General features: G+C 36.3%; 3 protein-coding genes and 7 pseudogenes across 3 annotated transcripts; 5 read left to right on the top strand and 5 right to left on the bottom strand.

The window, feature by feature from the left end:
- Positions 1-205: 205 nt before the first annotated feature.
- On the bottom strand, positions 206-1,153 carry LOC119518086 (olfactory receptor 8H1-like). The gene has a single exon (XM_037815160.1). The coding sequence runs from the start codon at positions 1,151-1,153 to the stop codon at positions 206-208; it is 948 nt and encodes a 315-aa protein (XP_037671088.1).
- A 3,933-nt stretch (positions 1,154-5,086) lies between these two features.
- On the bottom strand, positions 5,087-6,015 carry LOC119517328 (annotated as a pseudogene).
- Positions 6,016-25,418: 19,403 nt separating this feature from the next.
- LOC119517327 lies at positions 25,419-26,143 on the top strand (annotated as a pseudogene).
- A 9,967-nt stretch (positions 26,144-36,110) lies between these two features.
- LOC119518108 (olfactory receptor 1013-like) lies at positions 36,111-37,046 on the top strand. Its single transcript, XM_037815168.1, has one exon. It carries the CDS (start codon positions 36,111-36,113, stop codon positions 37,044-37,046), a length of 936 nt encoding a protein of 311 aa, XP_037671096.1.
- Positions 37,047-46,597: 9,551 nt separating this feature from the next.
- Positions 46,598-48,196, bottom strand: LOC119517087 (annotated as a pseudogene).
- Positions 48,197-60,022: 11,826 nt separating this feature from the next.
- LOC119517326 lies at positions 60,023-73,449 on the top strand (annotated as a pseudogene).
- A 1,559-nt stretch (positions 73,450-75,008) lies between these two features.
- On the bottom strand, positions 75,009-75,946 carry LOC119517638 (annotated as a pseudogene).
- A 1,775-nt stretch (positions 75,947-77,721) lies between these two features.
- Positions 77,722-105,449, top strand: LOC119517325 (annotated as a pseudogene).
- A 733-nt stretch (positions 105,450-106,182) lies between these two features.
- On the top strand, positions 106,183-107,120 carry LOC119518326 (olfactory receptor 9G4-like). Its single transcript, XM_037815471.1, is given in 2 exon segments — positions 106,183-106,534; positions 106,537-107,120. Coding segments are annotated over 2 exon segments (936 nt in total).
- A 1,567-nt stretch (positions 107,121-108,687) lies between these two features.
- LOC119517324 lies at positions 108,688-109,608 on the bottom strand (annotated as a pseudogene).
- Positions 109,609-144,179: the final 34,571 nt, after the last annotated feature.

The raw sequence follows: 144,179 nt of genomic DNA, 5'->3' as shown, positions 1-144,179 counted from the left end.
ATACAGAATATATTTCATGGCTTCCAAATACTATACAGATTTCTAAACATACTCTTGGAAATATTCTAGATTGTGTGCAGTGATATAAAGGATGGCTCAACAGAAATGCAAATTAATTAAAGGATACTATCATTTTCAGAGAGACAGCAAGTAAATATCCAAGAGGAAAGAAAGAAAAGTTAAACTTGAATGTTCAGCATCTCTGTCATTTCAATTGCCTGGAGTGCTCTCTCTTCAGCATGACTCTAATGAAAGCATTTTTCACTTCTTTGTTCCTAAGACTATAAATGAGTGGATTCAGCATGGGGATCACCATAGTATAAAACACAGAGGCCACCTGATCTCTTCCCAAGGAGTAAGACTTACTTGGTTTTAAATAAGTAAATATAATAGTGCCACAAAAGATGGTGACTCCCAAGAGGTGGGAGGCACAAGTGGAGAAGGCTTTGTGCTTTCCTGAAGTGGAATTAATTTTCAGGATAGTAGACAGAATGGACACATAGGACACAGAGATTGTGATAAGAGACACCATCACGGTGGAGCCAGTAAGAGTAAATATCATGATTTCAATGTCACGGGTGTCACTGCAGGACAGGACTAAAATAGGGGTTATGTCACAGAAAAAGTGATGGATTACATTGGATTTGCAGAAATGCAAACCCTTCATACAGAGAACATTGACCAAGGAGTCAGTGAAGCCAATCACATAGGACCCAGCAATGAAGGCACGGCAGAGTCTTGGGGACATAACAACTGGGTAGTGAAGGGGATTGCAGATAGCTATATAGCGGTCATAGGCCATTGAAGAGAGAAGGAAAAATTCAGTGGCACCAAAGAACGCAAAAAAATACATCTGGGTGAAGCAACCTGTGAATGAAATACACTTGTTGGAAGTCAGTAAGGTCTCTAAGGTTTTAGGTGTGATGACTGTTGAGTAACAGAGGTCAAGAAATGAGAGCTGACTGAGGAAAAAATACATGGGGGTGTGAAGCTGGAGATCCAAGTGAATTATCAGAATCATCCCTGCATTCCCCAGCACAGTTATCAGATATATAAGGATAAATACCATAAAAAGGACCAGCTGCATCTCTTCAGAGTCTGTCAATCCCCAAAGGATAAAGTCAGGCACAGTTGTGTTATTCCTATTTCCCATAGCATTCAACTTTGGTAAACTGTTGAGAAATCAAAGGTGATACATGGCATGAATGACTTCAAAAAGTCCTTATGATTATATGAATAATCTTGCATTTTTAAAAGTTAGTTTTAAACTTCTAGAACATTATAATAAAGTGTAGTTTGAAAAATGTGTTGAAAAATTTACTTATACTGCCACATATAAATTAGGTATAAAATATCATTTACATTTTATAAAATAGAAACTTATATATGTTGAATAATTAGAATGAGCCTGGACTGTTAAAAATGTGCCCCTTTTTAATATATCCATCCAGATGAAAATGTTATTTCATAGGTTTTACTATTGTACAACTTTTTTTAGATGAGAAATGGGGTACAGAATATTAAGTAACTTAACTAGAGTCATAACCTGTAAGTGATTCCATAAAAATTGGTTCTATGATTCTACAAAAATTGCTTAAATCCAGAGAACACGTTCATCACACTGTATTCCTATTTACAATTACTTTCAGAAAAAAAGTGATATACATGTAATAAATAATGATAGTTTTAAGGTATCATTTTCTGTTCTTTTGTGTCCAATATTATGTATTACCAATGATAGGTAAGAAATTAAACCCTAGGCCCCTTTACTGGGTGTGTTAATATTATAGACCATACATTAATATTAATTTTCAGAAGGTATGATGTATTTTTAACTTATTTATTTAAAATCAAATTTCTTCCAAAATTTATATTTTGACTATATTTAGATTGCTGGTAATTCTGATTCCACAAATTCTATGTTGCCATTTCCACAAATCCTGGCATAATTTAGGTAAGACTTAAATTATGTGTCTGTAGCTATGGATATTCTTCTAATAATGCCATAATTTATTTGATCAAATCTAAAACCTTCTAATTTAGAGAATAATACTTACCCTGAGCCAAAGGTAAAAATCTTCAAGTATGATGTGTCTAAAAATGCATCAACCTCAATTTTTTCCATATATATAATATGTAAACCATTTAAGGAACTGAAAAATTCTCTGATATAATATTTGTTTTCTTGGAGAAGAGTTATTTTTAAACTTTTGTATAGGCATTTTGTTTTACTCTGAGGCAAAATAAATCAACCCCCAATTTTTTTTCAGATCCTGGTCGAACAGAAAATTCCCCTGAAATTTTGTCTCAAAAGTGTATCAAGGAGCCTCTGGAAACCAAAGCCGAGTACGGTATTCCTTGCCTTTCTGCCTGCTAAAGCCAAGGCACCTCTTATATTGAGGTTTGCTGAAAATGCTCCATACAGCCCTCTCTGGGACCAATTTCTGAGGAGATTATTTGGCATGTTTCCAATGTCTAATATATCAATAGTAAGTTTGAACCAGAGAATTCCTTCTCCCTTAGAAGCCACATAATTTTGACAATGATTTTCAATATTCTTTTGAGGTCCTGTAATATTTGACTGGGTAATAGAGAAGGTGTTTTTTTTTTTTAGGGAAATACATAAGTGTCCTGTGGCTGAAAGTTAGATCATTAACCACCAAGGATGGAAGAGCACATTTTTTCAGCATGAATTATATTTATACTCATTGGAGTTGCCAGTTTGCTGCCTGCCTTATGGAATTTGGACTTGTGCATCCCCACAGTTACACTTTTATAAATCTTATGGTTGAAGATATCTCTTGTTCATTCTGTTTCCCTAGAGAACCCTAACTAATACAGACTACAGTGGCCTCCCTGGACTGGGAGTTAAGAAGCTCTTGCCATCCACAGGGCCATCATTCTGGCCATGCTCTTTATCATTCCTTTGTCTCAGGGCTAATGGGGGAAGAAAATCAGAAAGCCCCATACTGTCCCATGCAAGTTGACAGGATCCTGAGGCTCATGTACTGCACCTAACTCCTGCCCCCCGAAGCACTGGCCTAGTCTTAGCCCCATGCAGAAGAAGCTGTTGTCTTTAGGCATTATTGATGACTCCTACCCCTCCCTCAGCCAGAGCCTGCATGGCCACCCTGCACAACTTCACCAAGGCCACCTAAAGAGTATCCTCAAGATCCACAGTTTTCTCACCCCCAAGCTCTGGAAATGGACCCCATTCACCAAGGATGACTCTCAGGATTTCATCAGCCATCTAGTAGAGACCCACATCAGAGTCTGTGCAGAGGACCCACCACCCACTGTGGGTGCCACTAAAGTTTTTGTACAAGAAAAATAATGTGTTTCCCACTTTAAAAAGTCCTTGCCCCATCTGTTCCCTGGAGAGACACAAAGTGGCTTCCCTATTCTACACCTTGCTAAACACATTGCTCAACTCTCTCTTCTACACTGCAAGAAACAAAGAAGTCAAGAGGGTTTCAGGAGATCAACACAGACTATGACCACAAAAATGAAATGACATCATTTTTTTTGCTGAATATTCTCCTTGCACTTTCCAAATTATTGATTTAAATATGTTTGTATGTATTGCTATATTTCAATTAAATTCAAGTAATTATTCAAAAATATGAAATAATGAGTAAACAACTGATCAATTTTTGTGTTGTGATATGAAATATTTTCAACTTAGAGTAGTAGTTTGCTGATATTCTGCAGGGTTGTATTTTGCTATTTTGCACAATTGGGTTTTCCTCACCATTTATGGTTGCCTGCCTTTCATAGTTCTTGGAAAGTCAGAGATTGGTTGTCATGATTTCTTTGAATACGTGTTTTGACATTGGAATTTGGGAAGGAAACTCTATTAGATAAGGAGAAGATATGGAATGGTTAGACTTTTGGAAATTTGCTCCAAATTTTACAAATATTCAATGAAGCCAGCCCTTCCAAATTGCTCCCCAGAGCTTGAATGGAGTAGATAGAATACTTCTGTCTGATTTTTATGCCTTCTAAATTAACACCATATTAGTCAAAGAGTTTCAGATTTCCTTAGACTATAAAAATCTTTTTCTAAAACCACAAAATGATGTCTTGTTTAAGATTGTGTATCAACCTAAAGAGTGATTTCTCCATCATAAATGATCACTAGAGACTATGCTCCCTCATGGCACAACAATATATATAAAACACACTGGGGAAAAATAAGGACAAGTCTTATAAAATGAAAAAAAAAAAAAAAAAGGACAAACAAGGACCCACTATATACTAGATCCAATTTTTGTTGTCTTACTCCAAAAGACTGTGTGAAGAAAACTGTCAGATCAGTATCTCATTCAAGCAGATTTTTTGAGGGTGTTTTATTCAATATTCTCCACAACACTGACAATAATGTATTATCAGTTACATTTCACAAATGAAAGTTTGAAATTCAGTAGTTAGAAAATGAAATTTGAAAGATTGGAGCCCTTTCTGATACAAATTACAAAATTCATCTATATCAAAATTTTAGTCAAATTGTAAGATTTCACCATGTGTATTAACTTGGACATTTCTGATCTTTCCTTTCACCTGCATGTCTTTTCTAATTTCTCATTGAACTCTCTTTTTTCATTGCAATATTCTTAATATTCCTCTTTCTTCTACCATTACAGAAGTCCTGAGAGTCCTCGACTAGAAGGATCTGGGGTATATTCCACATCTCAACAATCCTTAAAATGTTCTTAACCTTCACTTATTACCCATTAGTGAAAAACAAAATACTGGATCAATCTTAGAAGAGATTTTCAAATAAAGTTTAATTTATTGAGATCTCATATGTATATCTCATATATATTCCATACTCTGCTATTTCACACTAAATCAAAATACTGCTTTTAAAAAACTGCAGTAAAATTGAACTGGATCTACATTCTACAGTCCATATTAGAGTTAGATATGTAAAATAAAACAAAGCATCTGAAACAAAGAAGTAATACCTTTCTCATTGAAGTTCTTTTAATAGAAAAATTGATGTTTTTTTTTTAACCAGTGTTCCAACCTTCCACTGAGCATTGCCCAGTATATCTTTACACTGATATAAAAAAAATACATCAACTTAGACTTTACATTTTGTTAAGCTGAAGAGTTTGTTCAGAGCCTCTTTCACATCCTTATTCCTCAGACTATAGATCATGGGGTTCATCATGGGGAAGACCACAGTGTAAAAGGTATAAACCAATTTGTCCATCTCAAGGGAATAACCAGAACTTGAGTGAGTGTAAATGTTGAGGATAGAGCCATAGTAAAGGTGATATAAATCAAGTGGAAGGAGCAGGTGAAGAAGGCTTTGAGATGGCCCTGTGTGGGATAGTCAAGATGGCAGCAATGATGAAGAGGTAGGAGTCTAGAAAGAACACAGTGGGGGCAATGACATTGGAGGACAAGAGGAAGAGGAGCACAGCCTAGTAGCTCTCTTTCACATCACATGCTAACTTCACCAGGGGTGGGACATCGCAGAAAAAGTCATCAATAACATTGTCACCAAAAAAAAAAAAAAAATGAATGTGAATGTGTGGCTTTTCCCTATTATTGTATTGACAAAGCCTCTAGTATATGAAGATATAACTAAACAAATGCACAATCTCCTTGACATGGCTTGAGCATAAAGCAGTGGGATGCAAATGTCAACATAATGGTCATAAACCATAGCAGCCATCAAGTAACACTCAGTATAGGCCAGCCCAGTGGAGAAGAAGAACTGAACTAGGCATCCAGCAAAGGAGATGCTCTTGTCTTTGGAGATGCAGGTCACTAGGATCTTTGGGGTGTAGACAGAAGAATACCAGAAATCCAGGAAAGACAGATTCACAATGAAAAAATACATGGGTGTGTGGAGCCAGGAGTCATTACACTTGAGTGCCATAAGAGTGGTATTTTCACTGAGTACACACATAGGAATCCCATAAATAAAATCAACTGCAACATTGGGTCATTGGTGAAGCCCAGCAGGATGAACTCATTCACGGTGTGATTGCCTCTCACCATGGCTAAAGAAGATCTCACCTACAAATGGAGTAGAGGAGAGTTAATTCTCCCAATAGAATAAAAATGAGGGCTTTCTCAGGTCCAAGACATGTGATATGGTCAAAACTACTGCTTTGAGAAGTAGGGTAAACTAAGCAGGAAAATTTCTTGACATGGGCAGTTGAAGATCGTTCTCATCGTTCTCTGAACCTCAGTGTATTCCTTTCTGTAATATGCATTTAATACAAGAATGCCATAATTCTGCTGGTGTCTATTCATTTTTCTAAAAATTTTTCTTTAGCCCCATGTGCTTTTCTGGGCCCTGGGATACAGCAGCAAGGAATACAATGTGGGACCTTACTCTTATGGAGCTTTTAGTCTAGAAATTATAGGCTCACAGTTAGCAAATAAAGAAATGTGCAAATGTTTTCACACAAAGCAAAACGTTTGCAAGAAAACCAACTGGTTTATGGGAGAAAATGACTAGGAGAGGAATTAAGTAAATTGAGACACAGGAAAAAACCCTTCCCCACTTTATTGGCTAGGAATGATCAAATTTTGTAGACTCACTGATTGTTAAAAAGGTCCCCATGTTTGGCATGATGATGACATTCTCCTGTTCTGCAACCAAAGAGGAAATTATTTTAACTTTTGTTGAGGGGATTTTGTTGCAATCACCAAAAATCCCAGATTAGAGAACCAGACTGAAAATCAGGGTGCAATTTCATAGTGGAGACTAAAAAATAAATCCATCCTACTACCTTAAGTAAACCAAATGTGGATCTTTTGAAGTTGAATTACCTGGAATTTAGCATTATTGTATACTCTACATAATTTACCATGTACCAAACTCCAAAAAAAAGTAACATATCCCAATTTGATACTCTTTGTAGAAAGAATTCTCACTCCCATTACATTTAAAAACATCCTTTAAATAAAAGACATTTTAACGCCTCTTTTGAACTTCTTGAATAAAATATCTAAATTTTGTAAGATACCTAGAAATATATATATATATATATATATATCTGTTAAGACACACATGCATACATATATCTATGGAAGTATCCTAACTATAATGAAGAGGTGATATAAAAGGAAGACTCTTGATAATACATCTATTTTAGGATAAGAATTATAAAATTGAAAATATAATAAAATAAGCTGTATTTCTATCTCTTAATGCTGGAAAATGTAGTGAAAAAGTGACATACATACTCATGTGGAATGTACATGAATATATTGGTGACAAATATCAGGAAGGGCATTTACATTGGTGACCAGATTTTACTGATAAGTTGAATATTTTTTGAAAAAGTACCAAACAGAACAAATGACAATCTTCCTTCAATTTGGAATTCCTATGCAAAGTAGTAAATTTCAAAATGTTGTACTTTGTGCATATGTGGTATTTTCTAAAATAGCATTTCTGGGTAGAATTTAAACAAAAAAATTACTATTTTTTCAATTTTCAAATACAAAAAATGAGTATATATTGAGAATCTTCAAAATATTTTGCATTTATTTTTGAAGTGGACTGTATTTCTAATTCTTAATTATAAAGGCCTTTCTCACAAGACATTGAACGTCAGATTTGGGAACTTCTTTTTGAATGGCACCATCCCAAGTATGTAGGACAAGTATTATCCTTTTGATCTGCATGTTGAATGTGTCACAGAGCCCCAATCTTTGTAATGATCAAAAATCGTAACACATATTTCAAAAATATTCCTTCAGGGCTTTTACAAAATAAATGTTTGCTGAAGGAATTACTAAATGAATAGATGCATTGCCCTGTTTCTGTGAGGAGCAAGCCCTCAGAATCTGTTTCTGGGAGGCGTCTAATGATGTCATGTTACCCTAAAATCTCCAGAATTGTTTGGTAGCCTGAGTGCCTTTCCTGGCACAAGTAGTTCCTGGCTATTTGTGTTCTTTGCACCCAGATATAGAAATTAACAAAGACATTTGTCCACAAAATCGTCTGTCTGACCAAATAACAGGTCATTTGTTTTCCCAAATGGAGTGAGTTTATGAAGGAATTGGTTTTCATATATCAGCAGCTGGTCTGGCATTACAAGTCTTGATGGATAGGAAATATGTCTTAGAAATCAGAGCTTAGTGCTCCAACTAGAGAGAGCTGGGATAACACAGAAGAAGTGTTTGCCCTCCAAGCAAATAACATGGGTTCCAGTTAGATTTCCGTTTGTTACAAAATCTGGGCATTGGAGAAAGCATTAGAGAGTTTCTTCACATGTCAAACAGGGAATATTTCTCTCTCCAATTGTTTGTTTTAAAGCTTCATGGAGAAAACCTGTGCAAGGGCTGATCGCAGCGCCTGGAAGGTGTTAATTACTGAACCTACAAGTGGTCTTTAAATTGATGGCTTATTAGAACCTCCTTCATCCCAACCCATCGATTCTAAATTAGCATGTTGTGGGTGATGTCCAGAAACCTGCTTTCTGTCAAGAAGTCCTAATGCTTCTGTTATAGTTTGTCCATTATGACTGAGAAATTTGGAAGTAATTATCATTGTTTTGTTCTTTTATATTTGTATGATTATCATGTTTTACAGCAGTCTTGCCTATATTGCAATGCTGTAAATATTAAAGGAGTTGAAATGTAAAGGTGTGTTGCACAATGTATTCTTTCATAAAGATGAGCTGAAACTGATCTCTGTTTGAATCCTCTTGCCAAAATTCTCCAATGCTATGACACTGGACATCTATTTTAATTTCCCTAAGTCTCATTTTTTTCATCTATTTATGGGCATAATAATAATTTCTTCATAATATTATAAGAAAATTTAAAGGCTATATTGTACCTAAAGTGCTTAGTTCCTAGTTTGACATTTAAGCATGTCTCTCAAAGATAATTAATGACATTATATCGTAATAAAGTAGTGGTATTGCTATTTTATTTAAAACATTGCAATGAGATAAATTGGTACCGTATATTGCTCCTCTATCCCTTGCTATGTATACTCTTCACCATTCCCTTCTCTTTAGTCTCTACCCCATCACCGTTATTCTTGGCCCAGAGACCTTTCAGTGACCTCATCCTCTATCATGGAGCCCAGGGTTCTGCTCCTTCCCTTTCATTCCTTCTGCCCTTAAATGCTCTGCTCTGAGTGCCATTACTTTAGAAAGGATAATTAACTTTGATTTGCTTCAAGACCCTTTTGTGTCTCTTAGGAAAGACATATAATTCTCCTTAGTAGGGAAAAAAAATTCACATAAGTAACTTTGGACACAAAATCAAAATAGGGTGCATATCTCCTTGGCTCTTCTCTTGAAAGCCACCTACGTACATAAGTTGAGAGAAGGGCTGTACAAGCTGATTTCTTTTTTTGTTAATCAAAAACAGAAGACTATGATAAACTTACAGTGTGTGCAAAGCAGCTTACATTACCCCTTCTGACTCTTCTAATGTCTGGAGTCTTATATCAGGAGTTTTCCTGTTTTCTCAAAATATTTCAAAATGGAAATATTATACATTCCTTGATGTCTTTTGTTTCTTAGCCTCTGGTACTTCACTTGCTACCTCTGTTGCTCTTTAGATATTCACAAGGGTGGTTTTTTTTTTTAAGTAGTTATTGGAGCTTCTTTTTTAGTTGTTTACTTTTTCTCCCATTTTCTTCCTGAATTATTAATTTTCAATTTTTGTACACACACACATGAAAAATAACACATTCCTCAGTTCCTCTGAGCTGTGTCAGATACTGCTCTGGTAGATGGTGACGATATTTGAAAAGAGGCCCTTTTTAGCACTTAAGATAACTTAGCATGTAAATGTCTAATATAAGTTTGTCAGCATGAAATAGAATTTTCCTTCTACCTCTACCATCTGAACTAGGCAACTTACCTAAAATTTTGAGGAACACCATCATCCTGAATAATGAAATCTGCTGGTTGCAGAATCTTTCACATCAATTTCTGGATCCCAAATGTTGTAGATTTCTACAGTCCCTCAGGATTTCATAGCTTGGGGAATGTTTAAGAAGACAATTTAAAAAAAAAATGGATGTTGAAAAATCAGAGCTTTTTAATAAGATGTAGAAAATAATTTTGGAGACAGTGATTCCCTGTGAAAACTGTAATCAGTCATTATTTTTGTTCCTGTCCTATTTGGGTTGTGAAGATATTAAACTAAAGATGTGTGTAAACTAAACCTATAACATGCACACTAAATGTTTCTCTCTCTCTATTAAAGTATTTGCAAATAAATTTTAATTTTCTATCTTATGCTTAATATCTCCCAAGTGCCCCTCCAATTCCTTTTCCACCCTTTTCTTGCCTCCTCTTTGCTCTAGAGGATCAGAATATATGTATTACCTCTGTTAATGGGATGATTTTTTCAAGGCCTTTCAAGGCTCATTGCATCCTTGGACAGAGACCATAGCTACTGCTGGGCAACCCTTTTCCAGAACTCTCCCCCCATTCCCTGTACCACTCACTGTTCATTCTTTGGTGCTAAGGATGATAATGCTTCTCATGAGGGACTAGTCCTGAGATGATTACACTCTTCCTTGTAATTCCCCATAATATATGCACTTCTTTGCAAAAGTTTCCTTATCAAATCTTCTTAAAATTAAACATGTTAGGTGGGACATCTGTTACTTGTTAAATTGATAACTCATACTGACCCACTGACCCTCAATGTAGCTCTTGGGGACAAATATTCAAATAGTTCAGAAATGCTCACGTTTGATGAATAGATAGGTGGACACTTTGCTGGGGGTGGGAGGAATGGGACTCTGGTAGCCTATGGCATCCAGGGCCATCATGGTTTCCTGGTATGATGTACCAGTTGTGAAGAAGGCATTGAGATATCAAATGCCTACATCAAGAGACATAAAAACAGAAGTTATAAATCTGTGTTGGCCATTTGATTGGCTGATACTGAAATCCATATATATCCACTTGAAAATACAAACAGGCAGCCAGTAGCCTAAACTGCATCTTAGAAGGAGTCCTTCATCTCCAGGGTCCTAGAGAAGGTATTGTTAAGGACGAAGGCTATGCCTGATTGTCAGGATGGTAGAATTGGTGTCTAAGTAAATAGATGACCTTGGTAATGGAAAGGTAACAGAACCAACTAGAAAGGATTGAGAATCTGAGGTCTAGGAGATGGGGGCCTTTGGGCAAAGAATGACAAGTCTGAAAATTTTGAAACTCAATTCTCCATGAGCTGTCTTGCCATAAAATGTTGTTCTTTTCCACCTTCTTAGGCAATAAGGGATTTGCCTAGTTGAAAGCCTTTCTTTGACCATAATTGGGAGGTTGAAAGTGCAGGATGATCAAGATATTATGAGTGTTGTGTTTTGTGTAATGTGCTCTGCCACTCTGTAATCTCAGCTCTCACACCTCTCACCTTGTTCCTCCATTGGCTTCAGGGAATCTAATTTCACCCAGGCATTAAAAATGCATTTTTGTTGAGGCCATGAGCATCCTTGTAAACTCTGCTGTGGCTACCACAAGTACATTAGAGATGAAGAGAAGCTGCAGTGGAATTGAATTCCCAGAGAGGTAAAATTCATGTTGCAGTGGCAGGGTGCAACTTTCAGAGACAAGAAGGAAGCAATTACTAATATAAACCATAATGTCATGGTTGTAATTATAGTAAACAATTTCATCTATGTATGTATGTTTATGTGTTTGCAGCGTTCTGTGAGAATGGGTTTGTGATCACATGGATCATAAGAGATTAAATAGATATGCTAATATAGCTCCATTCTCATGGAGGAAAATGTCACTGGAGTTCCATTCCATGCTCGCCATCTCATCGCAAGAAAGAATTCAAAGGTGAAATAAACTAGTACAAGCAAGGAGAAAAATTTATTGAGGAAAGTGAAAGTACACGCTCTAAAGTGTGAGTGTGGGCCATGCTCAAGATAGAGACTGGCTGCACACTATTTGGCACAAGGCCTTTTTATCAAATCAAAGTGAGGTGGGGTTTGAGACATTGGTACACTTTGCACATTGTGGTTGGTGAGTAATCATCCAAATTAGGTAGTGTAAGTAGGCTATTGTGAGTGGTTGTCTATGCATTCTTTTGATTGGTTAATAAACATGCCACTCGAGGTTTGTAAGTAAGCTATTGCAATAGGCTGAATAAAGGATTTTGTATGGGCAACTGTGATTGGCCCCTGCCGTGTGGTTGAACAATGTATGTTACTTGTGTCTTGCTTTGTTCAACTTCCTCAGGTTTCCTGAGCCTGACTGTTCTCTCCAGATGCCTCCCCTAGCCCTGCACTAAGTCCAGAGTTGCCTCAGAGAGTGCAGGATTTTTTTTTCCTATGTCTAGCCTGCCTCAGATGGGAAACTAAGCCATATGCCATTTTTCTTGTAATGAAGAAACATTCCATGTAACTTGCCTGAAAATTAACTCAAGTGGTCCTAGTAGGGCATCAACATACAATTCTCTGCTCTGAGCCATTTTACAGCCCCAGAACCAGGTGATTGAGAATGTGTTCCATTCCCTTTATGGAAGCACCATAAGCAAAGGTACATTCTGTCCATCTTCCAGAGAACTTTTCTTGGATAGCTTGCAGCCATTTACCGAGTAATCTACTTTTGACACACCCTGTCTCTTATTATAACACTTCAGTGGCTCCCTATAGCACTTAGGGTATACTCAAAATCTCTTACATGTGCTAACCTGTCCCTGTGTTGTCTAGTCCTGCCCCCTTCACCAACCTATTTTTTTTCCTTAGTTCACTTTTTTTTTTAAAAAAAATTGAAATATATTCACATACCATGCAATCATCCAAAGTGTAAAACATTTGTTCACAGTATCATCATATAGTCATGCATTCATCACCACAATCAATTTTTGAACATTTTCATTATTCCAAAAAATAAAAATAAGAATAAAAATAAAAGTAAAAAGAACACCCAAAACATCTCATGCCCCGCCTCCCCAATATTATTCATTTACTTTTTGTCCCCATTTTTCTACTCATTTGTCCATACACTGGGTAAAAGGAGTGTGAGCCATAAGATTTTCACAATCACATGGTCACACCATATAAGCTATATGTTTATATGATCACCTTCAAGAATGAAGGATACTGGATTGCAATTCAACAGTTTCAGATATTTCCTTCTAACTTTTCTAATGAACTGAAAATTAAAAAGGGATATCTATATAATGCATAATAGTTACCTCCAGAATGACCTCTGAACTCCATTTGAAATCTCTCAACCACTGAAACTTTATTTTGTTTCATTTCTCTTTCCCCCTTTTGGTCCAGAAGGATTTCCCAGTCACATCACACAGGGTCTAGGCTCATCCCCGGGATTCATGTTCCACATTGCCAGGAAGATTTATACCCCTGGTAGTCATGTCCCACTTAGTGGAGTGGGGAGTGAGTTTACCTGCAGTGTTGGCTTAGAGAGAGAGGCCACATCTGAACGACAAATGATGTTCTCTGGGGGTGACTCTTAGGGAAAATTATGAGTAGGGTTAGCCTCTCTTTTGCAGTAAGAAGCTTCATAAGGACCCTAAGATTTTGGTCTTGGCCTATTAAGGTGGTAGTTCCCCACCGCTTGTGAGAATATCAGGAATTCCCTCATTGGGAAGATTAATATTTCCACATTTTTCCCCAGTTCCTCAAGGGGGCTTTGCAAATACTTTTTTTTTTTTTTAATACTCATTCCATATAAGATTTTATTTGTTTGTTCATTTATTTGTTTTTTTAATATATATATATATTTTTATTGAGATTGTTCACATACCACACAACTATCCAAGGATCCAAAGTGTACAATCAGTTGCCCATGGTACCATCATACAGCTGTACATCCATCAACACAACTTTTTTTTTCAGTTTTCAGAACATTTTCGTTACTCCAGAAAAGAAATAAAGACAAGAAAAGGAAACTCAAATCCTTCCATACCCCTAAACATGCCACCTTCCATTACTGATTCATAGTTTGGTATAGTACATTTGTTACTGTTGATGAAAGAATGTTAAAATACTACTATCTGTAGTATGTAGTTTGCAATAGGAATATATTTTTTCCTATATGTCTCTCTGTTATTAACTTCTAGTTATAGTGTCATACATTTGTTCTAGTTTGTGAGATTTTTAACATTTTTATAGTTAATCGCAGACATTGTCCACCACAAGATTCACTGTTTTATACATTCCCATCTTTTAACTTCCAACTTTCCTTCTGGTGATATACATGACTTTGAGCTTACCTTTTCCACCACCTTCACACACCTTTCAGTACTGTTAGTTACTCTCACAACATGCTACCATCACCCCTGTCCATTTCCAAATGTTTAGGTTCACCCTAGTTGAACATTCTGCTCATAATAAGCAACCGCTCCCCATTCTTTAGCCTCATTCTATATCCTGGTAACTTATATTTCATGTCTATGAGTTTACATATTATAATTAGTTCATATCAGTGAGACCCTACAATATTTGCCTTTATGTATCTGTCTTATTTCACTCAATATAGTGCCCTCAATATTTTTTCAACAACCCGTTTCTTTTAAGATGGTTTTGTTCACACATCATACATTCCATCCTAAGTAAACAGTCATTGGTTCCCTGTATAGTCACATATTTATGTATTCAGCACCATTGCTACTATCTAAGGACATCTCCATTTCTTCCACAAAGAAGGAGGAAGAGTCAAAGAAGGCAGAGAGACAAAAGAAAAAGAAAAGAGAAAGAGAGAGAAAAACAAACAAACAAAAAAACAAAACTTGACAACTGGAAAGCAACAAAAGGAAAGATAGCATTAACCTAAAGTAGAATAGTCAGACAACATCACCAATGCCAGGAGTCCCATAACCTTCTCCTATTCCCCACCCTCTCTTAGGCATTTAGCTTTGGTATATTGCCTTTGTTATATTAAAGGAAGCATAATACAATATTTCCATAAATTTTATAGTCTCTAGTTTGCATTGCTTGTATTTTCCCCCCAATCCCACCCTATTTTTAACACCGTGCAATGTTCACATTAATTTGTTCTACCTCATGCAAAAACATGTTTGTACCTTTCATTACAATTGTTGAGCACCCTAGGATTCCCTGAGTTACACAGTCCCAGTCTCTATCCTTTGTCTTTTGTTCTGGTGTCCCACATGGTCCCAACCTTCCTCTTTCAACCATATTCACAGTCATTTTTGTTCAGTGTACTTACATTGTTGTGCTACTATCTCCCAAAATTGTTTTCCAAACCTCTCACTCCTGTCTTTTCCTTTCTGTCTACAGTGCTTCCTTTAGTGTTTTCTGTAGAGCAGGTATCTTGTTCACAAAGTCTGTCATTGTCAGTTTGTCAGAGAATATTTTAAGCTCTCCCTCATATTTGAAGGATAGTTTTGCCAGATATAGGATTCTTGGTTGGTGGTTTTTCTCTTTCAGTGTCTTAAATATATCATCCCAATTCCTTCTTGCCTCCATGGTTTCTGTTGAGAAATCCACACATAGTCTTATCAAGCTTCTTTTGTATGCAATGGATTGCTTTTCTCTTGCTGCCTTCAGGATTCTATCTTTATCTTTGATGTTTGATAATCTGATTATTAAGTGTCTTGGCATGGGCCTATTCAGATCTATTCTGTTTGGGTACACTGCAGTTCTTGGATCTGTAATTTTATGTTTTTCATAAGAGATGGGAAATTTTCATTGATTATTTCCTCTATTATTGCTTCTGCCCCTTTTCCCTTCTCTTCTCCTTCTGGGACACCAGTGACATGTACATTCTTGCTTTTTGTTTGTCCATAAGTGCCCAGAGATGTTGCTCTTATTTTTCCATTCTTTTCTCTATCTGTTCTTTTGTGTGTAAGCTTTCAGTTGCCTTGTTCTCCAGTTCCTGAGTGTTTTCTTCTGCCTCTTGAGATCTGCTGTTGTATGTTTCCATTGTGTCTTCAATCTCTTGTGTTGTGCTTTTTAAGTACCTATAATCTGCCAGTTGCTTTTTTGAACATCCAATTTCTACCTTATGTAAGCCAGTGTTTTCATTATACAGTTCATCTCTTTCACCATATCTTCCCTAAACTTTTTGAATTGACTTATTATTAGTTGTTTCAATTCCTGTATCTTAGTTGAAGTGTAACTTTGTTCCTTTGACTGGGCCATAACTTTGTTTTTCTTAGTGTAAGTTGTAGTTTTCTGTTGTCTAGGCATGGTTTCCTAGGTTACCCCAATCAGGTTTTCCCATACCAGAGAAGGCTCAGGTCCCAGAAGGAAGAAATATTCAGTATCTGGTTTCCATGAGGTTGTGTCTTAGAAAATTGTTACACCCTGTGATGGCTCATGTCACTGTGCTTTTCTGCCCAGCAGGTGGTGCCTGTCAGCTTGTTACTCCAGACTGGTATAAGGTGTGGCCCATGGACATTTTCCCTCAGGCTCTGGGGTCTGCTTCTGAATGGAAGGTGGATAGTAGAGTTTGGCACCACCTTCTTCCTCTTGGGGAAGATACACCCCCTAGGTAAAGGACATTAGACTCTGCCTGTGCTATCTCCACCCTTGTCTGGGTCAGAGCCAGAGCACTGGGAACTGAAAATGGCTGAGGCTTTCTCTGCTGAGCTGAAAAAGGGACAGAAAGCCCCCTTCAGGGCAATCCATGTCCACCGTCCTGTTCTCCAAGGTCAGTCATCACCCAAAGCCTCTGTCTGCTTTCTGGGGATTCATAGCTCATAGCAAGCAGTTCACACTTGTTAATTAAAACCCCAGTTGGAGCTCAGCTGAGCTATATTTGCTTGCTTGGAGACAGCTTCTCTCTAGCACCAAGAGGCTTTGCAGCTCGGGCTGTGGGGGAGGGGGCTTCCAGCTTGGATCTGTAGTTTTTACTCACAGATTTTATGCTACAATCTCAGGCATTCCTCCCAATTCAGGTTGGTGTATGATGAGCCAATGGTCATGTTTGTCCCCCTGCAGTTATTCTGGATTGTTTACTAGTTGTTGCTGGTTGTTTATTGCATGTTCCAGAGGGACTAATTAGCTTTCACTCCTCTCTATGTTGCCATCTTAGATCCTCTTCCCTGCAAATACGTTTTATTCTCTGCCCAAATTACTCTGGGTTATATCGGGGCCTCATGCTAACCTGTATAATACAATGATGTGTCACTCCTTAGTCAAGGTTCTATGTAATTATGGTACCTGAGTAAACTGACCATACAAGTTAAATTATATAGTGTGCTACAGAAAATATAAATTTTGCACACATATATACATCTCTTCCTTGGTTCCACACAGAAGCCAAAGTTTTAAAACACAGGTAATATCATCCTCTACCCTTTGATCTATGCTGATCTCAAAGATGTTGATTTTCTTTACATATCCAAAGTCTGATCTCCTTTTCAGTATCCTTAAAGTTGATTCATGGTGCTATGTCAAAACTCACAGCTGCTGAACTCTGGCTCCGAGTCCCAGGTGTCACACAGACACCCAAAGCTCCAGACGCCTACCACGTCACACACAAACAGCTCAGCATCTCAAAATTTAGAAATAACTGCTAAAATTCATAAATAGATGTGACTGCTATAAGAGCTTACAATCTAGGAAACTTTACATAAGACTTCACCTTATAACCCATGCTCCCAGATTCAATTCTCAGAGTTTGCACATTATTATTTGTCCATATTAGTGAGGCATTATAATGTTTGTCTTTTTTTTTCTGGCTTATTTCAATTAAAAATCTGTCCACATGGTCCGTTCATTTCTTTGCATACCTCACAAGTTCATTACGTCTTGCTGCTCCCTCCTGCAAAAACATTCTTATGTTTGTACATTTAATCACACTCATTGATCAACCTAGGTTTCACTAAGTTATCCAGTCCCAGGTTTTATATTCCTAACTCATTTTGGCAGGCTTTATTTATCTGTCTGGGGTCCATGCATTCTATACATGTTCCATGTTTTGAGTACAATGACTTTTCTCATTTTGGAACTTGGCACTTGATATAGACTCTGAAAGGCTGCTTTCTCTGTCTTCCCAGCTGCCTGCCACCATGCCTTCATCATCCACTCTGATTATTGAGCTCCAATTAATATCTTTCAGGTAAATATTATCTCAGATAAATCTTCCTTAAGATCTCTCACTATGTCAACCCTTCTAATACAATTTAATCTTCCTCCAAGGCACTTTTCATAATTGATAATTATAAATTTATGTAATTATTCAGTTTTGTCTTTCATGATAATGTAAGCTTCACTTGGGCAGGCACTGTATCTCTCTCTCCTTCCCTATCTCTACCTCCTTATTTTATTTATTTTTATTGCTTATTTTATGTTATTATTCTGTTTACTTTTCTTCTGATGATTTTATTTGATACCTATGGAAGCCCTTTATGTATGTTGTCACATTCAAACTTTACAATGACATTAGGGAGACAGAATTCTGCTCATTTCATAGATCAGAAACCAGGATTTTTTGATTCAAATACATTGCTTTTAGTACCACAACTAGTGATTTGTAGACTGTGGATACACACTAAGAAAACCTTTGTCCTGGGCATGTTTATTTACATTGCAAAGGTAACCTAAGTTCTTATTTTGCCTCATTGTTTTATCTCCTCTTTTATCTCATACAGCAGGGGACACAGAGGAATTGCTTGATAAGTACCCTATGATATGAATGAGTAAACATACTTATGGTCTGAAGTATAGATAAAGTTTGTACTAACCATATGGCTTTGGGATAATCAGTACATTCACTGATTCTCAAATTCATGGTTTGTAAACTGACAGTTTCATTATGTGAAAATGTTTCAATATGAAATTCCCATGCTTTTTTCCTGATTATTTTTTATCATTATTACTGTGAATTGCAAATAATTCTTGAGTATCTGTGATGTGGATTTATACATTTTGGTTTTTCTTTCATACCAGTTTCTTTTTATTAACTTGCATAACTGACACTCACAAAGTAACACTCCTTTTTAGTTTATTGGGCCTACTATTTTCAGAGTGAATAATCTCCCTACCTCATTCCAGAAAGAAAAGTGAGTCTTGTAATTTGGTGCCTGGCCCCAGGACAGCACTAGAAGATCCTCCTTACTTTTAGCTGCTTATCCCAAATGATACTCAAACTTGTATTTTCTCCCAGCGTTCTTTCTATTGGAAAGAGGATTCTTGCAGATTAAGTAGAATGAGTGAGTTTTCAATTCTCAGCTAATGTGGGAATTTCAGGACTAGCTAAATTATATATGAAGCCACTACTTATGTTCATGACAATAAGCACTGTGTTAAATTAACCTGAGAGAAAATGACAGCAAATTGCAATATGGATAAAATGCAAGAAGTTTTCTCAGTGTCATATCATAATGTAATGCAACTTCATGAAAGTGAATAAGATCCTTTTTATCCTATTAATAATATTTGGTGAAGAAAGCTAAGGTTTCCCAAATGGCCTTTTTTCAGGCTTTATTCCTCCTTCAGTGAAAGTGAGAATTGGATGTCTACTTGACAAGAACCTGATGGATGCTTTTTTCATTTCATAAACCCACTGTTGTCTTTCCTTTTATGTTGAAAGGACCATGTTAGATTTTACAGTAGGCTAATGTGTGGAAAACTTAAATAGGTTCTATATTTTCAAGGTTCTTAAATATTTCAAAATCTATATTAGGCAGTGTAAGGGACAGTAGCTCCTTAAGGAAGAAAGTGCATTTTTTATCCCTATGTGATGATATTGAACATGGATAATTAGTTTATACTTCAAGGATTAAATTGTAGAATCAGTGTTATATTCAGCAGATGCATTAAGCCTTGAATACTGAAAGAAAACTAAGAGGTCAGCTTCTTTTGCTATTAATACTCTCAGAAGAAATTACTTTTTAAGAAAACGTTATAGTGAACAATGATGTCTGATCATGTGAAGGAGAGAGATTTTGTGTGGAGCAAGTTTCCCAGCACCCCTCAAATCCAACAAGGCATGCAGCCAACTCTAAATCTAGGTACTAATGACAAAGCAATGTAGCACAAGAAAATTTTCTTTATTGTCTACATGTATAAGAATAAGAAGAATACTGTTAAATATGGTATGTATGATATTTCACTCATTCTTTTCAAAAAAAATACCCTGGAGGAAAGTTCTTCGAGGTTTGCATCAAAATGGCAACATGTTGCCCCATGCTTTGGTTGGTTAGTTTATCTTATGGACCCTACTGCTTGTATATATGGGCTGTTAGTAGTTTCAAGTGAAATTTGTGGTGGAATCGATAAGAGTTCTTATTTCATGGATTTTATCTTGGCCTCCATTTTCTGTCCATTTTCTTTCCTTTTCATATTTCCATATTTCCTTAATTTATGCTAACTATAGAAACAGTAGTCAGAGCATAGATTTAAAACTACGGATCTTTTATTATTAACTGTTAACAAGGGGCCAACCCCTTTTCTCATCAGAGAGCTGAGTAAAATGATGCATATAAAGGTTTTCATTATTCAGTGTCTCCCGACAGTTCATGTAACTGAGCAAAGTAGACATATGTAAAAACACAAGCCAATGTTTGGCACCTGTTGGGCACTCAAAAAATGTTAACATCTTTCTTCAAATTATTGAGAACTTCTGAGCCAGGCATTTTACCAATATATATAAAATACCGATATAGGGCTATGTCTCCTGCCATTATTAGTCAATATAGCAAAGAAAATGTACATTACTCATTACATGATAGTAACTATCATGAAGATGCAACACTTATAAATATATATATGCAAAAAATGGCGGAGAATCAAAATATATGAGGCAAATGCTGACATATTTGAAGGGGGAAATTGATGGTTCTACATTAATTGTAGGAGAATTTAGCACTTGCTTTCAGTAATAGAATATCTAGTCAGAAGATCAATAAGGAAGCACAGGATATATTGCCTCATCTAGTACTAACCCAATTGAACCTAATTAACAGATAGAATACAACACCTAACAAAAAGAGAATATATATTTTTCTAGGTGCACATGACTCATTCTCCAAGACAGATCTTATCTTGAGTCACAAAACAAGTTTCAATACGATTCAAAAATATTGAAATCATGTAATTTCTATTCTCCAACCACAATGTAATGAAGCTAGAAATCAATAACACAGGAAGAGATGGAAAATTCATAAATGTGTGGAAATTAAACAGCATACTATTAAGCAATCAATGGACTAAAGAGGAATCCAGAAACAAATTAGGAAATGTCTTGAGGAGAATGAAAATGAAAATACAACATACCAAAATTTAAAGGAAACAGTAAATGCTGTGCTGAGATGGAACTTTATAGCTCTAAATGCTTGCATTTAAAAAAGAGAAAGATTTCAAATTATAGGCCTAATATCAAATCTAGAAGAAATAGATAAAGGAGAACAAATTAAAGCCAAGATAAACAGAAAGTAGGAAACAAAAGTGATTAGAAAGATAAATGAAATAAAGAAAAAAATAGAGAGCATCAAGAAAACCAAAAGTTGGTTCTTTGAAAAAAAATCAATAAAATTGATAAACCTTTAACCAGTGTGACAAAGAAAAAGAGGGATTATACAAATAATAAATATCAGAAATCAAAAGAGGAGTATTATTACTATCCCCACTGAATAAAAAAGAGTATGAGGATACTATGAACAACTATATGCCAATAATTTAGATATCTATATCAAATGAACACATTCTTAAAATCACACAAACTACCTTCATTGAACAAGAAGAAATAGAAGGTACCAATAAACCAATTAAAAGTAAACTCATTGAATCAGTCATCAAAACTTCCCAACACAGAAAAGCCCAGGACAAGATGGATTCAGCGGGGAGTTGAACCAATCATTCCAATTCTGCTCAAACTCTTCCAAAAAGCTGAAGACTAGGGAATAGTCCCTAACTCATTCTACATGGTCAACTTCACCCTCATTCCAAAGAAGGAAAAAGATGCCAACAGAAAACTACACATCAATATCTCCTGTGAATAGAGATGCAAAAATCTTTAACAAAATACTAGTAAACTGAATCCAATAGCATATTAAATGAACTATCCAACATGATCAATTGGAATGTATACCTGGTGCTCAAGGTTGGTGCAACATTAAAAAATCAGTTAATGGAAGGCACCAATTAGCAGAATGAGCAAAACTCATTATCATCTTAATTGATGCAAAAAAGGCATTTGACAAAATACAGCACCCTTTCTTAACAAAAATACTTAGAACTCTAAGAAAAAAGAAAACTTCCTCAACATATTAAATGCCATAAAAGAAAAGCCCATAGCCAGCATCCTGCTTAATGGTGAAAGACTAAAAGCTTTTCCTCTGAGATCAGGAACAAGACAAGGATGCCCATTGAAACAACTGTTATTCAATGTTGTATGGAAAGTTCTTGTCAGAGTATTTAGAAAGAAAAAGAAATAAAAATTATTCCTAATGGAAAGGAAAGAGTAATATATTCCCTTTTTGCAGATATGATCCTATTTGCAGAAAATCCTGAAAAATCCACAGCAAAGCTCCTAAGCTATTAAATGAATTCAGCCAAGTAGTGGGGTACAAGTTCAATACCCCAAAATCAGTAGTGTTTCTGTATACAACTAATGAGCGACTAGACGAGAAATCAAGAAAAAATTAGATTTACCGCAGTAAGTAAAATAATCAAATATATAGGAATAAATTTAGCTAAAAATGTAAAGGAGATATACACAGAAATCTGCAAAACATTTCTAAAAAAAATGGAAGAAGACCTAAATAAATGGAAGGATTTTCTTTACTCACTGACTGGAAGACTAAATATCATTAAGATGTCAGTATTACCAAGAGAAATTTATAGATGCAATGCAATTACAATCAAAATTCAAAATACATCTTTGCTGAAATGGGAAAGAAAATCATTAAATTATCATAGATAGTTAAGGGGCCTCAGAAACCTAAAGTCATCTCAAAAAAGAATGAAGTTGGAGGACTTATACTTCCTGATTTTCATACATTTTTACCAAGGAAGATTAATCACAACAGTGTGTACTGGCGCAAGGACAGATGTATTCACCAATGGAATAGAATTGAGAGCTCAGAAATCAAACTTCACATTTATGGCCAATTTATTTCTGATAAGGTGACAAAGGCCACTCAATTGGGAAAGAATATTCTCTTCAAGAGCTAGTGCTGAGAAAGGTGGATCTCTATTTGTGGAAAAAAAAAAAAGGGAGGACCCCATACCTCACACCAGATACAAATATTAACTTTAACTGAATAAAAAATCTTAATATAAGAAATAGAACTACCAAATTCTAGGAGAAATTTCAGGACAGAATCTTCAGGACCTTGGGTTAGGTGATAGTTTCTTAGAATTTCTACACAAAACATAGCAACAAAAGAAAAAATAGTTAAATGGGACCCCATCAAAATTTAAACCTTTGTTCCTCAAAAGACTTTATCATGAAAGTAAAATGAGAAACTAAACAGTGGAGAAATACTTGGAAACCACATATCTGATAATAGATTAATACCCAATATCTATAAAGAAATGCTTAAACTTAACAACAAATATACCAAGAACCCAAATTAAATTAAAACTGGGCAAAAAATCTGAACAGACATCAGTGAAAGAATACATTGAAGTGGCCAGAAAGCACATGAAAAGATGCTCAACATCATTAGCCATCAGGGAAATGCAAATCAAAACCACAATGTGATACCATTTCACATCCATTAGAATTGTTGTTATTAAAAAAAAAGAAAAACAAATGAAGGAGAGGAAGCAAATAGTAACACTCATTCATTGCTGGTGGTAATGTAAAATCATTGAATGCAGGGACTTGAAAAGATATTTTCACACCAGTGTTCATAGTGGCATTATTAACAGTTTACCAAAAAACAGACACAACTCAAGTGTCTGTCAACCAATGAATGGATAAATAAAACGTGGTATATACATATCATGGAATATTATTCAGCTGTAGAAAGGAATGAAGTCCTGATACATGTCAAAACATGGATGAACCTTGAAGACATCATGTTGTGTGAAAAAAAGCCAGACACAAAGGACAACTGTTGTATGATCTCACTGAATTGAAACAATCAGCATTAGCAAACTCATAGAATCACAATCTACAATATTACCAGGGAATGGGAAAGGGATAGAGAATGTAAGTTAAGGCTTAAAATTTACAGGGTTCCTATTTGCAATTATGTAAATGTTTTTGGTAATGGATCATAGTGATGGAAGCACAACATAATGAACACAATTAAGAGAACTGAAATATATATCTGAATGTGTTTAAAGGGGAAATATTAGATTATATATATGTTAAAAGAATAATTTTTAAAATAAATCCATGGAATTACTCTATGAAGTTAACCCTAAGTTAAACCACTGAGTTAACTAATAGCATACATATCAAAATATGCTATCATCAATTTTAACAAATGTTCCACACCAAAGCAAGTTGTTGTTGGTAGGTTGATATGTAGGAATCTTTAATTTATGCATGATTGTTCTGAACAGCCACAACTTCTCTAATAAAAACAAAAAGAGATTAAAATTAAGAAGTTCTGGAAAGAATGACTATGGTTTGTATAAACTGTGTCTTCATTCAGGTAGACAGGACACAAGGCTGTCATTCTCAAACTCTCTTCCAAACAGGAATTTATATTTATACAATAGATTATCCCCATGTGAAAGTGAAGTCCTTTAACTGAAATATAAATAAATTGGATGAAAGCTTTTATTACTCCATTAAAAGACCCAATATTATACTCATCATTTGACTTCTGTGTGCAAAATAATTGTACCACAAAATCATCACATTATATTTTAGTACCAGAGTTCTTATGTTTAAAATAGAATAATAAATAACAGATACCCAAAATAATTATCTGTAGGGATATTGGGGAATAAATGGCTCCTTATTTTACAGGCCCTGAAATCAAAAATTGAGTCTGTTTTTCTACCCCTTTGTCTGGGATGGCCTTGTGGTTTATAAGGCCAATATGTTGTAGTATAGGCTGCGCTGTGTGAATCCGGCAAGTCTGGGCTCAAGCAACTTTGAAATCTTTCTTCTCCCTTTTGGAAGTTCTACCACCACCAAGTAAACCAAACTGGGTAAGCATTTTAAAAATCCAGCTTTAGTTCTTTCTGTTGATTGCATTAATTAAGAAGTTCTGTGATACTCAATAGTTAAGAAAACAAATCTACAATTCTCTTAGTAATTTTTGACTCATTGGTGACCTTGTTTGCTTCTTTCGGTAGATGTCACTATTCTTTTCTTTTCCTCATAAACTTATTTAGGTTTTTTCCTCTGTGGACATGGAAGTGGGAAATAGCACCATCCTGAGTGAAATTATCTTGGTGGGCTTAACCTCAGTTCCCAGTTGCAGCTGATTCCATTGGGAATATTTCTGATGCTCTACTTGGTAATCTTGCCTGGGTACAGGACCCTGGTTCTCTTAATCTGGGTTGATTCTGGCCTGCACACATTAATGGACTTTTTCTTTGGAAACTATCTTTCTTGGACTTCTGGTACACATCTGGGTATACCCACAAAATCCTGTCCAGTTGTATCTTAGAAGATGAATGCATGTCATTGGTTGGATGTAGAGCCTGTTTTTTTCTTTTCCCACATTGTAGCCTACACTGAGTGCAATCTTCTAGGAGACATGGCTTATGACTGCCATATGGCAATTTGTAACCCCTTACTTTGTTCAGGTACCATGTCTAGGTCTCTGTGTACTGGACTTGTTGCTGGGAACTACAGAGGAAGTTTCATAAATGCCATAATCCATACTGCCAAAACCTTCCACCTGAGCTTCTGTGCTAAAAATATCATTTACTATTTAGTGATGTCCCACCACTGATAAAAAAATCCTGCACTGACAACTGGATCTATAAAAATGTCCCCCTGGGTGTGGTGGGCTTCACTGTCCTCTCCAGAATACTTGCCACCCTGATTTCCTACTTCAACATCCTCCAGACTTTCTTGAGGATCTGCTCTGTCTCTGAAATGCACAAGGTCTTCTCCACCTGTGCTTCCCATCTGACCTCAGTCACCCTGTTTATGGGTCCTTGTTATTCATGTCTTCAAGGCCAATCTCTACCTATTCCCTTGAGAGACACAAAGTGGCTTCCCTGTTCCACAACGTGGTGAACCTGCTGCTTAATCCTCTCATCTATAGCATGAGGAAAAAAGATGTTAAAGAGACTTTCAGGAAAGCAACATCGAGTATAAGACTATGAAGGTGATATGCCTTCCTTGTACTTTTTGCTAAATATTCTTATCACATTTTCCTAATTATTCATTTACAGACATGTTTGGAAACATTGCAATTTATCAAATACTTCCACCAAAAGTTATATCAAAAATTATGAAAAGTGTAAACAATGCTTTAACTTTTAATTTTCTTTTGAGATAAACTATTTAACCTATAATATTTGGGTTGTAAGTTTTATCAGCATAGAATTTTACTTCTTTGCTGAAATAGGTTTTCCTCAATATTTATCTTTTGCTTGATTTTAGAGTTCTTAGAAAGATATAAAATGATATGGATTCATGTGTGTGTTTGTGTGTGTATGTAGGTGGCTTGACTTTGAAATTTGGTAAGCAAATTTTATTTTGTGAAGAGAAGATATGAAATAGTTATTTGGAAATTTGATTCTAGATTTTAGAAATGTTTGTTTTCTGTGGTGTTCAACCTAATGTGTCTGCTGTTATAATAAGCACCACCCAGTGGGCTGGCAAAAGAAACAGGATTTATTTGTCTCATGGTTTCAGAAGCTGGAATCTGCTTCTTCCAAGGTTTTGGTGACCTTCTGGGGGGCTGGAAACCTTGGGATTCCTAGGCTTTCCTATCACATGACCATGTCCTCTCCTTTTCTTCCAGATTCTGTTGACTTCCAGTTTCTAATTCTCAAAGTGGCATTCTCTTCCTAATCCTCTAGTCACAATGTCAACTGGTTGCTCCACACCTTAAACAAAATAATATCCTTTATTGCTCCCATTCACAACGGCTTCACACACAGAGGAAAGGATTAAGATTAAGAACTTTTTCTTTGCTTCATTTCCACCTGCATTCTTAAAACAGTCTGCCCCAGTGTCCTCTCCAAATTACATCAGAAAGATCAAATTGAATATATGGAACATAGGTTTCTAAATCTTTTTCTTTCCTCATTAAAATAATATTAGACAAAGTATTTAAAATTATTAAAACTATAAAAGTATAATTCTAAAACAACAAGATGTTGTCTGTTTTAGGATTCTGAATCAAGTAAACACTGATCTCTCCCTCTAATAGTGTAGTCCACAGTACTCTCCCTTCTGACACACAGCAATGTAAAGCCCATTAGGGAAAAATAAGATCAAGTGGAACAAGAGTAAACATACAAACAAACAAATATAAACCTACAGTCTTATACAACCAGATTTTTATCTTCTACCAGAAGACATTATGAAGAAAGCTACAGCTCAATATCTGACATATATCAGATATTTAATATATATTTTATGTAACATTCTCTACAATACTTTCAGTTAAGGAATATTAGTTACAATTCACTAATGAGAAGCCTTAAATTCAATAGTTAGAACTTTGTTATTGAAAGATTATAACTCTTTCTGAAATGAGCACAATTACAAAATGAATTTTAATTAAAATTGCAGAAGCAATGGTAACTATTTCACCTTATTCATTAGTGTTGAAATTTCTTATCAGATCTTACACATGTTTACTTTCTAACAACTCTGCCCTTTCTTTTTTCATCCCCAAATTCTTAACATTCCTAATTCTTTTATTGCCACAGAATCTTTGAGGGTGCTGATGAGAAGAATTTGGGGTACATTCCCCAATACTCAACAATCCATTAAAATTTTCTTGGCAGTCACCTAATGCCCATTCAATACATGGAAATCATGGAGGAGCTAGACAAATTGTAGTTAATTCTTTTTGTTCCCAGATATATTACATAATCTTTGATTTTTTTATCAAAGCAAAATACTGCTTTTTAAAACTATAATAATATTTAAGCAAACTATATTCTACTGTACATACTACAGTCTGATCCCTAAATCAAAACAATGAAACTGGTAGGAAGAAACATCTTTCTCATCAAATTTCTTTCAATAGAAAATAGTAAAAGGAAGTTTCTTAAATCCCAGTTCCCCAACACTTTCCAGAAGGATTGCCCATTATCACATAGCACTGATTTGAAAAAATAAAATTATGTCAATTTGAATTGCAAAAAATGTTAACATGAAGTGTTTATTCAGAGCCTGTTCACATTTATTTTCTACAGACTTTTGGTCGTGGGGTTCAATGTGGGTAACATGTAGAAAGTTTTGCCTGTTTCAAGGAAATAGCTGTAGTTTGGGTGAGAAAAGATGTAGAGAATAGAGCCGTAGTACAGGTGACAGAACTCATGTTGGAGGAGCAGGTGGAGATGGCTTTGAGGGGCCCTCTGCGGAGTGGATCCTCAAGATGATGGCAATGATGAAGAGGTGGGCAGCTAGTATGAATACAATGGGAATAATATCATTGGAGGCCAGGAGAGAAGAAGAGCACAGACTGGTAGCTATTTCACATCACACGCTAACTTCATTTGGAATTGGCACATCACAGAAAAAGTCATCAATGATCTTGTCACCAAAATAATCTAATATGAATGTTTTGCTGGACTGTTATTGAGTTGATGAAGCCTCCTGTATAGGAATATCTGATTATACAGATGCACGATTTTATTGACATGGCTTAAGCATAAAGCATTGTGTTGCAAATGTCAACACAACTCTCATTAATGATGGTAGCTGGCAAGCAACACCCAGTATAGACCAGCCAAGAAGAGAAGAGCTGAGCTATGAAGCCAGCAAAGGAGGATCTTCTCTGATCAGAAATGCAGGCCACTGTGGCCTTTGGGTTTAGACAGAAGAATACCAGAGATCCAGAAAAAACAGATTCCTGATGGAAAAATACATAGGCATAAGGAGTCTGGAGTCATTACAGATCCACTGTGAGAGATGTATGCCCCTTAGGTGTCTGGGAAAACACCAAGGGACAAAACAATTTAGATCAACTGCAAGGGAGGTCAGTGGTGAAGTCCAAATGGTATAGTCAGTCCTGTAATGACAGTTTTGCTGTCCACAGGTGAAACAGACCTCACCAGCAAATGGGGTCAAAGAATGAATAATTTCAATAGTTATCAATAGACAACTGGACCAGGGTGATGTTAGCTGGCCAATATTGTAGGTATTTGAGGGAGAGAAATCTAAGCAGGCATCCTGCCTGATTTAGGAGGTGAAGGGAGTTCTCTGAGCCTGATTATATTCTTTTTGGCAAGAAGCTTTTAATACCAGGAATGTCATAATGCTGCTGGGGGTCAATTCAACTTTACAGAAAATTTTTCTTGAACTCAGTTCTGTTATAATTCCTGGGTTTTAGCAGTGAAAATCACACAATAGCTCTTAGTCTCATGGACTTTTCGTGTAAAAGGAAATAAACAAAAAATACCAACACATTTCCAAATTATGTTTAATGCTATTAAAAAATCAAAAGTGAATTTTGGAAAAATATGAATTGGCAGAAACGTTTATGTAAAATTGTAGTTCCTGATGGTAGTTGATACTTGCATCTCCTTAGGATTCCATAGCTTGGGAAATGACTAGCAAGGCAATTAAAAAATATTTTGCATTGAAAAACTGGGTATTATATATTAAGATGGAGTGTAGTCCTTTGGGGTCTTTGATTCCCTGGGCAAACTGTTTTCAGTCATTATATTTACTCATATTCCATTTGGGATTGTGTAGTCATTAACCTAAAGATATTAGTAAACTAAACATATTACATATACTCTGTGTACCTCTGAATATTAAATTATATACACACATATGTTCTGAAATATTTGCCTTTCTTTTGCCCCTCCACATCCATTCTCCACCCTTTTCTATCTTCCTTTTTGCTGAAGGAGGTTAGGCTGATTTTTGCTTTATTGGGTTTATTTGCTCACCATCTTTAATGGGTGTAGCCAACAGTTGTCACTGGCAGTGAGGATTCCCCCATCCCATACACATTCTTTGAAATCACAGCAGAGGCACAGAATTGATTCATTCCAGCATCCTTATCTCCCTAGCCTTTTGGACTCTTTCCTTTACAGTGATTAGGAATGGTGTCGCATCTCTATCATGTTTGTCAAAAGTCACTGATAATGTTACTTCATGGTACGTCCTTCAAATCCACTCCCTGCATATGACAATTAACCATATTCACCTCTCCTCAGTTGTACCTGCCATGCCCTCCAGGGCAGTGCTTCTAACCCCCTTAAGATTTACATTTGGTTATAACTTTCCTTTGGACCTAGAAGCAAAGAAGTGTGTTGGCTGTAAGGATTGAAAAGTTATTGGCCTCCCTTGCAAGTCATGTGTCCTAGATGGAACCATGGAAGTTTATGTACATTTTTATTTCTGTGTAAAACATTTCCCTGAGATAGGAGAGGAGGGATTACTTTACAGACACAGAAATTTCAGGGGTCCTTTGGGGTTGAAAATTCTTGTCACCAGCTTCTAAACATGTTCATTCTCAAGTATCTCTCACATCCAAAGCTCATCAAGTCCCTTTTTGTCCACCTAGCCCAAGTGCCATCAGCTCTCATTTGTGTGTCTGTAAATCATCTGACCTGGCTTTCTCTGCCTTCAGACTTCCATTTTTCATATTGTGGGGAGATTTTTGCTTTAAATTTTGCTTGACCACACCATGCAGCTGATTAAATCTCTTTATTGGTTTCCCATGAGAGACATTCTGCAAAATCTTTAACATGGGCTAGTCAATACATATTTGTCTGATCATTCCTACTCCACTGACTAATTTGGTACTGCTTTATTTAACTCTTAGGGTTCCATCCACTCTGGACTATCTTTTATCATTCGAGTGGTTGCAGGTTTACCTAACAATCATGCATACATTACAGGTTGCCCAGTTTCCCATACACCACCCTATGATTAACACCTTGCATTGGTGTGATACATTTGTTATTATTGATGAAAGAATATTTTTGTATCTGCAGTAATTATATTCCATGGTTTAAGTTTGGATTCACTGTTTGATTAGTGCAGTATATGGATTTATTTAATCATACTTTTTATTGTTTCATATGATAGATATATGTCTGTGTATATATATGTGTGTGTATGTATGTGTGTGTGTATATATGTATATATTATATATATGTGATAAATTTCCAAATTCATTTTAACAAGTAGTTACAGGCAAATTTCAAAGAATATTATGGGTTACTGTTCCACAATTTCAGTTATTTCCTTATTGTGAAATATAACATATATACAAAAAAACTTTCAAAGCATATTTTAACAAGTAGTTGCATAGGAAATTTCCAAACTTGTTATGATTACAGTATCATAGTTTCAGTTATTTCCTTATTGTGAAATATAACATATATACAAATGGTGATAGCTTTCAAATTACAATTTAACAAGTAGCTATAGAACAAATTTCAAAGGATGCTATGGGTTACTTTCCATCATTTTAATTCTTTCCTTCCAGCTATTTTAATACCATAGCAACTAATAAAAAGAAAATTATATAGAGATTTGGACTTCATCATCCTTTGTTAAATTCCATCTTTTCTGTTTCTACCCCTTCCTCTAGTATGATCACTTTCCTGATCATCAGGGATGTCTAGGCAGTGACCACCCTAATTCATTCATGTTGAAAGGAGTGCTGATTTTATGAGAAAAGGGGACACATCTAATTGATCTTCTTGAAGAGGCTACTGCCTCTGGGTTTGGGGACATAGCTGGCATAGGAGTTTACTGAAGGATTTATGTTTCTGAAGAATAAACTTATTGAGTGAAACTTTTTAGAGTCTTGAATAGGGATCCAGTCTTTTCAGGACTACTATTGACTTGGGCTTATCATACTGAGGTCATTTGGCATATCTAGGTGAAGCTTATATAGGTGTCATCTCCAGAACAGCCTCTTAACTCTATTTGAATTCTCTTTGCCACTGAAACCTTATTTTGTTGCCATTCTTTTCCCACTTTAGGTCAAAAAGGCATTCTCAATCCTATGGATGTTTAAAAACTTTTGTTCTACTACCACATATACTTCCTGTCCTTCTTTGGTTCCAGAATGCCTTTTCTCACCTTGGAGCTTGGCACTTGATGTAGACTCTTAAGGACAGCTCTCTCCATCCTCCCTGCAACCTGCCACCACAATTGCATCACCCTCTCTGTCTAGTGAGCTCCTATTTTCACCCGTCAGTTCTCAGGCTAAATTTTATTGCATATAAATTGTCCCTAAGATCCTTCACTCTTTTAGCCCTTCTGATACAACCTCATGTCATCTTATAATTTTCTTTGCAGCACTTATCATAATGTATAATTATAGATTTATATAATGATTTGTTCATCACCCCTGTGAGCTGTAAGTTTTGTAAGGGTAAACTCTCTCTCTGTCTTCGTTTCCCATTTATTATTTTTCCCATTTATTATTTTTGTTTTGCTTGTCTTTTGACTTTTTTAGTTGATATTAAAAGCTGGGGATTTCCTGAGTTTAAATATGTTTCTCTTCATCACAAGAATGAGTTGTAGACCAGGGATTCATACTTAGTAAAACTTTTTTCAGACCTTGCATCTTAACACTTACTATACTAACCAAGTTCTTATTTTTCCTCCTTCTTTTATCTCCTTCAACATCTTGCTTGGTACTGGGAACATGAATTGCTCCATAAATACTGCACATTTTGAATGAATAAATGCACTCACAGTCTGATGTTTAGATAGAGTTTTCAGAAACTATAAGACTGTGACAATCAATAAATTCACCTTTTAATTTCATTTTTTTTGTAAATGGGTACAACTGTATCAAGTGATAGTCAACATGTGTCAGGACTGAAGTTCTATGATCTTTGCTTTTTCATTATTGTTAACATAGTCATTATGACCTACAAATAATTCTCGAGCATCTGCTATGTATGCACTATCCTGGGAGGTTATTCTTTTCTGCAGTTTATTTTTATATAAATGCATGAATGATACTGAAAAATTAAACAGGCTTTTTAAGGTTAATTTGAACAATTCCATTGCTGTTGAATGGTCTATCCCTACTTCATTCCAGAAAGAAAAACATTATAATTGGTCTCTTGAGGGTGCAGCACTTGAAGATCTTTTTTTTATATTTAACACCTTATCCCAAAGGGATGCTCCAGCTTATGTGTTTGACCAAGATTGTTACCATTGGAAAGAGGATGCTTGGAGTGAGTAGAAGGCACATTCTATTCTAAGGTATGGCGGGAAATCATGGATTTGAATCATGACATTAAGCACTGCATTTAATTAACCAGAGAAAAAAGTGCAGCAAATTACAACATGGACGAAAAACAGATTCTTAATCTAATCAGATCATAATATGATTCTTGTTTTTGAAATAAAAATAATATGTTTTTTCTAAAATGATATTCAATAAAAATGTTAAAGAGCCCAAGATGTCCTCTCTTCAGACCTTACTTCATCAATCAGTGAAAAAGTTAATTAGATATAACTTGACATAGTTGATGGATGTTTGCACTCTCATAAACTCTCTGTTGCCATCATCCACTCTGCTATTGTCTTGAAGGAGCCTTATTAGTCCTTTGAGTAGGTTTATGGGTAGAAAAATTGAAGTAGGTCAAGTGTTCATGACATTAAAATGTTTCTTTTTCTACATTAGCCACTGCCTGGGACAGGCTGTCTGAAAAAGTGGGAGTGAAATTATATACCATTTAGGATAATACTAAATATTTATTATTAATATATAGCTCAAAGAGTATCTGATTGAAGTACCAAAGGGCATGTTGCAGAGAGCAGTTGTTTTAATACTTGAAAGGATGGAGGAATCACACTGAGGTCAGCTCCTTTCCATGTGAGTACTCCTAGAGGAGCTACCTCTTAGGAAGCCTTCTGGCAGAGAAATATGTTTGATAAATGCAGAGGAGAGTTATTTTTTGTTGAAAAAGATTTCTAGCACCCCTCAAATCCAACAAGGCACCCAGCCAATTTTATATTTAGGTAGCAATGGAAAATAAATGCAGCTCAAGAAAACTTTCCTTTCTGTCTATACAGACAATAATGCATTAAAAAGAACTATTAAATAATTATGGATTATATTTCAGTCCTTTTCATTGTAAGGAATCTGTGGAGAAATTATTCTTGAATTTAATAACAAGTAAGGCAGTATGTTGTCAGACTTTTTGACTGAATGTTGGGCTTATGAACCCCCCTAATTGCATATACTGGGCTGTAAGAAATTTCAAATAATTTGGGGATTGCCAAGAGCTGTGGATTGAATTTCTTCATATGTGATGGGTTTGATCTCTGTTTCCACTTTATATCTTGCTTGTGTTATTCCTGTTCACATATTCTTAATTCATGCTATCTACTCATTTTTGTCTCTCAGTAGCCACCTTAAAGCCATTTTTACATAGAAAAATCTTGATATACATATTCATATATGTATATGTTTGTAAATATCAATTATATTCTTTAATAACTATAGAAGAAAACAGGAGATGTTAGGAAGAAATATCTCTTGAAATATTTATTCCCGATTTTGTCTTTGCAAACAAGCTTAGAAATTGTCCAGCATGTGTAAAAGGCCAACAAAACAGAATGGTCTGGTGCATGAAACACCATAAACTCTAGGACTCATACTTGGGTATAAATGGAAGTCTTTGTGAATAAATGCAAATGTATCTTAGGGAGGGATTTCTATGAAGAAGTTATTAAATTATAGAGAACACAATACCCACTGTTAAATTTCTAGTTTTTCCATGTACATTCTCACATGTGTGATCTCATTTGAATTCATAAAATCCTACTGAATTATGAAAGGAATGTGAGATCATAGAGTTTGGGAGGGGATGATTTAATATAAATGAGGCAGCAGCCAACTGAGATCAGAACCCAGGTCTCCTGATTCTGGCTTTGGCTGCTTCCAGGAATACAATTTGTTAGAAATGAACTGAGCATTGAACAGCCATAAACTATGACGGGAACTAATGACACTTATTCCAATCTTCTTTCAGATATTGGGAAGAAATTTTATTTTATCATAATTATGATACAAAACTTTTTGTAAAAATAAAAAAAATACACATTCATATCATTGCCATGGACAGAAATTGACACATCAAGTTGGATCGACACCAAGGGAACATTCTTTATTTTTTCTAGTATAATTGTAGGTTCACTGCTTAGCATGTGGCCAAAATAGGAATTTTTTTCTAGTTTAAGAGATGTTTAAGCCCTGTACTATAGCATAAATGTTAGGCACTTTGCCACTGGAGATCCCCGGCCATCACAATTTTGCTCTTCTTTGATTGTGATTGGTGGAACAGGGTCCTCTGAGCAGAGAAGCAGAGATGGTGCTTCCCACATTGCTGGCAACATGCCAGTCCCTGCTTTTACCTTTAAGGGAAAAGCATTCTCAGCATTCCATCATTCTCTACAACCATTCATTGAGCAAGTACTTTTTAACTCTTAATTGCATAGAAAATTCAGTCAATTTTATGAAAATTTGTCAATAAGGATTATACATTTATCTATGTTCTAAAATTTTAGATATCTAAGAAAATCTAATCTTTTATTCAACTAATTCATATATTCTACTCCATTCAGACTTCTGAGTTTTGTTTTGGGGAAAATTTTGAATTAAATAGAGTAATTGCCTTCAAGGAAATTACGTGTAATGAAATTCTGAGGACATTATGAAATAGAGTTAGAAGAATAAATTGTATTTATCCATGTAAATCTCTGGAAAAAGACAAAGGGAAGAGATATCAGAGCACTCTTTCAAATTATGTCACTTGAATATCATTTTCTTGGTCCCCAATCACCATAAGTACAATCAGAAAAGACAAACAACTCACCCTCCCCCTAAAATGGGGATAAATTTGATAAAACATACAAGGTGAAACACAATTTATAGTGGGCCTCATAACCACAATCTCAAGATAGAGCAGCACAGAACTTGTTCTCCAGCTATCCAAAAAGGAGTAACTCCCAGCTCAGCACTAACACGTCTCACAGTGAGTCTTGTAGTTGTGTCACTTGGGGTTCTTAGTGCTCTAAAATGGCAAATGATGGGAAGAGGGGCATGATTGTATATTAAGTCATGATGCACTCATTGGTCTTTTCAAAGGAAAGGACTCCAGAAATCCAAAGTCAATGGAAGAGCAAAATTTCACCAAAGTGAAGGAGTTCATTCTTTTAGGGTTCACAGGCAACTTGCAGTTACAGGGCATGCTTTTTCTGATCTTCCTCATAATTTATGTCTTCTGTCTCCTGGGAAACATCACCATGATTTTTCTGATCTGTGCTGATTCTCAACTCCACACACCCATGTATTTCTTCATTGGAAACCTGTCATTCCTGGATATCTGCTATTCATCTGTCTTTATCCCCAAAATCCTCATGACCTGCATCTCTGAAGACAAAAGTATTTCCTTTGATGGCTGCTTGGCTCAGTTCTTCTTTGCTGCTGGACTTGATCTTAGTGAATGTTACTTGTTGGCTGCCATGGCTTATGACCGCTATGTGGCCATCACCAATGCCCTGCTTTATTCCCAGGCAATGTCCTTGAGGTTATGTGTCAGTCTTGTTGCAGCTTCATATTTTGGTGGCTTTCTTAACTCAACTGTTCTCACCAGCAAAACATTTACCCTGAGCTTCTGTGGCAACAATATCATCGATCATTTCTTCTGTGATGTGCCCCCACTTGTGAAGCTGGCATGTGATGTGAAGGAGAGCTACCAGGCTGTGCTCTATTTCATACTGGCCTCCAATGTCTTCACTCCCATAGTACTTATTCTTGCCTCCTATCTCTTCATCATTATTGCCATTTTGAATATTCACTCTACTCAAGGTCGTCTAAAGGCTTTTTCCACTTGTGGCTCTCATCTGACAGCTGTCACCTTGTACTATGGTTCAATTCTTTTTATATACTCTAGACCAAGCAGTAGTTATGACTTGGAATGGGACAAAGTGGTGTCTGTGTTCTATACTGTGGTGATTCCAATGTTGAACCCTTTGATCTATAGCTTAAGAAATAAAGATGTAAAAAATGGCCTTAGAAAAATGTTGAAAAGGGCCAAGTTATCTTAATTAAAATATTTGGTAAACAATTGTTATAATTTTACAAATTATCTCCCTGTCATGGTAGTCATCTGGAACTCAGAAACAAAACAAGTGAACAGAAAATCATTAGATAATATGGAAACACCAGCTTGCTTTTGTATTTCTCAGCTGTGTACTAATGTAGGTGGGAATATTTTAAATATATGATAGGATAATTAGGTCCATGTCTTTTGGGAAATCTGCTGTGTATTTGCTTGGAACATAATGTATAAAACTGCTCATATTTTGAGATACATAAAAGCTGATTTATTTTTACTACCAGTTGACCATTCAATTATTGCACATAGGAGTTTTTTTTTTTTTTTAATCTTCTGTGAATATGAGAATATTACCACTGGTTCTGGAATCATTATTAAGATTAGATATATTTTGGTGACTTGTTTTGTATCATGCCATTCTTAGATGAGGAAGCAGGAGGGTAAACTAGTAATTCTAATTTCAAAGGTACTATGCTCTTTGTAGGCAGAGAATGAGCTAGGAAGTTTTAAGAAATGACCTACTGTAAATGAACTAGAAACAAGTTTTATTTACTTATTTTTTCTGATTCTTGTTTCTTGGCTTGCCATGATATAAAATGAAGAGACTTTCTTCGGTGCTTGAGAGAACAAGAGTCTTTACTGGGGTCCATATGAATATCTAGCAATATAATTTTCCCTCCAAAATTAAAGAATCAAGGGCAAAAGTATAGCAGCTGTATGAGACAGACAGAAATAGATGATAAATTATAGATAGATAGATGATAGTTGATAGATAGATAGATAGATTTAAAAACCTTTAAACCTAAGAGCAAGATTCAGAGTGACAGTCTGCACTCGGTAAAGCAGTGGTTTATAACAACCAAGATTCTATGAATGTTTGTTGTCTTTGTTCATATCAATTATGATAAATTTATAATTAAAATAAAGAATATTTTATTGAGTTGCATCATATTTCATACCTGTAGCAGAATTCTAAAACATAAAAATGAGGTTGTGCCAACATGAAAAAGTCCCTGTTATTGGTTTCCTAGGATAGATAGGAGTCTGCTAGAGGAGAAGTCAAGGAAGGTTTAGAGTGACCAGAGCAAAGAGAATATGGCAAGGAACAAAGTTATGAACCACATGATATATTCTAGAGTAGGGGTGAGGGATGCAGACTGTGATGAGATTATTGCAATAGACTTGATAAAATGATGTTTGGGCTCAAGTGGTAGTAGTGGAGGTGGGGAGAGATGGTCAGATTCATGATTTTTATAAACATAATTAAACCAGGAATTCCTGGGAGATTGAAGAGAACATAGGAGGGAAAGTGAGTAGAATAATGTCAAACTTTTTACTATGAAGATAGAGTGGTGCAATTTTATTTCTTGATCTGCAGAATGAGCAGATAGATTGATTTCTGGAAGTGAAATGTACAAAAATCTGTTTTAAACATGCTAAATTTGGTATATCTACTGCTCATCTCTTATAATTATAGAATGTTAACACTGGAAGGAAATTTAGGCATCTTGGAATTATGGAATTTTTAATATGAATAATGATGACCAGAAATTTCATAGGTAGATTTCTGGTAATTTGAAATCCCTCCAATATTTTATGTTGATACCGATGTGTGTTTTTGTGGAACTATCTTTGCTTTTTCAAGTTCCTAAAGAGGCCCTGATTCCAAAAATGTAAGTGCCAATATTTATTTTCTGATAAGGAATCAAGGAATATAGGAAATAGATAATATTATACAAGCTCACATGATTGATTTTTAAGGAAACAACTATAAAAGTGCACATGTTGAAGTAAAACAATGCTGTTTTCTTAGATACATTGTTTCTCTCACTTCAAGCAAGATGGTGGGGATAACTTCCTATGTATCTAAAGATATAGGTATATGAAAAGATTACTAATCTCTTCTCCCACACCATATTGTCACAGGTGAAGGGCTCCTTTAGTCTTATTTTGATCTGGATTATATAAGAGATGTTAACAAATTGGAATGAGAGAAAGGTGATTTCTGTGATCATCCCAATTTTTCATAAGGGTGAATTGTGTTCTAGAGAGGAATGGTGAGGCTCTTAACACAGGTAGTTAGGGTTAAGACAACTCACAATCAAAGTACTTCTCATCTAGGATAGTGAACTTCATACTTCTAAGCCTGAAACTCCTTTCTCAAATCATAGAGAGTAGGTTACAATACTAAACTAAATTATTTTGGAAGACTCTGGATGGTAACCCCACTGGGTCATCTACTATTGTTAGCAGAAACATGTTCTTATTTTTCTTTCTCAAGGTCAGCTATTATAAATAGATGAGGTATTATTCCTTTCACTCAGATTTAAAATAGCTCCCATTTGTTAAGTATGATTTTACATGAGACACTAGAATATACATTTCTCCTATATTTTCCTTAATCCTCATTATATCTTACATTTAGGTGTTTTTCTTAACTATTTAAAGGTGAAGAAACTTAGGTGGATGTGTTGCTAAGAGATACTCCCAAGATTACAGAGTTTCCAAATGGTGGAATCAAGATTTGATCAGGTGTCATTTCAATTATACATTCTGCCTGTACCAGACCTGTCTGCTCTTAGCTGGGCTTGCTCAGCTCAACTGTCTGTGCTCAGCTCATCCCTCAGTTGTGTTAGGATGAACTAGAATGGCCTCCCTTACATGTCTTAGAGTCAGCTTGTTATCAGATGGGAAAACAGAAGACAAGAAGTATAGAAAGCTAACCTTGTTACATTTACATGTGGAGGCAGGACTCCAAAAGTGAGAGGAGAAGCTCTCAAAGCCTCTGTGACCCAGGCAGTTTGGAAATTCATGTGGCACAGAATATGGCACAACCTATTGGCCAAATACACCAGAGCCATCCCAGTTTTAAGGGGTGAAAAACCAGACTCCACAGTTGACATCAGAAAGTATAAAGAAACATAGCCCATTTTTGCAATAATCAAGCATATTTCCTATATATCCACTTGTTAAATCATACTTTTAAAGATATTAACTTTTTGTATATATTCTAATTTCATAATCAGGAAATATATGAAACTGTGGAACTGTAACTTACAATATTCTTTGAAATTTGCTATCTAACTACTTGTTAAATTGCACTTGGAAAGTTATCACTTCTATGTATATTTGTTACATTCTATAATAAAAATGATTAAAAATTTAAAAAAATGGATCATCAAATGAGCATTAAAAGCTTTCATCAAATTTATTCCTTTATAATTTCACAGAATTTGTAATTTCTTGTGTTAAAAATAGAGGGAGGAAGTTTTTGTGACCAATGTCTACTTTGAAAGCACCTTGTCTTAGGGATTTTTCCACCACTAGGGGTTGTAGGACTTCACAGTGCCTCCTTTCCCTACCTTTTTTTTTGAAGGATTTTTCTTGACAGGTGACAGAGGAGTTCAGATTTCAGAGTTTCTAGTTAGTAGGTGTTTTGGTTTGATAAAGCTGCTGGAACCAAAATACCAGTAAAGGATTGGCTTTTACAATGGGGATTTCTTGACTTACAATTTACAGTTCTTAGGTCATGAAAATGTCCAACTCAGTGCATCAGCAGGATGATACCTGGACTCTGAAGATAGGCTGCTGGCATCCAGGGCACCTCTGTCACTTGGGAAGGCACATGGCTGATATCTGCTGGTCCTTTGTACTGGATTTCATTGCTTTCAGCTTCTGTTCCAGTGGCTTCATCTCTGAGCTTCTGTGGGTCCTCTCTCAGCCTTTTTGGAGCTTTTCTCTTTGTGCTTCTCTTAATTTCATCTCTTGGCTTTATCTCTGTGTCCTTAATCCTCATATGCAGGACTCCAGTAAGGGATTAAGACCCACCTTGTATGAGGTCGGTCACATCTCAGTTGAAATACTCTAATCAATAGGTCCCATCTACAATAGATCTGCATCCACAGGAATGGATTAAAACAACATGGCCTTTTCTGGGGTACATAACAGTTTAAAATTACCACAGTCCAGCTTCTGGACCCCAAAAGATGTTTCCTCTCCATATGCAAAATATATTCATTCCATCACAGTATCACAAAAGGCTTAAATCATTTTAGTAACAGTACTAAGTACAAAGTCTCATCAAAGTCAGTCACAGGTGTGCTATCTTCTGGGACAAAATTCCCCTCAGGTTGCAGACCTCTGAAACTTAGAACAAGTTATCTGCTTCCAATATACAAAGGGAGGATGGTAATAGAGTGAAAGTTCCTGTTTTGATAGGGAAAAATTGGAAGGAAAACAGGAGTCAGTGGACCCAAAAAGCTTCAAAAACATGCAGGGCATACTTTAGTAGATTTTAATGTCTGAAAGTCATCTATAGAAAGATGTTTTTGTTTCAGAGCCTGACAGAGAGGCAGTCCCACCCTTTCCAAGGGCTTGAGCAGAGGCCCTGCTTTCTCCAGATGTTGGGGTTAAGCCTCTAAATCTCCAAGCATTGGGGAGACAGCCATGCTCTCAGCTTTTCTCTTTCAAGCATCTGTGTGACAGCAAAACTGTAGGCACCACCCTCCTCAAGCATGCAGTGGTGGCCAGAATCTCCCCAAACTCTGTGGTATATGCTCTGCTCTCTCTGAAATCTGGGGTGGCAGCACACTTTCTAAACCACAGGTGGAAGGCCAGCTCTCTGCAAACTCCAAGCCACACCCACACTCTCCATATCCAGGGTCGGCTTAGATCTCTGAGTCTGAGGCATTTTCACTCCAGACCTCAGCTTCCATGATTCTGCCTTTGAAGAGATTTTTCCTTCAAACTGTCTCTTTTCTATCCCTTTAAGTTCAGGCTGACAGTGGTTCCATTCATACAGTTCTCATGAAAAATTTGATGGTATTTGTTGGCTTAGCATTCAGCATAGAGGGGTTAAAACTGGTCAGATGATAAGACTTTTTACAAATCCTTCCTGGATAACTCTGTCTTGAATCCTGGCTTGTAATGAAATCAGTGACTGGTTCCATGTTCAGTTAAAGTCTTACATGGGGCTATATTCTCTGAGGACTTACTTTCAGGAAACTCAGAATATTCCAAACCATCAATTTCTGGTTTCTTTGTACCCAAGAGTTCAGTTCTCAACCTACCCTTTCCTGTTGCATTTTACATAACCTGCAAGGGGAAGCCAAGCCATGCTTTCCACATTTAATTTGGAAATCTCTTCAGCTAAGTATCCAAGCACATTACTTTCAAATTCTGCCTTCCATCTGACATCAGGACTCAAATTTTCCAAATTTTCTGCCACTTTAAAACAAGGATCACCTTTCTTCCAGTTTGCAATGATACATTCATTATTTGCATCTAAAACTTCATCAGAAGTACCTTTGGAGGCCACATTTCTTCCAACAGTCTCTTCAAAGCAATCTAGGCCTTTCAATCAAGCTCTGTACAATTGTTCCAGATTCTTCCCCTTATACATTTATAAATCCATTCCAACATTTTTTGTTATTTGAAAATAGCAACACCCCACTCTTCTGGTACCAAAATCTAAACTGCTAGGATGCAATATACCACAAATTGGTTGGCTTTTGCAATGGAGATTTCTTAACTTACAATTTACTGTTCTTACATCATGAAAATGTCCAACTTAAGGCATCAACAGGATGATACCTGAACTCCGACGTCAGGCTGCTGGCATCCAGGACTCCTCTTTCACATGTGTAGGCATTTGGCCAGTGTCTGCTGATCCTTCACTCCCAGGTTTCATTGCTTTCAGTCTGTTCCAGTGACTTCCTCTCTGAGCTTCTGTAGGTCCTTTTTTAGCTTCTCTGGGTATTTCCTTTATGAACTTCTCTGAATTTTATCGGTTGGCTTTTTTTTTTTTATTAAATTCAGTTTTATTGAAATACATTCACACACCATACAATCATCCATGGTATACAATCCACTGTCCACAGTATAACACAGTTATGCATTCATCACCAGTCTGTTGGCTTTTTCTGTGTGGCCTTCATCCTTTTAAGAAGGACTCAATAGAGGTATTAAGACTCACCTTGAATGGGGTGGGTCACATCTCAGTTGAAATAATCTAACCAAAAGATCCCACTTACCATAGGTCTGCACCCACAGGAATGGATTAAAAGAGCATGATCTTTTTGGGGGCACAGGGAAGCTTCAAACTACCACAGGAGGGAACACTTTCTTCCCTTCAATTCATTTTCCAGTCTTTAGGCAGAATAAATTTTGACAGTACAAATGTGATCTAGTGACATCCTCATCATGATATCGGCTTCCATTTGTGATGATTTAAAGGCCAAATTCCTTAGTATGGATTTTAATAAGCTTTTTGTGCAGGTGACAATTCTGCTGGCACCTCACTCTACCCCAACTTTATGTCATCTCCCTTGGTTTCTTGAACTCACCTGCTCTCTCCTATGTGATGAATGTGATATACACAATATCTTCTGAAGAGGGTGCCTAGCTTAATTCTGTGCCCCTACAATGAGTTGTCTTCTGGATCATCTTATTTTTTGAAGTCTTATTAGAATAATTCTCCCTTTCAGAAGAATTTTTGAGCAATAGACCAGATAATTTATTTTATCAGTTCTTTGCTTCCTTAGAGGCAAAACAAAAAGCATAGTAACTGAGCTTAGTAAATGCATCCTAGATATATACTTCCTTGCATAAACAAATGATAGGATGGGAGAGAAATTTCAGAGTAATCATTGATACAGTATCTTTAAAAACCAATTCTTTGACATCATGCATATAATAATAAAAAAATTCCTGAGAAAATATGATTTCAAACCTAAGAACATTCAGAAAAAGATTTTAGCATACAAATGGTGATAGGTTAGTGATATATAGCTAACTATTTAGCTCCCAAGTTTTACAATATTGTGCCTTGAATCCAAAAGAGGGTTCTTCTTAATGACTGATATCTGTAGTATGAAAAAATGCTCCAAGCACTCCCCATAAATCTCAAAACAATGAGATGACAATGGAAAAAAAGAATTCTGAAGAAAATATTTGCATAGCTGTTTTTAATGGAAAGAGAAATTCAGTTGTCAGAATGTTGCCAGCATCACCTTTGTGATGAGAAAAGAGAGAAAAACTTTCATCCGTAAGAAAGGAGAATGGCTTACTTGTTGAGCACATGGACCCTACAATTAAAAAAAAAATCTGTGTTGAAACATGAGCTCTATGTCATTACCAGCTCTGTGACCTTGGACATGTCCATCAAGGATGAGGTTCTGAAACGTATGCTTGTGTAATAGCACATTCATGCTAGCAAGAGGATTAGTTTCAAGGCCTTTGTTGCCATCTTGGACTACAATGGCCTCCCTAGACTGGGAGTTAAGAAGCCCTTGCCATCCATGGGGCCATATTTCTGGTCATGTTCTTCATGATCCCTTTGTGTCAGGGCCAATGGGGGAAGAAAATTGGAAAGCCCCATTCTGTCCCATGCAAGTTGATGGGAAATGAGGCTCCATGTTCTGCACCTCAACCCTGCACCCAGAGGCACTGGCCTAGTCTCAGCCCCATGCAGAAGAAGTTGTTGTCTTTGGACATTATTGATGACTCCTACTCCTCAGGCAGAGCCTGCAAGGCCATCCTTCCCAAGTTCACCAAGACCAACTGAAGTGTATCCTCAAGATCCAGTTTTCTCATCCACAAACTCTGGAGATGGACCCTGTTCACCAAGGATCCCTGTCAGGATTTCATCAGCCATCTATTAGAGACCAACATCAGAGCCTCAGTGGAGAGGATCCAGTCCCCTCTGTGGGCACTACTAGGGTTTTTGTACAAGAAAAATAAAGTGCTTCCCACCTTATAAAGGCCCCACTGCATCTGTTCCCTGGAGACACACAAAGTGGCTGCCCTTTTCTACGCCATGTTAAACACATTGCTCAACCCTCTCTTCTACACCACAAGGAACAAAGAAGTCAAGAGGGTTTCAGGAGATCAACACAGACTATGACCACAAAAATTAAATGATATCATTGTTCAGTTTGCTGAATATTTGATTGCAGTTGCCTCATTATTAACTTAAATATGTTTGTATGCATTGCCATATTTCAATTAATTCAAGTAGTTATTCAAAAACTGAAATAATGAGTAAATCACTATTCAATTTTTCTTCTGTGTTGTGATTTGAAATATTTTCAATTCTGCAGGATTGTATTTTGCTATTTTGTGTGATTAAATTTTCCTCACCATTTATTGTTGCTTGCCTTTCATAGTTTTTGGAAAGACAGAGACTGATTGGGATGATTGCTTGAATATGTGTTTTGACATTGGAGTTTGGGAAGGAAACTGTATTGGATAAGGAGAAGATAGGGAATTGTTAGACTTTTGGAATTTCACTTCAGATTTTACAAATATTTAATGAAGCCTGCCCCTTCAAATTGCTTCCTAAAGCTTGATCAGGTAGAATATTTCTGTCTGATCTTTATGATCTTCTAAATTAACATCATATTAGTCAAAGAGTTTTAAGATTTTCTTAGAATATAAAAACATTTTTCTAAAACCAGAGAATGATGTCTTGTTTAGGATTGTGTATCCATTTAAAGAGTGATTTCTCCCTCCTAATTGGTCACTATAGACTATGCTCCCTCAGGGCACAACAATATATATGTAAACACTGGGGAAAAATAAGAACAAGCATTATCAAATGCAAAAAAAAAAAAAAAAAAAAAAAAAAAGAGAGAGACAAACAAGGACCCACTATATTCTAGATCCAAAGATTGTTGCCTTCCTCCAAAAGACTGTAAAGAGAAAGCTGGCAGCTCAATATCTGGATCAAGGAGATTTTTCTGAGGGTGTTTATTCAATATTCTCCACAACACTGACAGTTAACAATTATTAGTTACATTTCACAAATGGGAAGCTTGAAATTCAGTAGTCAAAATGTGGACTTTCAAAGATTGCAGCTTTTTCTGAAATGAACACTTTCACAAAATTCATCTATATTGAAATTTTATTCAAATTGTAGGTATTTCAACATGTGTATTAGCTCTGACATTTCTGATCGTTCCTTTCACCTGCATTTCTTTCCTAATTTTTCATTGTCCTCTCTTTTTTTTCATTGCAATATTCATAATATTCCTCTTTATTCTACCATTATAGAAGCTCTGAGAGTCCTTGACTAGAAAGATTTGGGGTATATTCCACATCTCAACAATCCTTAAAACATTCTTAACCTTCACTTATTACCTATAAGTGAAAAACAATTTCTTGATCAGTCTTAGAGGACATTTTCAAATAAAGTTTAATTTGTTGAGATCTCATATGTGTATCTCATATATATATATATACACACATACACACATATATGTGTGTGTGCATATATATATATTATATACTCTACTATTTCACACTAAATCAAAATGCTACTTTTTAAAATACTATAGTAAAATTAAACAGGATCTATATTCTATAGTCCATATTATATTTAGATAAGTAAAACAAAACAAAAGTTCTAGAAGAAATAAATAATACCTTTCTCATTGAATTTCTTTCCATAGAAAAATTGATGCTTTTTTTAACCATATTTCCCTGCCTTCCACTGGGCATTGTCTGTTATATCTTTGCACTGATGTAAAAAAAAATATCAATTTAGACTTCACATTGTGTTAACTTGAAGAGTTTTTTCAGAGCCTCTTTCACATCCTTATTCCTCAGACTGTAGATCATGGGGTTCAACATGGGGAAGACCACAGTGTAAAATGTAGAAACCAGTTTGTCCCTCTCAAGGGAATAACTGGAACTTGTGTGACAGCAGATGTAGAGAATAGAGCCACAGTACAAGGTGACAGAAATCAAGTGGGAGGAGCAGATGGAGATGGCATTGAGGTGGCTCTGTGTGGAGCGGATCCTCAAGATGGTGGCAATGATGAAGAGGTAGGAGGCCAGAATGAACACAGTGGGGGCAATGACATTGGAAGCCAGGAGGAAGAAGAGCACAGCCCAGTAGGTCTCTTTCACATCACATGCTGTGACAGTTTGAATGTATTATGTCCCCCAAAACACCATTAGCTTTGATGTAATCTTGTGTGAGCAGATATATCAGTGTTGATTAGATTGTAATTCTTTGAGTGTTTCCATGGAGATGCAACCCACCCAACTGTGGGTGATGACTCTAATTGGATAATTTCCATGGTGGTATGGCCCTGCCCATTCAGCTTGGGCCTTGATTACTTTACTAAAGCACTATATAAGCTCAGACAGAAGGAATGAGCTTCCTACAGCCAAGAGGGAAGCTTTGAAGAATGCACTGGAACTGATAGAGGAGCTTCAGTTTACAGAGGCATTCTGGAGATGGCCTTTGAAAGCAGACTTTTGCTCTGGAGAAGCTAAGAGAGGACAAATGCCCCAAGAGCAACTAAGAGTGACATTTTTGAGGAGCTGAAGCCTAGAGAGGAACGTCCTGTGAGAAAGTCATTTTGAAACCAGAACGTGGAGCAGATGCTGGCCTCATGCCTTCCTAGCTAACAGAGGTTTTTCTGGATGCCATTGGCCATCCTCCAGTGAAGGTACCCAATTGTTGATGCATTACCTTGGATACTTTATGGCCTTAAGACTGCAACTGTGTAACCAAATAAACCCCCTTTTATAAAAGCCAATCCATTTCTGGTGTTTTGCATTCTGGCAGCATTAGCAAACTAGAACACATGCCAAATTCAACAGGGGAGAAACATCACAGAAAAAGTCATCAGTGGCATTGTCACCACAAAAATCGAATGCGAGTGTGTTGCTGGTCCTTATTATTGCATTGACTAAGCCTCCAGTACATGAAAATAGAGCTAAACAAATGCACAATTTCCTTGAAATGGCTTGAGCATAAACAGCAGAATGGAAATAGCACCATAATGGTCATAAGCCAACAAGTAACACTCAGTAGAGGCCAGAGAAGAAGAACTGAGCTAGGCATCCAGCAAAGGAGATGCTCTTGTCTTTGGAGATGCAGGTCACTAGGATCTTTGGTGTGTACACAGAGGAATACCAGAGATCCAGGAAAGACACATTCTCATTGAAAAATTACATGTGGGTGTGGAGCCAGGAGTCATTACAGATGAGTACCATAAGAGTGGTATTTCCCAGTACAGTTACTGAGTACACACATAGGAACACCCCAAATAAGATCAACTGCAACACAAAGTCATTGGTGAAGCCCAGCAGGATGAGCTCATTCAGGGTGTGATTGCCTCTCTCCATGGCTAAAGGAGACATCATCTACAAATGGAGTAGAGGACAGTTAATTCTCTCAATAGAATACAAATGAGAATTATCAGATCCAGGACCTGTGATATGGTCAAGACTACTGCTGTTAGAAGTAGGGTAAACTGAGCAGGAATATTTCTTGACTTGAGCAGTTGATGATTGTTCTCATGGTTCTCTGACCCTCAGTGCATTCCTTTCTGTAATATGTGTTTAATACAATAATGCAACAATTCTGCTGGGGTCCTTTCATTTTTTCTAAAAATTTTCCTTTATTCCCATGTGCTTTTCTGGACCCTGGGATACAGCAATGAGGATTACAATGTGGGCCCTTACTTTTATAGAGCTTTTACTCTACAAGGAATAGGTTCATAGTTAGCAAATGAACAAATGTGGAAAGGCTTTCAGACAAAACAAAATGTTTTTAGGAATATTAACTGGTTTATGGGAGAAAATTGCTGGGAGGGGAATTAAGTAAGTTTAGACATAGAAAAAATCCTTCCCCAATTTATTAGCCAGGAATGAACAAAAGTATTTTGCAGATTCACTGACTGTTAAGAAGATCCCCATGGTTTGCAAGATGATGATAAACTCCTATTTGCAACCACAAAGGAAGATATTGTTAGCTTTTTTTAAGGGCCTTTTGGTGCAAACATCATAAATTCCAGATTAGAGAACCAGACTGAAAATCAGGGTGAAATTATAGAGTGGACACTAAAAAATCAATTCATCCTACAACCTTATGTAAACCAAATGTGTATCTTTTGAAGTTGAATTGTCTGGAAGATAGCATTATTCTACACTCTATATAATTAACCATGTACCCAACTACCCCAAAATGTAACATATCCCAATTTGATACTCATTGTAGAAATAATTCTCAGTCCCATCACATTTTAAAACATCCATTAAAGGAAAGACATTTTTAATGCCTCTGTTGAACTTCTTGAGTAAAGTATCTAAATTTTGTAAGATACCTAAAAATATTTATATGTATATATGTAAAGACACACATACATACATACATTTGTACAGTATGTACATACATTTATGTATGGAAGTATCCTAACTATAATTAAAAGTTGATAAAAAAGGAAAGCTGTTCATAATAGATCTATTATATGATAATAATTAAAAAATAGGAATTATAATAAAATAATTTGTATTTTATCTCTTAATGCTGGAAAATGTAGTGAAATAGAGACACATCCATGTAGAATGAACATGAATATATTGGTGTCTCAAATATCAGAAAGGGCATTTACACTGGTGATCTGGTTTTACTGAAAAGTTAAATAATTTTTGAAAAAATTCCAAACAAAACAAAGGACTGTCTTCCTTCAATTGTGAATTCCTATGAATGGTAGCATATATTAAAACATTGCAAAAGTGTATTTTGTACATACATAATATTTTCTACAATGGTAAGCATTACTGGATAGAATTTAAAATGAAACAAATGAAAATCTTTTAATTTTCAGAAAAATGAGTATATATTGAGACTGTTCAAAATATTTCATGTTTATTTTTGGAGTGGCCTATATTTCAAATTCATAATTATAAAGGCTTTTATCACAAGACATTGAAGGTTGGATTTGGGACTTTCTTTTTGAATGGCATCATCCCAGGTTATAGGACAAGTATTATCCTTTTGCTCTACATATTGAATGTCTAGTTGAGCCCCTATCTTGTAATGATCAAAAATCACAGCACATAGTTAAAAAATATTCCTTCAGGGCTTTTACCAATTCATTAAGATTCTCTTCTCCAGAGCTTTGCATTTTCCTTTCTATTTAACTCTTTATAGGAGTCTTCCAGGAATGAGGCAAAGGAAAAACAAACAACTGGAGGAAATCCCAGAGTGGTCACATTACCTGTTATGACATCATGCTCCAGCCACCTTTCCATGTGTCCTTTGGTCACTGCAGTCAAGAGGAGATACCTGGATGTAAACTAGTCCTAGTAAGCTCATTAATTTAACATGTAAACCCCATGAGACATAAACTTCAAGAGAACAGAGATTTTTGTCTGTTTCATTCATCCATATACATCCCATGCCTGGAATATTACCTGATGTAGAATAGAACACAATAAATATTTGCTGAATGCATTAATAAGTGAATCAATGGATGGCCCTGTTTCTGCAAGGAGCAAACCATCAGAATCTGTTTCTTGGTGGCCTCTAATGATGTCATGCTACCCTAAAATCTCCACAACTGTTTGGTAGCCCAAGTGCCTTTCCTGGCACAAGTAATCCCTGACTATTTGTGTTCTTTGCGGACAGGTTTAGAAAGGAACAAAGAAACCTGTCCATAAAATACTCTGACCAAATAACAGGTCATTTGTTTTCCCAAATGGAGTGAGTTTGTGAAGAAGTTGGTTTTCATATTTCAACAGCTAGTCTGCCATTACAAGTCTTGATGGACAGGAAACATGTGTTAAATCAGAGCTTACTGCTCTAATTATTGAGAGCCGGGATAACAAAGAAAAGTGTTTGCCCTCCAAGCAAATAATATGGGTTCAAATAAGATTTTCATCTGTTACAAAATCTGGGCATTGGAGAAAGCATTAGAGAGTTTCTTCACATGTCAAACAGGGACTATTTCTCTCTCCAAATGTTTGTTTTAAAGCTTTATGGAGAAAACCTCTGTAGGGCTGAGTCCAGTGTCTGGAAGTTGGTAATTAGCCAAGCTACAAGTGGTCCTTAAATTTAGGGCTTATTAGAGCCTCCTTGATCCCAACCCATGCATTCTAAATTATCATGTTGTGGGCAACATTCAGGAAATTGCTTTCCTTCTAGCAGTCCAAGTGCTTCTGTTATAGTTTGTCTGTTGATCATGACTGAGAAATTTGGCAGTTATTATCATTGCTTTTTTATTATTTTATTTGTATGATTATTATGTTTTACGGCAATCTTACCTATATTGCAATGCCGTGAATATTCGAGGAGCTAACAAGTATAAAGATGTGTTTGTTGCACAATGTATACTTTTATAAAGATGAGCTGAAACTGATCTCAGTTTGAATCCTCTTGCCACAATTCTCCAATGCTTTGACACTGGACACCTATTTTAATTTCCCTAATTCTCAGTTTTCTCTTCTATTTATGGGCATAATAATTTCTTCATGATATTATAGGAAAATTCAAAGGCTATATTGTACATAAAGTGTTTAATTCCTTTTTTGACATTTCAACATCTCTCTCAAATATAATTATGTTACACACTAGTAAAGTAGTGGTATTGCTGTTTTATTTAAAATATTATGATGAGATGAATTGGCATCCTATATTGCTCCTCCATCCCCTGCTATATATTCCCTTCTTCATTCCAGTTTCCCTACTCTCTACCACATCAACATTATCCTTGGCCCAGAGTCCTTTCAATGACCTCATCCTCCATCATAGAGCCCAATGTTATGCTCCTTCCCTTTCATTCCCTCTGCCATTGCATTCTCTGCTCTGAGCTCCATTACTTTAGAAAGGATAATTAACTTTGATGGGATTCCAGGCCCTTTGGGTCTCTTAGGAAAGAAATACAATTATGCACAGTAGGGGGCAGGGAGGATCTCCCATAAGTAACATTGGACAAAAAAAATCAAAATAGGGCACACATCTCCTTGGTTCTTCTCCTAAAATCCATCTACATACATAAGTTGAGAGCAGGGCTGGAATAGCTGAGTTCTTTGTTTGTTAACCAAAAGCAGAAGATTCTGATAACTTGACAGTGTATGCAAAGTAACTGAAATTATCCCTTCTAACTCTTCTAATGTCTGGATGTTTTTCTTATATCAGGTGTTTGCCTCTTTTCTCAAAATAGATCAAAATGAAAATATTATATATTTCTTGATGTCCTTTGTTTGTTAGCCTGTTACTTCACTTGCTATCGCTGTTGCTCCTTAGATACTCAGAAGAGTGATTTCTTTTGTTAAGTAGTTATTGAAGCTTGTTTTTTAGTTGTTTATTTTTTCTTCCTGATTTCTTAATTTTCCTTTTTTGCATAAACATGAAAAATAACATCTTCCTTAGGTCCTCTCAGCTGTCTCAGAAGCTTCTCTAGTATGATGGTGAAGATGCTTGAAAAGATACCCTTTTTTTGCACTTAATATAACTTAGCATGTCATTGTCTAATATCAGGTTGTCAGTATGAAATTGAATTTTCCTCCTACCTCTACCACCTGAATTAGTAACTTACCTAAAATTCTGAGTAACACCATCATCCTGAATAATGAAATCTGCTGGTTACAAAATCTTTTACATTGATTTCTGGATCCCGTGGGTTGTAGATTCTTACAATCCCTCAAGATTTCATAGCTTGGGGAATGCTTAACAAGACAATTAATAAAATGGATTTTTAAAAATCAGATTTTTTTAATAAGATGGAGAAAAGGATTTTGGATACAGTGATTCCTTGTGAAAACTGTAATCTGCCACTATTTGTGTTCCTGTTACATTTTGGGTTGTGAAGATGTTAAGCAAAGATTTGTGTAAACTAAACAAATAAGATATGCACTAAATATTTATCTCTCTGTTAAAGCATTTGCCCATAAATTCTAATTGCCTGTCTTATGCTTGATATCTCCCATGTTCATCTCCAATTCTGTTTCCACCCTTTTCCTGCCTCATCTTTGCTCTAGAGGGTCAGGATGTATGTATTACCTGTATTAAAGGGCTGATTTGTTCAAGGCCTTCTTAACGAGTTTACCAATGCTTAGTTGCAGTGAAAAGCACTGAGATCTGAATGTTTGTTCACTGTTACTTCCCTTCAAGGTTGCCACAAGCTCACGGAATCCTTGGACAAAGAACATATCTCCTGCCAGATGACCCCTTCCATAAACTCTCCCTCCATTCCCTTTACCACTTACTCTTCTTTCTTCAGTGCTAAGGATGGTAATACTTCTCAGAAGGGAATAGTCCAGAGATTATTACACTCTTCCTTGTAATTCCCCAAAGCATATGAACTCTTTTTCAAAAGTTCCCTTATTTAATCCCCTTAAATTTACACGTTAGATGGGACATCAGTTACTTGTTAAATTAATAACTCATACTGACCCTAGACTACCTCTCAGTGACTACTACTCAAATAGTTCAGAAATGCTCATGTATTTGATGAATAGATAGATGGGCACCTTGCTTGGGGTGGGAGGAATGGGACTCTGGTAGCCTATGGCTTCCAGGGCCATCATGGTTTCCTGGTATGAGGTACAGGATGTGAACAAGGCAATGAGAAACCAAATGCCTACAGCCAGAGGCATGAAAATGGAAATTATAAATCTGCATTGGCTGTTTTGCTGGACAATATTGAAATCCATATATATTCACCTGAAAACACAAACAGGCTGCCAGTAGCCTAAACAGCATCTTAGGGAGTCTTCATCACCATGTTCCTAGAAAAGATATTGTTAAGGACTAAGTCAATGCTGATTGTTAGGTTGGTAGAACTGGGGTCTAAGTAACAGTTGACTTTGGTAATGGAGAGATGAGCACTAACTAGAAAAGAGTGAGAAACTGAGGTCTAGAACGCGGTTTGGCACAAGGGCTTTTTATGAAATCAAACAAATGGAGGTGAAGTTTGAGACATTGGTACACTTGGCACACTGTGATTAGTGAGTAATCATTCAAATCAAGTACTGTAAATAGGCTATTGCAATTGGTTGACTATACATTTTTTTGATTGGTTAATAAACATGCAGCTCTAGGTCTGCAAGCAAGCTATTGCAATAGGCTGAATAAACGTTCAGACCAGAGGTTGTGAACAGATTACTGTGATTTGTTCATGCCATGTGGTTGTATCTTACTTTGTTCAACCTCCTCAGGTTTCCTGAGCCTGACTGTTCTCTCCAGATGCCTACCTTATCCTGCACCGAGTCCAAAGTCACCTCAGAGACTGAGATGTTTTTTTCCCTGTGTCTAACCTGCCTCAGATGGAAGCCAGCACAAATGCAATTTTTCTTGTAATGAAGAAACATTCCATTTAACTTGGCTAAAACTAGCTCAAGTGGTTCTAGTAGAGTATCACCATGAAATTCTCTGCCCTGAACCATTTTACAGCCCCAGAACCAGGTGATTGAGAAAGCGGTCAGTTCCCTTTTTGAACAAATGTAAGCGAAGCTGCATGCTGTCCATCTTCCTGAGAGCCTTCCTTGAGAGCTTACATGCATTTACCAAGATAATCTACTTTGGACAACACCATGCCTCTTACTATAACACTTCAATGGCTCCCTGTAGCACTTAGGCTATACTCTAACATCTCTGACATGTGCTACCCAGTCCCTATTTTGTCTAGTGTTGTCCCTTCCCCTACCTAAATTTGCAAGGCCTTATTTATCCATCCAGCCGCTCTATACTTGTTCCATGTCTTTGAATACACAGTGACTTTTCTCATCTTGGAACCTGGCCTGTGATTTGGCCGCTGCAGCACTGCTGTCACTGTCTTCTCTGCAGCCTGCACCACATCCTCATCACCAACTCTGATTATTGAGCTCCTATTATTATCCTTCAAGATAAATATCTCAGATACATCTTCCCTAAGATCTCTCACTATGTCAACCCTTCTTATACAATCTAATGATACCTAATAATATTCTTCCATGGCACTTTTCATCATTTATAATTATATCTTTATAGAATTATTTGATTATCTCCCTCATGACAATATAAGCTTCTCTTGGACAGGCGCTGTATCTCTCTCTTCCTCCGTATTTCTACCTCCTTATTTTATTTATTTTTAATGCTTATTTTATATTATCAGTACTTTTTCTTTTCTTTTGATGATTTTATTTGATACCTATGGAAGCCCTTTACATTTGTTATCACACTCAAACTTTACGACAACCTTATATGGGAGACAGAAGTCTCCCCAATTCATAGGTCAGAAACCTAGGTTTTGTGGATTCATGGGTGGAGCATAGATGTGGGAACAGGTCAATCTGACCTGAGAGGTGGTTCAGGAAGGACTAGAATAACACTTGAACAATTACGTTTTGCTCTTTTTGTGAGACTAAAAGCCTCTCACTTCCTGCCTGCTTCCCACGGTTACATTTTAAAATCAATTTACCCTTTTTCTCTTTACTGGCTTAGAAAGACAATAGATTAAATATTTAGCTGCCTAGGTCATGCAGACTGCTGTGCACCAAAGATCTGCAGGCCTGTTTTGCTCAGGCCATGGGTTGCCACACATACTTATGGTCTGAAGTATAGATAAAGTTTGTACTAACCTTATGACTTTGTGCTAATCAATCAGTTCACTGTTTCTTAATCATGGTTTGTAAAATGAGACAATTTCATTATGTGAAAATATGTCTCAGAATTAAATTCCTATGCCTTTTTCCTGATTATTTTTATCATTATTATTGTGAACTGCAAATAATTCTTGAGGATCTGTGATGTGGATTTATACATTCAGGTTTTTCTTTCATGCCAGTTTGTTTTTATTCATCTGCATAACTGAAACTCTCCAACACTCATTTTTAGTAATTGGACCTATTATATTTAGAGTGAATGATCTCCCTACTTAATTCCAGAAAGAAAAGTGAGACTTATACTTGGGTTCCTGGTACCAGAACAGCACTGGAAGATCCTCTTTATTTTTAGCAGTATATCCCAAATAATTTTCAAACTTACATGATCTTTCATGATCATTCCTATTGGAAAGAAGATTCTTCTGGAGTAGGTAGAATGAGTGAGGGTTCAATTCTAAGCTAATGTGGGAATTTCAGGATCAGCTAAGTTTCATATGAAGCCACTATTTAAGTTCATGACAATAAGCATTGTATTAAATTAACCTGAGAGAAAAGGACAGTAAATCACAATATGGATAAAGTTAGGAAATTTTCTCAATATCATCAAATCATAGCGTAATTCAACTTCATGAAATTGAATAAGATCCTTTTTATCGCACTAATAATATTTGATGAAGAAAGTCAAGGTTTGTAAAATGTCCTTTTTCAGGCTTTATTTCCTCCTTTATTGAAAGAGAGAATTAGATGTGTGCTTGACGTGGACATGATAGATGTTTTTGTTTCATAACCCACTGTTGTCTTTCTTTTGATCTTGAAGAGACAATATTAGTCCTTACAGTAGGCTAATGTGTGGAAAACTTAAATTGGTTCAATATTTTCAATGTTTTTAAATACTTAAATAGCTATATTATGTAGTGTATGGGATAGTAGCTCCTTAAAAGAGAGAGTATAATCTTATATCACTATATGATGATATTGAACATTTATAATTAGTTTCTAATTCAAGGACTAAAGTTGAAGAATGAATGTTAGTTTCAGCAGATGCAATAATCTTTGAGTACTGAGAGAGAACTAAGAGGTCAGCTCCTTTTGGTATGACCACTCTCAGAAGAAATTATTTTATAAGGAAACATTCTGGTGAACAAAGATATCTGATCATGTGTAGGATAGATGTTTTGTGGGGAGCAAGCTTCCCAGCACCCTTCAAATTCAACAAGGAATGCAGCCAACTATAAATCTAGGTACTAATGACTAAGAAATGTAGCACAAGGAAACTTTCTTTATTGCCTCTATATAAAAATTAGAAGAATCTGTTCAATATAGTATGCATGATATTTCATTCATTCTTTTTAACAATAACCCCTGGAGGAAAGTTGTTCAAGATTTGTATCAAAATGGCATCATGTTGCCCCACATTTTGGTTGGCTATATTATCTTATGGACCCTATTACTTGTATATATATGGGCAGTTGGTAGTTTCAAGTGAAATTTGTGGTGCAATCAATAAGAATTCTTATGTGATGGATTTTATCTCTGCCTCCATTTTCTTTCCAGATTTTTTTTCCCCTTTTATTATCTCCATATCTCCTTAATTTATGCTAACCATAGAAATAGTAATCAGAATCTGGATTTAAAACTAAACCAGGGATTTTAATTATTAATTGTTAAAGAGGAGCCAACACCACTTCTCATCAGACAGCTGAGGAAAATGAAGCACATAAAGGTTTTGAATATTCAATATCTCCTGACAGCTCATGTAATTGAGTAAAGTAGACATACATGAAAATACTAGGTTAATGTTTGGCACCTGTTGGGCACTCAAAAATTGTTAAAATCTTTCTTCAAATTATTGAGAACTTTTTCTGAGAAAGGCATTTTACCAATATGTATACCAATATAGAGCTATGTCTCCTGCCATTATTGGTAAAAATATCAAAAAATTTGTATATTGCTCACTATTTCATAGTTACTATTCTAAATCTTATACATAACCCATTTAATCTTCACAACAAACATATTACAGGTATTATAATTATGCTCTTTTTATAATATATGAAATAGAAGTTTAGAAATTTAAGTAATACATCCAAGGTTACAGAGCCAGTAAAAAACAGTGTTGGTGTTGGAAACCATAATTTTCTTCATCCAGAGCTCATCTTCTCAACTAGTAAGCTATTTTCCCTTTTGTAAGTGAATAATTTTCTCTGTTGTTTTCCTAACACAGACAATATTCTAGCCTTGTGGTTGCCTGAGTTTCTTTCCCTGTTAAAATAACTTTAATATATCTATCTTAAGAATGCTTTGTTTTCCAATACCCTGTTGTAGTCTGAAATTTATATATATGGTTAGGACATTTGTTGTTACTGTGGATGTTGAACATTAGGAAGAACCAATATTTTGCTATCAAGGAATTGAGAAACCATGACTATTTCAAAGTCTAATTTCTGATGTGCCAAAGCTCTCCAGAGAAGCAAAGAGGAAGACGTCCATATAAAATCATTATCATTACTGAATTAGAGCTGATGGTCTCAGTATCCAGCTGACATCCACCTGGCTATAATGGAGAGGGTTAAAACCAAGGAATACTTTTGATTTATTGATGTCCTAATATTTACCTTTGAGCTCAGGTAGAGTCAGTGTTGTAATTAGAATACAAATCTAATTCTTAAAACTAGAGATAGAGTGTTTTCCCTTATTGGGAAGTGAGATGTTTTTGTCCTAATATTTCATATATACCTGGTAATGCTCAGTGACAATATGACTCGACTGATGAAATTGAATAACAGCAGCTTGTAGTCCTGAAGGCCATTCCAGTTCTCTAACTGGTCCTAAATAAAGGATCTCTACTCATTAACTACAAAATACAGATGCCTTACCCCAACACCCATGGTCCTTTGCAAGCTAGCTTCAACTTACCTTTACAAACTTCTTTCTCACTTACTGTTTTCAGCCACCAGGACATCAACCCAACTAAATTATTCATGTGATCTATTTCCCAGAGTAATCTCACATAATTAAGGAGATTCAGAGTTAAATGTATAGCATTATTATCATTCATTTGTACACTAAAATCTTTTCCTGAAACCTCTAGATTAAAATCTTGTTACCATGACAGGAAATTATGATTATTCTATGCATGATGTACAAAATTTTGGTTACAAAGCCACTGCCTCAATGGCTGCCCTGAACATTCTCTACTACTTATATATTATTGAATAAATTCAGTGTTTGAACTTATATATTAGTGCTATGTCACTTATTTAGAAGGTAAAGTTACATGTGGGACTTACTAAATTGATTTAAATTCAATTATATAGAAAATATTGGAAACATCTGACACAAGCAATCACTACATGTTTTTTGCCTTTAAAGAGGATAACAATAATGGATAAAATCCATTTTCTGCTCTACTGCACAAAAAGCCTTCCAAAAGGAAAACATTATTAAGGAAACTTAAAACATGAGAACTCTTGATCTAGATAGCACTCATTGTAACGGTAAGGAGAGAAATGGGAGAGGAGTCTCATCAGTCCTCGCATGAGAGAGAGCCTGGTGATGTTAAAGAAGTTAAGAGAGACTGAATGCAGATGTGGTTGAACAAACACCCACCAGAGAGGCCAGAGTGGTCCCTAAACAAGCTGATTGGAAGACATATTGAGGATATTGTTCTTTAAAACTAAAAAAATGGAAGCCATTGCCATAAGGAGAAAATCATGTGGCTGGATCTACAATTTTTTTTTGCTTCATTCTGGCTGCAGGTAAGGAGATGAATTGAATAGAAAAAGTGTTCCTTCTTATCCTGGACACCACCCCCAGATCCTTGTATTCTGTCAAATCTTAACCACTACTTAATAAAAGGAGAAAGTTGATGCATTAACCGTTAGGTTAATTATACTTGCTTGTATTATTATACTGCATTGTTTTGTATGTAACTCCACATCCCACTTCCTACAGTTGCTAAAATGCAAATGCATAAAATGTATTAATAAATATGGGTTTTTTTGGTAGATTTAAGTGGTAACAAGTACAAAAAAATGGTGTGGGGAACAAAGCACATAGGAAAAGTTTATGTGCATCCTGTTGAAATTAATTTGATATTCCACTAAATATGACTGCAATATATTTAGGATATTAAAGTTGACTCCATGGTAACCACAAAGAAAATAAATGAAGAATATTGGTAGAGAGAAGTGAGAAAGCATTCAATATGGTACAACACATGCAAAACAAATAAATATAAAGGTAGGCTTTAAAGGAAGTGAGGGAAAAAAAAGGTATAAGACTTACATAATAGCAATAACTTACTTAATAAGAAAATGGCAGAAGCCTTGTATTGTCAGTAATGTCTTCAAATGTAATTGGAAGTGAGGGTGGAGCAAGATAGTGGTGTGGGGAGGTGTGGAATTGTTAGTCCTCTCAAGCAACTAGTAAATAGGCAGGTACTATCTGGAGTACTTTTTGGGAGACATGTGTGACCGACACACATTGTACACCAGTGTGGAATGGGTGGAAGGGTAGAGATCACAGCACTGAATTATAATAATGTCCACAAATAGTGGAGGCTGGCACCCCTCCCCTATTGGCATGGCAGGTGAGTTAGAAAACTTCCCAGTGGGCAAAGGAGGCAGTTAGTACTAGTGGCAAGAGAAGATAGTGCAACAAAAGTCCAGTTGTGGTTTTAATTAACAAATTGGGACTACTGAATACAAGCTATGTGTACAGATAAACCTGGAGGAAGCATGAAATGAACCCTGAGGTCTGTCCTGGCAGAGAGGAGGCAAAACTGATGGAAAATAAAATCAAATAAAGCAATGGACACGGACGCTTTTGGAGTTGGCCAAGCTCAGAATACCAGAAATGGGCTGTGCCCCAAGAAGGTGGACACATAGAGCCAGGTTCCAATTCTGCAATTCTGGCTCTTGACTGGTGAAATGTTGGGGCTGGGGACTGGCTCTGAAAAGGGGAGTTCCTTTCTCTCTCTCTCTCTCTCTCTCTCTCTCTCTCTCTCTCTCTCTCTCTCTCTCTCTCTCCCTCCTTCCCTCCCTCCCTCCCTCCCTCTATTTTACATAGCTCATTAGTGAAAGCCTCAAACAGTTTCAATTTTCAGCAATTACCCAGGGAATGGTGAAGTTAAGAAAGGTCTGAGAGACAAAATAAGGAGTCAAGTGAAGGAGATAATTCCCTAAAGGGCATATTTTCCCTAGGAAAACGGTGGGGGGGGGGCTGGGCCCAGCTCAGGTGGTGGCCTTTCTTCAGAGAATTCAGACTCCAGGGCTGAAAAAAATGATAACAGAAACAGCTTAAGCATGCCTTCTATCTCAATTTCTGACTCAATCATGCTCCTGACAGGAACAGGGTCTGCTGAGAATTAAAGGCACTGTACCACTTTGTGCCAGTGGGGAGCTGAGAACTGACAAGTGCCACCTGCTGAGCAAGATAGGAAAGGCACAGAGTCTAGATGCCTCATGGGAAAATCCGACAACATTCTGGGTATCATCTTCAGGGAAACTTGGTACTGATAACACCCTCCTCCTCAGACTAAGACCTACTGTTCTGGGAAAATCTGATTGGGGTTAATAATATCTGGGTAAACTCATCCAATGAAGTCAACGTCATCCTAATACCAAAGTTGGACAAAGATATAACAACAAAAAAAAAAGAAAACTATAGCCCAATCTCTTTAATGAATATAGATGCAAAAACTGCAACAAAATACTCACAAATTGAATCCAGGGGTGCATTAAAAGAATTATACACTCGGACCACATGAGATTTATTCCAGATGTGCAAGGCTGGTTCAACACAAAAAAATCAATTAATGTAATGCACAACATCAATAAATCAAAGTGGAAGGACCACATGATATTCTCTATCGATGCAAAAAAGGCATTTGACAAAATTCAACATCCTTTCTTGAAGAAAACACTTCAAAGATAGGAATAGAAGGGAACTTTCTTAGTATGATAAAGGCAATATATGAAAAACCCACAACTAAGATCATAATCAATGGGAAAGTCTGAAAGTTTTCCCTCTAAGATCAGGAACAAGACAGGGATGCCCACTGTCACCATTGTTATTCAACGTTGTGCTGGAAGATCTAGCTAGAGCAATTAGGCAAGAAAAAGGAATAAAAGGCATCCAAATTGGAGAGGAAGATGTAAAACTTTAACTTTTTGCAGATGACATGATCCTATATGTATAAAATCCTGAAAAATCTACAGCAAAGCTACTAGAGCTAAACAATGAATACAGAGAGGTGGCAGACTATGAGATCAACATGCAAAAATCTGTTATGTTCCTATACACAAGTTATGAGCAACAGGAGGAGGAAATCAAGAAAAAAAATTCATTTGCAATAGCAACCAAAAGAATCAAATATTTAATAATAAACTGAACCAAGGTGACAAAAGACCTATACAGAGAAAACTACAAGAAAGTGCTAAAAGAAATCAAACAGCAACTAAAAAAATGGAAGAACATACTGTGTTCATGGATTAGAAGACTAAATATAATTAAGATGTCAATTCTACCTGAACTGATTTATAGATTCAATGTAATACCAATTAAAATCCCAATGACTTACTTTGCAGAAATAGAAAAACCCATAACCAATTTTTTTGGAAGGGCAGGGTGCCCTGAACAGCCAAAAATATCTTGAGGATGAGGAATGAAGTGGGGGGGGGGGAGGGTTTCACCCTACCTAACTTTGAAGCATACTACAAAGCTACAGTGGTCAAAACAGCATGATAGTGGCATAAAGATAGATATACTGACAAACAAAATTGAATTGAGTGTTCAGAAGTAGACCCTCTCATCTATGGACAATTAGTCTTTGATAAGGCAGTCAAGCCAAAGCAACTGGGACAGAGCAGCCTCTTCAATAAATGTGTTTGGAGAACTGGATATCCACATCCAAAAGAATAAAAGAGGGCTCCTATATCACACCTTATGCAAAAATTAACTAGAAATGGTTCAAATACATAAACATTAGCACTGAGACCATCGAGTTTTAGCAGAAAACGTAGGGAAATATCTTAAAGGTCTCTTGAAAGGAAGTGGTTTCCTAGACCTTCCACCCAAAGCATGAGCAATGAAAGAAAAAAATACGTAAATAAGATCTCCTCAAAATTAAACACTTTTGTACATCAAAGACTTTCTCACAAAAGAGAAATGGCAGCCTATGCAATGGGAGACATTATTTGGAAACCACTTATCAGATAAGGGTTTAATATCCAGAATATATAAAGAGATCCTACAACTCCATCACAAAAAGGCAATCAACCCAATTAAAAAATGGGCAAAAGACATGGATAGACACTCTTCTGAAGAGGAAACACAAATGGCTCAAAAACAATGAAGAGATGCTCAACTTCACTGGCTGTTAGGGAAATGCAAATCAAAACCACAATGAGATATTATCTCACACCTTCTAGAATGGCCTTTATCAATAAAACAGAACATTACAAGTGCTGGGAAGAGGATGCTGAGAAAGTGGAACAGTTGTTCACTATTGGTGGTCATGTAGAATGGGGCAGCCACTCTGGAAGGCAGTGTGGCAGTTCCTCAGGATTCTGAGTATAAAATTGCCATATGATCCAGTAATTCCATTATTTGGTATATACTCAGAAGAAATGAAAGCTAAGACATGAATGGGCATTTGTAAACTGATGTTTATAGCAACATTATTCACAATTGCCAAGGGTTGGAAATAGACCACATGTCCATCAATGGACTAGTAGATAAACAAACTGTGGAATGTACACACAATGGAATATTATGCAGCTGTAAGACAGAACAAAGTCACAGAACATATAATAATGTGTGCGAACCTTAAGGACATCATGTTGACCAATGTTAGCCAGAAACAGAAGGACAAATACTGTAGGGTCTCACTAGTATGAACTAACATTAATGAGCAAATTTGAGAGTCAAAAGCTGAGAATGCAGGTTATCAGCAGATAGAAAGCAGGTAGGGATTGGGCATTTGATGCAGAAGGAATAATCAACGGGTTGTATAGATCTGGAAATGGATAGCATAACACTGTGTGATGGTAGCACAATATTGTAAGTACACTGAACAAAGATGTCTATGAGTAAGGCTGAAAGAGGAGTGCAAGTACAACACCAGAAGGAGAGATAGATGATAAAGATGGACTGTATAACTTAGTGAAACCTACAGTGGTCAATGATGATAACTAAATGTACAAATATAGAAAAGTGGGAGGACAAATGAATGTCAACCTTGAAAGGTGTTGACAAAGAATGGTATTGGGGAAAAATAGAATCAAAGGAAACAGGAGTCTATGGTTAACAGTAACATTATAATATGTTTCCATTAAATGTACGAAAGGCAATATACCAATGCTAAATGTGTATGAGAGGGGGTTATAAGGGAGGGATATGGGTGTTGTCTGACCTTATTATTACATTGTATTGTATAGTATTTTAATTTTTTTATCTTTTTATCATTCTTTATAAAATTTTTTGAAGTAATGAATACGTTCAAGTGCTAATTGCTGCTTGTGGTAATGAAAGCACAACTATATGATGATACTGTGAACAATTTATTGTACACCATGGCTGATTGTATGGTATGTGAATATATCTCTATAAAATTGCAGGGAAAATATAAACACAGGGATATAAGTGCTGAGGAAAGCATGGAGAGAAGGATATAACTATTTACTGTTATGGGGAAGTAGAATGGAGTAGTCAATCTGGAGGACCCATAATAAGTTAAATATCTGGGTACCATAAGGTCCTGCAACCTCATTATGGGGTATGTACTTGGAAGAGCTGAGAGTAGGGGCATGAATGGACAATTGCACACTGGTGTTCACGGTGGCAGTATCCATGATTTGCAATGGATGGAGGTTGCCTAAGGGTACATTGACTGATGAACAGAGTGGTGAACTGTGGTGGTTCACATACAACAGAATATTGAACAACTGCAAGAAGGAATCAAGCTATGAGGCATGCAACTAGGTGAATGTATTGAATACAGCATCTTGAGTGAAGTATATCAGAAATGAAAAAGCCAACATTATAATTCCTCACAAATATGGTCTATCTATAATGTGTAAGCTCTGAGAGTTGAATCTTAGAGCACAGCTTATCAGGGGACTACTTATTGTAATGATCCCTAGATTGTAAACTCTGACAGAAGTCACATCTATTCCTGAATTGTGATGGTTATCTCTAAATTCTGAGGTACTTAGATTTTTGTGTATAACCTGGTCAGTCTCTGGAACTTTGGGTATCTGTGTGACACCTGAAACTCAGAGCTAGAGCTTGGCAGCTATGAATGTCAGTATTAGCACATACAGCAAATGTTCAAAAAGCTGAATGAGTTCAGATTTCAATTAGAGATATGAATGAAGCAGTTCTGGTTAGGAGTAAGGCAAATTAGACCAAAGGGTTAAGGATGATAGTGACTGTGTTTTAAAATTCAACTTCTGGGTGAGACCAAGGGAAGATATGTTTATTTGGTGCAGGATCTATGCTTTCTGTAGGACACTAAATAATTTAACTTGTATGGTCAGTTTATTGAAATGCCATAATTACTGGAACTTTGAATAGGAAGTGAGATCTTGTAGGTTTATACAGGTTATTGTGATTCCTGATACATCCCAAAGTAATTTGGACAGAGAATGAAGATATATTTGCAGGGACACCTGGGGAACTGGGGAAGAATGCAGAAAAGTTGGACTTCCCCACCTGGGTTGTTGCTGGTTTCTTGCAAATGTTGAGGACTGACAGTTTGGTAGGATGAGCCCTCCATCTTGGGGCATGCCTATATGAAGCTTGTTGCTGCAAAGGAGAGTCTGAGCCTAGTTATAATTGTGCCTAAGAGTATCCCCCATGTGGCTGGTGAACCCACCGCCCTCCCCATTAAGTGTGACTTGACTCCCAGGGGTATAAATCTCCCTGGCAATGTGGGACATACTCGCAGGGGATGAGCCTGGACACAGCATCGTGGGATTGAGAAAATCTTCTTTGCCAAAAGGGGGAAGTGAAATGAAAAAAAGTTTCAGTGGCTGAGAGATTTCAAGTGGAGTAGAGAGGTCACTCTGGAGGGCATTTTTATGCACAGTATAATCCCTTTTTAATTTTTAGTGTGTTGGAATAGGTAGAAGAAAATAACTGAAACTGTCAAACTGCAACCGAGTAGCCTTGATTCTTGAAGACAGTTGTATAACTATGTAGCTTATGTGGTGTGACCATGTGATTATGAAAACCTTGTGGCTCACACTCTGTTTGTCCAGTGTATGGACAGATAACTAGAAAAATGGGGACAAAAACTAAATGAAAAGTAGGGTAGGATGGGGGGAGATGGAATGTTTTAAGTGTTCTTTTTTATTTTTATTTTAATTTTTTTGGAGTCAGGAAAATGTTCAAAAGTTGATTCTGAAGATGAATGCGCAACTGTATGATGGTACTCTGAATAGTGGATTGAATGCTGGATGATTGTAGGGTATGTGAATACATCTCAACAAAACTTTATTTAAAAAAAGAGATATTCAGTCCTAGGTTAAACTATAAATGAGTAAAGTTTGTTAACCAAAATGTAAAAAAAAAATTAAAAAGAGGATTTTGGAAGAAATATGAACTGGTAGAAATTTTTATGTAAAATTATGGTTCCTGATGGTAGTTGATCCTCGTAGCTCCTTAGGATTTCATAACTTGGGAAATGACTAGCAAGGCAATTAAAAAATATTTTGCATTGAAAAATTGGGTATTATTTAAGATGGAGAGCAGTTCTTTGATTCCCTGGGAAAACTGTTTTCAGTCATTATATTCACTTGAATTCCGTTTAGAATTGTGTAGACATTAACCTAAAGATATTTGTTAACTAAACATATGATATATACTCTATGTGTACCTCTGAATATTAAATTATATATGCATATATACTCTGAAATATTTGCCTTTCTTTTGCCTGTCCATGTCCATTCTCCACACTTCTTCCTTTTTGTTCTCAGAGGTTAGGTTAATTTTTGCTTAAATGGGCTTATTTGCTCACAATCTTCTTAAGGGGGTTAGCCAAAGGTTGTCACCGGTAGTAAGGATTCTCCCATCCCATACACATTCTTTGTAATGGTAGCAGAGATATGTAATTGGTTCATTCCAACATTCTTATGTCCCTGACATTTTGGACTCTTTCTTTTACAGTAAGTGGGTAATGGTCTTGCATCTCTATCATGCTGGTTTTAAGTCTCTGTTGATGTTACTTCATGTTACATCAACTTGCATCAATATCCTTCAAATACTTTCCTGGACATGCTTTCAGACTGTGCTTATGACAATTATCAACAACCTGCCTCTCCTTAGGTGTACATGCTACACCCTTCCAGAGAAGTGCTTCTAACTCCCTTAAGGGTTATATTTGGATATGGCTCTTCTTGGGGCCTAGAAGGAAAGGAGTGTGTTGATGGTAAGGATTGAGAAGTCACTGGCATCCCTTGCAAGTCAACTGCCCTAGATGGCATCATGGAAGTTTTTGTACATTTTTATTTCTGGGTAAAACTATTACCCTGAGATAGGGGAGAAGGGATTGCTTTACAGGCACAGAAATTCCAGGAGTACTTGGGGGTTGAAAATTCTTGTCACCAGCTTCTTTACATGTTACTTCTCAAATATCTCTCACATTCATCTCTCACCAAGTCCCATTTTGTCCACCTAGTCCAAGTGCCATCATTTGTGTGTCTGTAAGTCATCTGACCTGGCTTTCTCTGTTTTCAGACTTCTATTTTTCACATTGAGAGGAGATTTTTGCTTTAAATTTTGCTTGACCACACCATGTGGCCGAATAAAACTCTCCCTTGGTTCCCCATGAGAGACATTCTCCAAAATCTTTAATATGGGCTACTCAATCCATATTTTGTCTGATCCTGCCCACTTCACTGACTAATTTAATACTGCTTTATTTACCTGTCAGTATCCCAGCCTAGACTTTTTTTTAAATTAAAGTGGCTGCAGATTTACAGAACAATCATGCATAAAATACAGGATGTCCAGTTTCCCATACACCACCCTTTGATTAACACTTTGCACTGGTGTGATACATTTGTTTTTATTGATGAAAGAATATTTTTTAACTGCACTATTAACTACTTCCCATGGTATAAGTTTGGATTCACTGTTTGATTAGTGCAGTTCCATGGATTTTAAATAAACTTTTATTTTACTACCATATATGCTTCCTTTCCTTCTTCAGTTACACAATGTCTGTTCTCACCTTGGAGCTTGGCACTTGATGTAGCCTCTGCAGGATGGCTCTATCCATCCTCCCTGTAGCCTGCCACCTTACCCACCTCACCTTTTTGGGTTAGTGAGCTCCTATTTTTACCCTTCAGTTCTCATGCTAAATATGACTGCATATAAATTTTCCCTAAGATCCTTTGCCATGTCAGCCCTTCTAATACAACCTCATGTAATCTTATAATTTTCTTTGCAATACTTGTCATAACATATAATTGTAGATTTATACAATGGTTTGATCATCAGCCTCATAAGGTTGTAAGCTTCACAAGGATAAACTCTCCATTTTCTTTATATTATTTTTGTTTTACTTGTCTTTTCATGTTTTTAGTTGATATTGAAAGCTGGGGCTTGGTGAGTTTAAATATATTTCTCTTCATCACCACAATGAATTGTAGACCCTGGATTCATACTTAGTTAAACTTTGTTCTAACCTTGCATCGTAACCCTTACTAAGCTAACCTAAGTCCTCACTTTACCTCATTATTTTATCTGCTTCAACATGTTACTCAGTGCTGGGCATACAAGAGTTGCTCCATAAATACTGCATAGTTTGAATGAATGGATGCACTCATGGTCTGATATTTAGAGTTTTCAGAAATTATGTGACTGTGGCAATCAATAAATTAACCTACTCTTAATTTCATTGTTTGTAAATGGGTTCAGCTGTAATAAGTGATTGTCAGCAGGTATCAGGACTGAAATTCTAAGGTCTTTGCTTTTTCATTACTATTATGATAGTCATTATGAAGTACAACTAATTCTTGAGCATCTGCTGTGTATGCACTATCCTGGGAGGTTATTCTTTTCTGCCAGTTTATTTTTATATAAATGCATGAATGATACTCAAAAATTAAACAGGCTTTTTAAGGTTAATTTGGACAATTATTTCCCTGATGAATGATCTCTCCTTACTTCATTCCAGAAAGATAAATGAGCATTATAATTGGTCACTGGGAGGGGAACAGCTCTTGAAGGTCCTCTTCACATTTAAGACATATCCCTAAAGGATGCTCAAGCTTATATGTTTGACCAGGATTGTTACCATTGGAAAGAGGATGCCTGTAATGAGTAGAAGTCACATTCTATTCTAAGGTAAGTGGGGAAATCATGGATTTCAGCCAAATTCAAATGAAGTGACAATTCATATTCATGACATTAAGCATTCATTTAACTAAGCAGAGGAGAAAGTGCAGCAAATTGCAATATGGACAAAAAATAAGATTCTTAATCTAATCAGTTCATAATATGATTTTACTTTTTGAAATAAATTAAGATTTTTCTAAAATCATATTTGATGAAGAATGTTAAAGAGACTAAACTGCCCTCTCTTCAGACTGACTTCAACCATCAGTGAAAAAGTGAATTAGCTATAACTTGACTTACCTGATGGATGTTTTCATTCTCATAAACCCTCTGTAGCCATCACCCACTCTGCTGTTATCTTGAATGGGCCATATTAGTCTTTGAGTATCTTTATGTGTAGAAAAATTGAAATAGGTCAAACTTTCATGACATTAAAATGTTTATTTTTCTACAATAGGCACTGCATGAGACAGTTGCTCTGGAAGGGTGGGAGTGAAATTATATGCTGTTTAGGATAATACTAAATATTTATAATTCATATATAATTCAAAGTTTACCTAATTAAAGTACCAAACAGAATGTCACAGACAGAAGATGACTTAATACTTGAAAAGATGGAGAAATCACACTGAGATCTGCTCCTTTCCATGTGACTACTCCTAGAGGAGCTACTTCTTAGGAAGCCTTCTGGTGAAGAAAGATGTTTGATAGATGAGGAGAGTTTTTTTTGTAGAAAGAGCTTTCTAGCACCCTTCAAATCCAACAAAGCATTCAGTCAATTTTATATTTAAGAAGCAGTGGAAAGTAAATATAGCTCAAGGAAACTTTCTGTCTAAACAGACAAGAATATATTAGAAAACTATTGAATAATTAAGGTTTAAATTTAAGTATTTCTCATTATAAGGAATCTCTGGAGAAATGATTCTTCAACTTAATATCAAGAAAACCTATATGTTGCCTGAATTTTTGACTGACTGTTGGTCTTATGGACACTCCTAGTTGTATATATTGTGCTATAGGAAGTTTCATATTATTTGTGGACCTCCCAGAACTGTGGATTGAATTTCTTACTGTGTGATCAGTTTGACCTCTGTTTCCACTTTATGTCTTGCTCTTGTTATTCCTGTTCACATATTCTTACTTCATGCTTATTACTTTTAATTTTCATTTCACAGTAGCCACCTTAAAGCCATTTTTATGTGTAGAACTCTTGATATACATATTCATATATGTATACATTTGTAAATACCAATTTTATTCTTTAATAACTGTAAAAGAAAACAAGAGATGATAGGGAGAAATATCTCTTGCAATTTTCATCCCCTATTTGGTCTTTGCAAACAAGCTCAGCAATTGTCCAGCATGTGTAAAAAGCCAACAAAAAAAATGGGCAGTTTCTGCATGAAACACCCTAAAGTCTGGGAATCAAACTTGGGTGTAAATGGAAATCTTTGGGAGTTAATGCATATGTATATCTGATGGAGGAATTTCTAAGATGAAGTTATGAAACTGTAGAGAACACAATATCCACTCTTAAATTTCTATTTTTTAATGTGCATTTTCACATCTGTGATCTCATTTAAAGTCATAAAATCCCACTGAATTATGAAATGAGAGTGAGCAGATGATTTAATTTAAACCTGGCAGTGGCCAACTGAAATCAGAACCCAGGTCTGATTCTGGGCCTTTGGCTGCTTCCAGGAATATACTTTGTTAGAAATGAGCTTACATTCAACAGTCATAAAATATTAAGTGAACTGAAGTTTCATTTAGTCCAAACTTCTTTCAGATACCAGGAAGAACTTTTAACATAATTATGATATAATCTTTTTCTAAACATTAAGAAAATACATTCTTACAATTTCAATGGAAAGAAATTGACACATCAAATTGGATCATTACCAAGAGAGCATTCTTTATTTTTTCTAGTATAATTGTAGGTTCACTGCTTAGCATATGGCCAACATAAGAATTTTTTTCCTAGTTTAAGAAATGTTTAAACCCTGTACCTATAGCATAAATGTTAGGCACTTTGCCACTGGAGATCCCTGGCAATCACAATTTTGCTCTTTGATTGTGATTGGTGGAACAGGGTCCTCTGAGCAGACAAGCAGAGATAGTGCGTCCCCCATTGCTGGCAACCTTCCAATTTCCTGTTTTTACCTTAAATGGAAAAGAGTTCTCAGTGTTCCATCATTCTCTACAACCATTCATTGAACAAGTATTTTTTTTTTCAACTCTAAATGCATAGAAAATTCAATCAATAATATGAACACTTTTATCCATCAATTAATATTTTTCTGCTTCTCACCAGTCGTTAAGGATCATACATTTAGCTATATTCTAAAATTCCAAATATTTAAGAAAATCTCATCTTTTGTTAAAGTAATTCATATTTTCTATTCTAGACAAACCTCTGAGCTTGGTTTTGATGAAGGAAGTTGAACATTATCTCAGGAAGAACAGAGAGGAAAACAAGAGAGGATAATGGCTTCCTTGTTGAGAGCATGGACACTAGGTTAATGATACTCTCAGTTGAAACATCAGCTCTGTGTTTACTATCTCTAACCTTGGACATTTCCCTCAAGCAGAAGGTTTTGAAAATTATATCTGTGCAACAACAGACCCGTGTTAGCCAGTGGACCAAGTTCAAGGCTTTTGTGGCCATCAGACACTTCAGTGGCGTGCCTTGCCAGGCTGGGAGTTAAATGCTCCAAGGGGGTAGTCACCACCATCCATGGGGCCAACATTTTGGCCAAGCTCTTCATCATCCCTGTGTGCTGGTATTAATGGGGGAACAAGATCTGAAAGCCCCACACCTTTCCATGCAAGGTCTTTGATACCATTTCCAAGACCAGCAGCTATCCTTCCCCTAACCTCTGCAATGAGACCATGTTCATCAAGTCTAACTCTTGGAAATTCACTGACCTTCTTGTAAAGACCCACACCACAGACTTCATGCAGAAGACCTGGGTCCCCTGTGGGCTCTAAGTAGGTCTTTTACACAAGAAATGAAATGAATTATTTATGCTTGAAAAAACACATCAAACAAATTGCTCCCTGTGCTTCTGTTTCATCCAATATAAGAAGAGAATCATCATCATACCTAACTTATAAGGTGGTGGTTGTAAGGATTAAGTAGTTTAGGTATATGGCAGAATATTAACTTGCCCATAGTGGTATATATATATATATATATATATATATATATGTGTGTGTGTGTGTGTGTGTGTGTGTGTGTGTGTGTTTTACTAATAATAGAAGGAGCATTAGCAGTGTATTGGTATTTGTGTCCATATCAGCAAAATGCATGGCACATAAAGAGTTCTCAATAATATGTGGCAAGATGTTGATATTTTCTGAGTGCCAAGTATGTGCCAATTAGTGGGCTAGTGCTTTCATGTTTGTCTATTTTACTCATAGGATGATGTGTTAGGAAGCTATAAATAACTTTTAAGACCTTTATTTTCTATGATCATCTGATAAAATGAGGGATTGGACTCTATTTAACAGTTAATAAGTTAAAAGCACTACTTTTAAATCAAGATATTGTCTCCAAGTTGTTTCTTCAAATCACAGACTTAAGTTCTATAATTCTAGATATTATAGAATATTAATCTCTTAGTAATGGCTGAAATAAAACACTTGTTTACTCCTTACAATAGAACGATCACTAAATGACTCTATTTCTCATAATCTTAATCAGGTTTTCTCCTCCGAGGAAACGGAAGTGGGAAATCGCACCATCCTAACTGAATATATCTTGGTGGGCTTCTCAGCAGACCCCAAGTTGCAGCTGATTCTATTTGGAATATTTCTGACTCTCTACTTGGTGACTTTGTCAGGGAACATGAGCTTGGTTATGTTAATCCAGATTCATTCCCTCCTGCACACACCCATGTACTTGTTCAATGGCAATCTGCCTTTCCTGGGTTTCTGGTACATATCACTGTGTACCCCAGTAGTTCTATCCATTTTCTCTCTGAAAATAAATGTATGTCCTTGGCTGGATGTGGAACCCAGTTGTTTCTTTCCTGTGTTGTAGCCTGTGTGGAGTCCTATCTCCTAGCAGTCATGGTGTATGACCACCATGTGGCAGTTTGCAGCCCATTACTCTATTCAGGTACCATGACCAGGTCCCTCTGTACTGGCCTTATTGCTGCAGTCTACATAGGAGGTTTCTTGAATGCCATAGTGCATACTGCCAATGCTTTCCAACTGAGTTTCTGTGGTGAAAATAACATTGAATGTTTCTTCTGCAATGCACTACCACTGGTAAAAATGTCCTGCAAAGACACCTGGGTCAATGCAAAAGTCCTCCTGGGCATGGTAGGCTTCACGGTCCTGTCCAACATATGTGTCATCATGATTTCCTATTTCAACACTCTCCTGGCTGTCCTGAGGATCCACTCTGCCTCTGGAAGGCACAAGGCCTTCTCCACCTGTGCTTCCCACCTTATCTCAGTCACCCTTTTCTATAGGTACTTGCTCTTCATATATTCAATGCCAAGCTCCACCAATTCCCTCAAGAGACACAAAGTGGCTGCCCTGTTCTTCTATGTGATGAACCCATTACTCAACCCTCTCATTTAATAGCATGAGGAACAAAGATGTCAAAAGAGGCTTTCAGGAAAGCAGCACAGACTGAACTACCACAGAGTTGAGATGGCATCATTGTTCTTTTTGATGAATGATCTGATTGCATTTTCCAAATTATTGACTTATATGTTTGTATACATTGTTACATTTAAATTAAATTCAGAAAATTATACACAAAACAATGAAATTTCAAATAAATCACTTTAGTTTGTAATATTTTGTTGTAATGTAAAGTATTTTAAACCTATGCTGTTAGGTTGTTGAAATTCTGCAGGTTGGTATTTCACCAAATTGCAGTTTTAGGTTTTCCTCAAAACTTATTCCCTTGCTTGCCTTTGAGAGTTCCTGGAAACAGGAAAAATGATCTGGAATTTTCTGTGATTATAGCTTGATTTTGAAGCTTAAGAAGGAAACTGTATTGGATAAGGAGAATATATGGAATATTTAAACTCTTGGGAATTTGATCATAATTTTAGTAATATTTACTGAGAGTAAGATGTCCTCTCAAAATTCCTTCCTAAAGCTTGAATTTCATATATAGAATATTTCTGTATGAAATTTCTGCCTTCTAAATTAACTTTATATAAGGCAAAGTGTTTAAGAATTGTTTGGACTCTAAAATTATTATTCTAAAACCACAGAATGATGTCTTGTTTAAGATTGTGTATCAATATAAAGAGTGATTTCTGTCTCATAAAAATGGCACCACACAGCACTCGCCCTCATGGCACAACATGATAGCCCCACTAGGAGAAAACAAGAACAAATGTTATAAAAGAAACAATCAAAGACCCAGTGTATTCTAGATGCAATGATTGTTTTCCTCCATCAGAAGATTGTATGAAGAAAGCTGGCAGCTCAATATCTGGCTCCTAGCACATTTTCAGTAGTGTTTTATTCAATGCTCTCTACAACACTACAAGTAAACAATTATTAGTTACATTTTACCAATGTTGAGCTTGAAATTTCAAGTTAGAACTTCATTGAAAGATTATAGATCTTTTGGAAATAAACATGTTTGCAAAATTAACCTAAATTGAAATTTTAGGACACATTTCATGTATTTCATCATTTGCATTAGCTCTGATATTTCTTATCTTTCCCTTCACTTGTATTTATTTTGTAATTCCTCACTGACCTCTCTTCTTTTCCTCACAATATTATTAAAATTCTTTATTCTTCTATCATCACAGAAGCTCTGAGAGACCTTGAGCAGAGGGATCTGGGATACAGTCATCAAATGTCAATAATTCATTAAATTTTCTTCACATTCACTTATTATCAAACCCATTGGTGGAAAAATACTTGATGAATTTTAGAGGAGATAGTCATATCAAATAAAATTCTTTGAGATCCCTGATGTAATACATACTCTTCTATACTGTATTAAATCAAAATACTGATTTTTAAAAATCATATGGTAATATTAAGCATGATCCATTTTCTACAGTATATATTAAAGTCAGATCCCTAAAACAAAACATAGGCACTAAAAGAAGTAAAAGTGTTACAATGAAATTCCTTTAGTAGAAAAAGAAGTCATGTTTTTTTACACAAGTTCTGAAATCTTACACTGAGAGTTGTTCATTATCTCTTAGCATTGAGTTAATAAATTTATGTTCATTCAGACTTCAGATTGTGTTAACCTGAAGAGTTTTTTCGGAGCTTCTTTCACATCCTTATTCCTCAGACTGTAGATCATAGGATTCAACATGGGGAAGACCACAGTATAAAATGTAGAAACCAATTTGTCCCTCTCAAGGGAATAGCTAGAACCTGGGCGAGAGTAGATGTACAGAATTGAGCCATAGTACAAGGTGACAGAAATCAAGTGGGAGAAGCAGGTGGAGAAGGCTTTGAGGTGGCCCTGTGTGGAGTGGATCGTCAAGATGGCAGCAATGATGAAGATGTAGGAGGCCAGAATGAACACAGTGGGGACAATGACATTGGAAGTCAGGAAGAAGTAGAGCACAGTCTGGTAGCTGTCTCTCTAACCACATTCTGATGTCACCAGGGGAGGGACATCACAGAAAAAGTCATCAATAACACTGTTACCACAAAAATCTAATGTGAATGTGTTGGTGGTCACAATTACTGCATTGACAAAGCCTCCAGTATAGGAACATATAACTAAACAGATAGATACACAATTTCCTTGACATGGTTAGAGCATAAGGAAGTGGGTTTGAAATGGTAACATAGCGGTCATAAGCCATGGCAGCCAAAGGTAACACTCAGTATAGCACAGCCTCGCAGAGAAGAAGAACTGAGCTAGGAATCCAGCAAAGGAGATGCTCTCGTCTTCAGAGATGCAGGTCACTAGGATCTTTGGGGTGTAGACAGAAGAATACCAGAGATCCAGGAAAGAAAGATTCCCAATGAAAAAATCCATGGGGGTGTGGAGCCAGAAATCATTGCAGATGAGTACCATGAGAGTGGTATTTCCCAGTAGAGTCACTGAGTACACGCTTAGGAACACTCTAAATAATATCAACTGTAACAGGGGTCTGTGGTGAAGCCCAGCAGGATGAACTCATTCACAGTGTGAATGCCTCTCTCCATGGCTAAAGGAGACATCACCTAAAAACGGAGTAGAGGAAAGTTAATTCCCTTATCATGCATCATAGGAGAGCTTTCTATGAGCCAGGATCATGTGTTATGTTCAATACTGCAGGTCATATTTGGAGGGAAATCTGTATAGGAATCCTTCCTGTCATTGGAAGGTGAATGCTGCTCTCTGAACCTCAATATATTCCTTTCTGTAAAATGATATGAAAACAAGAATTCCCATAATGCTGTCAGGGTCTATTCATTTTCCACAATTTTTTTTCTTGAGCCACATGTGCTGTTCAAGGCCCTGGGATACAGCAGTGAGGATAACAACATTGGCCTTTAGTTTTATGGAGCATTTAGTCTAAAGATACATAGTTAACAAATAAACAAATATGGAAAAACTATCAAACAGTGTTAAATGTTTTAAGAAAAAAAATCTGGTTTTTGTGAGGAAATGAATTGGGATAATAAATTAAATTTAGACACAGGAAAACAAGCCTTCCCCAATTTCCCTGCTCAAAATATATAATTTGTAAATATCTCCTAAGAAGTAGGAAGGTCCCTGTGTTCACCAGGTGATGACATTCTACCCTTTTGCAAACCTGTTGGAAGTTCTCCTCTCTGCCTTTCTAGAGGGAATTTTTGCACAATCACCATAAATCCCACAGTGGAGAACCACACTGAAAATCAGGATGAAATTACAGAGTGGGGACAAACAAATAAATCTATTCCATTATCTTAAGTAAACCAAATGTGAATCTTTTGAGGGCAAGTTACCTGGCATATAGCAGTATTTTACAGTCTGTTCAATTAGCCATGTACATAACTCCAAAAAAACATAGCTCAATTTTTTATCTTTGTAGCAAAAATTCTAAGACCTATCCAATTAAAAATATCCTTTATATAACAGATATTTTTATTTCCTCCTTTATACTTCCCCCCAAAATTTATCAATTATGTAAACTACCTACAAATATTAATATGTACATAAATGTATACATACACAGGAATAACCTATCTGTAAGAAAATGTGGTATAAAAAAGCAGTTAATAATACAATTAACACATTATGACATATAAAATACGTGTTATAATAAAATAAGGTCCTTTTTCATATACAAATGCTGGAGAACTTAGTGAAATAGTCAGATACACATATATGTAGAATCAACATGAATATATTTATTACTCAAATATCAGGAATGGCATTTACATTGGTCATAAAATTTTCCCAATTAGTTGAATAATTTTTGAAAATGTTCTAACTAAAGAAATGAAAATCTTCCTTCAATTTTCAGCTCCTATGCAAGGTAGTATACATCAAAACCTTCCAAAAATAATCTTTGTGCATATATCATTTTTTTCTACGGTAGTAAGTATTTCTGGTTAAAAATTTCAAACTAATTATAATCTTTTAATTTTTGTCACAGTTGCATTCCTTGAAACATGGGTATATATTAAAATACTTTAAGACACACTTTGTGTTTGCAAAGTAGAATAGATTTCAAATTCATAATTATAAAGGCCTATTTCAGAAGGCATTGGAGGTCAGGTTTTGGAAACTTTTCTTTGGTTGGAAGTATCCCAAGCATACATAACAACTATTATCCTTGTGTTTTACATATTCAGTATCTAGTACACCTCCAATCATTGTGATGACCAATTATTGCAACACATATTTCAAAAATGTTCCTTCAGTATTCTGGGAAGATGGGGAATAGAAGAAGATAGGCCAACTTCTCCTTCATGGAAAAAAAAAAAAAAAACTATAGAAAAGGCAGAAAATGCCTAGGACAGCACTTCCAGGCTACGAGTGGCCAGGAAAGAACCTCTACAAGTATAGTGGTGACTTGGATAAAAAAGTGAAGAAATTACATCTGAATGGCTATGGTGAGTTTATTCAGCTGGGACTGCCAACAGGCTTAGCAGGAGGGAGCTGGCTGGCCAAGCAGGGGAGGGTGCAGTTATCCACTCCCATGTACCCATCTCAGCAATTAGCTGGGGAGATAATCCTCAGCCCTGCAGTCAGGAGCTTTTATGAGGAAACTCAGAAAGCAGTGGACCTGGTTTGTCCCCATTTACTCTTCCTCCACAGAAGTCTGAAATGTGCATGGGCTAGAGGCAGGATAAGTGAAAGTGCCACACAGAAGCACCAAGAGCTCCTCCCTCACTCCAGAAGCTCATGAGCATAGGCAGGAGGGGACCAGGGCACATTTGGGTGGAGGGTGTGATTTGCAGCATCACAGCATGTGCTGGTTTGGATGTATTATGTTCCCCAAAATGCCATTATCTTTGATGCAGTCTTGTGTGGGCAACAAATGTATTGGTGTTGATTGGGTTGCAGACTTTTGATTGGATGTTTCCATGGAGATGTGATCACTCAACTGTGGGCACGGTCTTTCATTGGATAACTTCCATGGCAGTGTGGCCCTGCCCATTCAGCATGGGCTTTGATTAGTTTACTGGAGCACTATATGAGCTCAGACAGAAGGAATTAGCTTTGCTACAGCCAAGAGGGACACTTTGAAGGATGCACAGGAGCTGAGAGAGGAATTGCAGTTTACAGAGACATTCTGAAGATGACCTTTGAAAGCAGACTTTTGCTCTGGAGAAGTTAAGAGAAGACAAACACCCCATGAGCAACTGAGAGTGACATTTTGGAGAGGAGCTGAAGCCTAGAGAGGAACATCCTTGGAGAAAGCCATTTTGAAACCAGAACTCTGGAGCAGATGCCAGCCACATGACTTCCCAGCTAACAGAGGTTTTCTGGACACCATTGGCCATCCTCCAGAGAAGGTACCCAATTGTTGATGCATTTCCTTAGACACTTTATGGCCTTAAGACTAACTGCATAACCAAATAAACCCCCTTTATAAAAGCCAATCCATGTCTGGTATTTTGCAAAAAGGCAGCAGTAGCAAACAGGAACACAGTCCAAGGGTGATCCACTTGGAGGCCTGGGGATCACCAGAACCACTGTGCCCTGAAGCAGACTTCCTGCCAAACTGCACAGAGCCCAGCTCCCACCACCAGGGTTGCTAGGTTTTAAAGCCTACTATAAAGTGACAGTGGTCAGAACAGCATGATACTGGCACAAAGATAGTCATTGATCAATGGTGAATTGAGAGTTCATAAATAGATCCTCACTTCTATGGTCAACTGATTTTGGATAAGGCCCCCAAATTCACTGAACTGTCTCTTAAAGAAATGGGCATGGGAGAACTGAATATCCTATATAAAAATTAACTCAAAGTGCCTAAAAGACCTCAATATAAGAGACAGTGCCATAAAATGCCTAGAAGATAATGTGGGTAAACATCTTCAAGACCTATAATAGGAGGTAGCTTCTTAGACCCCATACCCAAAGCACAAGAAATGAAAGAAAAAGAAAATAGATAAATGGGAACTCCTCAGAATCAAAATTTCTGTGACTCACAGGACTTTCAAAAAGGTGCAGAGGCAGCCAACTCAATGGGAGAGAAAATTTGGAAAGTATATATCTGATAAAAGACTGATATTCAGCATAAATAAAGAAAACCTACAACTCAAATATAATAGTAAAAACAGCCTAATTAAAAAATGGGCAAAAGATACGAAAAGTTATTTTTCTGTGGAGGAAATACAAATGGCTAAAAAAAAAAAAGAAGAAAATTTCATCTTCACAAGCTATTAGGGAAATGTAAATCAAAATCACAGTGATATATCATGTCACTCCAATAAGAATGACTGCCAGTAATCAAACAGGAACCTACAAATGATGGAGAAGATGTGGAGAAATTGGAACTCTTATTCATTACTGGTGGGAATGCATAATGTTACAACTGCTGTGGAGGACAGTTTGGCAGCTCCTCAGAAAACTAGATATTGTTTTACCCTACAGTCTGCCAATTCCACCTCTCAATATATACCCAAAAGATCAGAAAGCAGTGACATGAACAGACATTTGCACACCAATGTTCATAGCAGCACTGTTCACAATCGTCAAGAGGTGGAAACAATTCAAGTGTCCTTCAAGAGATGAATAGAAAAACAAAATATGTAAATATACATATAATGGAATACTACACAGCAGTAAGAAGGAGCAAGGTCCTGAAACATTTGACAGTATGGATGAACCCAGAAGACATAATGCTGAGTGAAATAAGCCAGACACAAAAGGAGAGATATTTTATGTTATCTCTCATCTGAACTTCCTTAACAATGTAAAATCAGTGTTTTTTCATGTAGAATATAGGGGACTTAGAGATAGACAGAAGCTAGTGAAGGGGGAATGATTGCCTAAAATGTACAGACATGTTAATGAGGGTGAACTTAAAGATTTGGAAATGGTCACAGCTGATGATAGTTTGTTAATGGGATTATAAATATCAGTGCCACATTGAATACAAACATCATTGAAAGGGGTTGTTTAAAGGTATGTATCCCACAGGTTAGCACTACAAATATAAATAAGTGCTTGCATGATCTACTGGTAAGGATGACACTGGTAGAGAGTTAACAACAGAGTGGTATATGGGAAAAATTACCTATTGCATACTACAGATGTTATTTAATGTACCTTTCCAGCACCACACTAATACCAGGGGTATATAATTAGGGGCTGATAAGAGCTTTGGGGTGTTTGAGTTATGTAATTGTTTAAAATTGAGGGTGATGATGAGTGTAAAACTAAGTTAAGATAATGTGAGGCACTGGTTGTTTATCTTGGACAGAATATATTCTATGTGAATCTAGGAACCCTCTTCCTTAATAAGTTAAGCTCTCAATCTTGAGGAGGGCTTTTGTGAAAGTTAGGGCTGGAAAGGGAAGGCTAAACCTACCTATAATTATGCCTAGAACTCACCTCCAGAGAGCTTTTTTTGTTGCTCAGATGTAGCCTTTCTCTAAGCACAACTCTGCAAATAAATTCATTACCCTACCCCCTACATGAGACATGATACCAATGGATGTGAGTCTCCCTGTTGACAAGGGACACAACTTCCAGGAATGATCCTGACCCTGGAATTGAGGGATTGAAACTTTCTTATTTACCAAAAAGAGGAAAAGAAAGCTAACAAAATAAAGTTTCAGTGGCTAAGAGATTTCACATAGAATTGAGAGGCTCTCCTGGAGGTTACTCTTATGCATGCTTCAGATAGATATTCCAACTGGCCACAGTAAACCAAGTCCTAATCAACATTAGTCCCCAAAATGCTTAAGAATACCTAAGTCCCTATATGAGACTCTATAAAAGTTTCACACATGAAGTTTATTTTTCAGAAACTTAAATCCTCCTGAGTGTTCCTATGACAGCTAAGTCCCAAAACCCAGAGGCAACAGCCTCTTCAAGATCAACAGATGCATCCCCACTCCCCATAATGTAGACATCCCTTTTCAATATGAACATGTTAGGGTGGTCACTGCCCAGATATTGCTGAAGGTTGAGAAAGTGATCAAATGAGAGAGAGAGAGAGTGGAGGGTGGGTAGCAACAGACAAAATGGGATTTAACAAAAGACTATGAACACTGAATCGCCTTTCTGTATATATGTTATATTTCATGGTAAGGAAATAACTGAAATTGTGGGACTGTAACCCATAAAATTCTTTGAAATATGCTAACTGTTTAATTCATACTTTGAAAGTCACCACTTTTCTGTGTATATATTTCACCATAAAAATGTAAAAAAGTATTCAACTGCAAAAATAAAATACTCCTTCAGCGATTTTACCACTTTGTTTACAATGTCTTCATCAGAGCTTTTCATTTTACTTTGTAACAAACACTTTCTGCGATTCTTCTAGGAATTTGGTGAAGGAACAGCAAACAACTGGTTCCCTGAGTAGTGTAGTCACGTTACCTGTTATTATATTTTGCTCCAGTCACCTTTTCAGGTATCCTTTGATCACTGCAGTAAAGAAGAGATAGTTGGGTGTAAACTAGTCCTAGTAAGCTCATTACTTTAGGATGGAAGCTCCAGGAGACCTATATGTCATGAGAGCAGGGATTTTGTTTGTTTCATATGTCACTACATCCTCCATGCCTAGAATAGTACCTTGTGTAGAACAGAACACAATAAATATTTGCTGAATGAAAAATAAATGAATAGATGGATGGCCCTGATTCTGAGAGGAGAAAGCCATCAGAATCCATTTCTGGGTGGCCTCTAATGTTACCCTAACATCTCCAAAATTGTTGGTAGCCTATGTGCCTTTCCTGGCACAAGTAATCTCCAGCTATTTGTTTTCTTTGCAGACAGGTTTGGAAAGGAAAAATAAACCTGCACACAATATTCTATCTGACAAAATAACAGGTCATTTGTTTTCCCAAATGGAGTGAGTTTATAAAGAAGGTGGTACTCATATAGCAATAGCTAGTCTGTCATTATAAACCTTGATGGATAGGAAATAAGTCTTGGAAATCAGAGCTAACTGCTCCAACTGGAGAGATCTAGGGTAACAAAGAAAACTGTTTGACCTTCAGGCAAATAGCACGGTTTCAAATACTGTCTACATTTGTTACAGATTCTGGGCCTTGAAGAAAGCAATAGAGAGTTTCTTTATCTGTAAAACAAGGAATATTTCTCTTCCAATGTTTTATTTTAATGATTAATGGAGAAAACCTGTGTAAGGGCTGAGCCCAAGTCAAGAAAGGTGGTAATTTCTCTGGCTAAAAGTGGTCCTTAAATTTAGGGCATATTAGAATCTCCTGGGACTCAACCCATCCATTATAAATTAGCATGTTGTGGGTGATGCCCAGGAACTTGCTTTCCTTCAAGCAGCCCAAGTGCTTCTGTTTCAGTTTTTCATTTGATGATGGTTGAGAAATATAGAATTATTTTATTATTATTTTTATTGTATCAGATTATTATTTTTTACTACAGTCTTGCCTATATTGCAATGCTGTGAGTATTCAAGGAGCTAACAAATGTAAAAATGTGTTGCACAAAGTATACACTGCTAAAGATGAGCTTAAATAGATTTCAGTTTGAATCCTGTTGCCCAAATTTTCAATTTCTGTGACCCTGGAAAACTTTTCCTGAATTTCCCCAAGTGTCCATTTTCTAATCTATTTATGGAAATAGGAATATTAGGGTAAGAAAATTTAAAGGAAATATTGTTTACAATGTGTTTAGTTCCTGTGTGGCATTTAAACTTATCTATCATATGTCATTAATGATGTTACCCAGTAATAAAGCAGTGGTATTGCCCTTTTATACAAAACATTGCAATGAGCTAAATTAGTATCCAATACGACTCCATTGTCCTCCTGCTATGTACCCTCTTCTCCATTCCAGTCTCCCAAATCCCTCCCCCATAGCAAATATCTTTGACCTACAGTCCTTTCAATGCCTTCATCTTCCATCATGGAGACCAACATTATTCTCCCTCCCTTTCATTACCTCTGCCCTTAAGTTCTTTGCCCTGAGCTCCATTACTTTAGAAAGGATAATTAAGTTGGATTGGGTTCCAGGCTCTTTTTAGTCTCTTAAGAAAGAAATATAATTCCATTCAAAAGGGAAAAAAAAAAAACTCTCATATTCAACCTTGGACAAAAAAATCAAAATAGGGTGCATATCTCCTTGGTTCTTTTCCTGAAATCCACCTATGTACATAAGTGGAGAGAAGGGCTTGCATGGTTGAGTTCTTTATTTGTTAATCATAACCAGAAGACCATGGTAACCAGACAATGTATGAAAAGCAGCTGAAATTATCCTTTCTTAATCGTATGCTGTTAGATATTTAATCAAAATGAAAATATTAAACATTTCTTGATATATTTTGCCTCTTAGTCTCTGTTACTTCACTTCCTACCTCTGTTGCTCTTGAGATATTCTCAAGAGAGTTTTCCTTTAAGTTGTTCTTGATGCTTGTTTTGTTGTTGTTTAATTTTTCTCCCTTTTTCTTTCCCAATTATTAATTTTCCTTTCTTTTTCATGAACATGAAAATAAAACCCTTTTTGTACTCTCAGCTATTCCAAGAAACTGCTGTAGTATGATGATGAAGATATTTGAAAAGAGACCCTTTATAGCACTTAACATAACTTAACATGTAAATATCTAACATAGGTTGTCAGCATGAAATAGAATTTTCTATCTACCTCTACCATCTGAAGTAGGAAACTTACCTAAAATTTTGAGTAACACCAACATCCTGAGTAATGAAATCAAGTGGTCGCAGAATATTTTATATGAGTTTCTGGATCCTGAGGGTTGTAGATTCCTATAGTCCCTCAGGATTTTAGAGGCTGGGGAATTAATAACAAGACAATTTAAATAATTAGGCATTGCAAAATTGATTCTTCTTTAACAAGCTAGAAAAAATATTTGGAGTTTGTGATCCTCTGGGAAACTGCAATCAATTATTCTGTTTGTTCTTATTCCATTTTGGGTTGTTAGGAAATTAAACTAAAGATATGTGTGAAATAAATCCCTAAGATATATACCACATTTATGACTCTATTAAAGTATTTGCACATAAATGCTGATTGTATATCTTGTCCTTCATATCTTTCTTTAGTCCCTCCAATTCCATTCTTCAAACTTTTCTATCCTCCTCTTTGCTCCAGGAGGTTAAGACGTATGTATCACCTGATGCAGAGGGCTGATTTGTTCACGGTCTTCCTAATTGGTTTAGCCAATAGTTTTCAGTGATAGTGAAAAAAGTGAGATCAGAGTATTTGGCCGCAGTTACTTCCCTTCAAGGTTGCCACAAGCTCATTGCATCCTTGGGCAAAGACCATACTTCCTGGCAGACAACCCTTTACCAAAACTCTCCCTTCACACCCTTAACCACTCACTCTTCCTTCTTTAGTTCGAGGTGTGGTAACGGTTCTCAGAAGTGGCTAGCCCTGGGATTGACACACTATTCCATGAGATTCTCCCATAGCATATGCACTCCTTTGCAAAAATTGTCATGTTAAATCCTCTTAAAATTACACACTTTATGTGGAACATCTGTTATTTGTTAGTTTCATAACTAATACTGGTCCTAAACATAGCTCCAGGTAACAAATATTCAAATGGATCAGAAATATTCATGTATTTGATGAGGGTGATGGATTCTTGTAACCGATGGCATCCGGGGCCATCATGGTTTCCTGGTATGAACTACAGGTGGTGAACAAGGTGTTGAGAAAGCAAATGCCTACAGAAAAAGACATGAACATAGGAGTTATAAATCAGTTTGGACCATTGAGTTGGCTGATATTGAAACCAGTATATATCCACTTGAAAACAAAAACAGGCAGACATTAAGCCTAATTCATGCTTAAGGAAGACTGTTTCATCACCTATGGTCCTTGCGAAGATATTTTTAAAGCTTAAGGCTATGTCTGGCTGTTAGGATTGCAGAATTGCAGTCCAAATAAATAGTTGATCTAGGTAATGGAAAGATAAGAAGAGTATCAACTAGAAAGGTGTGAGATCCTGAGATCTAGGATGGGGGCATTTGGGCAGAGAAAGACAAGTCTCAAAACTTTGAAACTCAATTCTCCATGAACTTTCTTGTCATGAAATGTAGTTGTTTCCCACCATCTGAGACCAGAAGAGACTGCCCTAGCTAAAAGCTATGACCACATCTGGGAGCTCTAAAGTGCAGGATGATGGAGAGATTGTGACTATTCCATTACGTATAATCTGTTCTGCCACTCCATAATCATAGCTATCATGCCCCACATCTTGTTCCTTCTCAGGATTCAGGAACACTAATTTCACCCAGATATTAAGAAATGTATTGTCATTGGGGTCATCAGCATCCTTGTAAATCTCTGCTGTGGCTGCCACAAGGTCATTGGAGATGATAAGAAGCTGCAATGGAACTGGATTCCCAGAGAGGTAAAACCTAGGAGGCAGTATGTAACTCTCTGAGATAAGAAGGAAGCAATTACCAATGTAAACCAGAATATCATGGTGGTAATCAAAGTGTGTGTGTGTGTCTGCAGACATCTGTGAGAATGGATCATGGATCAAGTGGATCCTAAGGGATTAAATAGACGGGAAACCAACATATATGCTCTTTTCTTGAAATGCAGAAACATTCCATTTTACTAGGCTGAAAACTCACTCAAATGGTCCTAGTAGGCTATCACAATAAAATTCTCTCCTCCAATGCATTTTATAGCCCTAGTATCTGGTCTTTGAGATGGTGGTCAGTCCCTTTTGAGGAAATGCCATAAGCCAAGGTGCTTTCTGGATGCCTTGCAACATTTACCATGGTAATCTACTTTGGAACACAACATGCCTTTTAATTTAACACTTCAATGTCTTCCTGTAGCATTTAGATGATACTTCAAAATCTCTAACATGGGCTACCCAGTCTGTATGTTATCTGTTCCTGATGAATTCACCTACATAATTGTCAGGCTTTATTTATCTCTCTGGGGTCCAGTCATTCTGTACTTACTTCATATATTTGAACACTCAATGGCTTTTCTCACCTTGGAGCTTGAAACTTCGTGCAGCCTCTGCAGGACTTCTCTATCTTCCCAGCAGCTTCACTAGCCACTCCAATTATTGAACTCCTGATATTAAGCTTCAGGCTAAATTTTTTTCTCAGATAAATCTTACCTAAGATCCCTCAGTATGTCAGACCTTCTAATACCATCTAATGACACCTTATAGTATTTCTCCATGACACTTTTCATAATTTATAATTATAAATTTATAAAATCTTTTGATTATCTGCCTCATGATGATGGTAGTTTCACATGGAGAGGCACTGTGTTTCTCTCTCTCTCTCTCTCTCTCTCTCTCTCTCTCTCTCTCTCTCTCTCTCCTGCCTAATTCTACCTCCTTATTTTAATATTTTTAAAATTTATTATATAGAATTCCTTTTCCTTTTTTATGACTTTAGTGGATATCTGTTGAAGCCCTTTGCACGTTATCACATTTCAACTTTACAACAACCTTATGTGGAAGACAGAATTCTCCCCATCTTACAGATCTGAAAAATGGAGTTTATGTATTCAAATATGTTGCTTTTCTTAATGCAATTTGTTAGTTGAAGACTTTGGATACATACTTAGACAACCTGAGTTCTGACCTTGCTTTTTTTTTTTATTAAATTCAGTTTTATTGAAATACATTCACACACCATACAATCATCCATGGTATACAATCCACTGTCCACAGTATCATCACATAGTTATGCGTTCAGCACAATCCATCTCTGAACATTTTCCTTACATCAGAAAGAACCAGAACAAGAATAAAAAATAAAAGTGAAAAAAGAACACCCAAATCATTCCCCTCATCCCACCCCATTTGTCCTTTAGTTTTTATCCCCATTTTTCTACTCATCCATACACTAGATAAAGGGGGTGTGAGCCACAAGGTCTTCACAATCACACTGTCACCCCTTGTAATCTACATTATTATATAATTGCCTTCAGGAGTCCAGACTGCTGGGTTGGAGTTTGCTGACCTTTCTTCTTTACCACATGAAGCCTACCTCAGTTCTTACTTTGCCTCATTGTTGTATCTCCTGTATTATCTTACACAGTGAGGGCAGAGAGGAATTGCTTGATAAGTATTGCATGATATGAATGAATAAACATACTTATGGTCTGAAATATATATAAAGTTTGCACTAACTACACAGTTTTCAGATAATCCATAAATTCACTGTTTTTCAATTTCATGGTTTGTAAAATGAGACAGTTTCTTTAACTGATAGTGATATGTTCCAGGATGAAATTTATGTTTTTCCCTGAATACTTTTTATCATTATTACTTTGAATTACAAATAAGTCTTGAGGATCTGCAATGTGGATCTATTCATCTAGGTTTTACTTTCTAGACAGTTTATGTTTATTTACTTGTATAACTGATACTCACAAATTAAGCACTCATTTTTAGTTTATTTGAAGCTATTATATTCATGATGAGGGTTGGTGCTAGAACCCAGAATTTTCTTCACCAAGAGCTCATGCTCTCAACTGGTAAGCCATTTTCTCTCTTATAAGTGAATACATTTCCCCCTTGTTTTCCTAACACTGATAATGTTCTAGCCTTCTGGCAACCTGAATTTCTTTCCCTTTTAAACAATTTTAATGTAGGCATCATAAGAATGCTTTTTCCCAATATCCTTTTGTAGTCTGAAATGTATACAATGGTTGAGACATTTGTTGATACTGGGGATGCTGGAAATTAGGAAGAAACCACATTTTGTTGTCAAGGCATTGAGAAACCATGAATTATACAAAGTCTAAATCCTGATGCTCCAAAGTTTTCCAGAGAAGCAGAGAATAAGGCATCCAAGTAAAATCATGGTCATTACCAAATTAGAGCTAATGGTCTCAGTATCTAGCTGACAGTGACCTGCCATCATAGGCAGTACGAGAGGGCTAAAACCAAGAAAGAATTGTGAGCAATTGATGTCCAAAATATTTAACTTTGAGCTTAGCCAGAGTTAATGTTATAATTGGAATGCCAATCCAAATCTTTTAAGTTGAGGTCTAGTGATTTGCTTTGTTATGAAGTGAGATGTGCTTGTCCTGTTGTTTGAAATATACCTCGTAATGTTCAGAGAGGATGTGACTCAATTGATAAACTGGATAACAGCAGCATGTAGTCCTGAAGGCCATTCTATTTCTATAACTGATCCTATATAAAGAATGTCTACTTATTAGCACACAGAATACAATTACTCCAACACCCAAGTTTCTTTACAGGCTGAATTCAACTTACCTTTACAACCTTTTGTCTCACTACTTGCTTTTAGCCATCAACTTTAACACAACTAAATGACTCATGTGATCAATCTCCCCATAATAATCTACATAATTAAGTAGATTCAAAGTTAGATGCATAGCATTATCATTCATTTTTAGCCTAAAATCTTTTTATGAAATCTCCCATTTGAAATCTTGTCATCATGGCAGGAAATTATGATTATTGTATGTGTAAAATTACTGCCTGAACATTCTCTATCACTTATATATTAGCAAATGCACTCAGTGTTTGAACTTATATATTGGTTCTATGTCATTTATTTAGACAAGGATAGTTATATCTGGGACTTAGTATGTTGATTTAAGTTCAATTACTTGGGCAAAATTAGAAACATCTGACAGAGCCAATCACTATATGTTTTTTGCCTGTAAAGAGGATAACAATGGATAAAATACATTTTCTATTCTACTATTCAAAAAGAAGGGATCGTTAAACAAAATCTGAACTATGAGAAGTCTTGATCTAGATGCTAGCTAATTGTAGGGGTAAGGAGAGAGGGGAACGCAATTCCATCAGAAGAAAAAAGTATGTATCACAGTTCTCACATGGGAGAGAGCCTGTTGATTTCAAGGATCTAAGAAAGATTAAGTCCACATGTGGTGAAGAAAGATGAGCCAAAAGGGTCAAAATATCACAGAGCTCATCTGAAGTCATATTGCTCTTTTAGACCAACCAAAATGGAAGCCATTGCTATAAGGAGACAATCATGTGACAAGATCAAGACATTTTAACTTTGTTCTGGCTTCAGGTCAGGAAATGAATTTAAGACAAATAAGGGTTCCTTCTCATCTGTAAACTCCCTGGAATTCTCATATTCTGTCAAATCTTAACCACTCATTTATTAAAGGCAGTGAAAGGATGCATTAACCATTTGAGTAATTATAAATGCCAGTATTATTATATTGTAGTGTTTGTATGTAACTTCACTTATTACATCCTATAGGTATTAAAATGCAAATGAATAAAAAGTAATGACAAATCCAGGTTTTTGGACATAGAAGGTATAAAGATTTAAGTAGTAAAATTTATATGGAATGATAATGGGCTCCAAAATATGTAAAGCAGTCTTGAAAAAGAAGAATGAAGTTGGAGGACTCACAATTCCTAATTTTGAAATTTATTACAGAGACAGTAAGCAAAACAATATGGTAGCGGCACAAGGATAGGCAGATAGACCAATGTCATAGAAATGAGAGCTTAGAAATCTACCTTCACATTATGGTCTACTGATTTTTGTTAAGGTGGCAAAGACAACTGAATTGGGAAAGAACAGTCTCTTCAACAAAAGTTGCTGAGAAAACTAGATCTCCATTAAAAAAAAAAAATAAGGTGGACCATCTACCTCACACTGTATACAAAAATGAACTGAAAATGGATAAAAAACCTTAATTTAAGAAGTAGAACTATCAAACTCCTAGAAGAAAACATAGGGAAGCATCTTAAGGGCCTTGTGTTAGGCAATGGTTTCTTAGACTTTCCACCCAAAGCACAAATAACTAAAGAAAAAAAAAAGATAAATGGGACCTCATCAAAATTAAACACTTTTATTCCTAAAAAGACTTTATCATGAAAGTAAAACAACAGCCTGCACAATGGTGAAAATATTTGGAAACTGCATATCTGATGAAGGATTAATAATCATATATATGTGTGTGTGTGTGTGTGTGTGTGTGTGTGTGTGTGTGTGTATGGAAATTATTCAAATTAACAAAGAAAGACAAACAACCCAATTTATAAATATGCAAAAGACTTGAACAGACAGCTCTTAAAGGAGACACAGGAATGCCCAGAAAATTCATGAGGATGAACATCACTAGCTATCATGGAAATGCAAATCAAAACCAAACCAGAGTTAAATACCATTCACACCCATTAGAATGACTGTGGTAATAAAAAATACAGAAAATAAGAAGTGTTAGAGAGGAAGCAGGCAAATTCAAACACTCATATATTCCCGGTGGGAATGAAAAATTGTGCAACTGCTGAGAAAGTTCAGTGGTTCCACAGAAAGCTAAGATTAGAACTACCAAATGACCCAGGATTCCAATAATAAGTACAGACCAAATGAATTGAATGCAGGGACTGAAAGATATTTGCACACTGATGTTCACAGCAGCATTACTCAAAATTACAAAAACATGGAATCACCTCAAGTGTCCATCAACTGGTGTATAGATAAATAAAATGTTATATATGCATACAATGGAATAGTATTCAGGTGTAAAAAGGAATGAAGTCCAGATACATGTGACAATACAGATAAACCTTGAAAACATCATGTTGAGTGAAATAGTCCAGATAAAAAAGACAAATATTATATGATCTCACTGACTTGAAACAATTAGAATAAGCAAACCCAGAGTCACAATCTACAAAATAGGGTACCAGGGGATGCGGTGGGGATAGGAAATGGCAGGTTAAGGGTTAAAATGTACAGGTTTTCTATTTAGAATGCTATAAATGTTTTGGTAATGGATGGTGGTGATGGTGAAACAAAATTGTGAATGCAATTAACAGCACTGAAATATATACCTGAATATGATTAAACTGGAAATAGTATATATATATATATATATATATATATACACACACTATTATAATTGGAAATAGTGTGCATATATATATATATGCTATTACAATTGTAAACAACTTAAAATTGTTTAACATGGACTAGATTACAGAGTACACCCAAAGTTAAACCATGAACTTTAATTAAAGATAAAAATATAATAATATGCTATTGTCAATTGAAGCAAATATTCCACACCAATGAAAGTTGTTCTTAGCAGGGTGATATTTGAGATTCCTGTATTTTATGCATGCTTATTCTGTATAGTCACAACTTCTCTAATAAAAAATTAAGAAAAAGAGGTTAAAAAAGAAATTCTGGAAAGAATGGCTATGGTTTGTTTAAATGGTGCCTTCATTCCTGTACACAGGACACAGAGCCTGACCTCAAACTCTCCTCCAAACAGGAATTTATATTTAACAACTGTTTATCCCGATGGTTCCAATGAAGTCCTGGATATGGAATATAAATAAATTTGGTGACAGCTTTAATACTCAATTAAAATGCCAATATCACACTCATCATTTTAACTTCTGTGTGTAAAGCAATTGCACCACATATCCATCATCTTATATTTTAGTACCAAAGTTCAAATGCTTAAAATAGAATAAAAAAATAATAGAAACCATAAACCAATGATCTGATCTGTAGGGATATTGCAAAAAAATGGCTCCATAACTTCCCAGGCCTTGATTTCGAGAGTGGAGTCTGGATGCAGAAGTGTGGCAAGAAGAAGACAATGAGAGGTGTGGAATTTCGCTGTATGGAAGCTAGCAAATAGCCAGAAATTTTATGGAATAGCTATTTAGGAGGTACTTCTGTGAACAGACACACATCACTCACCAGACTGGATAGGTGGAAGAGCTGTGATCATGGTACAGAACTCTAAGTAAAGTCCTCCAAGTTATGGAGACTGGTGCCTTTCTTGAGTAGCATGCTAGGCTCTTTTGGACTCACTTCCACATCAGAAAAAGAAGCAGTCTCTACTAGGAGCAAGGGAAGGTAGCTGAACCAAGCTCCAATTACAGATTTAATTAGAAAATCCAGACAGCTGAATACAAGCTCCAAGCACAGATGAACCCAGAGAAGGCTAAAAGGAACCTGTAGGTCTCTCCCTAGCAGGGAAGAGGTGAGACTGATGACAAAAATAAGTCAGAGACTTTTTGAGTTGTCTGAGTACAGAACACTGGAAAAGGATTCTGCATCAAGAAAGAGGCACACAGAGCCAGGTGCTTACTCTGGCTCTTGACTGATGAAACTGGGGGGCTGGGGACTGGATCTGAAAAGGAAATTTTTTCTTTTACATTTGAGCAAAGCATTAAAGATATAAGCAGGCTTTTTCAGTTGCAATCACTTCTCCAGGCAAGGGCAGAGTTAAGGTATGACTGAGAGACAAAGTAACAACTAAGGTGAAGGAGATAATTACCTGGAAGGGGATAACTTCTGGAAGAAAGGCAGGGGTGGGGGAGCAAGGCCCAGTACAAGTGACTGCTCTCATTCAGAGTTCAGACCCCAGGGGCTGGTAAACAGAAATAGTTAAAGACCACTTTTCCCTCAGCCTCTATTTCAACCATGCCCCTGGCAGGAACAGGACCTGCAGAAAATTAAAGGCACTGTTCCACTTCATGCCAGTGTGGAGCTGTGAGATGAAAAGCCCCAATTTCAGGGCAGGATTGGAAAGCACAGAATCAAGAGGCTTCACAGGAAACACTGGCAAACTGCTGAGTCTTATCCCCAGGGAACTGATTACACCCTCTTCCTGAGTCCTAGGACTGTCTTGTCTGGGAAAATCTGATTGGGGTCAATCATAACTGGGTAGAACCTCCTCAAAAATTTCCATATAGGCAGGGTAAGAACTAGAAAAACAAGAGCTGAAAAATTCTGATCAGTTACACAGGAGCTATGATAGTTGTCTTGAAAAAGTTGAACTGAATGTCAAAAATATATAAAGACAAAGCCAACCAACAAGAAACCTTAGGTAAAAGAGAGAAGACAGCCTCCAAAATAAACTAATAAGGAAATCAGAGCTGAGACACCAGCAAAAAATCACAAGCTGTACTAGGAAGCATGAAGATATGACTCAGTCAGAGGAACAAACTTACACACCAAATGAAATACAGGAGTTGAAACAAATAAAGATATTCAAGTAAAACTAAATCAAATCAAGGAGTTGGCTGAAAATATGCAAGAGATGAAAGACATAAAGAAGACACTGGATTTCTATGCAGAAGAACTCAAAAGCTTGAAAAAACAAACACCAAAACTTATGGGAAAGAAAGGCACAATAGAAGAAATGAGAAACACAATGCAGATATACAACAGCAGATTTGAAGAGGCAGAAGAAAGAATTATGAAGTCAAGGACAGGGCATCTGAAATCCTATACACAAAAAAGTAGGAAAAAGAATGGAAAAATATGAACAGGTTCTCAGAGAATTGAATGATAACATGAGTAGCATGAATATACATGTTATGGGTGTTCCAGAAAGAGAAGAAAAGGGAAAGGGGGCAGAAAGAATAACTGAGGAAATAAACACTGAAAATTTCCCAACTCTTATGAATGACATAAAATTACAGCTCTGAGAAGCACAGCATACACCAAACAGAATAGATCCAAATAGACCTACTCCAAGACACTTACTAATCAGATTGTCAAATGTCAAACACAGAGAATTCTGACATCAGCAACAGAAAATCCATCCGTCACATTCAAGAGAAGTGTGATAAGCCTAAATGCAGATTTCTCAGCAGAAACCATGGAGGTTAGAGGGAGTGGTATAATACATTTGAGATACTGAAAGAGAAAAACGGCCAACCAAGATTCAATATCTGGCAAAACTGTCCTTCAAAAATGAAGGAGAGTTTAAAATATTTTCAGACAAACAGACAGTGAGGGTGTTTGTCAAGAGAACTGTTTTATAAGAAATACTAAAGAGAGTGCTTCAGGCAGATAGGAAAAAACAGCAGAGAGAGGTTTGGAGTAAAGTGTAGAAATGAAGATTATCAGTAAGAGTAAAAAGATAGAAGAGAATAAGATATATGACATGTAAAATCCAAATACAAAATGGTAGAAGAATGCACTGCCTTTACAGTAATAACATTAACTACCAATGGATTAAATCCCCAATCAAAAGACATAGCCTGCCAGAATATATTACAAAACAGGTTCCATCTATATGCTGCCTACAAGAAACTCATTTCAGACCCAAGGGCAAAAATAGGTGGAAAGTAAAAGGCTGTAATAAGATATTTCATGCGAACAACAACCAGAAAGTAGCAGGAGTAGTTACATTAATATTAAACAAATTGGACTTCAAATGTAAAACAATTAAAAGTGAAAAATGGCACTATATTTAAAAAGGGACAATTAATCAAGAGAACAAAACAATTGTACATATTTATGCACCAAGCTGCAGTGCCCCAAAACATATGAGTCAAACACTGACAACACTGAAGGGAGAAGTAGACACCTCTACAGTAATATTTGAAGACTTTAATACACCAGTCTCTTCAATAGATAGAACATCTAGAGAGAGGATAAGTAAGGGAGTGGAGATTTTGAATAGGATGATAAATGAACTAGACTTAGACATCTGCTAGACACCACACCCCACAACAGCAGATACACATATTTCTCAAGTTCTCAAGAATCATTCTCCAGGTTGGACCACATGTTGGGTCACAAAGCAAAACTCAGTAAATTTAAACTGATCAAAATAATTCAAAATGCTTTCTGGGATCATAATGGAATGAAGTTGGAAATCAATAATGGGTGGAAGACTGGAAAATTCACAAATATATGGAGGCTAAAAAACACACTATTAAACAACCAGTGGGTCAAAGAAGAAATTACAAGAGAAATCAGTACACATCTCAAGGCAAACAAAAATTAGAACACAACAGATCAAAACTTATGGGATGCATTGAAGACAGAGTGAAAAACAAGGAATTAACAGCTCACCAAGAACTAGAGAAAGAACAGGCAAAAAAAAAAAAAAAAAACAAAAAAAACAAACAAACAAACAAAAAAACCCAAAGCAAACAAAAAGCAAGAAATACTAAAGATTAGAGCAGAAACAAATGAAATTGGTGGAATTTTGTTACTCCTCTAGGGCAGCTGGTAAATAGCCAGGAACTGTATGCAACATTTTGGGGGTCTTCAGTGACCAGACACACATCACAAACTAGTCTGGAATGGGTGAAATGGCTGAGACAGCAGGGAAACTGGTAAGTTTCCCTGGCCAGAGGGAAACATAGTGGACTGTCTTGGAGCTGGCTCATCAAGGGAAAAAGAAACAATCTGTTGGGAGCAAGAAAGGGTGCTCAATCCAGCCTCAATTGCAGAATTAATTAATTTCTTTCAATAGAAAATAGTAAAAGGAAATTTTTAAAATCCCAGCTCCCCAACCCTTTCCCAAAGGATTGTTCATTGTCACTTAAAACTGATTTGAAAAATAAATAAATAAATAAATAGATAGATAGATAGATAGATAGATAGATAAATAAAATGTCCGTTTAGATTGCAAATTATGGTAACATGAGGAATTTATTCAGAGCATCTTCAAATATTTTTTCCTCAAGCTGTTGGTCAAGGGGTTCAACATGGGTAAGACCAGTGTACAAAATGTAAAATCATTTTGCCTCCTTCAAGGGAATAGCTCAAACTTGTGTGAGAGAAAAGTGCAGAATGGAACCACAGGAAAAGATGACATAAATCAAATGGGAGGAGCAGCTGTTGAATGCCTTTTGGTGGTCCTCTAGATAGTGGCAATTATTGAGAAATAGGAGGCCAGTGCGAGAACAGGTTTTCTCTGTTTCTATTTTATGCATTGCTCTTCTTATTCCTGTTCACATATTCTTAATTCATCCTACTTACTTGTATTTTATGTCTCACAGTAGCCATCTTAAAGCCATTTTTAAGGGTAAAAGTGTGATAACCATATTCATGTATGTATACATTTGTAAATATTAACTTTATATGAGAGATGTTAGGGACATTTGGCTCTTGCAATTTTCATTCCCAATTTGGTCTTTGCAAACAAGCACAGCAATGGTCCAGCTTGTTAAAAGACAAAGAAAAAAGAATGGACGGTTTCTGGACAAAACACTGTGAAAGTCTATATGGAAATCCTTGGGAGTCAGTGAAAATGTATCTGAGGGAAGAATTTCTGAGATGAAGTTATGAAATTGTAAAGAACACAATATACACTTCTAAATTTTTAGTTTTTCAATGGGCATTCTCACATCTGTGATCTCCTTTAAATTCATAAATTCCTTCTCAACTAAGGCAAGTGAGATAATAGCATTCAGGGGGATGAGTTGATTTAAAAGTGGCAGCCCACAAGTAACATCAAACCCATGTTTTCTGACTGTGGGCCTTGGCTGCTCTCAGGAATATGGTTTGATAAAAAATAAATGGGCAGTGAACAATTCTAAACTATGATGGAAACTAAAATGACACTTACTCCAATCTTCTTTGAACTATCAGAGAGAATTTTTCTTTAACATTATTATGATATAAAATTTTATCTTAAAAATCACATTATATAGATTCTTAACATTCTAGTCAGAACAAATTTTCTCTCATCAAATAAGAGCATTTCAGAGATAGCATTCTTCATTTTCCTAGTAAAATTTTAAGTCCATTGCCTGGAATAATTTCCAAAATAATAATTTTATTTCCTAGTTGAAGAGATTATTAAGCTGTGCTCATACAGCGTATATGCTATGCACTCTGTGAACGGAGAACCCCAGCCATCACAATTTTGCTCCTTTGGATTGTGGTTAGTGGCATAAGGTCTTCCAGGTGCTCCACACAGAAAAGCAGAGATAGCGCTTCCCCCATTGTGGTTGACATTCCAGGCCTGTGCTTTTACTGCTAAGGGAAAAGGATTCCCAGTGTCCAGTCACCGCCCCAAACCAGTAATTGAGCCACTGTTTTTTTAGCTCTTAATTCTGTAGGATATTCAACAAGTAATATGAACACGAATATCCATTAGTTAATATTTTCCTACTTTTCTTCACAGTATATTTGAGGATCATAAACATAGCCATGATCTCAAATTAAAAATATCTAAGGAAGTAAGGTCTTTTTTACATCAGCTTCACCTTTCCTACTCCATTCCAAACATTGTGCTTGGTTATGGAGAAAAAAGATGAATTAAATGTAATTATTGTCTTCAAGGAAACTAAAGTCTGGTGAACTTACAGATTATTCCAAAATGCAGTTAGTAGAATAAATTTAGCTTCTCCATGTAAATCTCTGGAAAGAGGCAAAGGGCAGAGATATCAGAGTACCATTCAAATTATCTTTTTTTGGAGTATCATTTACATGGTCCCCAATCAACCTAAGTGCAAGCAGAAGGGAAAATACACAACTCACACTCCCTCTGAAATGCAGACAAATTAGATAAAAAATATAAGGTGAGACAGACTGTATGGTGGGTATAATAACTGAGCTCTTAAGACAGCAGCACAGAACTGGTTCCCCAGTTATAAAAAAAGGTGTAATACCCAGTTCAGCATAGATATGTCTCATATTGATTGATGTAGGTGTGCCAATTGGGTTTTTTAATGATCTTAAATGACAATGATGCTAAGAGGGAGAAGCTGATATCTTCAGTCATGACCTATTTATTGGTCTTTTCCCAGACAGGGACTTCAGAAATCCAAAGTCAATGGAAGAGAAAAATTTCACAAAAGGGAAGGAGTTCATTTTTTTGGATTCACAGCTGACCTGCAGTTACAGAGAGTACTCTTGTTGATCTTCCTCATCATTTACATCTTCAATCTCTTGGGGAATATCACCCAGATTTCTCTAATCTGTGCTGATTTTTGACTCAACACACCCATGTATTTCTTCACTGGGAGCCTGTCATTTCTGGACATCTGGTATACTCCTCTCTGTGCCCCCAAAATCCTCATGACCTGCATCTCTGAAGACAAAAGCTTCTCCTTTAATAGCTTCTTGGCTCTGTTTTTCTTCTCTGCTGGGCTGGCTTTTTGTGAGACTTATTTGCTCACAAATAAGTCCATGGCTTATGACTACTATGTGGACATCACCAATCACCTGCTTTATTCCCAGGCAATGTCCCCATGGTTATGGACCAATATTGTTGCAGCTTCATACTTTGTTGGCATTCTTAACTCAGTCATCAGCAATAAAACACACTGAGCTTCAGTGGCAACAATGTCAATGATTTCTTCTGTGATCCTCCTTCATGATTGCTGCTATTTTGTATATCCATTCTACCCAAGGCTGTCTGCAGGCCTTTTCCAGTTCTGGTTCTCATCTGACAACTGTCACCTTGTATTATTGTTCAGTTCTCTTCATATACTCTAGACCAAGCACTACCTATGCCCTGGAACAGGATAAAGTGGTGTCCATGTTCTATACTGTGGTGATTCCAAAGTTGAGCCCTTTGATCTATAGCTTAAGAACTGAAGAAGTATAAGTTGCCCTGAAGAGAATGTTGGATAGAACCAAGGTATATTAAATGAAAACAGTTGGTAAAAACAGTGCTATATTTTTACAAATTATCTCCATGTCATGGTAATCATCTGGAAAACTCAGAAATAAATAGAACAAGAAAACCTGAAATAATTAGACAATATAGAATCCCCTATTTGAGTTTGTGTTTTTCAGCTGTTTTCTAATGTATCTGAGTGTTTTAAAAATGTTGTATGATAAATAGGGTGGTGTCTTTTGGAAAAGTTGCTGTCTATTTACTTGGAACATAGTCTAAACACTGCTCATATTCTGAAATATTTAAAAGAAAAGATTTATTTTTACTTTCATTTTATAGTCCATTAGTTGCCTGTATGTTTATTTCAATCTATAAATGTGAAAATGAGAATGATACCACTGGTTATGGAATAATTGTGAGAATTAGATATTTTAAATGACTTGTTTTGAATCATGTCATTAATAGGAGTGAATGAAGGAGGCAAACTGAGGAGTTTTGATTCCAAAGACACTACATGAGTTTTTGGGAAAGAATATAGGGTAGGAAGTTGTGAGAAAATGACCCACTGTAAAGAGGAGCTAGAAACAAGTTTTATTATTATTTCTGATTCTAGTTTCCTGGTTTTGCATAATATAAAGATAACAGACTTCCTTTGGTTCATAACAGAACAAACACCTATAGTTGGGGTCACTATGAGTTTCAAGCCATGTAAATTTTCCCCCAAAATTGAAGAATCAAGGGCAAAAGTATAGGAGCTATATGAGTGAGACAGAAATAGATGACAGATATGGTAGATAGATAGACAAAGATAATGGATAGATAGGTAGATAGGTAAATTTCAAAAAGCTTTAAATCATATGGGCACAATTCATAATAGCAATCTGCACTCTGTGAAACACTAATTTATAACAAGCAAGGTTCTGTGAATTTTTGTATTTCTTTGTTCCATTTTACCTATGATAAATTCATAATTAAATTGAAGAATAATTCAATGTGATGCAACATATTTCCTAAATGTAACAGAATTTTAAATATAAAATATAAGCTTGTGCCAACATATCATGTCCCTGTTATTGGATAGATTAGAGTTTGCTGAAGTCCAGACAAAGAAGAATAGTGTTGCCAGAATGAAAAGCATATGGCAAAGAACAATGTTACAGACCACATGATATATTCTAGAAAATCTAATTGGCACAATTTTGAAAATTTCTATGGACCACTTAATATTCATATTCTGACATACCCATAATGGGTCAATTTTTATTAAAACACTCCTTATTTAAGCATATCCTAAATAATGTGTCATCCCCAAACTACTAATGAATTATAATTGAATCTTTGGAGACTGAGGTAAAGTTTTCTGGGTCACTGCATAGAAGGAATCCCAAAGGGCTATGGAAGAAATACATATATCACATAGAGCAAAGGCACTCCAAAACATCAGAGGAAAGGACATGGCCTTTCTGACCAAGGGTAAGTACTTGGGATCAGGGGCAGCGAAACATTTTGGCCTCTTTGTGCCCTCAGCTCTCATTAGGAATGAGGAAGCAGAGTCTGGCCTGGCTCTCATGGATCACTGCTGTGCCATACACACACACACACACACACACACACACACACACACACACACACAAACACAAGAACATACATATCCATGCTCATACACTCTCACACTCAGACTCTCATATACTCCCTTCTAAAATAAGGTACTATCCATTGTGCTATCTATTTGACATCATCTCGAATTGGAAATACAGTCTTGTAGTTATACTGGGTCCATCGTACATTCCCTTCCATAGTAGAGAACTCTAAGGGACAAAAAATGTGGCACACTTTTTGACTCCTAATTGTGTTTTACAGGCTATCAGGATTGATATTTTCACTGGTTGATACCCATTTTCATGTGCCAGAGGGACACAGTTCTTACATAGAATTTAGGTGTTCCCAGTCAAGGAAACAGGGAGCAGGACTGTTACAAGGGAAGAAATATTCTGAGAAACTATACAGGTCTGAATGTTTCTGTGCCTTTTATTTTACATTCACATATTACATGAATTTATTTCAAATTGAAGGTTTTGAGGTCTTGGGAATGAGTGCCCTCTTCTATTAACTCTTCCTTTCTCTTAGCTGTATGGTACATGGAACTGTGAAAGTCCATTTCTGGATAGAATTTTTCTTGACTATAAATGTAACAATCCATTTATTCTTTCTAGAAACATTTTTAGAGTTCCAGTTACTTACTAGGAACTGTTTAATGTGCTAGAGATACAACAGTAAAACAAAACAAAACAAAACAACAACTAAACAAATTGTTCTGCCCTTGTAGATGTTGCATTCTGGCGTGAGAATAAAGGTAATAAACTTAATAAGCAGGAGTTAGAAAAATACAATAGGTATGGGGGAATAAAAAGTAGAGTCAGAGTCTTGTAAGCAGGATAGAGAGTCTTGGTGGAAGTGTGCACGGAATTTTAAACAGAGTGATTAGGATCAACCTTTGTGAGAAAATGACATTTGAAAGGGTCTGAAAGTACATGTGGGTGAACCATGCAATTATTAGGGAGAAGAGTGTTCCAGGCAGAGGAAAGAGACAGTTCAAAATCTCTCATGCTGACTCATGGTTGGAGTTTCTAGGACACAGTGAGAAAGCCTGCAAGGCTCGAATAGAGTATATATTGGGGAAAATATTATGTGATGAAAATACTTATTAATGGAGGGCCAGCTTATAGAAGAACCTGGGTGTATTGTATGGAATTTGACTTTTGAGTAAAGTGGGAGCACTTACAGGGTAAAACTTAACAATTATAAATTATTTGCAGAAAAAGTGGTCAAGGGATCCAAGGTATGGAGAAAATACACACGCTCACATGATTGATTTCAGGTAAACAACTATATGAATGCAAATCTTAAAGTTAAAGGATGCTGTCTTTAGCTAATTGAGTCTGCCTTCAAAAAAATCCTGAGAACTTCCCATATATTCCAGGATATAAGCATAGGAAAGATTGCCAGTCTTTTCTCTCACATTGTATTTTCACAGCTGTAGTTTTCTACTCTTAACTTATAATGGATTCACAGGTGGTGCTAACAAATTGGAATTATAGAAAATTGGTTTCTGTAATCAACAAAATTTTTCACATGGGTGCATGGTGTTCTAGAGAGGAAAGGTAAGTCTCTTAAAATAACACAGGGGATAAGTGTGAGATCAAAGGCTGAGTCTTAATCTGAGAACTTCTCAGTCCTAGGCCAATGAACTTCATTCTTCCACACATGCCACTCCCTTTTCAAATCCTACAGAATAGCTGACAAAAATATTAAAGTAAAAATTTTAGGAGGACTCTGACAAGCCATTTGAGCTTATATTGTTTTTAGTAGAAACTTGCTCTTATTTTCACATCCTCAAGCTCAGTTATTATAAGTAGGTGAGATATTTTCCTCTCATTCAGATTAAAAATATCTCCCATTTGTTAAGTATCATTTTATATCAGACTTTGGACTATACATTTAATATACACTTTCCTTAATCCTCAGTATATCTTATAACATAAATATTGTTCTTACCTTTTTAAAGGTGAAGAAATTTAAGTTGGGATGTTGCTAAGAGACTATCCCAAGATTGCAGAGTTTCCAAGTGGTGGAATCAAGATTTGATCAGGTGTCCTTTCAATTATGTATTCTGCCTGTGCCAGGCTTGTCTGCTCTCATCTGGGTTTGTTAAATTGTCTGTACTCAGCTTTTCTCTGAGATGGGATGAATGATCTAGAATGGCCCTATTCACATATCTGGGAGCCAGCTTTCTGTCACCTGGGGAAACTGAGAGACCATGACCAGATGTCTATAAAGTTATTATACTTTTGTTTACATGGTGGTGGCAAGAATCTAAAATTGAGGAAGAGAAGCAACCCAATCCTCTGAGACCCAGGCTGGCTGGGAATTCACAAGGCAGAGGTCAAAATCAAACCAATTCACCTATCAGCTAAATCAAACCAAAAGGCCATCCCAGGTTCAAAGGGTGGGGAAACATCAGAGCCTGTAATGAAATGCAGCCATTCTTTTTTTGCAATATACCAACAGATCATTGGTTTGTGGTTTCTCTATTCTAAACACAGCTTTCATGCTGAAATATACTGTGATGAATTTGCAGTAAAATTTTAATGCACAGGGAAGTCAAAATGATGACTATAATATTGGGTCTTCTAATGGAACATCAAAATGTGATCAAATCTGTTCATTTAGGAATGTTGAGAATTTGTAATATCTTGTGTTAAATATAGAGGGAGGAAGCTTTTTTGACTTTAAAAGGAACTTGTCTTAGGGACTTCCCCATTATTCTGAGGATAAATTGCTATGTAAGTGTAAATTCCTATTTGGCAGAAAGGTTGAGGCTGAACTTTTTGTGTCCTGTGTAGGATAATTCACAGTTTATACAACATTCAGTCATTCTTCCTAGAATTTCATAATGCCTCCTTTTCCTGTCTTTATGAAAGGTTTGTCTTAGGTGACAGCATAATCAGGGTTTCAGAGTTCCTTGATAGAATGGAAGTCTTGCTCCCCCTCCGTTCATTTTGTAGCCTGTAGCCAGAATGAACTTTGCATGTATCAGTCTGATACCGTGACTTCCTCATAAGGACCATGGCTTCCATTTGTGATGTTTAAAGACCAACATCCTTAATATGGCTCCAAACAGCTTGTGATCTGGTGACCCTCCCAGCTCCTCTGCTGGTACTTGGCTCCCCTCTACCTTTATGCAATCTCTCTTAGTTCTTGCACTCACCAGCTCTCTCCCATGTGAGGAGTGTGATACTTAACCTTTCTGCTGATGGGGGTGCGCTCCTTCTCTCCATAACCCTGCAGTGTGTTGCTATCTGGATCAATGCATCTGTTCCTGAAGTCTCATTTAAATATTTCTTCCTCTGGGAAGAATTATTGGAAAACAGACCAGAAAATTTATCAGTTTTTGCTTCTTCAGAGGCAAAACAAGAATTATAGTAATTGTCTTCGTCCAGATGTTTCCAATTTTGCCCAAAGTATATTAAAATGTGCTCAATAAGTCCCAGATAAATGTCCTTGAATAAACAAATGATAATGTGGCAGAGAAAGTTCAGAACAAACATTGAGACCATGACTTTAAAACTTGACACTTTTTACATCAAGTGTATGATAATCATAAATTACTGAAAAGATAGTATGATTTCAAGCTTAAGGAGACTCAGAAAAAGATATTAGCATTACCAATGGTGATAGATCAGTGCTATATATACAATTGTGAAGCTCCTAAGTTATTCAATATTATTAGGGGGAGCCCAGTCATGTGAGTAATCTAGGTTGGTTGAAAACCTGAGTGGATGAAGACAAGTAATGAGAGAGAAGTTTATAAAGGGAAGGTGAATCCAAGTCATATAAACCTGGACTGTATGGCTAAAACATTTGTTCTTTATGAGCTAATGAGGTAAGATCCCTTATATATTAATATTTGCAGGAATGGAATGCCTTTCAGGATTCCAGGCTACATGTCAGCAGTCAAGTCACATCCTAGGAAAATTGTCATTGTCTTTGGAAAAATGAGGACACCCACACCCCATTTCCTGGCAAGCCAAACAAATAAACCACAAGTTAGAATATTTGGTTTACATTTTTGGCACATTACCATCTCCAGCTGAGCTCATGGTTAAATATTTTCAACATTGAAATAAATCAAAATTTGTTTTTCATTTCAGGTTTCTTTTACTGCTAATACAGAGAGGTGGGATGTCAGCTGGTTGCTGAGTCCATCAGTTTGCATTTGGTAAAGATACTGTTTTTACATAGATGCCCCTCTTAGTTTTTCTCAAAAGCCTTGGAGCTGCAGAGCATAAAATTTGTAGGTTTCATGGTTTCTCAATACCTTGACACCAAAGAGTAGTTTCTTTCTATTGTTCAATATCCATAGTATCAAAAAATTTCCCACTGCATTTGTAAATATCAATTCAATAGAGGAATGGAAAGCAAGGAATTCTTAAGAAAAAATATTTTTTAAGGCTGTTTTAGTTGACAAAGAAATTCAGATTTTCAAAAGACTACTAAGATTGCTGTAGTCAGGAGAACAAAAGAAAAAAAAAACATTCACCTGTAAGAGAGGAAAATGGCTTACTTGTTGAGAGCATGGACCCTAGGTTAATAAACTTTCAGTAGAAGCATCAGCTCTGGGTTTACTAGCCCTGGGACCTTGGACATGTCCCTCAAGGCAAAGTTCTTGAAAATTAAGTTTGTAAAATAGCAGACCCACACTGGTTAGTGAATCAGGTACAAGGCCTTTGTGGCCATCGGGCAATTCAGTGACCTGCCTCACCTGCCTGGGAGTTGAGTTCCCCAAGGAGGTAGCCACCACCATCCACAGGGCCATCATTTTGGCCAAGCTCTCCATCACCCGTGTGCCTGGACTATTAGGGGAATAAGATCGGCAAGCCCCACTCCCTCCCATGCAAGGTGACAGGACACTGGGACTTTATGCTGGTGTGGCTCATCCATGTCCCCAGGGGCACTGGCATTGTCTCGACCTCCAAGCCCAAAAAACTGCTGCTGATGGTGGTATTGGGCACTGTTACATCTGGCCAGGGCCTGCACGGACACTCCTGGCAACTACCTCAAGACCACCTTGGTTCCATCTCCAAGACCAGCAGCTATCTTTCCCCCAACCTCTGCAAAGGAACCTAGTTCACTAAGTCTCCCTCTCGGGAATTCACAGACCATCTTGTAAAGACCCACACCAGAGTCTCTGTGCAGAGGACCTAGGTCCCCTCTGGGCTCTACATAGGGGTTTTACACAAGGAAAAAAAAATGAATTACTTATGCTTGATTAAATTAAAAAAAAAACAAAAAACCATAAAACAAACCATGTTCTGTGCTTCTTTTTAATCCAGTATAGCAAGAGACTCATTTTCATACCTAACATAAAGTGGTTGTTGGGAGGATTAAGTAGGTTAGGCATATGGCAGAATAATGACTGGCCCATAGGGAGTAATATATTTTTTTTCTGTTTTTACTAATAATAGCTGGAACATTAGCACTGTATTGGTGTTTATACCAATATCAGCAAAATACCTGACACATAAAAAGTTCTCAATTACATGTGCAAGGATGCTAACATTTTGTGAGTGCCAACTATGTGCCACTTAGTGGGCTGTGCTTTCTTGCATGTCTATTTTACTCAATAGGATGACACACCAGTGAGTTATAAGTAACATTATGACCTTCATTTTTCTGAATTGTCTGTTGAAAGTAATGGATTGGACCTGTATTTAACAGTTAGTAAGTTAAAAGCTCTACTTTTACATCTAGAATTTGAATCCAATTCTACTGGTTTCCCCACATCACAGGCTTAATTTCTATAATTCTAGATATTAAATAATATAAACCCAGAAGTCTTTCAGTAATTGCTGACATAACCAAATCCCTTGTTTACTTCTTAAAATAGAAGAATTACTAAATTACTTTTTTCTTATAATTTAATCACATTTTCTGCTCCATGGAAATAGAAGTGGGAAATCGTACCATCCTGACTGAGTTAATCTCGGTGGGCTTCTCAGCAGACCCCAAGTTGCAGCTGATTCTATTTGGAATATTTCTGACTCTCTACTTAGTGATCTTGCCAGGGAACATGATCCTGGTTATCTTAATCTGGATTGATTCCTGCCTGCACACACCCATGTACTTTTTCATTGGCAATCTGTCTTTCCTGGGTTTCTGGTATGCATCGGTGCATACCTCAGTAATTCTGTCCATTTGTGTCTCAGGAGTGAAATGTATGTCCTTGGCTGGATGTGGGGCCCAGTTCTTCTTTCCCTATACTGTAGCCTACACTGAGTGCTATCTCCTAGCAGTCATGACCATCACGTGGTAATTTGTATCCCATTATTCTATTCAGGTACCATGAACATGTCCCTCTGTACTGGCCTTGTTGCTGGGGCCTACATAGGAGGTGTTTTGAATGCCATAGCCCATACTGCCAACACTTTCTGCCTGAGTTTCTGTGGTAAAAATATCATTGGCCATTTCTTCTGTGATGTCCCATCACCGATAAAAAGGCCCTTCACAGACTTCCAGGTATATGAAAAAGTCCTTCTGGGTGTGGTGGGCTTCACAGTCCTCTTCAGCACACTTGCCACACTGATCTCCTACTTCAACATCCTCCTGACTATCCTGAGGATCTGCTCTGCCTCTGGGAGGCGCAAGGCCTTCTCCACCTGTGCTTCCCACCTGGTCTCAGTCACCCTCTTCTACAGAAACTTGTTCTTCATGTATTCTAGGCTGAGCTCCAACTATTCCCTCCAGAGAGACAAAGTGGCTGCCCTGTTCTATGCTGTGGTGAACCCGTTACTCAACCCTCTCATCTATAGCATGAGGAACAAAAATGTTAAAGTGGTTTTCAGGAAAGCAGCACAGACTATACCACTACAGAGTTGAGATGGCATTATTGTTCTTTTCAATGAATGATTTCATTGCATTTTCTGAATTATTGACTTATCTGTTTGTATACATTGTTGTATTTCAATTAAATTCTGCAGATTATACATAAAAATGAAATGTCATGTAAATCACTCTTAAGTTTTTAATATTTTGATGTGATGTAAAATATTTTAAACCTATGTTGTTAGGTTTTTCATATTCTGCAGGGTAATATGTCACCAAATTGCAGTTTTAGGTTTTCCTCAAAATTTATCCTCTTGCTTGCCATTCAGAGTCCTTGGAAAGAGGAAAAAGGATTTGGATGTTTCTTGTGAATCTGGTTTGATTTTGAGGCTTTGGAAGTAAATTGCATTGGATAAGGAGAATATATCATATAGTCAGACTTTGGAAATTCAATCATAATTTTAGATATATTTACTGAGTGTAAGGTGTCCTCTCAAAATTCCTTCCTACAGCTTGAATTCAGTATACAGAATATTTCTTTCTGACTTCTCTCCCTTCTAAGTTAACTTCATATTAGGCAAAGTGTTTAATAATTGCTTAGATTCTAAAATTATTTTTCTAAAACCACAGAATATTGTCTTGTTTAGGGTATATCCATGTAACAGTGATTTCTGACTCATAAAAGGGTCACTGCACAGTAATCTCCCTCATGGCACAAAACCATAGCCCAACTAGGGGAAATTAAGAACAAGTGTTAACAAATGAAGCAATCAGACAAAGACCCACAGTATTCCAGACACAATGATTGTTTTCTTCCATCAGAAGACTGTATGAAGAAAGCTGGCAGCTCTATACCTGGCTTCTAGCATATTTTTAGTAGTATTTTATTCAGTACTCTCTATAATGCTACAAGTAAAAGATTATTAGTTATATATTACCAAACTTGAGCTTGACAATTCAAGTTAGAGCTTCAGTATTGAAGGATTATATATCTTTATGAAATGAACATGTTTAAAAAATTAACCTAAATTGAAATTTTAGGACACATTTACTGTATTTCATTATTTGTATTAGCTCTGACATTTTCAATCTTTCCTTCCACTTGCATTAATTTCCCAATTCTTCACTGCCCTCTCTTTTTTCATCACAATATTCTTAACATTTTTATTCTTCTATCATCACAGATACTCTGAGAGTCCTTGAGTAGAGGGATAGAGTACATTCCAGAAATGTCAATAATCCATTAAATTTTCTTCACATTCACTTACTATCAAATCCATTAGTGGAAAAATAAATGATGATTTTAGAGTAGATAGTCATATCAAATTTAATTCTTTGAGATCCCAGATGTACAATATATTCTTCTATTCTGTATTAAATCAAAACAGTGCTTTTAAAAATACATGGTAATATCAAGCATGATCCGTTTTCCATAGTATATATTAAAGTCAGATCCCTAAAACAAAACAGACACTAAAACAAAGAAGCAAAATTGCTCCAATGAAATTCCTTTAATAGACAAAATTCCTGTTTTTTACCCAAGTTCTCCAACCTTCTACTGAGAGTTTTCCATTATCTCTTAGAAATTATTTAATAAATTCATGTCATTTCAGATTTCAGATTATGTTAAATTGAAGATTTTTTTCTGAGCTTCTTTCACATCCTTATTCCTCAGACTGTAGATCATGGGGTTCAACATGGGAAAGACTACATTGTAAAATGTAGAGACAAGTTTGCCCCTTTCAAGGGAATAGCTACAACTTGGGTGAGAGTAGATGTAGAGAATAGAGCCATAGTACCAGGTGACAGAAATTAAGTGGGAGAAACAGGTGGATAAGGCTTTGAGGTGGCCCTATGTGGAGCAGATCCTCAAGATGGTGGCAATGATGAAGAGGTAGGAGTCTAGAAAGAACACAGTGGGGGTGATGACATTGGAGGACAGGAGGAAGAGCACAGCCTGGTAGCTCTCTTTCATATCACATGCCAACTTCACCAGGGGAGGGACATCACAGAAAAAGTCATCAATTACATTGCCAACACAAAAATCAAATGTGAATGTGTTGCTGGTCACTATTACTGCATTGACAAAGCCTCCAGTATAGGAACATATCACTAAACAAATGCACAATTTCCTTGACATGGCTTGAGCATAAAGCAGTGGCTTGGAAATGGCAACATAATGGTTATGAGCCATGGCAGCCAACAGGTAACACTCAGTGTAGGCTAGCCCAGCAGAGAAGAACAACTGAGCTAGGCATCCAGCAAAGGATATGCTCTTGTCTTCAGAGATGCAGGTCACTAGGATCTTTGGGGTATAGACAGAGGAATACCAAAGATCCAGGAAAGACAGATTCCCAATGAAAAAATACATGGGGATGTGGAGCCTGGAATCATTACAGATTAGTATGATGAGAGTGGCATTTCCCAGGACAGTCACTGAGTACACACATAGGAATACCACAAATAAGATCAACTGCAAAACAGGGTCATTGGTGAACCCCAGCAGGATGAACTTATTCATTGTGTGATTGCCTCTCCCCATAGCTAAAGGAGATATCACCTACAAATGGAATAAAGAAGAGTTAATTCCCTCATTAGGTATCAAATGAGAGCTTTCTATGAGCAGGACCACATATTAAATTCAAGGCTACAGGTCGTATAAATAGGGAGATCTGTATAGGAATCCTTCTGTCATTGTCAGGTGAAGTTCTCTGAACCTCAGTATATTCCTTTTTGTAAAATGATTTAAAAGAAGAATGCCATAATGCTGGTAGGGTCTATTCATTTTTCCACAACATTTTTATTGATCCCCATGTGCTGTTCTAGGCCCTGAGATACAGCAGTGAGGATAACAACAGGGGCCCTTACTCTTATGTAGCTTTTAGTCTAGAAGAGTGAAGTACATAGCTAACAAATAAATAAATATGGAAGAACTTTCAGACAATGTTAAATGTTTTTAAGAAAAAAATATTGTTTGTGTGAGGAAAAAAATTGGGATAATAAATTAGATTTAGGCAATTTCAAAAATTGAAGAGGAAGACATCCAAGATGGTGGATTAGGAGGGACAGAGCAAAATTCTCCTCCATGAAAAACACTAGATATAGTACTGAAATTACTCCAGAACAGCAGTTCCAGGGTACTGCCAGCTGGGAAGGGGCTTCTACACCTATAGTGAGTGTGTAATTGTAGAAACCAAAAGACTGTGTTTAATATGGGTGAGTGCTCATCCTGGAATGCTGCTGGGGAATGGGCAGCTGGAGCTGGCAGACAGCAAGGTGGGGAGTAGCCTTCCACTCCCTGTACACCCTCCTCACTACTAGCCATTGGTGGTAAACCTTCACAGACCTGCAGCAAAGAGCTTTCATGCTAGGGACTAGAGGTTAGAAATGAAAACACAGAAAGGTCAGTTTTCCATGCCCTGTGCAGTCATCTTTGCATCTAGCTTGGAGACAACTCTTCAAAGCCCTGTGGGTGAGAGCTTCCTTGAGAGAATTTGGGATTCAGTGGGCTTGTGATTGTGTCCATACTTCCTCCACAGAAGCCCATGGTGTGCACAGCCTAGAGGCAGGGGTGCCTCACAGAAGTGTCAGGAGCCCTCTCCCAATCCCAGGGACTCATGGGCCCATAGCAGAGAGGGTCTGTGGGGCATTTGAGTTGAAAGTGAGACACACAGTTCTACACCCCCAGAGTATACTCCACCCACAGCCCCAGGAATGGCTGGGACCACTGCGTCATGGAGCAAACTCCCTGCCAACTGGACAGGGCATGCCCCCACCCACAGGGCTGCCAAACCCCAGTGCACATGGAAAAGTGGTGCACTGATTGGACCTCCACATGTTTTGGACACTCACTCAGTGAACAGGTGAAGTTGGGGAGAACTGACCTGAGCATAAGAGGTGTCTCAGGAGCACCATCTTCTGGTAGGTCAGGGAAAGTGCATCCCATCAAACTGTAGCTCTGCCAAATTATGGATAAAGTTTCAAATAACCCTGTATATCCTAAAAGAACCCTATCAAGATGAGCCAATACCAAGAGGCCAAAAACAACAGAAAATTATAAAGCATATGAAGACACCAGATGATATGCATAACCCAAATGTTCACATTAAAAATCCAGAGGAGACACAGAACTTGGAACATTTAATATAAGAAGTCTTCACAAACATCAATATCATGGCTCAGGATACAAAGGACATGAAGAAGACCCCAGAAAATCAAAAAGAAGAATTTGCAAGAGTAAATAAAAAACAGCGGGTCTTATGGAAATAAAATATACTGTTGATCAAATTAAAAATATTCTTGAGGCACATAACACCAGATTGGAAGAGGTAGAAGAATGAATTAGTGAACTCAAAGACATGGTTATGGAAAGTGAAAGCACAAAAGAGCAAATGGTGAAAGAAATAAAAAAAAAATGAGACAGATCTCAAGTAGACAATGGACAACATGAAGTGCACAAATTTAAGAATTATTGGTTTTTCCAGATGGGGAAGAGAGGAGTAAAGGGTTTGGAAGTGTATTCAAAGACATTGTTGGGGAAATCTTTCCAACCCTTCTAAATGACATAAATATGCAAATCAAAGATAGCCAATGAACTACAAATAGAATAAATCCCAACAAACTCAATCTGAGACATTCTGATCAGATTGTCAAATGGTGAAGAGAAGGAGAAAGTTCTGAAAGCAGCAAGAGAGAAGCAATTCACCTCATACAGGGGAAAAAACATAAGACTAAGTACTAACTATTCACTGGGCACCATAGAGGCGAGAAGGCAGTGGTATGACATATTTAAAATTCTGAAACAGGAAATTTGCCAGCCAAGAATTCTTTATCCTGCAAAGCTCTCCTTCTAAATTGAGGGAGAGCTTAAATTTTTCACAGACAAACAAATACTGACAGAATTTGTTAACAAGGAGCCTGCCCTACAAGAAATGCTAAAGGGGGCTCTACCAGCTGAGAAAAAAAGAAAGGAGAAAGGCCTAGAGAAGAGCAAAGAACTGAAGAGTTTTAGCAAGGGTACCTCAAAGGAAATAAATTAAGAGAGGGGGGAAATACATCTGACAAATAAAAACCAAAGGATAAGATGGCTGATTCAAGAATTGTCTTCACAGTGATAACATTCAATGTGAATGGATTAAAATCCCCGATTAAAAGATATAGTTTGGTAGAATGGATGAAATAATATGAACCATCAATAAGTTGTTTATAAGAGACCTATCTTAGACACAGTGACACCAAGAAATTGAAAGTGAAAGGATAGAGAAAAATATTCCTTGCAAGCTGCAGCCAAAAGAAAACAGTGATGGCAATACTGATTTCACATAAAATACTTTAAATGCAGAGATGCCAAAAAAGACAAGGAAGTACACAATATACTAGTAAAAGGGACAATTCACCAAGAAATAAGAATCATGAATTTTTTATGCACCAATCAGGGTGCTCCAGGATACATGAGATAAACATTGGCAAAATCGAAGGAAACAATAAATGTTTCCACAATAATTGTGGGAGACTTCAATATATCATTCTCTCCTACAGATAGATCAACCAGACAGAGGAACAATAAGGAAATTGAGAACTTAAACAATGTGATAAATAAATTTGACTTAACAGACATATATAGATCATTATATTCCAAATTTCCAGGATATACATTCTTCTCTAGTGCACATGGAACTTTCTCCAGGATAGATCATATGCTGGGGCATAAAACAAGCCTCAATAAATTTAAAAAGATTGAAATTATTCAAAGCACAATCTCTGACCTCAAGGGAATGCAACTAAAATCAATAATCATCAAAGATCTAGAACATTCACAAATATCTGGAGATTAAACAACACACCCCTAAACAATCAATGGGTCAAAGAAGAAATTGCAAGAGAAATTGCTAAATATCTAGAGATGAATGAAAATGAGAACATAACATATCAAAACTATGGGATGCAATAAACACAGTATTGAGGGGGGAATTTATAGATCTAAATGCATACAATTAAAAGGAAGAGAGAGCTAAAACCAAAGAAGTAATGGAACAACTGTAGAAGATATAAAGTGATCAGCAAACTAACCCTAAATAAGTAGAAGAAAAGAAATAAGAATTAAAGCATAAATAAATGATATGGAGAACAGAAAAAAAGTGATAGAATAAATAAAACCAGAAGTTGTTTCTTTGAGAAGATCAACAAGATTGACAAACCCTTAGGTAGACTGACAAAGTCAAAAAGATAGAAGAACCAAATAAACAAAATAATAAATGAGAGAGGGGATGTTACTGTGTATCCTGAAGTTGTTAAACAATCATAAGAGGATACTATGGACAACTGTACACCAACAAGCTAGAGAATTTAGAGGATAATTTCCTGGAAACACAATAACAACACAGACTGATGAAAGAAGATGTTTTTGAAGAGCTCAACAAACCAATCACAAGCAAAGAGATCCAATCAGTAATCAAAAACCTTACTACAAATAAAAGCCCAAGGCCAGATCGCTTCACAGGGGAATTATATCAAACTTTCCAAAAAGAACTGATGCCATTCCTACTTAAACTCTTTAAAAAATTGAAGAAAATGGAACACTACCTAACTCATTTTATGAAGTCAACATCACTCTTATACTAAAACCAGACAAAGATGCTACAAGAAAGGAAAACTACAGGTTAATCACCCTAATGAATATAGATGCAAAAATTCTCAAAAAAATTCTTGCAAATAAAATCCAAAACACATTAAAAATCATACACCATGACCAAGTGGGGTTCATCCCAGGAATGCAAGGGTGATTCAACATAAAAAAAAAAAAATCAATGTAATACAACACATTAATAAGTCAACAGGGAAAAATCAAATGATCATCTACATACATATTGAAAACCATCTGATAAAATTCAGCATCCTATTTTGATAAAAACACTTCAAAAGGTAGGAATTCAAGGAAACTTCTCAAATATGATAAAGGGAACATAAAAGAAACCCACAGCTAGCGTAGTACTCAATGGTGAGAGACTGAAAGCCTTCCCTCTAAGATCAGGAAAGAGAAAAGGATGCCCAATGTTACCACTATTATTCAACATTGTGCTAGAAGTTCTAGCCAGAGCAATCTGGCAAGACAAAGAAATAAAAGGTGACCAATTTGGAAAGGATGAAGTAAAACTGTCATAATTTGTAGAAGATATGATCTTATATTTGGAAAACTCTGAGAAATCGATGACACAGATACCTGAGCTAATAAAAAATTCAGCCATGTGGTGGGATACAAGATTAATGCACATAAGTCAGTAATGTTTCTATACACTAGAAAAGACCTCACTGAAGAGACACTCAAGATAAAGATTACATTCTTAATAGCAACTAAAAAAATTAAGTACCTAGGCATAAACTTCACAAGGGATGCAAAAGAACTCTACACAGAAAATTACATAAATTTACTAAAAGAAATAAAAGGGAACCTAAAGTGATGGATGGATATTCCATGTTCATGGATAGGTAGGTTAATCAGCATTAAGATGTCAATACTACCCAAAATGATCTACAGATTCAATGCAATTGTAATCAAAATTCCAACAACTTACTTTGCAGACTTGGAAAAGCTTGTCATCAAATTTATTTGGAAGGAAAAGATGCCTCGAATTGCTAAAAACATTCTAAAAAAGAAAAACCTAGTAGGAGGACTTATACTTCCTGACTTTGAAGCTTACTATAAAGCCACAGTAGTCAAAACAGCAAGTTTTTGGCACAAAGATAGACATATTGATCAATGAAATTCACTTGAGAATTTGGAAATAGACTCCCCCCAGATCTACAGTAAGCTGATTTTTGATAAGGCCCCCAAATCCACTGAACTGGAACATAAAAGTTTTTTCAACAAATGGGGCTGGGAGAACTGGATATCCATATGAAAAAGAATGAAAGAAGACCCTTACTTGACATCCTATACAAAAATTAACTCAAAGTGGATCAAAGACCTCAATATAAGAGACAGTACCATAAACCTCCTAGAAGATAATGTAGGGAAACTTTTTCAAACCCTAGTAATAGGAAGTAGCTTCTCAGACCTTACAACCAAGTACGAGCAACAAAAGATAAAACAGATAAATGGTAACTCCTCAAAACCCAAACTGCTGTACCTCAAAGGAATTTGTCAAACAGGTAAAGAGGCAGCCAACTCAATGGGAGAAAATATTTGGAAACCATGTATCTGATAGGAGACTATCTTGCATATATAAAGAAATCCTACAACTCAGTGACAATTATATAAAGAACATCCCAGTTGTAAAGTAGGCAAAAGATGTGAAAAGACATTTCTCTGAAAAAGAAATACAAATGGCTAAAAACACATGAAAAAATACTCATCTTCACTAGGTATAAGGGGGATGCAAATCAGGACCAAAATAAGGTATCAGTCTCTCACCAATAAGAATGGCTGCCATTAAACAAACTGGAAACTAAAACTGCTGGAGAGGATGTGGAGAAATTGGAACTCTTATTCATTGCTCATGGGATTGCATAATGGTACAACCACTCTGGAGGGCAGTTTGGTGGTTCCTCAAAAAACTAGATATTGAGTTACCCTATGATCCAGCAGTTGCACTTCTTAGTATATACCTAGAAGATCTGAAAATAGTGACATGAACAGATATTTGCACACCAATTTTCATAGCAGCATTGTTCACTATTGCCAAGAGATAGAAACATCCAAATGTCCTTCAACAGATGAGTGAAATATAGTCTATACACACAACGGAATGCTATGTAGCAGTAAGAAGGAACAAGGTCATAAAACATATGACAAGACAGATGAACCTTGAAGACATAATGCTGAGTGAAATAAGCCAGACACAAATGGAGAGAGATTGTATGTCACCACTAATGTGAACTCTGTGAAAAATGTAAAATAAGTGTCTTATAATGTAGTATATAGGGGGCCTAGAAATAGACAGCAATTAGTGAAGGGGAACAATAATCTAATATATACAGATATGATACTGAGAGTGATATTAATGGTATGGAAGTGGTCAGGTATTACTATGGTCTGTTAATGGGAGTATAAGTATCAGTGAAGCATTAATGGTGAGCTTGTTTGCAAATGGTTGTTTAAAGTGATGTAACCCACAGAGTAGCACCAAGAACCTAAATAAGCGTTAGCATGGTATGCTTATAAGTTAGGACATAAGTGCAGACGGATAACAACAGAATGATAAGGAAAGACTACCCATTATGTATTAAAGACTATATTAAATAGGAATATCTTATCAACTCTATACTAACACTAGAGATGAATAATTAGCAGCTAATAAGAGCCCTGGGATGTATTAGGTTATGATAATTGTTTAAATTTGAGAGTTATGATGATTGTACATGAAAGTGAATGTAAGAAAGTGATCATTTATCTTGGGATAGAATACAGATTAAGCGAAGTTGGGAACCCATCACTTAATAAATCAAGCCCTCAACTTGAGGCTTGCTCTTGTGAAATTTAAGGTTGCAATTAGGAGGCTGTCCATCCTATAATTATGCCTAGGAAGCACCTCCAGGGAACCTCTTTGTTGCTCAGAAGTGGTCTTTATCTCTCTAAGCCCAAATTGGCAAATAACCACCACGCCCACAATGGATATGACTCCCAGGGAAATGAATCTCCCTGGCAACATGGGACATGACTCCCAGGAGTGAACCTGGCCCTGGCAGTGAGGGATTGAAAATGCCTACTTTTACCAAAAAGGGAGAAAAAGAAAAGTAACAAGCTGAAGTCACAGTGGCACAGAGATCCCAAATAGAGTCAAGAGACTATCCTGGAGGTTTCTCTTATGCAAGCTCCAGCTATACATTCCAAATTGCCACAGTATGCTATGCCCTTCCCAAATACCTAGGCCCCTACCTGAGATTCTATAAAAGATTCACTCACTAAGCTTTATCTGTCAGAAACTTAAATCCACCAGTGTTCCTATACAAGAAAAATCTTAAAACCTGGAGGAAACAGCCTCTTTAAGATCAATAATCAGGTGCGGCCCCCTTCCCCATACTGTCAACATCCCCTTTAATAGGAACAAAGCTAGGATACTTACTGTCTAAACACCCCTGATGATGGAGAAGGAGATTAAGTGAGAGGAAGAGGTAGCAACAAAAAAAGATAAGATTCAACAAAGGTCTATGAATACTGAAAAATGTGTGTGTATATATACACACACACACATATATATGGAATGGCTAGAAGGAGGTAAACGACATGGTGTAACTGAAGTCTAGAGCAGCCTTTAGGATTTTCTCCACAGCTGCTCATTGAATTGTGCCTTGGAGGTTGTCACCTTTCTGTATGTAACTTGTATTGCATAATAGGGAAGGGACTGCGCTTGTGGAACTGTAACCCATAACAATTTTTGAAATTACCTCTATAACTGCTTGTTGAGCTGTACAAGAGTTGACATCTTTCTGTATGTATGTTATATTTTAAAATAATGGAAATGTCTGAAGTTGTGGAACTGTGGCCCATGATCTTCTCTGAAATTTGCTCTCTAACAATTTGTGAAATTGTACTTTGAATGTTATCACTGTTATGTATATATGCTAAAGTTCATAATCCATAACAAAAGCAATAAAAATTTGAAGAAAAAGGAGCACTACTTATGTCATTTTGTGATGCTAGCATCACTCTAATAGCAAAACCAGTTAAAGATACTACAAGAAAGGAAAAATACAGGCCAATTTCCCTAATGTATATAGATCCAAATATTCTCAACAAAACACTTGCAAATAAAATCCAAACACACATTGAAAGTATCATACACCGTGACCAAGTGGCATTCATTCTAGGCATCCAAGGGTGGTTCAAAATAAGAAAACCAATAAATGTAATACAAAACATTAACAAATTGAAACAGAAAAATCAAATGATCATCTCAATAGATGCTGAAAAAACATTACAAAATTCAGCATCTTTTTTGATAAAAACACCTCAAAATGTAGGAATTAAAGGAGACTTCATTAACATGAAAAAGTGCATATGTGTAAAACAACAGCCAGCATAGTACTCAATGATGAGAGACTGAAAGCCTTCCCCCTAAGATTGGGAATGAGATGAAGATGCCCACTGTTATGACTATTATTCAACATTGTGCTAGAAGTTCTAGGCAGAACAATTTGGCAAGGCAATGAAATGAAAGACATCCGAATTGGAAAGGAAGAAGTAAAACTGTCATTATTTGCAGATGATATGAGTATATGTTTTAAAAATCCTGAGAAACCCATACAAAGCAATTCAAAATAATAAACAAGTTCAGCAAATTGGTAGGATACAAGACTAATACACAAAAGTCCATAATGTTTCTATACCCTACTAATGACCTAACCGAAGAGGCACTTAAGAAAAAAATTCCATTTGCAATAGCAACTAAAAAATCAAGTATGTAAGAATAAACTTAGCCAAGGATGTAAAAGATCTCTACAGAGAAAATTACAAAACTTTACTAAAAGAAACCAAAGGTGACCTAATAGGTGGAAAGATATTCTTGTTCATGGGTAGGAAGGCTAAACATCATTAACATGTCAATTCTACCCAAAATGATCTACAGATTCAACACAATTCCAATCAACATCCAACAACCTATTGGAAGACTTGGCAAAGCTAGTTATCAAATTTATTTGGAAGGGAAAGGGGCCTTGAATTGCCCAAATCATTCTAAAAAAAAAAAGAATGGCTTGGGAGGACCTATACTTCCTGACTTTGAAGCCTACCATAAAGTGACAGTGATCAAAACAGCATGGTGCTGGCACAAAGATAGACATATTGCTTAATGGAATTAAATTGTGAGTTCATAAGTAGACCCTCAGTTCTATGGTCAACTAATTTTTGATAAGGCCCCCAAATCCACTGAGCTGGGACAGAACAGTCTCTTCAAGAAATGAGGCTGGGAGAACTGGATGTCCATATCAAAAATAATGAAATAGGACCCCTATCTCACATACTATATAAAAATTAACTTAAAATGGATCAAACACCTCAATATGCAAAAGGGCATATGTGAAAAACAGCAGCCAGCACGGTACTCAGTGGTGAGAGACAGCATCATAAAATGCCTAGAAGGTAATGTAGGGAAACATCTTCAAGACTTAGTATTAGGAGATAGCTTCTTAGACTTTACACCCAAAGCACAAGCAATGAAAGAAAAAATAGATAAATGGGGACTCCTGAAAACCAAGTTTCTGTACCTCAAAGGAATTTGTCAAAATGTTGAAGGTGCAGCCAACTCAATGGGAAAAAATAATTGGAAAGCATATATCTGATAAGACTGATATCCTGCATATGTATTGAAATCCAACAACTCAAAGACAACAGTTCAAACAGCCCAATTACAAAATGTGCAAAAGATATGAAAAGACATTTCTCTGAAGAGGAAATACAAATAGCTAAAAAAAAAAAAAAAAACACACACATGCACACATGAAAATATGTTCATATTTACCAGCTAAGTGAGATGCAAACCAAATCCACAATGAGGTATTATCTCACACCAATAAAAATGGTTTCCATTAAACAAACTGGAAACTAAAAATGCTGGAGAGAATGTGGAGAAATTGAAACTCCTATTCACTGCTGGTGGGAATGTAGAATCATATAACTGCTGTGGAAGACTGTTTTGTGGTTCCTCAGGAAACTAGATATCAAGTTACCCTATGATCCAGCAATTCCACTTCTTAGTACATACCCAGATGACCTGAGAGCAGTGACATGAACAGACATTTGCACAATGATGTTCATAGCAGCATTGTTCAGAATTGCCAAGAGATGGAAACAGTCCAAGTGTCCTTCAACAGATGAATGGAAAACAAAATGTGGTATATACATATGATGGAGTACTACGCAGCAGTAAGGAACAACGTCCTGAAACATATGACAACATGGATGAACCTTAAAGACATCATTCTGAGTGAAATGTTATACACAAAAGGAAAGATAATGTATGTTATCACTAATACGAACTCCCTTAAATATGTAAAATCACAGTCTTATAATGTAGAATATAGATGACCTAGAGATAGAAGCTAGTGAAGGGGGAATGATTGCCTGAAATGTACAGACATGTTAAAGAGAGTGAATGTAAAGAAGTGGAAAAGGACAGGGGTGATGATATTTTATTAATGGGATTACAAGTATCAGTGCCACATTGAAGATGATCATGAATGAAAGGGGTTGATTAAAGGCATGTATCCCACATATTATCACTACAAAGATAAATAAGTGCTTTCATGATCTATTTCTAAGGATGACACTGGGACAGACAGTTAACAATAGAGTGATATATGGGAAAAACTAGCTATTGCATATTATAGACTTTATTTAATACAAATACCTTCCTGGTATTATACTAATTTTAGGGATATATAATTAGGGGCTGATAAGAACTTTGGGGCATTTTGTGTTATGATATTTCTTTAAAATTGAGGGCGATGATGAGTGTACAACTAAGTGAAGATAATGTGAGACATTGATTGTTTATCTTGGAAACAATATATGCTATGTGAAATTAGGAACCCCCTGCTTAGTAAATCAAGCCCTCAATCTTGAGGCTTGCTCTTGTGAAACTTATGGCTGTAATGGGGAGGGTAAGACTGCCTATAATTATGCCTGAAAGTCGCCTCCAGAGAACCTCTTTTCTTGCTCAGATATGGTCTTTCTCTTTCTAAGCCTGCCTCGGCAAATAAATTCACTACCCTACCCCCTACATGGGGCATGATTCCCAGAGAAGTGAGACTCCCTCTTAATGTGGGACACGACTTCCAGGAGCAAGACTGGCTCTGTAATTGAAGGATTGAAAATTTCTTCTTGACCAAAAGAGGGAAAAGAAAGGTAACAAAGTAGGTTTCAGTTACTAAGAGATTTCAAATAAGAGTTGAGAGGCTATCCTGGAGGTTACTCTTATGCAAGATTCAGATAGATATGTCAAATGGCCACAGTAAACTGAGCCCTAAGCAACAGTAGTTGCCAAAATACTAAAGAATACCTAAGTCCTTATGTGAGATTCTATAAAAGTTTCACTCATGAAGTTTATTTGTCAGAAACTTAAATCTTCCTGAGCGTTCCTATGCCAGATAAGTCCCCAAACCCAGAGGCAACAGTCTTCTCATCAACCAGATGCATCCCCATTCCCCCGAAATGTTCACACCCCTTTCAATATGAACAAGTTAGAATGGCCAGTGCCCAGGTATCCCTGAAGATTGAGATAGTGATCAAATGAGAGAGAGGATAGCAACAGACAAGATGGGATTTGACAAAGGATTACTAACTCTGAATCTTTATATAATTTTTTTTTCATTTTCTAGGGTATTAGAATAGCTAGAAGGAAATAACTGACATGGTAGTTATAATATTCTTTGAAATTTGCTCTACAAATACTTATTAAATTGTAGTTTGAAAGTTATAACCTTTCTGTATATATGTTGTATTTCACAACAAGGAAATAACTGAAATTGTGGAACTGAAACCCATAACATTCTTTGAAATATGCTCTCTACTTATTAATTCATATTTCAAAAGTTATCATTTTTCTCTATATATTTTATATTTACAATAATTTTTTTTTTAATTTCCTGCAAAAATAAAAATTTCCCTTCAGCAATTTTACCACTTTGTTCAGAATATCTTCTCCAGAGCTGTTCATTTTCCTTTGTAACAAACACTTTCTAGGATTCTTCTAGGAATTTGGTGAAGGAATGGCAAACAACTGGAGGAAATCCCTAAGTGGTCACATTACCTAGTAGGAGACCATGCTCCAGCTACCTTTTCATATGTCCTTTGGAGACCAAAGGAGATACTAGGATGTAAACCAGTCTTAGTAAGCTCATTACTTTAGGATGTCATCCCTATGAGACAAAAATGTAACAAGGGCAGGAATTTTGTCTGTTTCATTCATCATTACATTCCCATGCCTAGAATAGTACCTGGTGTAGAATAGAAAAAATAAATGTTTGCTGAAGGAATTGCTAAACGAATAGATGGATTGCCCTGTTTCTGAGAGGAGAAAGGCCTTAGAATCTGTTTCTGGGTGGCCTCTAATGAAGTCATGTTACCCTAAGATCACCAGAATTTTGTGGTAGCCCAAGTGCCTTTCCTGGCAAAAGTAATCTCCAGCTATCTGTGTTCTTTACAGACAGGTATAGAAAGGAAAAAAGAAACCTGCCTACAAAATAGTTTGTCTGACCAAATAACAGGTCATTTGTTTTCCCATATGCAGTGAGTTTACAAAGAATGTGGTGTTCATATACCAATAGCTAGACTGATATTATAAATCTTGATGGATAGGAAATATGTCTTAGTAATCAGAGCTACCTGCTCCAGTTGGCGAGAGATGGGGTATCATAGAAAAAATGCGTGACCTCCAGGCAAATAATATGGGTTCAAGTATTGTCTACATTGCCTACAGAATCAGAGACCTCGAAGAAAGCTCTAGAGTTTTTTTGTTTGTTTGTTTTTGTTTTTTTTTAATATGTAAAACAGGGAATGTTTCTCTCTCCAATGATTAATGGAGAAAATCTGTGTTAAGAGTTGCACTTGGTAATTACTCAAGTTACAAGCTGTCCTTAAATTCAGGGCATATTAGAATCTCCTCATACCCAACCCATCCATTCTAAATTAGCATACTGTAGTCCATGCCCAGGAACCTGCTTTCCTTCAAGCAGCCCAAGTGCTTCTGATTCAGTCTTTTGGGCAATCATGTTTGAGGAATTTAGAAATAATTACCATTGCATTATTATTTTAACATTTATATGATTATTACTTATTACCTCAGTCTTGTTTATATTGCAATGCTCTGAATATTCAAGGAGCTAACAAATGTAAAGATGTGTTGTACAATGTATACACTTATAAAGATGAACTTAAACAGATCTCAGTCTGAATCTTGTTGCTAAAATTTTCCATTTCTGTGACCCTGGAAAACTTTTTCTATGTTTCCCTAAGTGTCACTTTTCTCATTTATGGGAATAGGAATAATTTCCTTATATTAGTATAGGAAAATTTAAAGGAAATATTGTACATAATGTGCTTAGTTCCTTGTGTGATATTTAAATTTATCTATCACATGTAATTAATAGTGTTACACAGTAATAACTAGTGGTATTACCTTTTTATACAAAACATTACAATGAGCTAAATTGGTATCCAATATTGCTCCTTTGTCCCCTTGATTTGTAATCTCTAATCCATTCAGTCTCTCTGTTCTCTACCGCATCACTACTTACCTTGGCCCAGAGTCCTTTCAATGCCCTTAGCCTCCATCATGGAGCTGAGGGTTACGCTCCTTCTCTTTCATTCCCTTTGCCCTTAAGTTCCCTGCTCAGAGCTCCATTACTTTAGAAAGGATAATTAACTTTGATTGACTTGCAGGCCCTTTTTAGTCTCTTAAGAAAGAAATATAATTCCACTTAGATGGGGAAAAAATTCTCACAAGAAATTTGGACAAAAAATCTAAATAGGGCATGCATCTCCTTGGTTCTTCTGAAATCCACTTATGTCCATAAGTGGAGAGAAGGGCTTGCATAGCTGAGTTCTTTGTTAATCATAACCAGAAGAATATGGTAACCCGAAAATGTATGCAAAGCAGCTCAAATTGCCCTTTCTAACTCTTAAATCATCAGCATATTTTATATCATGTGACTTCCTGCTGTCTCAAAAAGTATTAAAATGAAAATATTAAACATTTCTTGATTTCTTTTGCCTCTTAGTCTCTGCTACTTTACTTCCTACCTCTGTTGCTCTTGAGATATTCACAGGAATGGTTTCTTGTTTCTGGTTTAATTTTTCTCCCTTTTTCTTTCCTAATGATTAATTCTCCTTTTTTGCACAAGCATGAAAAAATAATATATCTCTTTTTGTCCTCTCAGCTGTCTCAGAATCTGCTCTAGTATGATGATGAAGATATTTGAAAAGAGGCCCTTTTTAGCTCTTAACCAATTTTAGCCCATAAATGTCTAATATAAAGTTGTCAGCATGAAACAGAACTTTCCATCTATCTCTACAATCTGAAGTAGGCAACTTACCTAGCATTTTGAGTAACACCATCATCCTGAATAATGAAATCTTGTGGTCACAAAATCTTTTATATCAGTTTCTGGATCCTGAGTACTGTGGATTCCTATGTCCCTCAGGATTTGAGAGGATGGGGAATTACCAACAAGGCAATTTAAATAATTAGGTATTGAAAAAATGATTCTCCTTTAACAAGATGGAAAAATATTTTGGAGTTTGTGATCCTCTGGGAAACTGCAATATGTCATTATATTTGTTCTTATTCCGTTCTGGGATGTTAAGCAATTAAACTAAAGATATATGTGAACTAAACCTATAAGATAAGTACTACATGTGTAGCTGTCTCTATTAAATTATTTGCACATAAATGTTGATTGTATATGTTGTGCTTGATATCTTCCTTTAGCCCCACCAATTCCATTCTTCAACCTTTTCTACTCTCGTCTTTGCTCTAGGGGCCTATGATGTATACATCACTTGATTCAATAGGCTAATTTGTTCATGGTCTTCCTAACTGGTTAAGCCAATGGTTTATAGTAGTAGTGACAAAAGTAAAATCAGTGTATTTGGCCCCAGTTACTTTCCTTAAAGGTTGCCACAAGCTGACTGCATCCTTGGACAGAGACCACACCTCCTGGCAGACAACCCTTTACCAAAACTCTCCCTTCACATCCTTACCACTCACTCTTCATTCTGCAGTGCTAGGCATGGTAATGGTTCTCAGACGTAGCTAGCCCTGGGATTGATACACTATTCCAGGGAATTTCCCCATAACATATGCATACCTTTGCAAAAATTGCCACATTAAATTCTCTAAAAATTACATGCTTTATGTGGGACATTTATTATTTGTTAGTTTCATAATTAATACTGGTCCTAGACATAGGAACAGGTGAAAAATATTCAAATTGATCAGAAATACTCACATATTTGATGAGGTTGATGGGACTTTTGTAACCTATGGCATACAGGGCATTCATCGTTTCCTGGTATGAAGTACAGGTGGTGAACAAGGTATCAAGAAACCAAATGCCTACAGAAAAAGCCATGAAAATAGAAATTATAGATTGGTTTGGGCCACTGAGTTGGCTGATGTTGAAACTAGTATATATCCACCTGAAAACACAAGCAGGCACCCAGGGGTCTAAATCGTATCTTAGGAAGAGACTTTCATCACCTGTGTCCTAGTGAAGATATTGTTAAAGACTAAGCCTATATCTAATTGTTTGGATTGTAGAATTGCAGTTCAAATAAATAATTTATCTTGGTAATGAATAAATAAGTGTACCAAATAGAAAGGAATAAGATCCTGAGATCCAGGATAGAGGAATTTGGGCAGAGAAATACAAGTCTGAGAAATTTGAAACTCATTTCTCCATGAGCTTTCTTGCTATAAAAAGTAGTTCTTTCCCACCATGTGAGGCAATAAGGGACTGCCCTACCTGAAAGCTTTTCAGTGACCACATCTGGGAGGTCTAAAGTGCAAAGTGATTGAGATATTGTGAATAACCCATTACATGTTAGTTGCTCTGCCACTCCATAATCATAGCTATCACATCCCCATCTTGTTCCTCCAAGGACTTCAGGGACACTGATCTCAGCCAAGCATTAAGAAATGTATTATTGTTGGGGTCATCAGCATCCCGGTAAGTCTCTGCTGTGGCTGCCACAAGTACATTAGAGATGATGAGAAGCTGCAATGGAATTGAATTCCCAGGGAGATAAAACCAAGGAGGCAGCTATGTAACTCTTTGAGATAAGAAGTAAGCAATTGACAGTGTAAACCACAATATCATGGCAGTAATTAAATTGTGTTTGTGTTTGTGTGTGTGTGTGTGTGTGTGTGTGTGTGTGTGTGTGTTCATGTGCAAATATCTGTGAGAATGGCTGCTGGATCAAGTGGATCCTAAGGGATTAAATAGATGGGAAACCAACATAAACGCTGTTTCCTTGTAATGAAGAAACATTGCATTTTACTGGGTGAAAAATCACTCAAGGTGTCCTGGTAGGTATCACAATAAAATTCTCTGCTCCAACCCATTTTATAGCCCAAGAACTTGGAGATTGAGAAGGCGGTCAGTCCCCTTTGAGGAACCATCACAAGTTAAGGTGCATACTGTCCATCTTCCTGAGAGCTTTCCTTGGAAATCTTCCAGCCATTTATCAAGGAAATCTACTTTGGTCCAGACCATGCCTTTTATTGTAACACTTCTATGGCTCCCTATAGAGTTTAGACAACACTCCAAAATCTGTAACATGGGCTACCCAGTCCCTATGTTACTGGCCCTGACCATGTCACCTACATAATTTAGCCTGGCTTTATTTATATGTCTGGAGTCCAGCCACTCTGTACTTACTTCATATCTTTGAATACACAATGGCTTTTCTCACCTTGGAGCTTGGAACTTGGTACAGTCTCTGCAGGACTTCTCTCTCTACCTTCACAGCACCTTCACTAGCCACTCTGATTATTGAATTCCTATTGTTACTGTTCAGGCTAAACTTTTTATCAGTTAAATCTTCCCTAAGATCTCTTAGTATGTCAAACTTTCAGTACTGTCTACTGATACCTCATAATATTCCTCCTTGACACTTTTCATAATTTATAATTATAAATTTGTAAAATTATCTGATTATGTCCCTCATGATGATGTCAGCTTCACATGAACAGACTCTGTATTTCTCTCTCTCTCTCCCTTTCTCTGCTACTTTATTTTAATTATTTTTAAAATTTATTCCTTTCTCTTGGTTATGATTTTATTTGATATCTGTTGAAGCCCTTTACATATGTTATCGCATTTGAACTTTACAACAACATTATGTGGAAGACAGAATTCTCCCCATTTTATACATCTGAAAAATAGAGTTTATGTATTTAAATATGTTGCTTTTCCTATTACAACTTGTGAGTTGTAGACTTTGGATACACACTCAGACAACCTAAGTTCTCACCCTACTTCTTTACCATATGAAGCTAACATAGGTTTACTTTGCTTCATTATTCTATTACCTGTATTATCTTAAACAGTGAGGGCACAGAGGAATTGCTCAGTAAGAAATGCATGATATGAATGAATAAACATACTTTTGGTCTGACATATAGTTAAAGCTGGCACTAGCCATATGGTTCTGGGATAATCCATAAATTCACTATTTCTCAATTTCATGGTTTGTAAAATGAGACATTTTCATTAAATGACAGTAATATGTTTCAGGACTAAATCTGCATGTTTTTTCCCTGATTAATTTTTATCTTTATTATTTGAATAGCAAATAATTCTTGAGGATCTGCAATATGGAATCTATACATTTAGGGTTTTCTTTCTTGCCAATTTGTGTTTATTCACTTGTAAAACCAAAACTCACAAATTAAACAATAATTTGTAGTTTTACAGGAAGTATTATATGCAGGATGAGTGATCTCTCTCTACTTCATTCCAGAAAGATAAGTGAGCATTAAAATTGGGTGCCTGCCATCAGAAAAGTAATAGAAGATCCTCTTTTGGAAGCATATCCCAACAGAATCTCATATATACAGGTTCTCCCAGGATTATCAATATTGAAATATCAATATAGAGTAAGTAGAATGAGTTTTCTTTCCAAGTTAGTGCGGTAAATTCAAAAACAACTAAAATTCAAATGAAGCCACTATATGTGTTCATGAAAATAGCCATTGTATTAAACAGCCAGAGGAAAGGTCAGTAAATCACAATATGGATATAATAAAAGAATTTTTCTTAATGTAATCAAATCATAATGTAATTCAACTTCATGGAATTGAGTATGATCCTATCTATCCTATTAATAACATTTGATGAAGAAAGCTAAGTTTACCCAAATATCCTTTTCTCCAGCTTTATTTCCTCCTACAGTGAAGTGGGATATTAAATTTATTCTTGACATGAACCTGATGGATGTTTTTGTTTCTTAAACCCACTATCATCTCTTTTTATCTTGAAGAGACTATATTAGTCCTTATAGTAGGCTAATGTGTGGAAAAATTAAATTGGTTCAATAATTTCAATGTTTTAAAATATTTGAATTTATATATTAGGTGTTGCACAGGATAACAGCTTCTTAACAGAGAGAGCATGCAATTTTTCATCACTGTATGATGATATTGAACATTTATAATTTTTCTAGACTTCAAGGATTAAAGTTGCAGAGTGAATGTTATATTCAGCAGGTACATTAAGCCTTGAGTACTAAGAGTACTAAGAGAATTAAGATGCCAGCTCTTTTTGGTATGACAACTCTCAGAAGAAATTACTTCTTAAGGAAACATTCTGGTGAACACAGATGTTTGACTATATGGAGAAGAGATGTTATGTGGGGAGTGAGATTCCCAGCAAACCACAAATCTAGCAAGTCATGCATGCACTTTAAATATATGTACTAATGACAAACAAATGTAGCACAAAAGTATTTCCTTAATGTATCTATATATAAAAATAAGTAAAATACTGTTAAATATATTATGCATAATATTTCACTCATTCACTTTACAAAGAACCCCAAGAGAAAAGTTTTTCAAGGTTTGTGTCAAAATGACAGCTTCTTGTCCCAATTTTTGGTTGGTTACTTTATCTTATGAACACTAATAATTATACATATGGGCTCTTGGTATTTTCAAGTGAAATTTGTATTGCAATTGATAAGACTTGGCATGTGACAGATTTATTTCTGCCTCTATTTTCTTTCCAGGTCCACTTTTCCTTTTCATATCTTCTTAATTTATGCTAACCATTGAAATAGTACTCAGAAACTGGATTGAAAACTAGGGATCTCCACTTATTAATGTTTAAGGAGAGACCAACCCCTATTGTCATCAGACAGCTGAGTAAAATGAAGCACATAAAGGTTTTCAATATTCAATGGCTCTTGAAAGTTCATCTAATTGATTAAAGCAGACATGCATGAAAACACCAGGCTAATATTCATCACATGTTGGGCACTCAAAAATGTTACCATCTTTTTTCATATTATTTGGAACTTCTGAAACAGGCATTTTATGTTTATATATATCCCCAATATAGAGCTAATTCTCTTGCCATTATTAGTAAAAATACCAAAAATTCTGTTTTACTCAATATGTGACAGTTACTATTCTAGGTCTTATAATTAACCCAATTAATCCTCACAACAATCTTATAACATAGGCATTATAATCATTCTCTTGCTATAGCTGATGAAATGGAAGCTGGGATTTAAGTAATATGTCCAAGATCACAGAGCCAGTAAACACAGGGTTGGTATTGGCAAACCCAGAATTTTCTCCACCAAGAGCCCAGACTCTAAACTGGTAAGCCATTTTTTCTCCTATAAGTGAATATTCTTTTGACACAATGTTCTAGCCTTCTGTCCAAATGAACTTCTTTCCCTTTTAAAACAACTTTAATATTGGTATCTGAAGAATGCTTTTTTTTCCAATATCCTTTTGTACTCTGAAATTTATATGACGGTTGGGACATTTGTTGATTCTGTGTATGTTGAACATTAGGAAGAACTCTCATTTTGTTTTCTGGGCATTGAGAAACCATGAATCTTTCAAAGCCTAAGTCCTGATGCTCCAAAGATTTTCAGAGAAGCAAAGAGTAAGGCATTCATGTAAAATTACCATCATTATTGATTTAGGGTATCTAGCTGACACTCCCTGGCCTATAATGGCAGTAGGAGAGGACTAAAACCAAGAATGAATTGTGAGTAATTGATGCCAAAATACTTAATTTTGAGCTTAGCCATAGTGAATGTTATAATTAGAATGCAAGTCCAAATCTTCTAAGTTGAGCTCTAGTGTTTTGCTTTGTTAGAATCTGATATGTGCTTGTCTATTTGTTTCAAATATACCTTATAATGTTCAGTGAAGATGAGAGTTGATTGATAAAACTGAATAAGAGAAACTTGTAGTCCTGAAGGCCATTCTACTTCTCTAACTGATCCTATATAAGGAATTTCTACTTATTAGGACACAAAGTACAGATGCACTACCCCAACACCCAAGATTCTTTACAGGCTGACTTCAACTTACATTTACAATCTTCTGTTCACTGCTTGTTTTCACCTACTCAATTTCAACACAACTAAGTGACTCATTTGGTCACTCTCCCCATAATAATCTCACATAATTAAGGAGATTCAAAGTTAGATGCATAGCATTGTTATCATTCATTTTCTGCTAAAATCATTTTATGAAATCTCCCACTTAAAATCTTGTCACTATGGCAGGAAATGATGATTACTGTATGTGTGATATGCCAAATTGGGGTTATAAAGCCACTGCCTCAATGGTTACCCTGAATTTTCTCTATTTTTTATATACTAGTAAATGCATTCAGTGTTTGAATTTATATATTGGTGCTATGTCACTTATTTAGACAAGGGTACTTATATATGAGACATAGTATGTTGATTTAAATTCAATTACTGGGGCAAAATTAGAAACATCTGACAGAGCCAATCACTATACATTTCTTTGCCTGTAAAAAGGATAAAAATGGATAAAACACATTTTCTCTTTCACTGTTCAAAAAGAAGGGATTATTAAAGGAGACCCAGATTATAAGAAGTCTGGATAGAGGTAGCAGCTTTTTGTTGGGACAAGGAGAGACGGGAGTTCAATCACATCAGAAGAAAAAAGTATGTACCACAGTTCTCATATAGGAGACAGCCTGAAGATTTCAAAAATCTAAGAGAGATTAAGTACAGATGTGGTGAAGAAAGATGAGCCAAAATGGTCAAATTATCACAAAAGACATTGGAAGCTATATTCAGGATATTATTCTTTAAATCAACCCAAATGGAAGCCATTGCTATAAGGAGAAAATCATGTGAGCAAATCTACACATTTTAATTTTGCTCTGGCTGCAGTTCAATTAATGAATTGATGCCAAACAAAGGTTCCTTCTTACCTGGAAACTCCCTGGAATCCTCATATTCTGTCAACTCTTAATCACTCCTTTATCAAAGGGTAATTATAAATGCCAGTATTATTATATTATAATGTTTGGCTTGTAACTTCACTTATTACTTCCAACAGGCATTAAAATGCAAACACATCAAAACTAATGCTAAATCTAAGTATTTGGACATATAAGTTACAAAGATTTAAGTGGTAAAATTTATATGGAATGGTAAGGGGCCCCAAAATATCTAAAACTATTTTGAAAAGGAAGAATGAAGTTGGAGGACCCACACATCCCAATTTTCAACTTATTACAAAGACACAGTAATCAAAACAACATGGTACAGGCACAATGATAGACATATAGACCAGTGGAATATAAATGAGAGCTCAGAAATCAACCTTCACATTATGGTCTACTGATTTTTGACAAGGTGGCAAAGACAAGTCAAATGGGAAAGAACAGTGTCCAACAAAAGGTGCTGAGAAAACTAGACCTCCATTTGAAAAACAAGAAGGTTGACTGCCTACCTCACATCATATACAAAAATCAACTCAAATGGATAAAAAGCCTCAATATAAGAAGTAGGACATAGGGAAGCATCTTCAGGGTCTTGTGTTATGCAATGGTTTATTAGACTTTCCACCCAAAGCAAAAGCAACTAAGGAAAAAAAAAATAGATAAATGGGATCTCATCAAAATTAAACACTCTTGTTCCACCAAAGACTTTAAATGAAAGTAAAACAACAGACTATACAATGGCAAAAATATTTGGAAACCACATATCCAATGAAAGATTACTAATCCAATATATATGTGAAAATTCATCAACTTAACAACAAAAAAACAAACAACCTAATTTAAAAGTAAGCAAAAGTCTTGGACAAACATCTCTAAAAGGAGACATGGGAATGACCAGAGAGTCCATGAAAGATGCTCATTATTAGCCACTAGGGAAATGCAAATCAAACCCACAATTAGATACCATTTACACCCATAAGAATGGCAGTTGTTCAAAAAATTACAGAAAATTGGAAGCATTAGAGAGGAAGGAGACAAATTCAAACATTCATTTATTGCAGGTGAGTATGAAAAATGGTGCAACTGCTGTGGAAAACAGTTTGGTGGTTCCACAGAAAACTAATTATAGGGCTACCATATGACCCAGCAATCCCACTAGTAAGTGCAGACTCAAATGAATTGAATGGAGTGCTGAAAGATATTTGAAAACTGATGTCCATAGCAGGATTATTCACAATTACAAAAAGATGGAATCAACTCAAGAGTCCATTAACTGATGTGTGAATAAATAAAATGTATATGCATACATTCAGCTATAAAAAGGAATGAGGTCCAGATACATGTGAAAATACAGATGAATCTTGAAGAAATCATGCTACGTGAAATAGTAGAGATGGAAAAAGACAAATATTGTATGAACTCACTGATTTGAAACAATTAGAATAAACAAATGCAGAGTCACAATCTACAAAATAGAGTACAAGGCAATGGGATAGGCATAGGGAATGGCAAGTTAAGGGTTAAAATATACAAGTTTCCTATTTATAATGATGTGAATGTTTTGGTAATGGATGGTGGTGATGGTAGAGCAACACTGTGAATGCAATTAACAGCATTGAAACATATATCTGAATGTGATTAAATTGGAAATTTTATATAGTATATATATATATACACCCCCACACACACACACACACACATATGTACATGTGTATGTATGCATATACACATATACATACACACATATATATAAATGGAATAAAATTGTTTAAAATATCCATGGAACTATGCTACAGAGTGAACCCTAAGTCAACCCATAGCCTTTAATTAAAGATAAAAATAAAAATGTGCTATCATCAATTGAAGCAAATGTCCCACACTAATGAGAGTTGCTGTTAGCAGGGTGATATTTGAGATTCCTGTATTTTATGCATGCTTATTCTAAATATCCACAATTTCTATAGTTAAAAAAAAATAAGAAAAAGAGATTTTAAAAGTTCTGGAAAGAATAGCCATGGGTTGTTTAAACTGTTTCTTCATTCTGGTACACAGGACAGAGTCTTTCCTCAAAGTTTCTTCAAAACAGGAAATTATATTTAAATGATAGTTAATCTTTAAGTTTCCAATGAAGTCCTGGAAATGGAATATAAATAAATTTGGTGAAAGGTTTTAATATTCAATTAAAACACCCAATATTATTCACCAATTTGACTTCTGTGTGCAAAATAATGATACCACAAATACATCATATCATGTTTTAGTACCAAAGTTTGTATGTTTAGAATAGAATAATAAATAACAGATACCATAAAGCAATGATCTGTTGGGATATTGTGAAAAAAAATGGCTCTATATCTTCCCAGGCCCTGATTTCAAGAGTGAAGTCTGGAAGCAGAGATGGGGCAATAAGAAGGCAAAAGAGGTGTTGAATTTAGCTCATCCTGTACAGAAGCTAGTATATAGAGACTCTCAGGATTAACTATTTGGGGGACTTCTGTGATCAGACATTGTACCCCAGCATGGATGGGTGGAAGAGCCATGATCACAGCACAGAACTCTAAGTAAAGTCTCCCAAGCTTTGGAGGTGGGTATCCTCCCCACTACCACACCAGGCTCTTTTGGACTCATTTCCCCATTGGAAATAGAAGCTGTCATTACTAGGAGAAAGGGAAGGTAGTCAACCAAGCTCCAATTGCAGATTTAATTAACAAATTCTGTCTGCTGAATACAAGCTCTGAGCAGAGCTAAACCTGATGAAGATCTGAAAGGAACCTGGAGGTTTCTCCCTGACAAAGAAGAGGTAGTACTAATGAAAAAAAAAAAAAGAAAGACTCAGTTGTCTGAATGCAGAACACTGGAAAAGGGCTATACCAAGAAAAGGGGCACATACAGCAAAACTTGGATGGGGGGTGTGTGTGGGATCTGGCTCTGAAAGGGAGATGTTTTTCTTTTACAATTTAGCAGCCCATTAAAGAAATCAGCAGGCTTTTTCAGTTGTCATTACTTCTCTAGACAACAGAAGAGTTAAGGTATGTCTGAGAGACAAAGTAACAAGTAAGGTGAAGGAGATAATTCCCTGAGGGGGGATTCCTTCCCCCAAGAAAAAGGCGGGGCAGGACCCAGGAAAAGTGGCAGCTCTCATTCAGAGAGTTCAGACCCAAGTGGCTGGAAAACAAAAATAGTTTAAGACCATCTGCCTCAGCTCATGTCTCAACCATGCCCCTGTCAGGAACAGGGCCTCCTGAGAATTAAAGGCACTGTATGACCTTATGTTGGTTTGGAGATGTGGGATTTAAAGTCCCAATTGCAGGGCAGGATAGGAAAAGCACAGAATCAAGAGGTTTCATGGGAGAGACTGGCAAACCCCTGGATCTCATCTTCAGGGAAACTTGATACTGATTATAACCTCTTCCTGAGTCCTAGGAATGTCTTGTCTGAGAAAATGTGATTAGGATTGATCAAATCTGGGTAGACCATCCTCAGAAAATTTCCAAATATGCAGAGCAAAGCCAGAAAAACAGGAGCTGAAAAATTTAGATCAGTTAAACAGAAGCTTGGGTAGAGGTGTTGAAAAAGTTGAACTGAATGTCAAAGAGCAGGTGGAGAAAAAAAGCCAACCAACAAGAAACCCTAGGTAAAAGACAGAAAACTACCTCCAGAATAAACTAATCAGGAAATCAGATGCCTAAGGACCAGTGAAAAATTATGAGTCATATTAGCAAGCACAAAGACATGGCTCAAAGGAGCAAAATAACACTCCAAATGAGATACAGAAGGTGGAAGAAATCAAGATATTCAAACAAATCTTCTAAATCAAATCAAGGAGTTGGAGGAAAATATGTAAAAGAGATGAAGAATATAAAGAAGACATTGGGTTTCTATACAGAAGAACTTGAAAGCTTGAAAAAAACCAAGTCAGAACTTATGGGAATGAAAGACACAATAGAAAAGATAAGAAACAGAATGCAGATATACAATAGCAGATTTAAAGTGGCAGAAGGATGAATTAGTGAACTAGAGGACAGAGCATCTAAAACCCTACACAAAACATGACAGGAAAGAGAACTGAAAAATATGAACAGGATCTCAGAGAATTGAATGACAGCATGAGACTCATGAATATGTATTTTATGGGTGTCCCAAAAGGGGAAAAATAGGGAAAGGTAACAGAAAGAGTAATAGAGGAAACAATCACTAAAAATTTCCAAGTCTTATGAATGATATAAAATTACAGAGCTGAGAAGCACAGCATAGGCCAAACAGAATAGATCTGAATAGACTTTCTCCAAAACGCTCACTTATCAGATGGTCAAATTTCAAACATGATGAAAGAGTTTTAAAATCAGCAACAAAAAAATCAGTCCATCACATTATAAGGGAAGCTTTATAAGACTAAATGCAGATTTCTCAGCAGAAAACATGGAGGCAAGTGGGAGTAGTATGATATATCTAAGATACTGAAAAACAAAAACAGCCAATCAAGAATTGTATATCTGGAAAATTGTCCTTCAAAAATAAAGGGCAATTTAGTTATTTTCAGACAAACAGACAATGAGCGTGTTTGTGAACAAGTGCCCTGCTCTATAAGAAATACTAAAGGTAATGCTACAGGCACATAGCAAAAAACTGGAGAGAGGTTTTGAGAAAAGTGTAGAAATGAAGATTATCAGTAAGAGTAAAAAGAGAGAAAAAAATAAGGTATGACATATAAAATCCAAAAGACAAAATGGTAGAAGAAAGTACTACCTTTACAGCAATAACATTAAATGTCAATGGATTAAATTGCCCAGAAGCCATAGATCCTGGATTAAGAAACAGGATCCATCTATATGCTGAATTATGGAAATAATTTGATCAAAGTTCTCACTGGCAGTTGAGTAGGTCTGTTCTCAAGCTCTCATAAGTACTCCAGCGAACTAAATAAGACCCAAATTGAATGAGTGGGTTCCACACATCCATGGAAATAATTTTATCAAAGTTCTTATCCTCAGATGAGTGGGCCACATCTCCATGGAAACATCCAATCAGAAGGTTCCACCCCACAAGATTGGATTAAAAGATCCTGTGGCTCTTCTGGGGTCCATAACAGTTTCAAACCAGCAGATTTCACCCCTTGGGCCCCAGAAAGACATGCTCCTTCCAAATGCAAAAATACATTCATTTCATCACAATATAGATAAGAACAAATTCTTATCAAAATAAGTTAAAGGTGTGGTTTGTCCTAAGTAACATTCTCCTATGGCCATGGACCTGTGAAACTCAGAAAAAGTTACCTTCTTCAAATATATGAAGGAGGGACAGTCACAGGATAAACATTCCCATTGCTGTAGGGAGAAACTGGAAGGAAAACAGGGTTCAAAGTTCTGAAACAGTTCCTAAAACCCAAAGGCAAACTTCATTAGATTTTAAAGACAGAGTCATTTATAGAATGATGTTTTATCCTTGGGGCTTGAGAGAGCAGGAGTCCAACCCTTTCCAAGGACCTTCATGGCATCATTTTGTTCTCCAAATGCTGGACTGAGTGGTCCAACATATCCATGCACTGGGGAGACAACCCTCTTCTTGGTTATACCATCCTCAAGCATCTGGGTGGCACCTGGACTCTCTTCCATCTCCAGGGAACACTCTCAACAACTTCAGAACTGAGGGGTGGAGGCCAGACTTTCCTGAATCTCCAGGGAATGTGATCCACCCTCTCTGAGGCCTGGGATAGCAGCACTCTTACTGAACATTGAGGCAGAAAATCCACCCTCTGCCTCTCAGCAAACTCACCTTTCCCATGGGCATGGGTTGCTCTTCTCTCCTCACCCAAAGTTTCTTGGCTTCCATGGTTCTGCTTTCTCTGAAGAAATTTTCCTTTCAATAAGTCCCTTTTCTGTCTCTTTTAGTCCAGACTGGCAGTGTTTCCATCTATAAATTTTTTGGCTTGGCATGCAGCATACAGGGGCCAAAACCATCAGACAATAGGACTTTCCACAAATCCTTTCTGGATAACTGCATCTCCAATTCTCATTTGTAGTGAAATGGCTGGCTGGTTCCAAGTTTTGTTAAATCCACAACTAGAACTGAAGTCTCTGGGGTTTCATTTTCTGGAAGCCCAGAGTTTTCCAGATCATCAATTTCTGGTTTCTTTGAACCCAAGACTTTAGTTCTCAGCGTATCTCTTTACTCTCACATTTTACTATAATCTGCAAGAAGAAACCATGATGCATTTTCCAGTTAGTTTAGAGGTCTCTTTTGCTAAGTATCCCAGCTCATTACTTTCAAATTCTGCCTTACATATATCACTAGGACTCAATTTTACCAAGTTCTCCACCACTATAAAACAAGGATTGCCTTTCTTCCAGTTAGCAATGACACATTCATTATTTCAGTTTAAGACCTCATCATAAGTGTCTTTAGAATCCATATTTCTATCAACATTCTCTTTGAAGTAATCTAGGCCTCTCCTATCAAACTCATCACAATTCTTCCAGAATCTTCCCCTTATCCACTAAAAATCCATTCTAACCTGTATGGTATTCACAAACTCAGCATCACCTCCACTTCTATGGTACTGAAATCTGTTCCAGTTTGCTAGAGCTGACATTATGCAAAATACCAGAAATGGAAAGGCTTTTATACAGAGGATTTATTATATTACAAATTTACATTCAAAAGGTCATAAAAGTGTCTAAACTAAGGCATCAACAAGAGGAAACCATCACTGAAGAAATGCATTTCACTCTATGCTTCTCCAAGTGTCAGCATCCGTGTTAGCTCTTGAGCTGTCTTAAGTACACCAGTGAACTAATGAAGACCCATGCTGAATGGGTGGGGTCCACACCTCCATGGAAATAATTTGATCAAAGTTCTCACCCACAGTTGAGTGGGTCACATCTCCATGGAAACATCCAATCAAAAGATTCCACCCCACAAGATTGGATTAAGAGATCAGGGCTCTTTTCGGGTCCATAACTATTTCAAACAGGCACAACATACAACAGATATTGAGTGGCTGCAATAAGGAATGAAATTGTGAAGCATGCAACTAGGTGAACGAAACTTGAGGACATTATGTTGTGTGAAATAAGCCAGAAATGAAAGGACAACTATTTTAAGGTCTCAGTAATATAAACTAAATATAATGAACAAATGCTGAGAATTGATTTGAGAGCATAGGTTATCAAGAGATTGAATGTGGGCAGAGATTGAGCAATCGATGAAGGAGTACAGAAATTTCAACAAGCTTATTTTAATGGTCTCTAGATTGTAAACTCTTGCAGCTCACATCTGTTTCTGAGTTTTAACTGCTATTTAAGAGATATTTGTTTGATAAAAAATTTATGTGTTCTGTAGCATACTAGCTAATTTAACCTGTCTGGTCAGTTTATTTAAATAACATAATTTCATGGAAACTGCAATAAGGAATGAGATTTTATTAGTCTTTATAGGTTAATGTAATACCCCAATACATCCCAGAGAATTTTGAGCAGGAAGTAAAAAAAAAGAAAAAAAGTATTTGCAAAATCTACTTGAGGGACTGGGGAAAAATGTGGAAAAATTAATTTCTCCACCTGGGGAATTCCTGTTATTCTGACAAGCCTTAGGCAATTCCTATTTAATATTTCAAGCCATGTATCTTGGGGCTTCCCCTTATAAATCTTATTTCTGCAAAGGAGCAGCTAAATCTACTTATAATTATGTCTAAGAGTCACCACAAGAGAACCCCTTTTGTTTCTCAGATGTGACCTTTCTCTCCCAGCCAACTTGCAGATAAACTCACTATCATGCCCCTTATGTGGGACATGACTCACAAGGGTATAAGTCTCCCTGGCAACATAGGACATTTGAAAGACTTCAAATAGGGTTGAGAGGTCATTTGGGAAATTCTTCTTATGCATTATATAGAAAGTAGTTTTAGTTTCTAGTGTATTAGAATAGCCAGAAGGAAATACCTGAACTGGTTGAATTATAATCCATTAGACATGATTCTTGATGATAACTGTATAGCTATACAGTTTTTATCATGTTACCATGTGATTGAAAAAGCTTGAAACTCACACTCTGTTTCCAGTTTGTGGGCATACAGGAATAAAATAAAGACAAAAATAAATACATCAATAATAAGGGGGGATATTTTGGATGTTCATTTAAATTTTTTTTTCTTTTTTTTGGAGTACTTAAAATGTCCTAAAATTTATTGGGGAGATGAATTCACAACTGTATGATGATACTGTGACCCGTTGAATAATTTGGGTCAATTATGTTATGTGTTAATGTATCTCAATAAAATTGCAATTAAAAAAGAAGTATACAAGTGAATATAATTAGGATGCAAAAAACACACCAGCATATAATTAAAAAATGACAAAGTAAAATTGTTAGCTGTGGTTATAGTAGGGGGGCAGGGCAGCAATTTTCTTTTAGCAATATTTCAGTTTTTGTTTGGTTTATTTAGTTTTATAAGAAAAATGTTTTAAAATAAATTTTTAAATATCTGCAAATAAAACAATTGGAGTCTGTTCCTCTTCCCCTTTATCTGGGATGCTCTTGTGGTTTATAAGGCCAATTCCTTGTAGCATAGGCTGTACTATGTGAATCTGGCAAGGCTGGATGCAAGTAACTGAAATCTTCTCTTAACACATTTGGAATCCTACCACCACCAACTAAACAAAACTGAGTAGCATTTTAGAAATCTGGCTATGCTTTCCCTGTCACCTGCATAAATTAATAAGTTCTATAATTCTAGATAGTTAAGAATAAAAATCCATAGGTCACTCAAATAATTTTTGACTTAATTGATGCCCTTGCATGTTTCTTACAGTAGACATGTCACTAAATCATTTTTTTTCCTCATAATCTTATTTCGGTTTTTCCCTCTGTGGACATGGAAGTGGGAAGTCACACCATACTGGCTAAATTCATCTTTGTGGGCTTCACCTCAGATCCCCAATTGTAGCTGATTCTATCTGGAATATTTCTGACTCTCTCCTTATCAGGGCACAGGACCCTGGTTATCTTAATCCAGACTGATTCCCTCCTGCACTTTTCCATTGGGAATCTATCTTTCCTGGATTTCTGGCATACATCAGTGTATACCCCAGAAATCCTGTCCATTTGTGTTTCAGGAGATAAACTTTTATCCATGCCTGGGTGTGGTATCCAGTTCTTTCCCTGTGTTGTAGCCTACAAAGAGTTCCACCTTCTAGCAGCCATGGCTTATGACCACCACCTGGCAAATTGTATCCCATTGTGATGTTCATGTACAATGTCCAGATCTCTCTGTACTGGACTTGTTGCTGGCTTTACTTAGGAGGTTCCACAAATGCCATAATCCAAACTACCAACACTTTCTGCCTGACTTTCTGTGGTAAAAACATCTTTCACCATTTCTCATATGATCCACCATGATTGGTTAAAATGTTCTGCACAGACACTCAGGTCTATGAAAAAATCTTCCATGGCATTGTGGTCTTCACAGTCTTCTCCAGCATACATACTTGACATCCTGATTTCCTACTTCAACATCCTCCTGGATAGCCTTAGAATCTGCTCTACTTCTGGAAGGCATAAGGCCTTTTCCACATGTGCTTCCCACCTGATCTCAGTCATGAACTTCTAAGGTTCCTTGCTCCTCATGTATTCAAGATCTAGCTCCACTGATTCCCTCAAGAATAGTGGCTACCTTGTTCTATACCATGGTGAACTCATTACTCAACCTTCTCACTTATAGCACATGGAATAGATATGAAAGGGTGTTTCAGAACAACACCACAGACTAAAAGACTACAAAGATGATACATCATCTCAGAACTTTTTTCTAAATGCTCTTACACATTTTCCAAATTATTGACTTTTAGACATGCCTGTAATCATTGCAATTTTCCAAATAATTCCCACAGGTTATACTGAAAACAATGAGATGTGTAAACCAAGCTTTGACTTTTATTTTCTTTAGAAATAAACTATTTTAAACCTATTATATTGGGCTGCAAGTTTCAGCAGAATGTATATTGCCTCTTTGCTCAAACAGGTTTTCCTCAAAATTTATTCTCTTGTTTGTTTTTAGAGTGATTAGGAAAATATAAAATTATTTGTATGTAGTGTTTTTTTCAGGGGAGGGGTTTTATGTAACTTGAATTTGAAGCTTGGTAAGCAGATTTTATTGGGTGAAAAGAAGATATGAATTACTTAGATTTTTGCAAAATTGATTCTAGATTTTAGAAATATGTATTTGGTTTGGTGTTCTATCTAGTTTATCTGCTGTTTTGATAAGTATCATACAGTTGGGTGGCATAATGAACAGGACTTCTTTGTCTCACAGTTTCAGAAGCTGGAATTTGTGCTTCTTCTTGTGTTTTGGTGGTGTTCTGGAGGGCTGCAAACCTAGTAGTTTCTAGGCTTTCCTGTCACATGGCCATGTGGTCTCCTTTCTCTTCCAGGTTCCACTGACTTCCAGTTTCTACTCTTCAAAGTGGCTTTCTGTTCATAAATCCTCCAGTAATAGCTTTAACTCACAAACTCAACTAGTTGCACCACACCTTAACCAAAAATAGCAGTTTTTATTGTTCCTACTCACAGTTGCTTCACACATGCAGGAAAGGATTATGATTAAGAACTTGCTTTTCGTTTTTTTTTTTCCCCCATGGCCACAGGGTCCTCTCCAAGTTCCTTCATAAAGATCAAATTGAGTATATAAAAATCAGGTTTCTAAATCTTTTGTCTTCTATATCAAATAATATTAGGCAAAGTGTTTAAAGTTGTTGGGTTATAATAGTATCATTCTATAACCACAGAATGATGACTTTCACTATTCTGTATCAAGGTATCAAGACTGATCTCTCCCTCTCCTAATGGGTACATCACAGTACTCTCCCTCCTGGAAAACAGCAATATATAACCCACTAGGGGAAAATAAGAACAAGTGAGACAAGAGGAAACATGACAAAGCAAACAAAAATCCACTATATTGTAGAACTAATGATTGTTTCCTTCTACCAGAAGACTTTTTGAAGAAAGCTACAGCTTAATATCTGACATATATCAGATATTTAGTGGATATTTAAGTTAATACTCTCTATAACACTTCGGGTTAATACTTTTGGGTATATTATTAGTTACAGTATACTAATGAGTAGATTGAAATTCAGTAATTAGAATTTGGTTATTTAAAGATTAAGACTATTTCTGAAATGAACACAATTACAAAATGATTCTAAATAAAATTACAGGACTAATTGTAAACATTTCAACATATTTCTTAGTGCTGAAATTTCTCATCTATTCTTACCTGTGCATTGTTTTCTAACAACTCTGTTCCCTGTCTTTTTCATCATAAAATTCTTAACATTCTTAATTCTTTTATTGCCACAGCAGCTTGGAGAGTACTGACTTGAAGGATTTGTGGTATATTCCTAAATCTCAACAATCCATTAAAATTTTCTTCAATTCACCTATTGCCTATCACATCAGTGGAAAACAAGCATCCTGTCAATCTTAGAGGAAACAACCAAATTACCTTTACTTCTTTTGGATCCCAGACATATTACATAACCTTTGACTTTTTATAACAGCAAAATACTGCTTTTTTAAAACTATAAAAATGTATACCGGTTTATATTCTACAGTACGTATTAAAGTCTGATCACTAAAACTAAACAAAGAAACTGACAAAAAGAAACAGATTTATCATTGAATTTCTTTTCATAGAAAATACTAAAAGAGGGTTTTTAAAATCCCAGTTCCCTGACCTTTCCCAAAGGATTGTTCATTGTAACTTATCATTGATTTGAAAAAACGACAACAAAAACTGTCAGTTTAGACTACAAATTATGTTAGCATGAAGTGTTTATTCAGAGCATCTTCAAGCTGTTGGTCACAGGGTTCATCATGGGTAAGACTAGTGTATAAATGTAAAATCATTTTGCCTTCTTCAAAGGAATAGCCCAAACTTGTGTGAGAGAAAAGTAGTGAATAGAACCATCGGAAAAGGTGACAGAAATAAAATGGGAGGAGGAGGTGTTGAACGCTTAGAGGCTGTCCTCTAGATGGTGGCAATTATGGAGAGATAGGCGGCCAGTATGAGCACAGTGGGGGTAATGACATTAGAGGCCAGGAGGAAGAACAGCCAAACCACTAGCTACCTTTCACATCATGTGCTAACTTCACCAGGGGTGGGACATCACAGCAAAAAGTCATCAATGATATTGTACAAAAAGATCTAATAAAAATGTATTGCTGGTCTGTTGAGTTGATGAAGCCTTCAGTGTAGGACTGTATAACAATACAGATGCACAATTTCCTTGACATGGCTTGAGCATAAAGCATTGGGTTGGAAATGGCAACACAGTGGTCACAAGGTATGGTAGCCAAAAAGAAACACTCAGTATTGGACAGCCAAGCAGAGAAGAAAGTCTGAGCTATGCAGGTAGCAAAGGAAATCCTCTTGTCTTCAGGGATGGACGTCACTATGATATTTGTGATATAGACAGAGGAATACCAGAGATTCAGGAAAGACAGATTCCCAGTGGAATACAGAGGCATGTGGAATCTGGAGTCATTACTGATCCACACTGTGAGAGATGTATGTCCCTTAGGACCCCAAGAGCATACCAAGGGACACAACAAATTAGATCAACTGCAACAGAGGGTTTGTGGTGAGGTCCACCAGGATATAGTCAGTTCTCTAGTGATTGCTTTGTTCTCCCCAGCTTAAAGAGACCTCATACACAAATGGAGTTTAGGAATGTTTGATTCCTTCAACAGTTATTAATTGATGGCTGGGCCAGGGCCATGTGAACTGGCCAAAAGTACAGGTAGTAGAGGAGAGAAATCTGAGCAGTCATCCTGCTTTATTTCAGAGGTGAAGGGAGTTTTCTGAGCCTCCATATATTCTTTCTTTTGCAAGATGCTTTTAATACCAGGAATGTCATAATGATGCTGGGGGTCAATTCATTGTTATAGAAAATTTTTATTGAACCCAGGTGCTGTTATAGATCCTGGGATACAGTGGTGAAAATCACAGGATTGACAATCTCATGGACATTTAATGTAGAAGGGAGAAATACATAATACAATAATCAAATAAAAAAAAAAAAGAACATTTCCAGATAATATTATATGCTATTGAGGAATAAAAAATGGATTTTGGGAACAATATGAACTGGCAGAAACTTTTAATTGAAATTATGG

This window comes from Choloepus didactylus, chromosome 21, assembly GCF_015220235.1.
Source record: "Choloepus didactylus isolate mChoDid1 chromosome 21, mChoDid1.pri, whole genome shotgun sequence".
Classification (NCBI taxonomy): Eukaryota; Metazoa; Chordata; class Mammalia; order Pilosa; family Megalonychidae; genus Choloepus; species Choloepus didactylus.
Note: the sequence above shows the minus strand (reverse complement) of the source record. Positions and strands in the feature narration are given on the sequence as shown.

Bases quoted from the DNA above. Each gene is read 5' to 3' on its own strand.
- LOC119518086 (XM_037815160.1), bottom strand. From the start codon at position 1,153: ATGGGAAATAGGAATAACACAACTGTGCCTGACTTTATCCTTTGGGGA.
- LOC119518108 (XM_037815168.1), top strand. From the start codon at position 36,111: ATGGAAGAGCAAAATTTCACCAAAGTGAAGGAGTTCATTCTTTTAGGG.